At 37.1% G+C, this 101,353-nt stretch overlaps 7 protein-coding genes and 1 long non-coding RNA gene across 12 annotated transcripts; 2 read left to right on the top strand and 6 right to left on the bottom strand.

The window, feature by feature from the left end:
• Nucleotides 1-5,146: 5,146 nt before the first annotated feature.
• On the bottom strand, nucleotides 5,147-8,192 carry LOC134666066 (larval cuticle protein 1-like). 2 transcript variants are annotated; one of them, XM_063523178.1, is made up of 3 exons: nucleotides 8,122-8,192; nucleotides 7,609-7,733; nucleotides 5,147-5,408 (listed from the first exon to the last, which is right to left on the bottom strand). In XM_063523178.1, the coding sequence occupies exons 1-3, from the start codon at nucleotides 8,128-8,130 to the stop codon at nucleotides 5,204-5,206; spliced, it is 339 nt and encodes a 112-aa protein (XP_063379248.1). In that variant the 5' UTR covers nucleotides 8,131-8,192; the 3' UTR covers nucleotides 5,147-5,203. The 2 variants fall into 2 exon arrangements, with proteins under 2 accessions (XP_063379248.1, XP_063379249.1); XM_063523179.1 differs by lacking the exon at nucleotides 8,122-8,192 and having other exon boundaries at nucleotides 7,609-7,739.
• Nucleotides 8,193-11,388: 3,196 nt separating this feature from the next.
• On the bottom strand, nucleotides 11,389-13,232 carry LOC134666063 (larval cuticle protein 1-like). Its single transcript, XM_063523176.1, has 3 exons — nucleotides 13,163-13,232; nucleotides 12,061-12,179; nucleotides 11,389-11,694 (listed from the first exon to the last, which is right to left on the bottom strand). Exons 1-3 carry the CDS (start codon nucleotides 13,169-13,171, stop codon nucleotides 11,481-11,483), a joined length of 342 nt encoding a protein of 113 aa, XP_063379246.1. The 5' UTR covers nucleotides 13,172-13,232; the 3' UTR covers nucleotides 11,389-11,480.
• A 5,961-nt stretch (nucleotides 13,233-19,193) lies between these two features.
• Nucleotides 19,194-20,258, bottom strand: LOC134666061 (larval cuticle protein 1-like). Its single transcript, XM_063523174.1, has 2 exons — nucleotides 20,107-20,258; nucleotides 19,194-19,410 (listed from the first exon to the last, which is right to left on the bottom strand). The coding sequence occupies exons 1-2, from the start codon at nucleotides 20,256-20,258 to the stop codon at nucleotides 19,197-19,199; spliced, it is 366 nt and encodes a 121-aa protein (XP_063379244.1). The 3' UTR covers nucleotides 19,194-19,196.
• A 9,700-nt stretch (nucleotides 20,259-29,958) lies between these two features.
• On the bottom strand, nucleotides 29,959-31,459 carry LOC134666065 (larval cuticle protein 1-like). Its single transcript, XM_063523177.1, has 3 exons — nucleotides 31,365-31,459; nucleotides 30,764-30,882; nucleotides 29,959-30,371 (listed from the first exon to the last, which is right to left on the bottom strand). Exons 1-3 carry the CDS (start codon nucleotides 31,371-31,373, stop codon nucleotides 30,161-30,163), a joined length of 339 nt encoding a protein of 112 aa, XP_063379247.1. The 5' UTR covers nucleotides 31,374-31,459; the 3' UTR covers nucleotides 29,959-30,160.
• Nucleotides 31,460-37,871: 6,412 nt separating this feature from the next.
• On the bottom strand, nucleotides 37,872-64,594 carry LOC134666042 (origin recognition complex subunit 3). 2 transcript variants are annotated; one of them, XM_063523147.1, is made up of 13 exons: nucleotides 64,220-64,594; nucleotides 63,998-64,138; nucleotides 63,626-63,804; nucleotides 62,947-63,055; nucleotides 62,328-62,548; nucleotides 60,331-60,478; nucleotides 44,472-44,597; nucleotides 43,784-44,098; nucleotides 42,863-43,246; nucleotides 42,426-42,521; nucleotides 41,959-42,096; nucleotides 40,184-40,356; nucleotides 37,872-38,843 (listed from the first exon to the last, which is right to left on the bottom strand). In XM_063523147.1, exons 1-13 carry the CDS (start codon nucleotides 64,244-64,246, stop codon nucleotides 38,720-38,722), a joined length of 2,181 nt encoding a protein of 726 aa, XP_063379217.1. In that variant the 5' UTR covers nucleotides 64,247-64,594; the 3' UTR covers nucleotides 37,872-38,719. The 2 variants fall into 2 exon arrangements, with proteins under 2 accessions (XP_063379217.1, XP_063379216.1); XM_063523146.1 differs by lacking the exons at nucleotides 37,872-38,843; nucleotides 41,959-42,096 and adding exons at nucleotides 41,114-41,197; nucleotides 41,374-41,607 and having other exon boundaries at nucleotides 40,177-40,356.
• LOC134666043 (uncharacterized) lies at nucleotides 52,653-55,564 on the top strand. Its single transcript, XR_010098446.1, has 5 exons — nucleotides 52,653-52,976; nucleotides 53,316-53,426; nucleotides 53,663-53,744; nucleotides 54,221-54,351; nucleotides 55,370-55,564. It is a non-coding gene; the product is annotated as an uncharacterized LOC134666043 (long non-coding RNA).
• Nucleotides 64,595-67,367: 2,773 nt separating the features above from the next.
• Nucleotides 67,368-97,972, bottom strand: LOC134666040 (T-related protein). 2 transcript variants are annotated; one of them, XM_063523144.1, is made up of 9 exons: nucleotides 97,841-97,972; nucleotides 78,477-78,641; nucleotides 75,228-75,348; nucleotides 74,620-74,763; nucleotides 72,132-72,408; nucleotides 69,065-69,181; nucleotides 68,345-68,535; nucleotides 67,789-67,883; nucleotides 67,368-67,653 (listed from the first exon to the last, which is right to left on the bottom strand). In XM_063523144.1, exons 2-9 carry the CDS (start codon nucleotides 78,635-78,637, stop codon nucleotides 67,416-67,418), a joined length of 1,344 nt encoding a protein of 447 aa, XP_063379214.1. In that variant the 5' UTR covers nucleotides 78,638-78,641; nucleotides 97,841-97,972; the 3' UTR covers nucleotides 67,368-67,415. The 2 variants fall into 2 exon arrangements, with proteins under 2 accessions (XP_063379214.1, XP_063379215.1); XM_063523145.1 differs by lacking the exons at nucleotides 78,477-78,641; nucleotides 97,841-97,972 and adding an exon at nucleotides 78,351-78,388.
• LOC134666340 (uncharacterized) lies at nucleotides 69,794-71,833 on the top strand. 2 transcript variants are annotated; one of them, XR_010098482.1, is made up of 4 exons: nucleotides 69,794-70,157; nucleotides 70,238-70,428; nucleotides 70,761-70,932; nucleotides 71,089-71,833. XR_010098482.1 is itself a non-coding variant. In XM_063523487.1 (3 exons), the coding sequence occupies exons 1-3, from the start codon at nucleotides 70,024-70,026 to the stop codon at nucleotides 71,355-71,357; spliced, it is 594 nt and encodes a 197-aa protein (XP_063379557.1). In that variant the 5' UTR covers nucleotides 69,794-70,023; the 3' UTR covers nucleotides 71,358-71,833. The 2 variants fall into 2 exon arrangements, 1 of the variants encoding a protein (XP_063379557.1); XM_063523487.1 differs by lacking the exon at nucleotides 70,761-70,932.
• Nucleotides 97,973-101,353: the final 3,381 nt, after the last annotated feature.

Here is a 101,353-nt window from a genome sequence, read left to right as displayed (position 1 = left end):
CATAGGTTGATAAAATGCGTGACAGATTGACGCAGTAATACCGAAGAGACATAAGAATACGAAAATTTTAATGGAAACTGACAGTAACATAAACGCAGCAGAAGTAAATGTGACATTCGGATAGCAACTGCAGCTGCATTGCTGTTGCGGTATTGCTCCTGCAGCACTTATGCGCGGCCTGTCATGGTCAATGTCCTTCATAAAATGAGTGACGTTCGTAACTGCACTGCCGCGATTAGAACGTTCAATCCGTCACTCATTCTACCAAGGAAATTGACACTGACAGCACCCGCGGCAAGGCCGCAGCAATATTGTCGCAACAGTTATACAGCTGCAGTTGCCATCCGAACGTCACTTTAACACGTATTCAAGGATCCTTTGGTATACGGATACATCAATTAATTAGCACTCGAAACGAATCTGTATAATACTGTAATAAATTATAACATCAACCACAGACTGCCGTATTCGAACTTCAAGATATTCACAAGAGACGACACGTAATAGATCCATTCTTGATACGTTATAGTTTAGATATCAACTAGTTCTCTTTTGCAGCGCAATTCGGGCAACCAATGTCACTTTTACGTTAGATAGAGTAAGATATCTATTAGATGTGAATTGGATCTCTAAGTCATATCCTGTGGAAATCGTTCAAGAGTATTCCCAGAATCGCGCAAATGACAAATTTGACAGGTTAGATCTTAAACATAATATCGTTATCGTATCTTGGTGATGTCTAAAAGATGTCTAATAGAGGTCTATTTCAAAATCCGAATCGGGCCCAGATCCAGCAACCGTGGCCGTACACTCCATTAATTATCTCATTAGAAGAAGGTCAGTATTGTTTTCATCAAATCCGTCCGTTGGACTGAGGAGATACAATCTCGCTGCACGTAAAAAAAACTCGCATACGATACGATAAACATTTTTCTACTGCGTCGCAGCGTCAATAATATTAGTAAAGCCTAAAGGATAACTCACGCTAGACCAGGCCGTGCCCGGGCCAAGGCGTCCGACATGTCGTTTTCTATGACGGCTGATCGGTGATCACGTGGTGCTTTCCATAGAAAACGAAGCGTCGAAAGCTCCGGCCCGCCGGCCCCGGCCCGGTCTAGCGTAAGTCATCCTTAACAAGATTATATCACTCTATCACTCTTGCATTTTCGAGCGATATAACGATTCGTTATGTAGAGGCAGATAACGAAATTTCTATTTACGGTTTTCGTCTATTTACGTAGACCCTCAAACATTCCCAACATTTTAGGCGCCCTTAGAGACAAATAAACGATATAAAAGAATTTTGTTTTAAGGTGGTGAGCGACAGCTGCATCGCCATTCATTATACTATGGAAATTGACAATAACACCGTCGCGTTCTGTACCTACGAGTAGTGCAGCTGCGGTCAGAAATGGAATGTTACCATAATTGTTGCCTTCCCGCACCCCCCTTTACCTACATCTCATTATGTACCTACCCCACAGGTTGAGAACTCCTAGTGTATATGGTAGCTACGATAATAAGCTTGCTCTTAGAATAATTGAACTAAAGAGCAATGCGGTTTACACTAGACTTATATCGACCGGGATAACGTTGAAAACGAACGCAGCCGACTCATACGAATGAGGGTACGAGTAGACCGGGCGCGGTCTACACAACTTTCGGCCCGATTCGGATTTTGAAATAGACATCTATTAGATATCTTTTAGACATCACCAAGACACGATAACGATATGTTTAAGATCTAACCTGTCAAATTTGACATTTGCGCGATTCTGGAGATACTCTTGAACGATTTCCACAGGATGTGACTTACTGCCATATTCGAACTTCAAGATATTCACAAGACACGACACGTACTAGATCCATTCTAGATACGTTATAGTTTAGATATCAACTAGTTCTCTTTTGCAGCGCAATTCGGGCAACCAATGTCACTTTTACGTTAGATAGAATAAGATATCTATTATATAGATGTGAATTGAATCTCTAAGTCATATCCTGTGGAAATCGTTCCAGAATCGCGCAAATGTCTAATTTGACAGGTTAGATCTTAAGCATATCGTTATCGTATCTTGGTGATGACTAAAAGATATCTAGTAGATGTCTATTTCAAAATTCGAATCGGGCCCTTAGAGATCCAATTCACATCTAATAGATATCTTACTCTATCTAACGTAAAAGTGACATTGGTTGCCCGAATTGCGCTGCAAAAGAGAACTAGTTGCTATCTAAACTATAACGTATCTAGAATGGATCAAGTACGTGTCGTCTCTTGTGAATATCTTGAAGTTCGAATACGGCAGGCGGTCTACACAACTTTGACACGCACCCGCTATCTTCAGTTACCTACCCGTGAACAAGATGCATGTAACTGCGTCGAAATATCGGGAGCTCTAAAACAATACAAAGGTAATCACTGTCTATATCCCGGTCGATATATTGTCACAAAAGTCACTAACTACCTACTATCAAAAAATTAAAGTAACAATGCACTTTATTACACTTGTAACACGGTTTATTGTCCAATAGTTTCAATGATGTTCGTTAGTGACTTTTGTTTGTCACCCGACGATATGTAAGTCTAGTTAAACTAACCGTGAATCATTCAAAACTGTTAATGAGCAATTCTCAAAAAGTTTGTACATTTCGTTCACATCAGATTTCCTTACACATTTGGTAGGTAACAAAAAAGGAATGTTTCTTAGAAACTTTCTGTGACTTTTTGGGAAATGCGGTGGAAGTTGTTCAGCTTCATGTACTATACCAGCATACCAATTTTTATAGAAATCTAAGATGTGATCGAAATGTACAAACTTTTTGAGAATTGCTCTAATGCGGTTTAAAGTGATTGAATTTTTTTTTATCAAGTCATATATTGGCACTACAAAATGTCAGGGTTTGATTACTCCAAAGGCCTAATGAGATATTTGTTTGTCATGAGAACCATGATTTCGGTCTCATAAACATTGTTCACCGTTTGTAAAGTTATGCCGTGAGACAGCGGGCCCCAGATCTCCACATTTGATTTAATTATAACATAAGTACTAATTGTTCAGTTTTCTGCGAATGTCATGATTTATTGTAGTTAAGTAACACTCCACACTAATGACATATGTAGTTACTAGTTAGTGACCGTAACACGGTTCCATATTATTGTTAGTATTTTGTAGAAAATTATAACAATGTAATATTTTACACTAGCGATCAGCCCCGGCTTCACACGGGTTACACAAAACCGTAACAAATTATACTCCTTAACCTTCCTCAAGAATTACTCTATTGACAGGTGAAAGTCGTATGAAAATCCGTTCAGTCGTTTTTGAGTTTATCGCGAACATACAAACCTAGTAGCAAACAAACAATACAAACGTAAGTAGTAGACATCGGCCGACGGGCCTGGGCCGGGCACATATGTCGCAGAGCTGCCGGCCTAGCCAAGGTTACAATCGCTATCGCTTCGACAACGAAAACCATTATGTCTCTCTATCACACTTCCATATTAGTGCGACAGTGACAGTTGCGTTTCGATCGCTACGGAGCGTAAGCGATCGGCATCTTGGCTACGCGGCCTGATATGAGATGGAGCAAGCGTGTCCTAGCGTGGAGGCCTCGTTCAAAAAGACCAAATCACAGACCTCCAACAAGATGGGAGGATGACATTAAAAAGATTGCAGGCCCACTCTGGAGGAGAGAAGCAGCAAATAGGGCTGCTTGGAGGAGATTTGGAGAGGCATATGCCCAACAGTGGGCGCATACTCGCTGAGGAAGAAGAAAAGAAGAGATGCAAACCTATACAAATACACAAACACAGACAGACGCGGCGGGGGACTTTGTTTTATAAGGTGTAGTGATTATAAATAAATACTGGATAGACCACATCTCGTTGCCTCTCTATCGCTCGTATGTGCAATGAGTAAGAGTTATAGAGAGGCATATAAAGATTTTCGATGTTAGCGGTGGGCCCTCAGACCAGTAACAACTACCTTTTTTTTAATGGGCACTTGGGTAGTTTCTTAATGCTATTCTATTATTCCAGAACTCGGAAAATAGTTTGATAACAATGTTTTTATTTTAAAAATTGTTTCATATTGCGGTACTGAAAACTGACTGTTCAAACTAATTTCAAAAAAGTACCTACATCAAAATGCGTATAATTTAATTAAACTGAAATCATACGCATTTTGATGTAAGTACTTTTTATCTTACTGCTTATGTGATATGCCTACTATTTCAAAATGTTGTCTATTTTTGGCAGTAAAGAAACACATCAAAAACCATTAATAATACTGCAGTCATAAATATAATTGAGTCTTCTTTTAAATTCTCACATGCCATTCAATATATTACCTGCTGCAAGATAACATCTAAATAGTTGTTTGCCATGTTATTACAAATTGTAACATCCAAAATAACCCTGCATTATGTCTTCCATCGAGATTCCTAATTAAATGTCTTTTTCTTCTAGCAAAACCTAAATTATGCAAATTGTCTCGAAAAAACGCATGTCGAACAGGCAAAACGTTACAAGTCATCATTAAATTAGCAATTACACCAGGGTTAGGCGTCGTAAAATAAAATAATACTCCTTTGTTCTTTTTAATCAAGTTTATTCACAGAACATGTCAACAAAAAACAGTATAAGCAAACTTAAAAAATAATATGGCAGTGAGAAACAAAATAACAAAGAGTAACTAAATAAAATACTAGAGAAATGGCTAAGATATCAACTGAAGCGCCCAACGCAATGATGGGACTGTAACATTCACCGTGAACAAAGATAGTTGTCACTCTTATAAATGCGTATGTTTTATAGCAATCATGTTCCATCCAATAGTCACTTCAGTTAAAACAATGTACCTATTTGCTAACTAGGTAGGGAGTTAAAGGTCCGTGAAATGGTTGCCGTTGGTCAGGTCTGTCCCATTGACGTATATCTCACAACTGGCCTTACGGGCAATAAGAATGGTGCATGAATGGGGCTATAACAGCGGCTCTTCAACCAAGAAGAGTTGAAGAGTTCGCATCGAAGATTGGTCACAAAGTTGCGTTGCTGCACGATTGGCTCGAATTCATGAGTGACACCGCTGAACTAGTATCATTTTTAGTACCCATTAGGCCTTAGATATATGTAAATGTAACTAGGTAGATAGCTAAAGGTCCGCGAGATGGTTGCAGTTCCTCAGGTCTGTCCGTTGTAAGCTTAGGCCTGCACGGGGATGTCTGCGCTTTCCGGCTGGAAGCCGTTCTCATCAGCAACGTAGTTCACGTTGTGCAGCTGGCCATCGTTGTCGGCGTAGCTGTACGTGCCGCGCACGACCACAACTTGTTGAGGCTTGTTGTCCTCGTCGTTCACGGTTTTAACCTCGCCTTGCTCGTTCTTTTTGATGCCGTCTTGTGTTTCGTAACTGAAATTAGATAAATGGGTCAAACACAAAACTATGTTCATGCCTTTCGTGTAGACATACCCTAAAGATAAGAGCTATAAACGTTAATTTTCTGATTACAATTATTTCGAACGGGTCACTCACGTACGGTATTATTAAGAGCCAACCGAGTGGTCATTTCTCCATACAAACGTACTCGACTGATTCCTCCGTGGGTTTTGATGCTAGAGCAATGATTTTTTCAACACAGATTAATATTGTCGATATGTGTGTCGGACCATTTTGCTTTTTTTGATATTTTTGTTTTTTAAGGCGCTAGAGCCCTTCAAAAATGGCCTAATTAATTGACTATGCCGCAATGAGAGGCGTAGTGTTCAAAACTGATATCAATTAGCCAAAAAAGCAAAACGGTCCGACACAGATAATTTCATAAACATTGAGATTTCCAAGTTTGGTTAAGATTAGTAAGTTTTGGAGGAGGAAATTTCGATTTTTGAGATTTTTACGCGGAATTTTTCGCCTTGTCCTTATCGCACTAGTTTTAGGAGCCGCTTCCGTTAGCGAGACGGATATATTTACCTAAAATAAGTTTTAAATATACTCAGCTCCCGTTTTGTCTTAAGTCGAATGGCGCAAATTGGATGCAAACATGCCGTACATGGAATATTCGACTTAATAATGCGTGAGTAACCCGTTTAAAATAATTTTAATATATTTGAGTTCCACGGGAGTTATATAGTAATTTTTCTTATTCATCACATGAAAGGGAAGAAACTCCTTTTATTACGATAAGTATGATAAAATACCACTAGTAGGAAATACATGTAAAATCAACAAAAAAAAAACTACATAAAGCTACAACTAACTACAAGATAAACTAAAATAACCTTCAAATAAAAAACTGGCTCCAGCTCTGTGCCTTTGGCAGGGTGCCAAGAAGGCTGGCGGCATTGCCGCGCTGGAACTGTTAACTATTGTCCACAGGAGGGAAAACAGTACAGTTTTGATGAATACAGAAAGAAATAGGGCACTATTAATGCAATAGAAGTAAACCAAATAAAAGCTGTCATGACAATTCATTAAACAAAATGGAAACCACCTTAATAAATAATACAGGATACACGAATTGACTAAGCCCCACGGTAACCTCATAAAGGTTCTTGTTGTGGGTAGGTAATACTTAGAAAACGATATATAATATATAAATACGTATATACATAGAAAACAACCATGACTCAGAAACATAAATAATTGCCAATTTCATAAACATTGAGATTTCCAAGTTTGGTTAAGATTAGTAAGTTTTGGAGGAGGAAATTTCGATTTTTGAGATTTTTACGCGGAATTTTTCGCCTTGTCCTTATCGCACTAGTTTTAGGAGCCGCTTCCGTTAGCGAGACGGATATATTTACCTAAAATAAGTTTTAAATATACTCAGCTCCCGTTTTGTCTTAAGTCGAATGGCGCAAATTGGATGGAAACATGCCGTACATGGAATATTCGACTTAATAATGCGTGAGTAACCCGTTTAAAATAATTTTAATATATTTGAGTTCCACGGGAGTTATATAGTAATTTTTCTTATTCATCACATGAAAGGGAAGAAACTCCTTTTATTACGATAAGTATGATAAAATACCACTAGTAGGAAATACATGTAAAATCAACAAAAAAAAACTACATAAAGCTACAACTAACTACAAGATAAACTAAAATAACCTTCAAATAAAAAACTGGCTCCAGCTCTGTGCCTTTGGCAGGGTGCCAAGAAGGCTGGCGGCATTGCCGCGCTGGAACTGTTAACTATTGTCCACAGGAGGGAAAACAGTACAGTTTTGATGAATACAGAAAGAAATAGGGCACTATTAATGCAATAGAAGTAAACCAAATAAAAGCTGTCATGACAATTCATTAAACAAAATGGAAACCACCTTAATAAATAATACAGGATACACGAATTGACTAAGCCCCACGGTAACCTCATAAAGGTTCTTGTTGTGGGTAGGTAATACTTAGAAAACGATATATAATATATAAATACGTATATACATAGAAAACAACCATGACTCAGAAACATAAATAAATGCCGTTATCGGGATTCGAACCCGCGACCATCGGCTTCACAGGTCACTAAGTACCCACTAGGGCAAGCCGGTCGTCAAAAGACAAACCTAGAAAGATTAAGACAGACCTAGGATGCTCAAAAAATTATCGTATTAACCTGTAAACATATCCACCCTCAGGTTTCTGGTCGAATTCTGCGCTAATAATCTGAGGCACCGGCGCGTCCGCGGGCGCGGCCAGCGAAACGGCCACGAGCGCGGCGACACAGACGGCAACAAAGATCTGCATGGAAAAATAAAAATCAGACACAAAAATAATAAAACAAAGATGTGGGCGAAGTGGTGCTTCATTAAAGTGACAGTCCATTTCCAACGACAGCTGCACTACTGTTCATTTTACTATGGAAATTAACAATAACAGCGACGCGTTCAGTACCGGTAGTGCAGCTGCGGTTAGAAATGGAATGTTACCAGTACCCGACCGAATTCAAAATTGAGTCAATTCAAGAAAAAACATGGAAATAAAAAAATATTGTGACACTCTCGGTGCAGAAATCCAACTCTCACTTTTGCGAAACGAAAATGTAAACCGTTGAATTTTAGTTCTAAACACGCATAAAATTAATTCACTCCAAAATTATTTTAATATATTATTTTATTTAACAACTCACTAGTTTCATTTTGAGTAATATCTGGATTGCTTCTTTTAGATGAGAAACTCAATAGCGACTGATGCCTAAATACTAGAATCTAATTCTTTTATACACATTTCCCTACGATCTGATTCTATAAATATAAAATTCATGCAAATTCAATACCGGTTGTCCCAATCTGTCATTGATAATCAGCAATACGTACGCAGATGACCGGACTAAGATCAATATGATCATAAGTTGGGAAACCAGGGCACGCAATATTCAACTTTTAGTTGAGTGCGACAAGGCTCAATATCGAGCTCGTAAAATAAAACACTTAGGCCATTTGAACTCCAATCGTTATGTAATAGCACCAGACAGCTAATCTTTTCGGCTATAATGCACCAAATAAGAGCCAACAGTACGGATATGATGGTCGTTCTTGTCTACGTGACAGCGTGATAAAACAGTGTCCGTCACTTTCTATCCCACAGTGTTAAAAAGTGACAGTTATTTTATCACGTGGGTAAAGATGGATAAAGCCATCCATAAGCAGTGTAGTCATTCGGCACCCTTTTGAAGGGGTGCGAGAGGCCTCTTCCGCCTTCCGGCTGCGGAGGCTGTCTCGGGTCGCGCCCCACCTTGTGGGGCGGTCAGTCGCTCGTCATTTTGGGGACGGCTGTGTGTCCAGTGTGGGACAGCTTTCTCGCCACCGGCCGTTTATCCAACCCTGCGACCCCTAGCCCGGTGATACCGTTACCATCCATAATTTGCCGGAAGGAGTGGTCATTTCTCCATACAAACGTACTCGACTGTTTCCTCCGTGGGTTTCGACTCTAGAGCAATGACTTTTTCAACACAGATTAATATTATCAATATCTGTATCGGACCGTTTTGCCTTTTTTGATATTTTTGTTTATTAAGGCGCTAGATAGAGCCCTTCAAAAATGGCCAAAATGGCCTCATTGACTATGCCGCAATGATAGGCGTAGTATTCAAAACTGATATCAATTAGCCAAAAAAGCAAAACTGCTCGACACAGATAATTTCATAATCATTTGGATTTCCAAATTTGGTTACGATTGGTTAAGTTTTGGAGGAGGAAACAGTCGAGTATGAAACATCGATTTTTGAGATTTTTACGCGGGATTTTTCGCCTTGTCCTTATCGCACTAGTTTTAGGAGCCGCTTCCGTTAGCGAGACGGGTATACCTAATATTTATTTATTATATTTAAAACTCAGCTTCTGTTTCGTCTTCTTCAGCTAGACAGTTGAAATTTTCACAGATTGTGCATTTCTGTTGCCGCTATATATAGTAACAGCACCAGTCATGGGACATTTAAGAGGAAATTTGGAGTATTTATGATATTTCCCGTATACATGTAAATGGTCTACCGCTGAGCGTGTTAAAAGATGAAAGTCCTACCCGTCTTTCATGTTTTAGGCGTGTTGTATCAAAGATACAGCAATTCGTTTCCACATATTTAACAAATTAAAACTATGCTTTTTTTCTCCAGTCATGGACACCACAAAGTCCCAGTAATGGGCCCCCGGTAATGGACGTGGATCCAGTAATGGGCCCCCTATAATGGACATTGCTCTATCAGTATAAAATATTGAAATGGGGAATAAGTTACGGCAAAAAAAACAATTTTTGGTATAAGCTTTTATAGCTGAATGTATTTTTCTTTCCACAGCCAATTATTGTTGTATTAGATCCATCGAGACAATTCTAATATAACCAAACACAATTAGTTATTGCGATAAAGTTCCCATGGCCACCTCCTGTCTCCATCATCAGATAAGGTCCATGTTATCATACTATTGCATCCGATTTGCATACTTAATTACGTACTTACACAAAATTTCAACTGAATCGGAAATCGAAAAGTGGATCAAATTCAGCTACCAAGATTTGACCTACACTAACTAACAGGGCAAGTTAAATAATTGTTTGGAAAAACGATATTAATTTATCCGAAGTCCGAGAATACCTCCTGGTTGACATATTTCGTAACTACATTTTACTTCTGTATTGTTTAAAAACATGATATTATGGCATGGCAAGCATCATTATGTCAATTGTCCCATCATAGGAGGTATGCAGTTTTACAGCTCCTATAATGGGATTGGGCCAAATACCACTATTTTTTTACATCTGTGGAGTCACTACATAGTGTGTTGTATACCTTATCTCATGATAAATGCAATTAAAAAAACACATTCTAGTTTTCATCAAGTATTAATTAATTAAAATTTAATAAATTAACTCACCTCTCTTAGCGAAGTTGTTAAGAATTCGTAGTGGTATTTTTTTTCAGTGACACGACAACTTTTGGGTTGACGCCATTTCTTAAAAGATAACCGAATTTAATAAGAATTGAAACATGAACCGCTCTAGGACTCTTATTTATGATAAAAAATATATCCAGTGTTTATAAACTACTTTTAGATACTTATTTTAGAGGAATTGTGGTTTTTTGTCCCATTACTGGTTCCACGTCCATTATAGGGTCCACTACTATATAACAACAAATACTAAAATGTACGGAACCCTTTTTGGGCGAGTCCGACTCGCACTTATCCGGTTTTTATAACTTTTTTTTCAGCGCCTTCATCATCATTCATCACTTAACGATTCGTATTTTTTTTTATTTGCCAACAGTAGATATATCATCATTACAGATCAGAGTGAAGGGACTTCAATTTTATTTTAATTGCGAATAGCTGTATCAGCCTGTACCGTGTAGAAATATCAGTTATCACGCTGACTATACATGTATTATGTTTGAAGTTCGTCTGTTTAGCCCTTGCTAATGTGAAAATTACCTTTGCTATGCTTATACATTATGCTTTATACATTATTGTATTCATTTATTAACCAAAGCTTAGCGGTAGTGACTCTTCTCATTACAATTTATAATATTTAAATGTTAAAATATAGGATTAGACCGGTTAACGGTTGCAGCACGTAAATACAACAATTATTAACAAATGAAAATATTATGGCATTAATTGAGTTATACCTACTATCAAAAATGTTATAAATATTTATATCACGAGTCGTTTAGTCATTCAACATTAGGTTATAGACGTCGTTAAATTAAAATATGTTTGTTTTTTCATAAACAATTTTATTTACAGTACATTACAACAAAAAATAGTATAAAAGTAAAAAAAACATGGCAGTGAGCATCAATATAACAGAACAACTGGATAAACGAGTCCCAGCGATGTCATGTCTTGACTAGGAGCCCTATTCTGGTTTTAATTTTCTGTTCTAAATATTTTACAGATTTGACAGCAGACAGGTGAAATCCATAACACCTTCAGAACAAGATATGAAAATCAGAACAGGCTCAAGGTAACTAGAGTTTGGTTGTCTAAAGAAAGCTTAGGCCTGGGCTGGTGCCTTGGGGATGTCTTCGCTTTCAGCGTGGAAGCCGGTTTCGTCGGCGTAATAGGTGACGGTGTGGGGTTTGCCTTCTGCGTCGGTGTAGCTGTAGGAGCCACGCACCACCACAACTTCAACAGGTTTATTCTCCTCGTCATTTACGGTTTTAAGCTCACCGTTCTCGTCCTTTTTGATGCCATCTTCGGTTTCGTAGCTGTAAGGAATAAGATTAATATATTTTATCAGAATGTCTCATTCAGTTAATATTAAAAAGTAGGTACTACAAGAAAGTCGTAAAGTATTGTCTACTTTATATTATAGCGAAAAAAAAATTAAATTAAAATTTCTCCGAAACTGCACAGATAAACTGGGAATGAAAAATAGCTTTACAGAAAATAAAACAGGTATAGGTAAATCAGATAATAAATAAAACATCACGATTTAAAAACAAATCAATTCAATGGACAACGATCAATTTAACTCCTTCTTCATGGTCGTGACCTCATGTCTGAGGGACGTGACTCATATAGGGTATTCTTTCTACCCCTGCTCTCCAGGTCTCTCGATCAGTTTTACTTACGCGTAAGCATATCCACCGTCCGGCTGCACCTCAAAGTCCGAACGAAGAATTTTGGGGGGCTCCTGTTCCGCGGGTGCGGCGAGGGCGACGGCCACGAGGGCGACAACGGCGAGTACAATCTGAACAAAACACACACTATTATAAAACTAGTAATAAAAAAACTAATTTTACGTCGGCCTAAATCGCAAACCTCGTAACTCCTCCGGGGGAGTTACGAGGTTTGCAATTATAAGTATTGTTGTCTAAGGTAGCAATTAGTAATTTCCTTGAAATGGAGTTACGAGGTTTGCGACTTATTAGGCCGACGTAAAAGCGCCTGTTTTATAGGGTGACAGGTTAGGTTAACTTTATTTGCCAGTAATTGGGCACTCTTAATAATAAAGTTTCAATTGGCTTGTTTATTTCTAATTTGTAAGGAGTGGACAATTACTACATATATACTAGCCAATAACTGTACGAGTCATCCTATGTAAATATCTTCGATGTGGCAATCAGGGTCTGCTAATTATACAAAAAGTAATAAAGTTTACCGAATCGACCCAATGCCGCAGCGAATGTGTTAAGAATACAATGTTAAATTGGATCTATCTATCTTTCTATTTATTTTTTCCTGAACATGGTGCTTGTAGGTAGGTACATTTTTTTTAAGTATAGAAATAACATTGTTTTAGATTAGATCAGGCAAACGCGATTTACATCGGAATTGTATTTGCTGCTATTAAGTGCCTAGTAGGTAATCGATTAGCGAATTTAATTTTTTGGCGATAGCCCCTGAAGTCTTCTGTTATTCTTATTTTAAGTACACTACTTATTAATTATTAGCAAGTTGCTACTTGCTGTACAATGAGGAGGCCTGTCCCAGAAATGGAATGAATGTGCCCACATGTAGAATGTAAGCTCAATTTTGGTAGGCTGGTGATGATGATGATGATGGAGTTACTCCTTGTTTTAACACTGTCTCACGACGAATACATTATGCTAGGTTCCTTAATTGCTTGCTGGGAGATCGTAGCTGTATTTTTAGACACACTGCGTTTAGCACACATCACTATGTACGTATAAACTAGGTATTAACTTATCACAAAATTATATTTAAACCCACCAGTTTCATTTTTGATAATGTTTAGTTTACGACTGTTCGATGGGATACCGATGAGCAACTGATGCCTAAGCACTCGTGATGAAATCTTTTATACATTTCTCCCTGCAATCTAACGTACTCAATGTCATATGTCGACGAAACATATTTACCGACCCAACACTGGCTATCCGTATTTCGTCATCGATGGCCGGCTGTAAATCATCGAACTATGATGACATTTCGGGAAAATGTACTTGACATTCAACTTTGTACTAATCCGTCCTCGACGTTCAACTTTGGACTAATTGGTCACATAGTGGGTTGGCACTTACACTGCTAGGTCCCGGAAAATACCAGCCCAGCGGTAGCAATGCTGCTGCACATGCTGAGTTGGCGCCTTTTCGTGATGGTGTACTGAGCGACAATAAATTCCTAAATAATTCCTACTAAAGTGTCATTCTATGGAACTTGCTAACTATGTAAACAAACCGCCATATTGAAATCATTATTCAGTGACAATTTCTATATGGCGGTTTGTTTACATAGTTACCAAGTTCCATAGAATGACACTGTAGCTATTTAGTTTGTTATTTAGTTCAATATCTTTAGCTATTTAGTTTAGTTATTTAATTTAGTATCTTTATTAGACCTATTTGGTGAAATTGATTTTAAGTTATTTATTTACTTTTGCTTGGCATGTTTTGGAATTAAGTATTATTTAAATTTATATCATATCGTGCTGATGAACTAAGGAATAATTTTTGTGCAATTGTTAAGGACACACCGTGTTAAATTCTTTGAGAATTCATGGATAGAAATTATTTGATGGATTTCAACAACTCTACAACACCATTGCATTTTCTTTGCTATGAGATGAAGTATAATGAAGTAGATTGTACTTTTTTTTTTATGTGGCTTATCTTTTTTATAGATTTTAGAGATAGATTGTACTTATTTACATTTCTTCGTGTGCAAACTCCCCTTCGGAAATAATTTAACGGGAAAACCATGTAAGGTGTATTCGGGTAATACCGAATGTCGGATAATTCCGAAATTCAGATGAAAATCACCCTTAATTCCATTATAATAAAAGTCTCTTTTCGGAATTATCCATCAGTTTTCGACATTCGGAATTACCCGAGTAAACCTTACTAAGGACCTAGCCATCCTAAAGGATTCATGTGATTACACCCTTTTATTCTTATCGACTCAAATTAATACTTTTCCTCATGTGCCTTGTCAATGCAGGACACGGATTAGTGTTAAAGCTCTTACTCGTTAACACCACTTAAAATCAACACCTTTTTAATTATACTGACCGTAAATTGTGTCCCTTGCATACATATATCGATTTCTCTTATGTATTAGAGACCTTTCTAATGAAGTAATGAGCTTAAACATGATGTGTTTGCAACATTTCGTTAAGATTACCTGAGGCTTCCTTCCGATTAATTAACGTGATGATACTGATGATTAATTATCAGAAGTCATCAGTCACCGGAGAGTGGTTGAATTTTAACATACTAAATTCGAATTCCTCCTAGATACGTCTTTTATATGAACCTAAACTTGATGTATTTCCGTATTTAGGGTTACTTTCACCGTAAAAGAAAACACAGATCCTTATAAAATCAACTTAAATTTAATTTAAAAAAAATGCAACGTCTGCCCAGCGACGCAATATCTATAGACGAAGCTCTCAGTATTTTTGACTTCTAAGAACAGTCCATATTATTAAGACACATACCTATCACTAGCTACAGTTATCTGACCCATATCACTAGAAGTTATCCTTTCCCCGTAAATATACCTCACTCGCAGCTTTGAATATAACCATACACAAATTTTCATTAGGCATTAAGTCCGCCATTTGTACCTTCATGTAATGTGCAATAAAGGCTAAAATAAGTAATAAAAAAATTAATTTCCGCTATTAAAAATAAATTATGCTTGTCAAGCATATTGCTCGGCATTACAATATTTGACGTTGTCAATATAGCGCCCATGCGTGCAGTTTAATTAATATGTGCAAGTTTTTAAGCTCTAGTGAAACTTTTATATAATAGTTATTCTAGTTCATTATCGTTTGAAATATCAAATAAAAAAGCTTGTTGTGAGTATTTCAAATATATATTTTTTTATGTATAACATAAAGTTGTCAACTTAAAACATAAAAAAACAACTTTTGAAGAAAATAGGCAAATTTCGACGTTTTGTTTTTTGTGCGTGTTGTATTTTCGATTTGTTAGATGTATTTTCCGATATTTTTTTTTTCTCTACTATTATTTTAGTTTTCATCTTTAAATATCACTAAACAAATATTCAATTTTTGATCTTAAATCTTCACTTTTTTAGGTATCTATTAATGATATTCAACATTAGTTGGGGCACTTGGGTCGTTGGTTCTGTTTTTAATTACCATCATTTGAGTAGCGACAGTAAATAACGATTTATAACTAGGATATAAAACGGGATATTTATATTTGTGTTTATAATAAGTTCCCGATATTTCACCACTGTTGATAGTTGCATTTCCAACAGTACCTAATAACTATCAGGAACTTGTAAAAACAGAAATAGATGGTACATTTTAACATCAGTTATAATTACGAATATGACCATGACATGTTATCATAAATTCGTAAAATATGATTTATCTATTAATAAATTTACGTCGAACGTATTCCACCAAAACAAATTTAAAGGATGACTCACGTTAGACCGGGTCGGGGCCGGGCCTGAGCTTCCGGCGCTTCATTTTCTATGGAAAGCATCATGTGATCACCAATCATCCGTCATAGAAAATGATATGTCGGTCACGGACCGGCCTAGCGTGAGTAATCCTTAACTACATTATGCCGCGTTCAATTAAGATTATTACCACTAATTCCTCGCTAACGACTGACTGAGCTTCATTTTCCTTTTCTAATTAATAGAATATTTGCCCGATTCTAACTTTAAGATACGTTAATTAATTGATATAGAAATTATATGGATTGGATATGTCAGTGTCAAATGTGACGTTTATTCAAACAAATACGTCACTTTTGACACTGACACATCTAATTTCAAGATCTATTCATTGACGTATCTTAAAGTTGGAATCCGGCTGTAAGTGTTGAACGTTCAGTCGCTTCTTGCTTACCGGAGTTTGGGGGTTTCAGATTATCCAGAGTGCTTACATGGCTAAGGGCTAGTTGCACCAACCACATTTGACAGACTGATCAACGTCAGTCAACGCCGGCGCGCCCCGGCGCTCTACTATGAAACTTTCCATACATAAAAATTTTGCGAACTCTTTAACGATACGAACAGTTTGGTGCAACCGACCCTAAGTATATCCAAAATACCAACCTACATGTTAGAATTACACAAAACAAGTCAGAGCGCGGCTCGCTCATTCTTTCTTCCATGCAGAATTAGAACCGCGAAGGTAAGAGAGGTCCGTAAAAACCTATCACTGGGATTAGGCCAAGCAATAAGAAGTTATAGAGGGAAATGCTCGGAACACAATTTTTGACTCCGTAGCTTTGTTTGGACTAGTTACGAGGTGAACATATCAAAAGTCCCCGGCCGTAGCCCCGGTGCTGGGGGGTAGAGGGGGGAAAGAAGGTCTCATTTTTCGGTTTTTCACTTATATCTTGGAAACTTTGCGTCTTAGCGACATGACTACTAAGACAAACCAAAAGCTGATAAAATTTGTTACAAGTTTTATTCAGTCAAGTTTTTCGATATCTTGAATAGTTTTTGAGATATCCGCTCTTGAAAGTTTATTTAGGGCTTTCAATTTTATCTTGATATCTACATTAGTGAAGCTCTTAGGCCGTGTTTGGCATCATTTTCGTATAAGTCGTGGGTGCTGAATTCATTTTTGGTATCACATTGACACCATTCCTAAGAAAAAACACATAAACTTTAAACAAATACCTTTTTTTTTAAATTCCTCTTCACGCTTAAACCGCTCAACCGATTTAATTGAAATTTGGTATACAGATATTTCGAGTCCCAAGACAGGACATAAGATACTTTTTATCTCAATAATCATCCTTTAAAGTTGTGAAATAGAGTATGGGGGGAATTCAACTTCGTCGACGAAACTGCATTCCTGAGGTTAATACTGCTTAAGGTAAGGTTTGAAGTCATGTTTGGTATCATTTTCATCTAAATCACAGATGTATACCATCCTAAATTTCATCTAAACCGGTTCAGCGGTTATTGACTCCCCATACAAACTTCCACCCCACTTTTCACACCCTCAAAAGATGTTTTTCGGTATAAAAACTATCTTATGTCCTGTGTCGAGACTGAAACTATTTCTATACCAAATTTAAACAAAATTGGTTCAGCGGGTTAAGCGTGAAGAGGGATTTTAAAAAATATGTTTTTTTAAATTTTGGTTTTACTTCGAAATAGTGTTAATGTGATACCATAAATGAATTCAGCACCCCCGATTTGTACGAAAATGATACCAAACATGGCCTAACAGCTTCACTGATGTAGATATCAAGATAAAATTAAAATCCCTAAATAAACTTTCAAGAGCGGGTATCTCAAAAACTATTCAAGATATCGAAAAACTTGACTGGACAAAACTTGTAACTAATTTTATCAGCTTTCGGTTTGTCTTAGTAGTCATGTCGCTAAGACGCAAAGTTTCCGAGATATCAATGAAAAACCGAAAAATTCGACCTTCTTACCCCCCTCTACTAGCAGCTAGCACCGGGGCTACAACCGGGGACTTTTGATATGTCCACCTCTTAACTAGTCCAAACAAAGTTACGGAGTCAAAAATTGTGTTCCAAGCATTTCCCTCTACAACGTTTTTTGAGCATTCATTTACTGACCTAGATAGGAAAAGAGTAAAATTTTTACTTGGTCCTCGAGTATTCTATGTACATGTTGATATCCTGAGACGGATGTTCCATATTTCGTACTTACTTGTGCAGGAATGAAATATGAGAACTTTCATCTCATTACCTTCAGTTTTAAATTTCAAGAGACATACATTAACTGTGATGACAGGTAGCACAGGCAAAGTAAGTATTTAAAAATGTCCTACTTACTCATTTCCTAGGCCCAAGTATAGGCATCGCCATTTCGCGTGGTGTAGTCAGCCTTATGGGCACCCTTCTGCAGGGGGACTTATTATATAGGTGGGTATAAATTTTATTTTATTGACCCAGCGTAAGCGAAGGTCTCCATTTCAGGTTAGGCAAAAATGCTTTCGTATTCCGGATGTTCTCTACAGGTCGCAATTCTCAATCAATTCTAGGGAAATTTTGAGAGCAGGTTCGACAATTAAATTTAAAAAAATTGTCGATTAAATTTTTGGAAAAGCCGTGTAGGTTCGCGAGTTCTAACAAAAAGGCAATTTTGCTATTTAAGTTAAGTATGTACATTTTGTAGCCAACAGCACAATTTAAAGTTATTTAGTTTAGATTAATTATTTTGTAGGTACCTCCTTTAATTATTATGATGAATAAGAGTCATAACTTATAACTTATTCATATTGATATTTATTATGGGATGAAAATATTAATATGTAGAGGGCGGGGGAAGTTTAAAGTTATGAAGGAGTAGTAGGCAGACTAATTAAATAGTAGTACCTAATGAATGTTACTACGCTTTGAATTCCTTTATTAGTTTATATCACCTCCTCCTTTAACTCATTTACCCTGGGATAAGACGTCGTTAAATTAAAATATACTTCGATACTTTCAATCAAATTTATTTACAGTCAACTACTACAAGTTAACAAAAACAGTATAAACGTAAAAAATATGGCAGTGATCATCAAACAAAAAAAAAGTAGGGAAATGCGTAGCGGATGCCGCGCTCGCGTCCCTATAAAGTTGACTTAACTAATGTGGCACGGTTTGACTGATGCGGCTAGCACTGTCGCATTTTTATCGCTTATCATGCCTGTCACGTTCTAACAAGTGCGAAAGTGACAGGCGATAAAAATTGTCACGTTCTAACAAGTGACAGGTGATAAAAATGGAACCATGCTGCGCCCGATGGTCAAATTTGACCGTTGAGAGCCTTAGTCGAAAGCTTAGGCCTGGGCTGGGGCCTTGGGGACGTCTTCGCTTTCAACGTGGAAGCCGGTCTCGTCGGCGTAGTAAGTGAAGGTGTGGGGATTGCCCTCGGGGTCGGTGTAGCTGTATGACCCACGAGCCACTACAACTGTTTGGGGTTTGTTCTCCTCGTCATTGACTGTTTTAAGCTCACCGGCCTCGTCCTTTTTGATGCCGTCTTCAGTTTCGTACCTGGAATTGTAGACAAAGGCCAATAAATTATGGGTATTCAGAATTTCTATTATGCTCTGTTAAAGAAAGGCGCGATTACAAATTTTCTATGGGAAAACCAGGAAAACCACCCTTCTTGAAAATCTGCATAACAAACATTCATCATCATCATCTCAGTCATAAGACGTCCACTGCTGAACATAGGCCTCCCCCTTTTTTGGGCATAACAAACATTATTTTAAGACAATTGAACACATTCCTAAGATGCTCCACAATAATTTTCCCGTAGGTATACTGCCACCACTTAGATACATTTTACTTATATGTAACGTGAAGAGGGCGAAGTGCGCCTGCCGTGTACTTATACGGCTGCACTTCGCCCCCTTCACGGTATAACCACTGTTTTACCACCCTGAAAGATATCAAGATTAATATTTACAATATTTATTTGAAATCACAGCCAAGACATCCTCCAGACTGAGCACAGTATTTCTACCTCCTCTGCCACAAATACGGTAGTTTTACTCCATTTTGGAGTCGAAAGTGTCTTTGTGTGACGTCCGTGTCTTTGAACGGACCAATCACGGCACGGGAGCTTGCTCACCTCGTCTCTCGCACCCCCGTATTTCATGAAATTATTGCTCTAAACTCCGTCTCTTCTTTTTACAATATTAAATGATATAAATAGACACTGTCTTAAAGAAATTATAGACTTACGCGTAATTGTATGCACCTTCAGGCTGCTGTTCGAAATCGGAACGAAGAATTTTGACGGGCTCCTTTTCCGCGGGTGCGGCGGGTGCGGGGGGTGCGGCGGGGGCGGCCAGGGCGACGGCCACGAGGGCGGCAACGACTAGTACAATCTGCATACAAATAAAATATATAAATACATTGTAATGACTCCTTAGCGCATTGTAACATGATACTACTATAGGTATATTTATCTAGAATCTGATCACGCTAACTATGCAGTTAATAAGAATGCACACACAAGCTTCATACTTGAGTATCGAACATATGAGTACCCAAGAATACAGACGTTTCAGATGTTTTTCTAATACCTATGTATAAATAAAAACAATTTGAGTCTCCTAGTCCTAAATTAGCCTGAGGCATTGTTCCCAGGACGCTGGCCGCGTTCCCCCTCTGCACAGAGAGGCTGAGTTTTTGTGCCAGCCATGCGGTAGAATGAGATAGCAATATCACTTGCTCCCTCTAAATGCGTCCCTTGGAGTGGCCGGCGTTAGCCCATCGTGTAGAGTCGTCATAACTACGAGCTGGTGCATTTTATGCACAAAAACTCGTCCTCACCTCACTGTGCAGAGGGGGAACGTCCTGGCCAGCGTCCTGGGAACAATGCCTCAGGCTAATTTAGGACTAGGAGACTTACGGCTCGATTCGGAAAATGAATTAGATTTCTACTAGACTTCAACAAGTTACGATATGGATAATTTAAAGATATTTGTAAGATAGATATGTCAAATTTGACGTTTCCGCGATTCTGGAGGTCCTCTTGAACGATTTCGACAAGTTATGACTTAGATATCCAAGTCACATCTAGTCGATATCTAATGTAGATCTAGTTGATATCTAAATCGTCTCTAGATCTTGTGATTATCTCGAAATCCAAATAGGCCAGTCAAAATACTTTGTAGAAAAACATCTGAAACGTCTGTATTCTTGGTGTCATAGTGTTTCATACTCAAGTATGCATTGTTATGAACTGCAAAGTTAGCGTGATCAGATTCTAGAAAAAGATAGATTATTATTCAAGTAGGCATGTTACAATGCGCTTATGGACGTCAAATAAAGCTACACCGGCTCCAAGCCTACACCTCTGAGTAAATTTAAATCCCCCCTCAATTGAAGGAGGGTCTCCCAATATGGGACCGGCAACAACATATATGTACAATGAAGAGGTTTAGTTTTACATATTTTAACAATTCTATGTCAAAATCATTAAATAATAAAACAAACTAGTGAAGTTAAAATCGACTCTGCAAACAGCTACTGTTATGAATGAAGACCAATAATTGTATTATGAATTATGATTATTACAAGTTACCTATATTTTTAAAAATATGAATATGAAAAATATGACTTCTAAATTGCAATCGACAATATGAGAATGTTTAGACTATTTTGCACTTGTTGTGATAAAAAAGTTATTAAAAGACTTGATGAAATGGGCGCCTGTTACACGAAAGGTGTTTGTTAATCAGTAGGTAAGTGCTTTGTTAATTTGTCTGGGTACATATGAATACAGACAATTTTTTTAATTGCTTTTTATATCTACGGGAAGTCCAATATATGTTATATAGATGGTCAAGCAAATCTTGTGAGTAGAAAAAGGCGCGAAATTCAAATTTTCTATGATACGATATCCCTTCGCGCCTACAGTTTTTAAAATTTGCCGCCTTTTTCTACTGACGAAATCTGCTTGACCATCTTATAGTTCTATAATTAGGTAAAAAAAGGTACACTGCATAACTTCAAGCACACTTCACTAATACTATTTTTTTTCTAAATAATTTATAATAACTCACCAGTTTCATTTTGAATAATGTTTATTTTACGTCTATTCGATAAGAAACTGATGAGCAACTGATGCCTAAACGCTCGTGACGAAATCTTTTATACATTTCTCCCTGCAATCTAACATCTAAGGCACTCAATGTCAAATGTCAGACGCAAACATATACCGGCTACCCGGATTCCGTCATCGATGATCAGTATGAGCTTGTATATTTATCATTGAACTATAAACGGATTTCGGGAAACCAATTAATAGCGTTCTAAATTGAAGTTTTACCGGGTGTGGCCTGTAACATGAGCAAATAATTAAAACAGATTGTACTTCTCAAACGGTGACACTTTTATTCAACAACTTTTAAAAATTATGAATACTTAGAGTCCCTATTTTTTATACTAAATAAATATTATCTTCAATGGACGTCATCGCCACGCCATTTCATTGTGATTGACGTTGCTTGTCATGCCTTAAACATAACAAAATTCGCAATACATTGCGCCTTAGAATAAACTTTAAAGTGTATTACAAATCAAACCACAAGTCATTTTGTTGGTCTGTATGAGGAGTACAACCTATAGTTTAGTTTTTTGCTCGTATTACAGGCCACACCCGGTATAAATACATTATATAACACTGTCAAACGAAAATATTTAGGCCAATTGTGCAATAGAGGTACCTAAACAGTAAACACACAAACACGTGTTGTTATCAAAATTAACATCCCTCTATAGGCAAGAGCCTAAATCGGGTTAAAATGGGATAACAGCTTGCACGTTCACGACTAAAATGTCAATAATAGGTACCATGAAATAAAATAAAATAGGTATAGTTTTGGCATAATTTATCAGCACACCTTTGGGAACATTTCAAATTATTTTATAAAATATTTTGATTTGTGTATTTTTAAGTAGACACACTACTGTATATAAATTATAAACTGAAATAGATGTCATATATTAAAGAAAAAGTGACGTAGCCCTCCAGTGTGCAGTGGTGAAGGCCTGATTCGAACCGGCAATTTCGGGGTCCTTAGCAATCCGGGCTAATGCCTTGAACCCCTGTTTTTAGGGTTCCGTACCCAAAGGGTAAAACGGGACCCTATTACTAAGACTTCGCTGTCCGTCCGTCCGTCCGTCCGTCCGTCCGTCCGTCCGTCCGTCCGTCCGTCCGTCCGTCTGTCACCAGGCTGTATCTCACGAACCGTGATAGCTAGACAGTTGAAATTTTCACAGATTATGTATTTCTGTTGCCGCTATAACAACAAATACTAAAAACAGAATAAAATAAAGATTTAAATGGGGCTCCCATACAACAAACGTGATTTTTGACCAAAGTTAAGCAACGTCGGGCGGGGTCAGTACTTGGATGGGTGACCGTATTTTTTTTTGCTTTTTTTGTTTTTTTTTTTGCATTGTGGTGCGGAACCCTTCGTGCGCGAGTCCGACTCGCACTTGCCCGGTTTTTTTTCTTTAATATTTGACCTCTCTTTCAGTTTATAATATATGTGGTTCATCATCATCATCATCATCTCAGCCATAAGACGTCCACTGCTGAACATAGGCCTCCCCTTGGACCTTCATTCGTACCGGTTGGAAGCGACCCGCATCCAGCGTCCTCCGGCGGCCTTCACAAGGTCGTCTGTCCATCTTGTGGGTGGACGTCCACCCAATTTATGTGGTTAATTCCATCGAATTTAAACTGGAGCTGAAAAATAATTCAACGGTTAAAACTAGGCTTCCTAACTTATTTTGCTAACGTTACATATTTTGCTACGCTTATCCTGATGTGACGGTGCATGAAAAACTTTCTGTAGACAATTTGCAGAACAGAGTTTAATAACTTACCTATGACAATGAATTTAAACATTAAAAGCCCTTCAACGTGCACACTAGCGCCACAGCTTAATAGTCGTGATTATTTAAATTTAACGAAAGATATGTTGCTGGATTCGTCAATCTATGCGTCCAAAGTTAAAACGGCCGTTTTTGTTTTGAGTTCCTAGATCGACGAATCCAGCAACATAAAAACTAGTCTGATGTATTCAAAAGGTACTTAAATACACAATACAGTCCGTAGCGGCCCCCTTTCTTCAATATCTTTCGTTAAATTTAAATAATCACGATTATTAAGCTGTGGCGCTAGTGTGCACGTTGAAGGGCTCTTAATTAGCTACAAGCCATTCCAACTGATTTCATCAAATGGGGTGCGCCGTGTGATTTTTAATTTGAACAAACAATTGAAGACTATCCTTATGGTTTCAGAAAAGATAAGCCACAACTTTTTTTTTTTTATTTCCGAGCAGTGCCCATTCGAAGGAAAACATCGGGTCATATACTTACACATAATGTGCTCTAACTTTTGATTAAGAATAGGTAACAAATTAAATACACGGTGTAACATCATATTTAGAGACAAAAATGTCATATAAACGTTATTGGAAATTCGCCTAGTTTCAGAGATAATATTAATTTAAATAAAAACAAGTTTTTATTGTTACATAGTGTAAAAGGCCTTTTTGATGGTGATGTTGCTGCTATGGGACGTAGTCGAAATATCCTTATTGATAGATGTCAAAAAGAGACAAGTAACACTTTGCAAAAAGTAGGTTTTACGAAAAAAAAATGTAAAAATAAATTTTAACTTACAAGTTTACCAATAACATTTATTTTTTATGTCCAAATACATTCAAAAAATTGAAAAAAAAACAAAAATATTTTTTTTTGGCTAAATTTACCTAAACTCATATTACATTTTTTCCTTCTTTTGATCTCAGAAATGCGTGGTTAAAATTATTCGGTTTCCTCATGTTACACCGTGTATTAAGTAAACTTTGACACAATGATTGTATTGTTTAAGAATAGAATAAATGAATGAAATGAAATGACTTACCTACATTTTAATTTTTTCAAGCTCATCAATAATTAGTCACTTTCTATGGAAACAATAGGGAATGCTTCTGCTCTCTTTTATGAGGTTGACACATTAGGTTTCTCAATTAAAGTGTAGTTAAGGCTTATATGGCGACCTCCACAGACGTTGCACATCAGTACCCTTACCGCGAGTCACTGAGAGTGTCAATAATAGTCGTACTGGCATATTAGTGCGAGCGAGATGTATAGAAAGTAAAGTACGTAGACGTTAGCGTATATATTATGTCAGACATTTGAACTTTGTACTTCGCGCCTATAACAGGGGGTTCCTATGTTGTCCCCTATAGTTTATGCATGTTCCTTATTGGAGATACAAGGCTCTTCAACTCCCTCAAAAAATTACCACTTAAGAGATCCTAGGATTCCTAGACCACGGGAAACAATGTTTGCGGCTCTTTGAGATTCCTAAGATTTCTATCGTGGTTGGCACTTCTTCACAATAATTTGCTGACACCTACATAGGACACCTGCATCGATAGGACCATAGGAAAACCAGACCACTTCAGACTACCCATTTTGTTGTAATGGGGAAAAGTATTTTTCATATCTCATGGTCTGGAAGTGGGTCGTTGTTGTTCTAAAAGGTGCACAGAAAGTGATACGTTTATGCTCTAGTGCAGAAAAGTGGTGTACTCATCTGCGTCCCCGTCGTACAAAGAAATGGGTGGAAACAAAAAGGAAAAATACTGTCTTTATTTCCTCGCCTGGAACAATTGGTAATTGTTTAATTTTACTAATCCCACGTTGTTTCTTTTTTTATAAAAAATAATGTAAGTGAATTGTTAAAAACAAATTATTCTTGATTTCTTTCGTTGAATTCTATTTACTCGATTTCATAAGGCGGGACCCAAAAGGAATACACCAAAAATATTTTTTAAAACTTACACTTGTGTAAATGAGCAAAGGCAGAATCTTATACAGCCACAGTTAAACGTTTGTACGATATTAAATTGATTTTTAAAGTTATTTAGCACTATATTCATGAAATTAAAATAAAATACAAGATAAAAAATACTTATATTAGTAATTAAATTGTTATTTTATATTTAAAATACTTTTATTATGTTATTACGTGGTGCGGCGCACCAAGGTCGCGGTGCGGTCCGGTAGTCTATTGCGGCTTTTAGAACGAAAAAGTATAAAATTAAAAAGTAAGAGGCAATCCCGCTGATTTTCATACTATAATGAACAAATCATTTTAAAATTACTGCAGTTTGTTAAAAAATGTGTGTTTTCGTAAATATTGCAATCTAAATGATTTTCGCTAGGGTTATTAATCTTCACACATGTAAAGTCTCCGATTGCAAGTCGTAAGGAAAATAAATCATGGCCGTAGATCTATTAGGTACATCCATTACTGATTTTGCGAAATTGACTTGTCTTGTTTGGTTTCCTCGCATTCGATATGAAAAGTAGAGTGTTTAACTCGGGTGAAAGGCACCATTTCTGTCTCGGACTATTGGCGCTCTCACTGCGTTCGAGCGCCAAACTACCTCGGCAGAAATGGGTGCCTTTCAACCCTTGGTTAACAATCTACTATTTCAGTACATTTGGTCCTATTTTCCCGCACTAGTGCGTAAAATAGCACTTTTCGTGCGATGTCAAAAATTTAAAGGGCCATAGGTATGTACTGTAAAACGTTATACGATACACGTGCGAATAGGTAACTCGCAACTCGTGTCGATTTAAAACACTCCCTTCGGTCGTGTTTTAATTTATCGCCACTCTTTTCGAATTTCCGCTTTTCCGCACTTGTATCGTAAATAACTATTGTACGGCCGGTCTTCTACTGTCCCCAGTCCAAGAATTTCTTGCCGGGCAAGAAACACATAAGGTATAGGTATAATTGTAGCATAGGTATTTTAATTTTTTTTAGCTTTAGTCTTAATTGTAGTTAATATTAGTTTTATATTCATTTTCTAACACTTATTATACAATAAATGAGTTTAAATACATAAGATCAGATAATATTTCAAGTTAGGAAAAAATGCCGAAGGGATATAGGTTCTAATTCCTAAATTAAAAACCTAATGACATCATTAATAATTTATAGCACAAGCTCACAACTGCTCGTAAACAAATAAATTAAAATTAATTGCCTATGATGTGACAAGAATTGTGTCCAGGAAATAATGCTTCCTTATTATTATATTAACTATGTTATTATATTAATCGAAAAACCTTTTGCATGCCATCGACATAATATATGCTTCAAAATATCATTGTAAAGTTATAATTGTTAGTGGTATTTTAATAACAAAACTTCCGTGAGACACTGACATAGTAAATATGTATATTATTATCGACTATAAAGGTGACAGTCCATTTCCAACGACAGCTGCATTACTGTTCATTTTACTATGTAAATTGACAATAACAGCGACGCGTTCAGTATTAGTAGTGCAGCTGCAGTCAGAAATGGAATGTTACCATTAATATAAACGTGAGTTTCCCGGTTATATTTAAAATAGTTATTTACAATACAAGTGCGGAAAAGAGGAAATTCCAAACGAGTGGCGACAAATCGACAAGAGTTGCGAATTACCTATTCGCACGTGTATCGTACAACGTTTTACAGTACATATATATGGCCCTTTAAACTTTTGACATACGCACGAAAACTGCTATTTCTCGCGCTAGTGCGGGAAAATAGGACCAATAATATGGTCACAATATACTGTAAATTATATTATGACAATTAGCATAGGCAATTGTAAATTATATTATGACAATTTTTTTAGCAGACGGCAGCGGGCACCGGCTCCGTTCCAGTGCAGATCTCTCTCTGGCTATCCCGCCACACAAACACCGATCCTATTCAGACAAGTCTTATTACTGTGTACTGTGTACTCTGTCAAATTATGGAATTCCTTACCATCTTCTCTTCGAAAGTGTCAATCGGTCGCATCGCTAAAGGCGAATTTTAAAAAGTTATGACTTTCTGACGGAACTTCAATCTAAAAGATGTATGCAGGTAGGTAGGTTTAGTATGTATGTATTATATCATATATAATGTATTATATGTATTATATATTTTAAATACAGGGTGAAATTTAATTCACTGGCCAAATTGAAATAACTCGAAAAAATATTAAACACGTGTTTTTTCTTTTAATACCGCTCAGTACATTTTTTTCGAAATAACTCATCATCAAGTTGTCCTAAAAACCTCGTACGTTATGGTGAACCGACAACTACCCACTACACCCGCTTCTCTCTTATCAGTTAAGGTCATTGACACCCCGCCCCTCCCGCTGTTTGCTGTTTGTGTCACCAATTATGAACCCTATTGCAGCGAGATTACCTACATAAGTTGCTATTTTTCCTTTCATACTTTAACGGGCTTAGAACCGTCAAAATGCAAAGGCAACCCATTTTTAATCTAAAATGTTATTTCTGACTAATGATTATTAACAAAACGTCCGTGGCTTAAAAACAATGAGTAAAAACTAGGTCAGGAATCTTTGCATTCAGGCGTATTTAAAAAATTGAATCAACTTACGTACATTTTGATTAAAAATCGACGCAATTAACGAAAGTCCCACGAGACACTCTTGGATTCAATCCTTGTCTGCGAAGGCGTGGAACGGATTCCATTTCGTATAATCTTTGTGCACCACGTAAACACTCACCACTTAATAAATAACACCGTACCACTTCGTAATATTCCCGGTTCGAAAACATTTTTTTTAATCTTAGTACGCGCGCGATTATTATTTTAAGGTTGGCGAGTGACGAGTGACTAATCATTTATGCTTACCGTTATGTTTACCGCTAGCGCGGAATGGTTTAGTTTAGACTACCCTCGAAATTGATAAACATGCCTACCATCGCCAACACTAACTGGGTGGACCCTATTGCAATGATTATAAGGTTCAGTGAAGGTCAGATAAGGGTTTTGCTGATGTTGTTGTTAAAACCTACTATTAGGTTTGTTTACATTTGTGGTAATAGGGTGACCACGACTCGTGGAAAATATTTAAAAATTGAAAAATGAAAATTAAAAATAAATGTACTCTTTTTTTTCGCTAAATAGATTCCTTAAGTGTAACCTAGTGCCGGGAATGAATATGGCCAGTGATTTAAATTTCACCCTGTATATAGCTGTTTGCATATTTGTTAGGTATATTTCATATCCCATTCTCTGTAGGTATATACATTATTATAGTAGGATATAGGTTTACCTATCTTGTAGGATATTAAATATTTTATCTTTATGCCGTTTAGTACAGCTTTTATGTCTACCGTTCTCCAATTCTCCCTCAATTGCCAAAGGGAAAATGAACAATCCTAATTATTAGTGGTACGAGTACTATAGTAGTTTCAGTGTAGTTAGTAGGTATTGTATTAATCTGTACCTAGCTAGGAATAGGTATTAGGTACTAGTAGGTACAGTACAAATGTCAAGTACTAGTACCAGTTTTGTTCAAAGATCCATCCTAAGGACTAAACAGGTGAAATACTCCGGTAGCCGTTTAAGAAGTGCAACACTCTTACGGTAGATGTCGCTAGGGTCCCCTTGACCCATAATATGGTAGAAAGATTCGCTGGCTATGAATGAGGTCTTGGTGGCTCAGCCAGCCTAGCCAAGGTGACAATCGTTATCGCTTCGCCATCGAATCGCTATATGTCTTTCTATCACTCTTCCATATTAGTGTGACAGTGACAGCTGCGTTTCTATCACTACGGAGCGTAAGCGATTGGCATGTTGGCTACGCGGTCAGATGGCGCTGGAGTATCGATCCAGGCTGCGTAGCCAAGATGTCAATCGCTTACGCTCCGTAGCGATCGAAACGCAACTGTCACTATCGCGCTAATATAGAAGAGTGATAGAGAGACATAATGCTTTTCGATGTCGAAGCGATAGCGATTGTAACCTTGGCTAGGCTGGCAGAAGCCGTGAGTTGAAGTCTCGTGAGTTTATAATTCTAAGCTTAATAGCATAGTTCGCAGACGTTTCTGCTTGTTAAAATATGGATGAAATACATTTAAGCTAACTAAAACTAGTATGGAAATTGCATGATTACTGCGTAGGCAGCGTGCATTTTCTATACCTACAAAAAGTCGTTTTACACTGGGGTCCTGCTTCGTTAAATTAAAATATCCTTTGTTTTTTTATCAAATATAATCACAGTACATGTCAACAAAAAATAGTATTAACGCAAAAAAAATGGCAGTCGGCATCAAACTATCAAAGAGTAACTGGGGAAATGCGAAGCGGATGCCACGCTCGCGTCCCGACGATGTTATGGCTTAGCTAAATAACTAGAGTTCATGGCACGGTTTCACTATCTTTCATGTCGAGATCTTAGGCCTGGGGCGCCTTGGGGATGTCTTCGCTCTCAGGCTGGAAGCCATTTTCGTCGGCGACGTAAGTGACGGTGTGGGGCGCCCCCTCCTTGTCGGTGTAGCTGTAGGAGCCGCGGACGACTACCACGCTGTGGGGTTTGTTCTCCTCGTCATTCACGACCTTAATCTCACCAGTCTCCTCCTTTTTGACGCCATCTTCAGTTTCAAGACTGAAATATAAATGAAGATTAATGAATCACGTTTAAACGGAATTTAATTCTTTAGCTTTAAATTTCAATGTAAGGCTATATAATAAGTACTTAGAACTAGTTAATCGTAATAAGTAAATTCACTTAGGGCACTTTAAATGTAACAAATTAGGACTGAACATTCAGTAGGTAACCTAACAATATTTAACAAATTCATTGTAATGTTATGATTTATATTTGAGTCGCTTAACTTCAAACTAGGCTAAATCCATGTGTCAGATTAAGCGATTTTGGTATTAAGACATGGTAATAGGGTAGATATTCGCTGAGGGTCGAATGGATTTACCCGAGTTTGAAGTTAAGCGACACATAAAAGTAAATGACACGAACACAATAAGTAAGATTGAACTTACGCGTAATTGTATCCACCCTCCGGCTGCTGTTCAAAGTCGGAACGAAGAATTTTGACGGGCTCCGGCTCGGCGGGCGCGGCGAGAGCGACGGCCACGAGGGCGGCAACGACTAGCACAATCTGCCGGCACATTACATTAATTATAACACCACATTGTAACAATTAAACTCACACTTATTCCAGGTACGCCAGCTTCGGCTGTTCTTTTAACCTTTTCGCCGCGACGTCATTGAAATAATAAAATGTCATCAGCGCCATGTCACAAATTGCTCGTATACAAACCTGACCAAAACTACGACTTGATATCAAGTCGTGGCGTGTGGGGCACGAAATGTTCGGACTTCATATCAAGTCAATGGCGGCGAAAGGGTTAAACAATGGTATTATCGAAGCCCCTAATTTTGTTTCTTTGCATAATATTTGCCAATTTTATTCATATTTAATTTTCGGAATTGTGATATAGTTACGTACACGCTAATGTTTTGATAAAGTACACAAAACTAAAACATGACAACAAATAAAACATAAGATATATAAGGGAAACTAAAGATTAGCTGAATTTCACTTGTCATTTTAATTTAAAGAATAATTGGATAACCCACCAGTTTCATTTTTGAGGATTTTTTGGACTACTTCTGTTCGCCGGGTACCTAATGAGCGACTGATGGCTAAGCTCTGGCGACAAAATCTTTTATACATTTCTCCTAGCAAAATAACGCACTAAATGTCAGATAGGAGCAAACAAGCCGGCTCAATACCGGCTACCCGGATTCGGTCACCGATGATCAACTTGTACATCAGAGAACTATGATCACATTTTGGGCAACGAATGCATTCTAAATACAACTTTGAGTATATCGTCACACGGTTCAATATCGCGGTAGTAAACGAATGACATTTGAGCAGGTTTGCATGCCATCATAGTAAACGCGTACCTACTCGACACGCCTATGTGTGCGTATGTGTTTAGCGGCTATTTGAAGGTTTTATTCACAACTATTTACTTTATAATTTGTCACTTAATATGAAATACGGCAAAAGGGTATTGGGTCAAGGGTGGTGTTTCCTGAACGCGTGAATACCTCTCCGTTTGAGCATTTACAAATTATGATTAATTCATATTTTAAGGCTATGTTTAAAATCAATAATTAACTAATCGAATTTTAGTGAACAATCATCATCAAATATATTGATTTAATTTTCGACGTATATATACAGGTAGTGTCATTGCCCCCATTAATAAATTAAACCAACATTAAATAATAATGAATATTTGTCGCATAAATCTAAATAAAATTCAATTTAGTTTGCTTAATTCGCTAAACGAATTTTGAACACAAAATTGAGTAACTGCGAGCATTTTTTATAGACGCGACAGGCTTGAAGTTCCCACAATACATAAGTCAGTCATTACCGCAGAGTTGGGGATTTATCTTTCATTTATTTAAGTGAAGAAAACACATATCTCCTTTCTCAAGAAAAATACGTTATAAATTTTATCTATTTGGAACATGTAAACGTCAATGAGCTGACCATAGGCATTTACAAAATTCTATCCTGCACAAATTTCCAAGTGCAAGTTTGGGCGCACGACAGCAATTTTCGGTCTATGCTTACCTTACCTACAGATTTCGTCACGCAAAATAGGCGTCAATCGTCGTTACATTACAATACAACTTTACCTAATTACCTAGACGGTTCATACGTTAGCATCTTAAATAGGTTGACAGCTAGATTGTTGATGTAATTTAGATACTTGCTGCTATGTATTGGACCCTGTAACATAACATAACAACTATTCATGTTTTTTTTATGATATACAAAATATTTATTACAACAATCATAAGTAATACATAGGCAATTACTATTCATGTTTTAGTTTATAAAAAGTGGGACGGTCTATATTACCTACTATTCCAATTATTACAAATTGTAACATACGAGCCATCACAAAATAAGTATTTCTAGTCTATACTTACTCTCCATTGGTACCTACAGTATCCTGGTACTAACAACTCCGGATAATATTTATATTTATACCTACCTACTCTACTCGTACAATATAGTTACAATGTAACCTGTAATGCAGTAAGATTCGACGTTCTTCACGAGTCAAGAACATTACCGGCTTGCATCCATGTTATCGAATCCAATATATTAATATAAGTAGTATAAGTTTTAACATTTATTTGGTACAGAACTACTCATCTCCATAGTATGAACTCATGCTCATCCATCAAAGATAAATCAAAACCGAACGTCTGATTTTTTGACATAATATAATTATAATTAAAAACTGAACGTCGATCTTCAAATATCAAGTTATAACTTTGAACTTTGATATTATCATGGTTAAGAGGAGATGATGAGTCTGGTTTATTTATACCTAAATATTATTAAATTTAATAATAGGTATGTAAGCTCTATAAAGTCTAGTATTATGGGCATCATAAGATAAACCAGCGGTTTAATTGTTTGTTAAATATTTAAAAGTCTACGTTAATAAAAAATAGATGCAATTCAGTCAGCAACTAGAAAAGTTTACTAGATTTTGTGATCGAGCTGGGGTGGTTAGAGTAGCGCTACCTCCTAGTGAGTATTACCTATATTCTTTGAGCGATACCCCGTAGGTAAGTATTTCACGCAAAATAGGCGTAATAATGGCTGACGATTTGAGGAAAATGCCCAGTATAACTAAGTAATAAAAAAAAATATGTACCTAAGTATACAATTTATCTCGCCTTTTTGACATTTCGGTTAATGTTGAACATAGTTTTGTGAAAAATGGAATATAATAAAAGTGATCACTAAATGGCTTAGTAAAAAATGTTTTTATAATATCAAGAATTTATACACTTTAAATTGTATAACTAATCACCGACATTACTACTTATACATATAACTATTGACTACATTTATTATTCTAATTGCATCATAATTTGATCGTGATCATTGTATTAATTTTGAATTTAGTTCCTATTTATATTAATGAAATTGTTATCTTGTCGATAACGTTTTCATATTTGTTTCGATTTTTGCATGGCGTTCACCTTTACCGACTGAATTCTTTATCACCTACTGTACCTTAACAACTTAGTATTCTGGCAAATAATTCTGATTTGAAACGCGATATAGAGAGCGCTTTCCCTTAAATATTGAGACGGAATGTTATAATTGAATACCTACCTACCTAGTTAACATTCGTAAGCAAATAAAATAAAGCCAATTATACATTCGACGGTATTTAAATTCATCGTTGATGTGATTTTAGAGACAAAGTCACCTACGTAATTTCAAATTATTCAGCAGTTGGAAAAAAAGGAATCTTGTTTTTTACACGTGTTAATAGTCCGATAATACCATGAACAGGTTCTCATGTGTTTTAATTAAATGAGGTGTAGGTGAAGCTACTTAAAATATTTATGATACAATATTTTAATAGATTAACGGCCCGAAGAGCATTTCTGTGTCTTACACATTAATTAAATTAATTATATATCGGTAGTTAATTTGATTCATGTACAGAATTATGTAGACCCCGAAGTATTGGTAAAATAAATTATTAGCAAATTTTGCAATAAGTATGCACCGCTCCTTTAACAAACTCTGGGATGAACTATGAACTATCGCCTGAGGTATTTCCGGACCGATACGACCTTCAAACCTTTAAGAGCCTACGCTCTTACATACGTACTCCAATTTTAAATTCCGGCAACGCTCTTACAACCCCTCTGTGCAGCGGGTGTCCATGGGCGACGATAATTGCTTACCATCAGGCGATTCGTCTGCTCGTTGGTCTATCATAAAAAGCTGTCAGGAATAATAGGTCCCAGTTTACTATGTTTGCTGATAATATGCTTAAGTATACTAAGTTCCTTGAGTAGTTATTACTTTTTTTTTAAGTTTCAAAGTTTGATTAACAGTTTTCTTTCCCCATAAGTGTATGTAGTATCCACGTAGTATCGTACATCCATTATGCCTTCCATAGGAGTTGGACGTACCTAGGTGCATTAACTTAACAAATTTAATTATATAGGTAAATAATGTAAATATGTATTTGCTTGTATTGTATATATTTGCCTTGGTTTTGTAAATAGTTTTTATTTTGTTTAAGTGTAAGTATAAAAATAAATAATAGGGGTAGTTTAAAATTTTATTAAATAAGTTGGCTTACTCTACTTTGAAAAATAAACCTAATATTTATTGTTTATCAAAATCATAGGCATATTAAAAACAATAAGATGTTACTGGACGCTGCGTTTCTGAAAATTAAAGGATTTTTAACATTTTTACAGACGTAAGAATTTGCATAATGAAATCTGCAAGAGAGCGTCACGCGCAACAAATGAAACCGCTAATAGGTAAGGAACGTTTTAAGTTTACGGTCAAATCACACACCTGTGAGAACACAGTCATAAAATTACACGCAGGTACAGTTAGTCGGTATCGATACGCGCCAAAATTATCTGCTTCCATGGTAAAATTATTTTTCCAAATAGAGATATATGTATATCTGTACAGTTCGCGTTCATAAGTAGGTAGGTACCTACTTATGTGCGAGTTTAATTGTTCTATATAATATTGGCTAATAAAAAAAAATATATATTGAGACATACTCGTATTTCTTTTTGTTTAGTTATTATAGAATGGCAGACGCGTAGATCCGTTACTTATGATGCTGACTGTACATGGTCACAAATTGAAATATTACATTAATAATTTATGTAATATTATAACCTTCTCAGGTAAACCAGGGTCGAAGTTCACACTTAAAGGTCAGCATCATGCCATTGCCGACAGTAGGTATCTATAGTTTCCGGTTCTTTCTACGATACCCTAAAAACTAGTCGTTCGCAACCAAGAGGCTAAAGTTAGTATTATAAAGGTCGAGATATTCTTTATTTTAAGAAATTAACAATTCATGGCCACTTTTTTACAACATAGGTATTTAGGCACAGAGATTACGTCATCGGCCTAATGTTTGTGATGCGACTGTTTTTTTAAGTTCGTCTAATTAAACATGTCATTGAGTTATGTGCCCACATCATTTTTGTTGCTGTTCAAACCAAAAGGTGCTTTATGGTGGCGGCACTTACTGCATTCTTAACGTTTTTTTAATACAAAATTTGAAGTTATAGGATGTAAAGGCCTTCCGCAGTTAGGTCTATTTTCGTTTGTATGGTAGCATTTCAACACGATTTTTTCCCGCGACACCGCTTATTAGTTTGGCGGTGGCCGTATAATGTCGTAACGCCGCTGACAATAGTGACAATGGTAGGTAAATCAAAAGGTTTATGCTACTTAATTAAATTTGGTTTCAGCACTTGACATAATACAAAATTAAAGAATAACTTACAGCAAGTATTGCGTCAAATTCTAGTTCCGCAATCGTTGCAACGACAGAGAATAAATAAAAAAATGTTTTGTTATTTTTCATATGCGAAAGGCTTAAGGTCATGTAATGTTTCATACAAGCTTAGGTATACAAAGTATGATGGTATTTTATAAAATCGTGATAAAATAGAGATTTTCAGTTCAGTACTGTGTTTAGGCCACGAAGCTTTCCGAGTAGCATAAGTACGACCTTAAAAAGCTTGTATACAATAGTTTTTCTTTTAGTCAACTAAAATAATACTTTTTCTACTATTATACAACCTAAATAATAATAAAGAATCTATTGAAAAAGAAGCTCGTTGGTGTCTTTCGTTCAATCGCTTGGTTTTGTCCTCTCGAACGCGGCGACACGTGATTGGTCAAATTCTTTATAGTCATTTTAGTTCTCGTGCGCCTATAGTGAAAAGTATGCGATTATAGTTTGGTAAACGAAGTCTTAATTCAACCATTGAAGTCGACGTGTAGCAAAAATATTTTATTAGTTTTCTTACTATTATGTATGTAAGTAAGTTTAGTTAACATAATGTTGTCAAGTCTTAACTCATTTCTTACCAAATGAATTTAATTAAACTGTGTTATTTTGCCCTTAACATACTAAGATCGCTTGATGCACCTGCTTCACTGCATTATATATTTAGTTAATTAATGATAACTTTTTAAATGCCAAATTGTTTAGTCGACTTGGTATGCGACCTAAGCATGACCTACGTAATAGACACTATATTTATCTAAAGCACTAAAACGCTTATTTACATGTCTGCGAATCGTGCTTTTTATGAATAATTTTATTCCCTTGTTGCCATAGTATTAATATCTTGCCAAGCTCAAGGCTTTTTAGGGTTCCGTAGTCTAGGAACCCTTATAGTTCCGTAAAAAAACTAGAAAAAATGTAGGGTGGCTCCCCACACGGAAAGTGGGGATGATTTTTTTTCGCTTCAATCCTATAGTGTTTTATACCGCAAGCGTTGTCATATAAAGCGATATAAAGTAGAGATGCCACGAATATTCGGCAACTATTCGGTATTCGGCCTATTCGGCCACTTTGCCGAATATTAGGTATTCTGCTGAATGTTGCCTACTATTCGGCCGAATACCGAATATCTGTTGCACCTACTTAAAAAGAAAAAAATCACAAAAAAATTACCAAAAACTAGGTATATTTAATATTTAAAATGTTATCTTGGAAAGTGTTTAAATACGAAGGCACGTTTTTGAGCATTAGTTGATTCCAAAATATTTTATTTTTATCATGGGTCTGATTTGATTAACGCTAATTACATTAATTAATTCTGTTCAACATAAAAATATATCTTAGCAAACGTTGTGCTTTATTGGCGAACAGTATTCGTAATAATTGTGACTCAAAATGTTCGCATGTCATGCCGAATATTCAGTATTCGGCCGAGAGGGAGGCCGAATATAAATAAATAAATAAATATTCGGTATTCGGCCAAATCCACTATTCGGGGCATCTCTAATATAAAGTTTAAAGATTATTATTAAGTCTAAATAAATTCAGCTTCAAGCCATGCTTCGGTATTAGCTGCACGCGTACGGTATTCGATAGATCGCAGGTTCATTTCTCGAAGATAAAGTTAAACAAAGGATGCAAAACACATTTTTATTTGAACAGAAAGTGAAAACAAAACACATCGGCACTTTATATACAGATAATAATAAATATTAGGTACTAGCTTTTAGCTCAAAAGATCGCATATTCCTTCATTGCCAGGGGGCGTGGCCTAGGAACAAACTTGTATGACGGTGAACGCACATGTGCGTCGGGGGCAGTGAATGTGTTCAAATCCTTAATTACATCTTCAAATCACAACTAGCATAACAGATATTTAGCGTTGTGACAGCTGTCGGACAGTCTCATCGTAAGGCTTCCTATTTTACCTTTTTGGTACGGAACCCATTTAACTTTTTGGTACAAGGGTTGTGATTTGATTCTTATGAGGTGGACAGAGAGGTCAGAATTGTATGGCGGATTCTACGTCAGTATAGTTTGTAGATTTCTAATAGGCCCCGACGGCTAATCCTTTGTCTATTGTTAAGTAAAACCGCACGTGCTACTTACCTGCAAAAAAGGCTCTTAATTATTATATTTGACACCTAAGCGCGGCCTAGTCCAAAGCTCAAAAAACCAGTGCAGGTGCGCTCTCCGATAACGCGCCTTTGTTACGCATCTCGATGACACACAAAGTATTAGCCGTTGGGGCCTATTAGAAATCTACAAACTATAGATGTGGTGACACCCTTGAGAAAATACTACAACTAACTCATGGTAAAATAATATACTCCGCCTGGTACTCTCTTCCCGTCTTTTCTAGGTCACCTGACTGACACAGGCCTACGTCATCATGCGACAGCGCTATATGTTAATATGCGGTAGCGCTATATGTATATAGCGGCCATGTTATTGTGACGTAGGCTTGTGTCACTCTGGGAAGAGAAGACCATGTTTTATTAGACTATGAACTAACTCAAAACAGGGGTTTGGAGATTGGTGGTGGCCGCTCCCGGTGGTTTGACTCTAGTTTGAACTGAAGGACCATCACCATCACCAGGTAAGACGCATCACGTGGTCCGTCTTCCTCTTGGAGGACTTGATGAAGCCGAGGAACTGGAGCTCCGCCACGGCTCGGGTGAATCTTGCCCTGAAACAAAAAATAGAAGTAAAGGTGCTATTCCATGACCATTAGACAGTTGTCTAAATCATTTATTCATAAACGGGCCCACAGATTACCAGTTCGCCGGACTATATCAGCCAGTCAGTTACTGTTCGAAGCTGTCACCTTCTGCGTTTAACTGACAAGCTGATATTCTGCGTTAGTAGTAATGCCATAAGTAAATGCCGCATTCAAGATGCAGCTTGTACGCTAGACTTGGCTAGACAACTATAGACGTTAGGTAAGTCGCTATAAGGGTCATTGTTGTGTGTGCACGTCTCCTTCATCCTCCGGGCACAGTACCGCGGCGAACGCTTGCAGCCAGTCGTACAGGTTGATGTGCTTGCCGCACTCGCGGTGAAGCTTGTACGCTAGACAACTATAGACGTTAGGTAAGTCGCTATAAGGGTCATTACTGTGTGTGCACGTCTCCATCTTCATCCCCCGGGCACAGTACCGCGGCGAACGCTTGCAGCCAGTCGTACAGGTTGATGTGCTTGCCGCACTCGCGGTGAAGCTTGTACGCTAGACAGCTATAGACGTTATTAGGTAGGTCGCTATAAGGGTCATTACTGTGTGTGCACGTCTCCATCTTCATCCCCCGGACACAGTACCGCGGCGAACGCTTGCAGCCAGTCGTACAGGTTGATGTGCTTGCCGCACTCGCGGTGAAGCTTGTACGCTAGACAACTATAGACGTTATTAGGTAGGTCGTTATAAGGGTCATTACTGTGTGTGCACGTCTCCATCTTCATCCCCCGGGCACAGTACCGCGGCGAACGCTTGCAGCCAGTCGTACAGGTTGATGTGCTTGCCGCACTCGCGGTGAAGCTTGTACGCTAGACAGCTATAGACGTTATTAGGTAGGTCGCTATAAGGGTCATTACTGTGTGTGCACGTCTCCATCTTCATCCCCCGGACACAGTACCGCGGCGAACGCTTGCAGCCAGTCGTACAGGTTGATGTGCTTGCCGCACTCGCGGTGAAGCTTGTACGCTAGACAGCTATAGACGTTATTAGGTAGGTCGCTATAAGGGTCATTACTGTGTGTGCACGTCTCCATCTTCATCCCCCGGGCACAGTACCGCGGCGAACGCTTGCAGCCAGTCGTACAGGTTGATGTGCTTGCCGCACTCGCGGTGAAGCTTGTACGCTAGACAGCTATAGACGTTATTAGGTAGGTCGCTATAAGGGTCATTACTGTGTGTGCACGTCTCCATCTTCATCCCCCGGACACAGTACCGCGGCGAACGCTTGCAGCCAGTCGTACAGGTTGATGTGCTTGCCGCACTCGCGGTGAAGCTTGTACGCTAGACAACTATAGACGTTAGGTAGGTCGTTATAAGGGTCATTACTGTGTGTGCACGTCTCCATCTTCATCCCCCGGGCACAGTACCGCGGCGAACGCTTGCAGCCAGTCGTATAGGTTGATGTGCTTGCCGCACTCACGGTGAAGCTTGTACGCTAGACACACGTCGGGAAGTGTTGCTGAAGCGCTGTCCAATGATGACAGGCGGCAGCATGAACACTGGAACAAAGGCACGTTTAAAAGCATTGAACTCTTAAGACATCAATCTTGGATATGATTCAACGATTTCGAGGTCGAGATTAACATTGTCATAAGAAATATTTTCAGAAAATTTTGTACGTCTGTGCGTCTAAAATATTTTATGTCAACGATTAACGGTCCCCATATCTACATGTAGAATAATCAATGCGTTAAAAACATTTAAGAGTCCTGCGACTTCATAGCACGATCACACAACACAAGTAGGTAAGGTACCGAATGCCCTTTCTTTTAAGAACTAAATAAAAATGATAAATATTAATGTATCGATCTGTCTCATCAACACTCCAAAAACAGGAGAAGCTAAAATACAAGTTTAGGGTACAACTTTATAACTTTAAATAGAAATGCCCTTGTATTTGTAACTAGCAAGTCTAATATATTTTACATAGCAACTACATCTCTACGACTATTTCTTGTTGCTATAAGCATTTGCACAGGCAATATTGCTCAGCGCGCAAAAGCAGTCTAACCCCCTTATCTTATTCATAAACGCGTCTGTCATTTTTACTTATGTATTTATAAGAAAGGGATATAAAATAATTTAACTAAATCAGACCCGTAAAGTTTTATGAATAAGGGGGTTTGTCTATATCCAGGATTAGGAAGAGTATGTAAAATATGAGATATGACTGAAGCCACATAAACAAAAGTAAGTGAGTCCCAAAAAGCATTAGATTTATAAGATGCGTGGTTAGCAAGAGTAGCCCTTATGTACCTGTAAATAATGGTGTGGGTTGCTCAACGCGGTGTGCACGGCGCCGCGGGGGGAGCCGATAATCTGTTTCCTGACGCTGCTCACCTCAGTGAAGATCAACACCTCGTGGAAGGTCTGTGTGGAGGGAGGTTGTAGACCCTGGGAATATAAACTAAACAAGCAAGAGTAGCCCTTATGTACCTGTAAATAATGGTGTGGGTTGCTCAACGCGGTGTGCACGGCGCCGCGGGGCCGACGATCTGTTTCCTGACGCTGCTCACGTCAGTGAAGAACAACACCTCGTGGAAGGTCTGCGTGGAGGGAGGTTGTAGGCCCTGGGAATATAACCTAAACAAGCAAGAGTAGCCCTTATGCACCTGTAAATAATGGTGTGGGTTGCTCAACGCGGTGTGCACGGCGCCGCGGGGGTAACCGACGATCTGTTTCCTGACGCTGCTCACGTCAGTGAAGAACAACACCTCGTGGAAGGTCTGCGTGGAGGGAGGTTGTAGGCCCTGGGAATATAACCTAAACAAGCAAGAGTAGCCCTTATGTACCTGTAAATAATGGTGTGGGTTGCTCAACGCGGAGTGCACGGCGCCGCGGGGAGAGCCGATAATCTGTTTCCTGACGCTGCTCACGTCAGTGAATAACAACACCTCGTGGAAGTTCTGTGTGGAGGGAGGTTGTAAATAATGGTGTGGGTTGTTCAACGCGATGTGCACGGCGCCGCGGGGTGAGCCGACGATCTGTTTCCTGACACTGCTCACGTCAGTGAAGAACAACACCTCGTGGAAGGTCTGTGTGGAGGGAGGTTGTAGCCCCTGGGAATATAAACTAAACAAGCGAGAGTAGCCCTTATATACCTGTAAATAATGGTGTGGGTTGCTCAACGCGGTGTGCACGGCGCCGCGGGGAGAGCCGACGATCTGTTTCCTGACGCTGCTCACGTCAGTGAAGAACAACACCTCGTGGAAGGTCTGTGTGGAGGGAGGTTGTAGACCCTGGGAATATAATTAAACTAAATTATCTTCTGTAGAAGCGGATGAAGCAATTTAATGACTGACAAAAAAAAGCCATATAAAAGCCTTGACGAACCTTGTTTACTTGTATATATTTTAACGAAGTGTATTCATTAAATAAAAGCCAAAAAGTCTCGCCATTTTAAGAGCGGCGATAGAGATCAACACACAGATTATAAAGTATGCACACAATATGGCCAGACCCGTAAGTATCTACATTCAAAATAGACTTTTATTATTGCCTATACAATGAAATCTTAGTTTTTTATCTCCCAAAAATTGGTGTTGCAATTTTTGAACAGGATAAGTACCTTTGCAAACATATCCTCAAGGTAGCTGACGAAACGCGAGCGAATCATCTCGAACTCTGATTGGATGCGGTCTGCCCTCGTCGCGCGTAATAGTTGCTGAAAAATGCAAATCTGTTCATGAAAGTTACTTACGTATATCCTAACTATGAAATAGAAGGACCGATAGTTCATTACTTAGCTAAGATTATCAACAATTTAAATCAAAAAGTATTTATGTAGTAACGGAACGGAATATTTTTTAAATTGCTTCTATCGAATCCCATTCTCACAGGGATTCTTATTTGTAGAACCATAAGAGCGTGTCACATACTATTGCGGCCTTCGAAGAGTGACATACTATTGCAGGATTGCACATATAGGTGAACTTATGAAAATATATGAACATACAGACAGACAGAGATATAGTTATATTATATAAAGAAAAATGTATTACTAACCTCTTTCAATTTGTATCTATTTCCCGGCACAACTTCGGTATCATTCTCAGTCTCATCATCAACATCTGCAAGCACAGTAGCCTCAGTATTGGCGTTTTCAAGCTGCCTTAAAAACGTTAGCAAATGAACCCTGATCGTCTTAGCAAAAGTTTCCCCTAATTCATTATTTAAGACTAATTTGTTAGTATTATTCTTAGTTGGCGAGGACCTAAGTGGTTTTACTGGGGATACTACTTGTAGTTCCGCATTCACGACCTTAAGAGCGCCCTGTATACTGTCTAGTAGCTTCAGTTGTGACTGGAATTTTATGAGCTGCATGCATTCTTTGAATGTTGGGGTTTTGGTTACGGATTCGCCGGCACATTTGGTGTATATTTCGCGAACCTGAAATATAAACCATACATTTATGAAGTGCACATTGTATACGGTATCAAAAATCTAAATCAAATAATGTTTGATTTCATTGCCAACAAAAAAAAAGCCGAAAAGAGTCATTCTAATTGAAATGAAATGAAATGAAAATTAAATGAATGAAATTGATAACAAATAAAGAGAGTTTTTCTCAAAAGGGCTTATTTCTCTATGGACACCATACAATATAAGCCCTTTCGAAAGACATTCCTCAAATGGTCACTACTTTGAAAGACTCAGATCTCATACTGTTACTCAACGTGATCATGCAGTAACCCAGTTACGACTTTTTTAAGTCGACAGTAGAAGATACGAGTTTTTTTTTCAATGTAGTGACGAAATGATATGTACGTATCATCATCATTCATAGCTATATATAGTTATAGATTTATAACCAAATATTAATTCACGATTAACCCATTCAGCTGTACTAGAGGGCAGGATTTTATTCATAGACTACCACTTTTCTACTACCTACATATAAGTTCTTCTACCTTCGCCTAAACTCACCGTCTTCCCAATGACATTTTTAGGCAGATCCTTCAAAAACGCCGCCAACAACCGCACACACAAATAAAAACTGTGCAAGTAATCATGTAGCTTGTTCATTTCTTGGCACAACACGTCTCTAAAGAAATTGTCGTCTTCAAAGAGACCTATCTTAGTTTCACAGTCTTGGGCCTCAAGAAAGGGTCGGAAGGAAGGCAGTTGTCGGATGATTTCGAAGTCTTCTGCTGATAATCTGGCGGCTGCGTTTTCGATGTCTTCTCGATCGCAGCAGAGTGATTTCACGTTATCTCCGTAGTAATGTTCCATCATACAATACTGAGAAGAAAGAAATGTTGTCAATATGCTTACTTTACTCTTTGGTTGTTAGGCTTAAAGTTGACGCATAGACGAGTAGCTCGATTATTGTAAGCTGAGAGCCGATAATCGCAAGTAATCGTAAGTTACGTTCAAAATCCGACTGTGTGTGTGTGTGTATCGACGAGCCGAAATTGAATCTTTATGAAAATCATAATTTCTATAATCCAATCCGCGGAAGTATGTGTATCCGTGGGATACGGCACAATATCAGATTTGTAAAAAAAAATCGGCCTTCAATGACCGTGTTTTTTAAATAAATATTTGGTTCGTTAGTCTCAATGGGATTGCAAAGGGGCCACCATATTTAACTGATTTACTAAATTGAGCTTACCTTTATGCTTTGAATAAGTCCCGTGACTGAGAAATCATAGAATAAGAACACGTCAGTCAGCAACTCGAACGCTTTTCCAGACAAGTGGAGGGGGCTCGTGTAGTTCAGGAATATATCTTCAAGCACCTGAAATAGAAGTTTGTGTTACAAGGGATCAAAATGATATATTTCCGTCAAGGGCGTACATTGAATCCTGAATTGTCACTCTCCACCCTCTTAACCTATATAAATAAATATATAAATACATATTTCCCTAATTACACTAATAATTGGCCACGTGATCGTCTAGTCTAGTAGATAGGACCCCTCTGAAGTGAACCGAGATACCCTAGATTCTTTAATGAGTAACAACTATATTTTGGACTCTAATTTTATTTTACTTTACCAAGATTGTAAAAAGATGTTTATGGTAATGAAGATATGTTTTATTATGACATTAAAGAATAATCTGAAGGGTATTTTAATTGAGTTACAGACACAGTATATTGAACAAATTTCAAGGCAAGATATTATTGTTATTGTTAAATATTCGAATGGTATGAATTTAAAAATGTTTTTGGTAAAATCCTGCTACGCCTATTAAGCTCCCGGGGTACTATAGAGGCAGCACTCCTGAGGTAAGCTCATTTACTCCCTAGCATTTTAAGGATAATTATATTTAACTATCATCTTCTAAGCGACGTGTGATTTACTCACACATACTGCCTCCATATTTCGATGCAGGTTTGGGAGCTCTTAGTCCGATAGCAACATCAATCGGATCACCTACCCTACCTCTAGCCAGACGGGCTTTGACCAGCACTCCGGAACTTATGCGCACCTAGATGATGATGAAAAGAAGTGCCAAAGTATCCATCAGTCATCAAAATTACTTATCTTTTTTATATTCAAAAGCTAGGGATACTAATCCCTTAGTCCCATTCCCCAGAACTGATAATATAGTCAGAATTCCTAGTTCTCTAGATGTATAAACAAAATACCGAGTTTATTTGCTAATTATTATGTTTATTGAAACTGAAATATCAAGATGAGCATTATTTCACTCAACTTTTCCCATTGAACTACTCTTGTCTTGCCAAAGGGGTCCCTAAAACAGAACTAATCTTCGATCCGTCCATCTCAGACCAGCCTGTACTCCTAAACCCAGCTTGATATTTAAGTATTGATCATGAAAACCTGATTGAACCACTCAGTACCTCGTCCCCACACCAGTAAACCAGAAATATAAAATAGAAATGTTATAAAACCGTTAATGATCCCCATATAAATTAGAAAATAGGAAGATTTAGACAGTAGAACCTTCACCTTTTAAACACACATATTTTAGGATAAAGAAACCATATTTTTAAACCCTTAAAGATAAATATATTATTATTATATCAACCATATCAATTTTATAAACTAGAACTAAAAGAACCCTAAAAAAACAACAAATGAGTGTGTGATTCTACCCTAACTCTAACCACTGTCCCTAATCTAGTATAACCAAAGCACAGTTCATTCTTACCATTGACCTGGTACTTTGGAATATACGCAAGTGTAGTCCCTACGAGAAGCTGTAATCATTCAGCGAGCGATTCTGAGAATTTCAACCTATAGGCTCGAGTTATTGTCCCCCCCCGAGGCATTTGGTACAAAGACCGGGTGGCAACTCGGGTAGGACGACCCTATTGTGTCTAAGAATGGTATAAATAAATATATTTAATATACGAGGTCCCCGAATACTGTAGGTTTCAAATGGGCCCGAATTACTCCAGATGATTCGCACGTGAAATCTCCCATTTTACTAGCTACAGCTGGACATCGGTAGACCAAGGAGGGAGAGATATTTGGCTTTCTATGTAGGTAAAAAGATAAGCCCCAAGACAACCCTCATCTTGGTAAATAGGAAAAAACCTCCTTCCATCTGTCGTTTGTCACCGTTAGGATAACAGATGAAAGGCTAGACAAACTGTCTGTCTAGACACTGATTTGGTTTCGAAATATATAAAAATAGTCTAGGAGTTTTCAGGTACAATTTTAAAACAATTAACCTTAATTATTCAATAATAATGCCATATAATAGACATTATATTTAAAGCAAACAACTAAACTGAATCTAAATGATTACTATGTCAAAAAGGCCCAAAATGATAGCGAAATACTCAGTACAGATGCATTAAATTCCAACGTTACAAAGTATTGACCCCGCACTGTCCGAAAAATAACACATCTTCTAACCCTAGCCTTCCGAAAACATTCGTCCTCGAAAGCCAACGATAGATAACCGGAGCATTCACTAGACTCTAAACCTTCGTTACAAAACTCCTATTAAAAATTAATAGCAAAGTGAAAACACTCCATTCGACAATACCCAAGCTTAAACATTATGGAAACATAAAATTGTCTCCACAACGCCAAACATAGATACGAATTCCAAATATTAACTTTATGAGACAAAGACATAGTCTTTCCCTCGATAAAGCCAAACACTTAGAAAAATGAACAGAGTTTTTCCACTCACCAGTAATTTTGACGCACTTTATGAAAACCAAAGTCAGGTGTCGGTCCGGATGCTGAAGATAAACTAAACTCGCGACCTCTCCTCTCAGCCCTTTTATATGATTTTTCCCTATCTCGGACACGCTAATACGGACATAGCACCTGTGTCGCACCTGCTTATCCCCGACATTTTCTCCAAGAATTATGTCCGAGTTACAAGCACACCTGCGCTGCATCTGCGTAAAATACCTAACCCCGACATCTCTTCCAAGAATCATGTCCGAGCTATAGGCACACCTGCGCTCCTTCGTAAGTCGGACTCCCTAACGGCGACATCTGATTCTTAGAATTATACCTATTCGTCAATGAATTACCTATAAATCCAGATTATAATTTTCAGATGTAATCCTTACGCCTTTTTACTTAAGACTTAATTTTGTTTGATAAAATACCTCGGACTCGCTCATTGTCGGGCATTTGATACTTCAGATCTAATGGTCTAAAACGACACGTTTATTCGTTTAGTCCTTGTATCTCACACTTAAGGTTTATTTTTGATTGACTATGATTTCATCATACCCCAGAGCCATCTATGTAATTTCTCACGCAACTACTTGAACATTAATAATGGTTCGATGAGCAATACGTAGCTTGTTATGATCTTAATTCCCCCCGCGGCCCAGAGATGGCGTTGTTTTTAGATGTTTTACTTTGATATTTATAATTATTGAAGTATGAATAAAAACTAATTCAATTTCATAATAAAGGCTTTTTACTACTTAAATGTTTTATATTTATAGATAGGGCTTACGGCTAGTCACATCCACCCCCAATAGATTTCAGTTTTTATAATGGATCACAAGAACGAGCTATGGAAACTTAAATCTATTTCTAGACTTGTCGATTCTTTCCCTCCCCAATTAATCGTGTGGTGTGTATTCCATTACTAAATGACTGTTAGTGACTCAGCTCTGAAATAAGTTCATCAGAATCCTGTCAATGAGCAATGATAGCCTTTTCCCCAGTCTCCCCGCTCCACCAGCAATACCAAATTGTGGGTTTGGCAGGCTACTAGTTAACCCGTTCTTGCTAGCTCAACCCGGTCGCCTCGAGTATTGCTCTTGCCTCTACACGAATGGGACCGTACAATTCCGTAGAATAGCATCTGCTGAGACAACAAAAACCCCCTCGCAAAACGAAGAGACCTTTAATTTTTATAAGTACGAAGCTTTCAAATTCCATTGCCAAAATTCAAACAAATTTCATTGCTTTATCACCCTCAGCCACGTTTTCTTGGCGCGTGTCTCATACTTGAATAAAATATACCGACCTTTAAGTTTATTTGGGTGTGTACATTTTTTTTTTTATGGAAACAAACTTAAAATTGACACAAGTAAGTACCTCAATATGGTACGGTAGAGATTGTTTGAACCAAAAATAATTTAATTAAGTCAAATAAAACAAAATATTTACTAATTATTATGCCTCATATTGAAGACAACATATAATCGTATTTAATTAATCTCTTGTAAGAGCCTCGTCCGTTCTGGACGCTCCCAGCCCATAAAATATGTCGAGTGTCAGATATATCTCATCCAAAATGAGTGTGTGGTTTTTGAAATAGTTCGCATACCTTGTCGAGTAATAGCTACAAAAAAATACCCCTTTAAACGGGTAGAATCCAATGGATTTTAACCTACTGATAATAATTTTGTAGCTAGTTGTGTATCCCATACCCTCCCCTGTTTGTTCCCCTGCAAATACCGACAAATCCAGTCTGATTACGCTCTAGCCTTTGCCTATCTGCATCAATCCATTTTTTCTAAAAAATATTCATTCGTCCACTTAGCATCCGTCATCTCATGTACATCCCTCACATACAATCCTCTCAAACTCATAACCATAAGTACTCCATTCACACACACAGATTCATTCCTCCTCAATTACGCTTTCACTCGATTAATACAGACAGCCAACGCCCCGATTAGTAATCAAAATAAAATAAAAAAAGAGATGATTTTTTTTTTTATATTTAAAATTACACATTCATATTAATATCAAAAATAAAACTTGCTCAACCTATCCTAACCCAAGACTAGCCCATTATTTTTAGTTTAAAAAAATCTGCTTTCATTTGATTCCTTTTTTTTTTTATAATACTCCAAAGTACTTTAATTAAGTAGGTATTAAAATCAATTAACATGTACAAATAGAACTGCACTCATATTTCATGATGACTTTTTGTAATTTACTTTACCGACTTTCACTCATTAAAGTCGTTCAAAACGCAATTTCGACAACGTACTATGCAATAAACAAACGCAGAAATATACAGACTACTAACAATCAATCATCAATGGTTCATAAATTTAAAATCATAAATATTGACTCTACTTGTACGTTGCCTCTATACGAGTAGCCTAATGAAAAGCCAAAATATTTCAAACCATGCTTACAGAGAAAAAGAAAACTATATGCCATTTATAATTTGGATGATGATGATGATGATGAATCATAAATATTAGCAACCTACCATATATGCTGCTAAATTTACTCAAATAACGATTTGTTTTATAATGCATTTTTCCCTAAATGTCATTGACATGTCACATTTACATTGCTCTCAATGTACACATAAATATGCACACACAACTTTACAATTTTAATGTAAAAAAAAATAAAAATCAAGTATTCATTCATGTTTAAGAGGGTTTTGAAATAGCCAAATAGTGGGCTGGACATACTATTAGAACACTCTGGCATCCTAGAGGGCATAAAAAGATGGTCCGATGGCTAGAAGGACTTAGTTGATAATGAGAAGATTGGGGGAGGCCTTTGCCCAAAGGCACACAGAAGCGGTTACCGTAGAATGTAGATTAAGGAAAACTGTAGATACAGTATATAAAAAAAATGAACTCTGAAATAAGACTATAAATAAATAAAATAAGAGGGTTTTGAAAACTACAACAGTTTTTACACAAAACATACCCTCAGTTACTCGCCTGATTTTGAGTACCCCTTAGGAGAATACAACAAAACCTTAAGAGTTTGAAAAGTATAAAGTTTTGATTGTTTATTAGCAAAGAAAATAAAAAAATATTACAATACTTTTGAAGTCACACGTCTACATATGTCTTCTTGGTCGGCATCTCCATCTCTAAAACTGTGTCTTGAAATTCTATGCAGTCCTTATCAGGGCGTTTTTCAACAGAAAATCCAGGGATTGTAGTTACTTGATCATACTAGCTGCTAGGAGACCGGCTACAAGGTCCTACTTGCCTCCATCTTGTCCACATCTTGTCAAAATTATCCGGTTGTCAGCAAGCAATGTGAATGTGACTAAAGTAGTCAAAACTTTCTGAAGTGTCACAACACACACACACACACTGTAACACACACTCTTGAACTTACTTAATTTGAATGTAGTTATTTCAGGTTCTCACTTCACTTAATTACAATTATAAGAATCAGAATCAGAATCAGAAATTATTTATTTGCATTGGTACAGTATGGGGATGTTACAATATGGTGTTACAGATCATGTACCTAGCTAAGATCTCTATTTACACTTTAAAATGTGTAATGTGTTTGACACATCAACTTATTTAAAAGAAATTCGAACCGTAATACTATTTTAGACGTCTAGGTACACTAAATAGTTAAATACCTATGTGTTCCTAATATAATTACATTTATTTAATTACCCTTGTATTTATTTTTACAGCTGTTCTTAGTTATAAAATAAGGGTTAGGTAGGTAATATACTTTTAGACCAAAGCAGACAAATAAGAAAATAAAAGAATACATACTGAATTTCCTGGAGTTCCATGAGAAATCGTCCTGTACCACCTGCACCTAGAAGATCCTTTGTCTCCGTCCTTGACCCGTGCAATCAATCACCTGTCCATCTTGATTTCAAAAATACTTGCAAAGAGGACGAGTTCTTTGAATGTTTTATAAACTTCTATTATAGTTATACAGCGTTGTGTCAGCGATTATCCAAAGTACACCTTGCTTTCTTCTTCTCCGCCTATATCTCAAGTCTTTATTCAAGCAACTACATATCAACAATGTTTACTATCGCGCAGGGAAACCGTGATTCAAGCCAAATACACGCCGAAATGCAGTTTAATGGAGTCCAGTCTGATAAGGTTTCTTCTTCCTGTATTTATGAATATCTCCAGGTTGCGTGGTCCAGCAGTTGCTTGAACGTGTTAGCCAGCTGTAGCATGTCTTCATTGTTATTTTCAGCAACGCCACAGATTTCCACATAGTTGTAATCACTTGCTCAAGTTTCATCACTTTGAAAGTCAAATAAAATCACAAAATTCACTAAATCTAGTAGATCTTGTCACTCGCGCACAACAATTATCATAAATTATACTAATTTGAATGTAATTTAAATCAAATAACACTACACTTTCTCACAAAACAACAATTTTATCCGTAAAACCGCGCTTTGTTTATTTTGCAAATCAAATATTACACTGAACCACAGAATAAGTAATCGTATGAACTGTCAAAATTGAAGCTATAGGCGGTCAAACACGTTTGTCAGCACAAAAGGCGCGAAATTCAAACTTTCTATGAGACGACAATTCATCGCGCCTACATTTTCCAAATCCGCATGAAATCGACAGTGTAGACTCGCCTTTTTGCATAGATAATATATTTTTCTAAAGGTGCGCGTGCGCCCGTGAATATAATGTGAAATCAAAAACACGCTTTAATATCCCTGGCAACACGGTGCGTGAGTATAATGCGACGAAATCAAAAACACGCTTTAATATTCCTGGCAACATACAAAATACAACTCACACAATTTAGTCGGGTATTGTTTGTTTGTAAGTAAGTTTCCAATAGATGGCGTAAGTAATTAAATTTGAAAAAGGAAATACTTTATTATTCAAGTCCATAATTTGTACATCGTATCAATTTGATGATAAAAACACTTTCACACAATGAGAAATATTAAATTATCAATTTAGTAGCTTCAAACCACAAGCTATTCTAGACTGAATCGGAACGCTGCTTAAATGATTTGTCTATGGCAACTCTCGCCTCTGTCAAGCTGTCAACCTGCTGTTGTATTTTCTTCTTGTTCAGTAACGACATTATTTTCTTCATAATTAATTGTTTGTGATGTTATATATTATTCAAAGTTACCCGAGTTACCGGCGTCATACTATTAAAATACCAATACATCCAAGAAACGCTAAGAACCAAACTTTATTTACGCTGTGACGTTGTTTCGTGGATGATTGCGTCAACAATATTACCCACACGGACCAAATTTGAAATATAAAGCAAAGATTGCCTCTGAGAGCGCTTTTATGAGTTTCATAATATTGCAACATTGCAGATTCTGTAGAAAACAAATGATGTGGGAATTCAGAAACATTACATGGCCAATGCTCCCCCTAGAAACTTGTACTTTTTTCGTCAAATGATGGGTGAACCTAGTGCTTTTAACTACGATCCAGTGTACAAACTGTCTACTACAAAGATGTGTAAATGAGTCTAGCTGTCGATAATGTGCATGAAATGGATTAAATAAGGAAACTTCCTCAAAACAAGGTAAGGTTTTATACTTGTTCCTTTATTTAACAGCTAAAAGAGTTAAAGGCTGTTAAATTTACTAGAATATCAGGTAACGGAAAGTAATTTATTTTAAATAAACCTATCTTATAATGCTTATGCCTAATGTGTTGTGTCGCCTTATTTTTATTCTTTGTTCAGCAACAAACACATTTCTTTTTTTTGAAAACTGAAAGGGACCAAAATTTCTATTGTATGTAAGAATTACATGTTGTTTTTGTTATATGTTGTCTACCTAATGTAGTAATAGTGTTTCACTACACTTTTTCTATTGTAATAAGATTTACAAGCTATGTTTGGTTTTTCAGCAAACTGACAACTCTAAAAAAGTGAATGCTGGTATGCGCAAATCATCACGAAAAGGAATTGAAATTACACTTTGGAGACTCCTTTGCTATTTTTGATGAAACCAAACAACTGTAAAATGTAAGTATGACATTTCTGCTATTAGACATCTACTCTCTGGTTCAGTCTTACTGTATTGGGAATTTAATAAATATTGTTATTCTAAATTTCTCCTTGGAAAAGACTCTATTTTTCATGAACTACAAGTTTCCTGAATTTGGAAGTGCAATATATCATAGAAACCATAATTATTTGATAATGTCAGCTAAAGACAAACAGGACTTCTAGCATGTTAATTAAAATTAAAAGGATTCCGCAGTTCTTCTGTAAATGAGATAAAATATGAGGGCCCAAACCTAGTCCTATCATAATTATTCTTTTTACTGCAATTAATCTTACAGTATATGTTTCAATTTTCAGCAAACAAAAATGGTTACTGGTAGCCGCCAGTGAAACTTTAAGTAGAGCGGTGCAAATTCCCAATGTTTATTACATTCATGGGGCTCTTGCAAGTCTTTCGTCAATCTCCAAGTAAGTAGTATAACACTCATGCTACTAGAAAGCAACTGTAAACATACATATGTACCTTGAAAAACAAACTTAGGAAAATTTTCATTGCTCTCAAAAATAAGTTAATTGATTTTTTTCTTATCTTGACTATGAAGACCCTACCTGTAGTAAATAGTAAACACTTTTAATGATACTTATAAATAGGTTTTCTTAAATAAACCCTACTTTAACTAACTTTTTCACATATCCAATTCCAGTGTTCCGAGAACTGGCATCGCTCTGCAGTAACAATTTACCTGCCTACAACCTACATCTACAGACTGTCTCCAGGCATGACAGGTATTTTATTTCCTTACTTAAATACAAAACTCATTATAACTAAAAAAAACTCATGACTTGTGGCTGACACAAATATTTCAAAAGCCTGAGCGGAGAGTTCCCGTTGGAAAAGCAGAGAGATGAAACCCTTCTTTAGCTTTACATATCCTATTCTAATCATTTTAACTTAATCTAACTTATTTAAAACCTAGCTTATGGAAATATGTCCCGTAAGACAAAGGTTCTCAAAACTTTTATTTTTTATTTTGAAGTATTTTAGTACTGCTTACTTTTACATTATGAATCCTAATACCTCCATTGGATGTGTTTAAATATATTTTTAATTTGTATCGAAAATAATAACGCACCCCCGCGAATGGATGTTTTTAAGAAACATTTTGATATATTGCCCGACTGAAACTGAGGAAGAAAATCTACAGGTACTTAGTGTACTCTATTTCAACTAAATCTCCTAATACTTGTCTATTTTATTTCAGACGACCATGGGTCCTACTACTACAAATATTTTGAAGACTCCCTGTTTGATGGCCGTATTTCAAGAATTTTGCTGAAACAATGGCTGCTCGACAGACAGAAAAAATGATCCCTGCGTTATTCTTATCTATGTGTAGGTACTATACTATGGGTACTTATATATGCTCGCTTAACCAACTGTATACTAATTCGACTGCAATCAAGAGCAGTACTATAATTCTAAGTCACCTATGATAATATTATGTATCCATACTACTAATGATTTTGTATGCGCGCTGCTTAGCGTGTTAAATATCTTAATCGATTTTCATGAAATTATTTGAGCAACTGTGATAATGTCTAAGAGGCCTGGCTCTAGTTGATATTAGCAATGACTATAAACAGTAAACTACATATTTCAGCTCCATACTTGATAAATGTTGTGACTTTTAGGTTTCCATATCGAAGAGTATGTAGATAAATGTTCATACATGGGTGGCACTCTTACCCACACTTCCTATCCTACAGTTATGTATGAGATTCTGTTACTGTTATCATAAACTATCTTAACTACCAATTATACATAGTCCTTATATGTCAGATCAATCTGGTCAGCCCCTGGCTTAAAGTGATGAGGTGTACTCAACAAAATGATTTTATTTTTATTCGATTTATTCATATTAATGAAACAATGATCTGTTACTACTATGTTATGAAAGGCAAGCATTTATGAAATACTACTGCTTATGTATGTACCTAGTAAAGTGAAAACCAATTCGCCTAATGATAAGAAACTCTGGGAACATTATATGTGAATGTTCATCCCCATTTAATTCCATCCTAACTGTTGTAAACTAAGCACTAGCTATCACATTTGCGTTGCTACTTATAAGAAAGTTGGGCTTCACCCCCATTCCTTTAGACCACTGTAATTTTGAAGTGTTTTTTTTTCCCGCCGCTCATCATCAGTCTATTACACTTCCTACTTGTGACTAATGTAATAAGTTTCACCCCCTCATAATTTAAACTAAAATACTCTTACATGATATGACTTAGGTATAAGCTGTCCTGTCTTATCTTATCTTAAATGTTAACCTACAAATAAATTCCCTATTTATGCTTAAAATAAGTCAATTCTTATTCAACTAATGTATGTTCTTTTTATTTCTCAGATACAAGATACACTAGCAGTTAGAAAATGAAGAATGTTCCTAAAAGTCCCTGACCATGACTGAATGTTGAAAGAAAGGCACCTTCTAGACAGCAGTATCTCTAAGAACACTACCCTGAACCAAGACTGAAAACTGAAGAAATGTATTTAAGGCCTTAATTATTAAATAATGAAGTAAATTTTTGTCTTTTTAGTTACAAGGCAAAGCAAATATTTTTCTTAAGAATCCAAAAATAGCGTACCCACCCCGCTTTCACTTGCAACAAAATGTAGCCCGAAAGGCTACTTTCTATTATTTATTTTAGATACCTTGGTATCCAAAATGTACCCTAAGAAAGGTATACTTTAGATCCCATGGTCACTGCACCAAAATGTGCCCAATGGTACATTTTACATACTGGTCACGGCATTCAAAATGTCACTCTCCACCCTCTTAACCTATATAAATAAATATATAAATACATATTTCCCTAATTACACTAATAATTGGCCACGTGATCGTCTAGTCTAGTAGATAGGACCCCTCTGAAGTGAACCGAGATACCCTAGATTCTTTAATGAGTAACAACTATATTTTGGACTCTAATTTTATTTTACTTTACCAAGATTGTAAAAAGATGTTTATGGTAATGAAGATATGTTTTATTATGACATTAAAGAATAATCTGAAGGGTATTTTAATTGAGTTACAGACACAGTATATTGAACAAATTTCAAGGCAAGATATTATTGTTATTGTTAAATATTCGAATGGTATGAATTTAAAAATGTTTTTGGTAAAATCCTGCTACGCCTATTAAGCTCCCGGGGTACTATAGAGGCAGCACTCCTGAGGTAAGCTCATTTACTCCCTAGCATTTTAAGGATAATTATATTTAACTATCATCTTCTAAGCGACGTGTGATTTACTCACACATACTGCCTCCATATTTCGATGCAGGTTTGGGAGCTCTTAGTCCGATAGCAACATCAATCGGATCACCTACCCTACCTCTAGCCAGACGGGCTTTGACCAGCACTCCGGAACTTATGCGCACCTAGATGATGATGAAAAGAAGTGCCAAAGTATCCATCAGTCATCAAAATTACTTATCTTTTTTATATTCAAAAGCTAGGGATACTAATCCCTTAGTCCCATTCCCCAGAACTGATAATATAGTCAGAATTCCTAGTTCTCTAGATGTATAAACAAAATACCGAGTTTATTTGCTAATTATTATGTTTATTGAAACTGAAATATCAAGATGAGCATTATTTCACTCAACTTTTCCCATTGAACTACTCTTGTCTTGCCAAAGGGGTCCCTAAAACAGAACTAATCTTCGATCCGTCCATCTCAGACCAGCCTGTACTCCTAAACCCAGCTTGATATTTAAGTATTGATCATGAAAACCTGATTGAACCACTCAGTACCTCGTCCCCACACCAGTAAACCAGAAATATAAAATAGAAATGTTATAAAACCGTTAATGATCCCCATATAAATTAGAAAATAGGAAGATTTAGACAGTAGAACCTTCACCTTTTAAACACACATATTTTAGGATAAAGAAACCATATTTTTAAACCCTTAAAGATAAATATATTATTATTATATCAACCATATCAATTTTATAAACTAGAACTAAAAGAACCCTAAAAAAACAACAAATGAGTGTGTGATTCTACCCTAACTCTAACCACTGTCCCTAATCTAGTATAACCAAAGCACAGTTCATTCTTACCATTGACCTGGTACTTTGGAATATACGCAAGTGTAGTCCCTACGAGAAGCTGTAATCATTCAGCGAGCGATTCTGAGAATTTCAACCTATAGGCTCGAGTTATTGTCCCCCCCCGAGGCATTTGGTACAAAGACCGGGTGGCAACTCGGGTAGGACGACCCTATTGTGTCTAAGAATGGTATAAATAAATATATTTAATATACGAGGTCCCCGAATACTGTAGGTTTCAAATGGGCCCGAATTACTCCAGATGATTCGCACGTGAAATCTCCCATTTTACTAGCTACAGCTGGACATCGGTAGACCAAGGAGGGAGAGATATTTGGCTTTCTATGTAGGTAAAAAGATAAGCCCCAAGACAACCCTCATCTTGGTAAATAGGAAAAAACCTCCTTCCATCTGTCGTTTGTCACCGTTAGGATAACAGATGAAAGGCTAGACAAACTGTCTGTCTAGACACTGATTTGGTTTCGAAATATATAAAAATAGTCTAGGAGTTTTCAGGTACAATTTTAAAACAATTAACCTTAATTATTCAATAATAATGCCATATAATAGACATTATATTTAAAGCAAACAACTAAACTGAATCTAAATGATTACTATGTCAAAAAGGCCCAAAATGATAGCGAAATACTCAGTACAGATGCATTAAATTCCAACGTTACAAAGTATTGACCCCGCACTGTCCGAAAAATAACACATCTTCTAACCCTAGCCTTCCGAAAACATTCGTCCTCGAAAGCCAACGATAGATAACCGGAGCATTCACTAGACTCTAAACCTTCGTTACAAAACTCCTATTAAAAATTAATAGCAAAGTGAAAACACTCCATTCGACAATACCCAAGCTTAAACATTATGGAAACATAAAATTGTCTCCACAACGCCAAACATAGATACGAATTCCAAATATTAACTTTATGAGACAAAGACATAGTCTTTCCCTCGATAAAGCCAAACACTTAGAAAAATGAACAGAGTTTTTCCACTCACCAGTAATTTTGACGCACTTTATGAAAACCAAAGTCAGGTGTCGGTCCGGATGCTGAAGATAAACTAAACTCGCGACCTCTCCTCTCAGCCCTTTTATATGATTTTTCCCTATCTCGGACACGCTAATACGGACATAGCACCTGTGTCGCACCTGCTTATCCCCGACATTTTCTCCAAGAATTATGTCCGAGTTACAAGCACACCTGCGCTGCATCTGCGTAAAATACCTAACCCCGACATCTCTTCCAAGAATCATGTCCGAGCTATAGGCACACCTGCGCTCCTTCGTAAGTCGGACTCCCTAACGGCGACATCTGATTCTTAGAATTATACCTATTCGTCAATGAATTACCTATAAATCCAGATTATAATTTTCAGATGTAATCCTTACGCCTTTTTACTTAAGACTTAATTTTGTTTGATAAAATACCTCGGACTCGCTCATTGTCGGGCATTTGATACTTCAGATCTAATGGTCTAAAACGACACGTTTATTCGTTTAGTCCTTGTATCTCACACTTAAGGTTTATTTTTGATTGACTATGATTTCATCATACCCCAGAGCCATCTATGTAATTTCTCACGCAACTACTTGAACATTAATAATGGTTCGATGAGCAATACGTAGCTTGTTATGATCTTAATTCCCCCCGCGGCCCAGAGATGGCGTTGTTTTTAGATGTTTTACTTTGATATTTATAATTATTGAAGTATGAATAAAAACTAATTCAATTTCATAATAAAGGCTTTTTACTACTTAAATGTTTTATATTTATAGATAGGGCTTACGGCTAGTCACAGAATGAAGCGATGGATTATATTGTAGAATCCTGAGCGCAATGAGAGATCCAAGTGTTAACGCCCAAGACGAAATAATTTTGATACCGTGTGACACATACTGCTTTTCACATCAACTATGAGGAAATTGTTATGTTCCAAAATATGTATTATTTGACAAAAAAAAAAAGTAAGCAAGTAAGAAAAAATCGTGACCTAGAACAGAAAAGTACAACTTTGATCCTCCTAGCAGGGAAGAAAAGTGCCACTTTGATCCCTCCTAGCGGGGAAGAAAAAGCCCTTTTTCGAATAGGTGATGTGAAAAGTACATAGTATACACACATAAAGGGTACATAGTCTAGTAATGTCACTTGCAAAACAACATCACAAGAATGTTCACACAAACTCTAAGTAAATGTGTCGTTTCCAAGCAAAAAGCCCCACTTTGTTCCTTCCATAAGAACGCTTTGACAGGTTATTCGTATAAAGATACAAGCAAATCTCGTCCTTATGGTAAGCGCAAAGTGGGACCTTTGACTAGACTTCGACACATATGAAAATGTTATCTTGGACACCTTTATCACCTTAAAGCCATGTATTAGGTAGTGAAATCGCTAATCTCGGGTAACTAGTTTTTCTCTTGGCACTGACAGTCTAAATTTTTGCTGATTTTTGCTAAATTATCATTGAATAGGTACTCAGTTATTTATTAAAATGTGACGTCCCACAGGTAAAGGTACCTTACGTCGGTTGGCGCTTACGCTATTTTAAGGCCGCTTCAATATTATTGCGGCATTCGACGTAAGCGCCGGCCGCCATAAGGTACCTTTTGCGTGGAACGTCACAAATAAGCAAATTACTACTAGCGACGGACCAAGAAAAGTCTGCAGCGGATTTGATCGGCCACGCAGTGTAAGTGTTATTTATACGTCATAATTTCATAGAAGTTTGACGTTTAAAATAACAAGTGCACTGCGTGGGCTATCAAATCCGCTGCAGACTTTTCTTGGTCTGACTCTAGTATTTTGACCATGTAACATTGCGTTTTACAGGAACCCAATTATTGCGTCTGTAGCCGCCGTGCAGGTCAGGATCTCGACGACTCAAATAAAAAGCTTCGATTTGAAGTAAACTATTATAATTTTCCAAAGTTTCTGGTTTACAAGGGTTCTCTTGACTAAAATAGGTAAATGTACCTAGAAGTGGTGTGGTTATTCTATGGAGGCTGATGAAAGAGTGGTTTGCATAATTTGAATGTACGAAATGGTGGTTAGGATTTAGGTGCCTCTAATTGGCCGCGATATATGGTATGTGGAGCGCCCCTATTGGTGCTTTAGAAAAAGCTTCCAAATACTAGCCGAGCCCGACGGCTGCGTTTAGCTACTGCATTAGTTTAATACAAATAAAGGTTACGTTCGCAACAGCGTCCATTAGATGTAAATAGAAATACAAAAGCTGAACCCACCTGATTCATGTATACTGGCGACGAATGTGAATGGAACACTTTGATGAGCAGTTTGGACGAGACGTGGTAGGGGAAGGACTTATGCAGCGCCGACACGGACGTGGCCACGCCGAACACGAACACTATCGGTAGAGAGGACACGTACGAACTGTAAAAAAAAAAAGAAAACAGGTACAGTCTTCAAAACTATTAACAGCAATATTGAGATGAAGTTTCCTGAACTGGACTACCATAATCACAGAACAAATAATAGTAGGTACAGAAGACTCACTCTCTAACAAAACGCGTCTGTTACGATCAGGACAGATATGGCCGCTAGGTGGCGACAGCGCCACGCGCGGCTTATGGCTAGCCACCAAAATTGGTGTGGAATGCATGTACTTTTAGCTACCTGCAGCAAAGAGACGAAATCGCGGAGTGAGCCATGCCTGCCATAAGCCGTATATAACTCTAAATATGCAGAGGATTAACAAACCTATCTTTGCAGAATCTGTGCATGTTCCCTTTGGGAACTTGCTAAATCATATCAGTCACAATGATATGTACTATAATTGGTGAAAAGATTCATCAAATATTATATTAACTTAATTGGAAATATTGTTATCATTTGTTCAAATGAACATCAACACTATTTTAGACAGTTTGAATTTTTGACCTGTTCATCCACATCAATTCTTATAGTGCATCCTGCCAACTACAACGTAAGGGGGGTATTCCACATGTCCAATATCTTTGTCCAATGTCAGTGCGTCTCACTCTCTCATTAAAGCAAAATGTGAGACACAATACACATTGGACTAGACGTGTGCGCCGCGCCGGCGCGCCGCCGCCGCCGGGCTTTTTGACCACGCCGCCGCCGCCGATAAATGATCGGCGTGAAATCGGCGTGACCTTGAGTGTTGTTAATTAGCTATTTCAAGCTGGTTTGTGGATTACAATATGATTTTTTTGTATTATTTATGACACTGTTGTCAAATATACGTCAATTATTAATTGAATGAAACTGAATAGCCAGTTGCAGAAACTATTTGACACACCAATTAAAGTAACTGAGTTATCCTAAGTATTCACCGTCAACTGTTAACGAACGAACGAAGACTGCCTAGTGCTGCTTGGACAGCTAGAAGAACAAACCCCTCCATTCTCAAAGAGCTCTATATCGCCACTCATCTCTTCCCAACATGCCATGGGTTAGCCCTTAGATTCTTCGGAAATATTATCCAACGCATGATGTGGAGAAACACATGAGTTTAAGCCGAATGAATGGCAAACGTGCTCGAGTTAGAGCATGTGTGATGTGAGATAGTCGAACGTTATGAAATGAAGAGGTCGGCTTGCAGCAGTCTGCACCGTGCAGTCCATACGGCTTATGACCGCACGAAATGGAGACAAATTACATGTGGTCGAGAGCCTCAGCAATGAGAACACGAGAAAGAAGATACGTCTCAGAGAGCCTGGTGCTTGTACGACAAAAAAACCATTAAAAAGAAGCCATAGGAGTCCACTATGTCTAGCAAATGTCAAGGATATGTGGAGTTCTGTTTTGTTAAAGTACGTCATTTTTAATCGGATAATCCATGGAAAGCTGGACAATACGGAGAGTTACAAATCGGATCGAAGGATTGGGACCAGGTAACCTCTTAATGCAAGCCAATTACTAGGGAAATCAAGTGATTACCTATCTTATATTCATTTACAAACCCTATTTTACTCGCAGCATATTCAATCTATACGTAGCTTGACTGACCAGCAACCTGCATTGATCAAATTTTCAAGAAAAACAACAAATTAATGATTTTTCTTAAGAAACCTGAAAGTCAAGGTCAATCCGATTTCACGCCGAAAACACGCCGCCGCCGTCGATTTTTTGGCAAACGCCGCCGCCGATCATTTTTTAATCGGCGCACACGTCTACATTGGACAAAGAAATTAGATAGGTGGAATACCACCCTAAGCCTAGCAATTTTAAGGGCAATAAATAAAAAAAAAATACTAACCTTATAATCATAACAAAATCTTGTAAAACATTACAGTTGAAGCTTTCAAAGTCCGGTATGATGATGACCAGTGACCTCATGGAGACAGTTTGCCTTTTCTTGGGAGAGGGGCTGAGATACTTGTTGTTGTACCAGTTCTGTAATAGTCTCATTGTACATTGGTTCTTTTTTAACTTTTTCTTTGTTGGCAGTGTCTCATCATCTGAATCTGCACTGTCATCCTGAAAAAAAAGATAAAACAAACTTACAGCATCGGCCTAAGTCGCAAACCTCGTAACTCCATTTCAAGAAAATTAGTAATTGCTACCTTGGACAACAATAATTAAAGTCGTAAACCTCGTAACTCCCCCGGAGGAGTTCCGAGGAGGGAGGAGGGGTTTTGCGACTTAAGCCGACGACAGGTGTATTCTAATTTAAATTATAGGATATGAATTCAATTTGGATTCTGAATATAATTCAGTACAAAAATACATGTGCCGCACAGCGCCGCACGCTGGTGGAATTCCGCCTTTCAAACCCAAAAGCACATTTATTTACAGTGTGAATTTTCATAGTCATAACTTTTCACCTAGAATATAAAACCCTAATACAGTTACAAGGAAATAGAAGAAGTTCTTACCATTATTTCATGTCCATTTACCAGCTGCCAAACTGCATTTTCAACTAAGTGCTTCACTGTAGATGCATCTTGCGAATTCACCATTGCAATGTGAGGTGTTACTTCATCCCTAGAGATATACAGAAATAAAAATAAAATTGCATGTAAAAGGATATTATGTCTATGTTACTTATTACATACACTTACGTCATTTCTTGTATTTCAGAAAGCATGAAAGAAAGGTGGCAGAGAAAAATTAATGAATTATAGACCAAAAAAATAAAGTGTTCAATCAGTGATGGATTTGCCCTAAGGCCAAGAAGGCCCGGGCCTAGAGCGGCAAGATATTAGGGGAGGATTGCAACAAAGTATTTGCTGATGATAACAAGAAATAACTCAAAATGTAGTCAATATGATGGGTGCTGAGAAAGGGGCGGCTACAAGGCCTGGGGCCTAGGGCGGCAAAGACTGCAAATCCACCACTGTGTACAATATACTTTTATAAGGTTATAGTTATAGTACAATAGCATTTATATCAATATTAAACATTTTAAATAAATCATTTAGTTTCAGGATATTTAGCAGTGAAAGTAGTTAATAAAGTTATACAGCATAGTTCTTCACATAAAAATTACATTAGTTTTATACAATGTTAAGTACTTAGTCAGCTTACAATTGTTTATGTTGATATCTTATTTACCTTATTTTCAACATAAGTGTCTCGAACTGAGACACATGGTCCGGCTGGTTGACTCCGGTAAGAAGAGTGGCACTGGGTATAATACCTTCCAAGGTTAGTGATTCATTACCTCCGTAAAATGACTTTATGTAGTTTACCATGTCATTCAGGAGAACATCATAAGTTCTTTGATGCAAATCCTGTAAAAAATGTTTTTATAATAAATTAAAGAAGGATTGCACTATATCTAATAGAGGCATACAAAATATTTTTGGAAAAAAACATTTGAAACCAAATACCATGCCATACTGTAATACAATTTTAACATTGTTGGTATCTTTATGAAATCTAGGAATCTGCTACAATATGATTGTCAAATATTGACACACTTACCATTATTCTAGACTCAATTTTGTCCCAGTTCTTTTTATATGCCTTGTACCACGGTTCTTTCTTGAATTGTTTTTCAAACAAGTTGGATTTTTGCTTCACATTTTTAGGTTTTTTCAATGTACTAGGGAATAGGAACACACCCTGTAAAACATAAAATACTAATAATACGGTTTATATCGGAAATAGCATAGCTTAAAAACTTTAACAAGCTGATTACTTTACCTTTGAAACGGATACTGTAGACTCCATTTTACACAATTGTTTTGTTATTACTTTGGCTCAAAGACCTAGTTGTATTTCCTATCAATTTGGGTTGATAATTAACCGTAGTCAGCAATAATGACAAAGCTGTAAACACATTAGTTTTGCAACTCAATGAAGCAGCTTGATTAACACCTGTTGGGACTGTTGGATGCTCAAGGGTATACTTATAAGTCTTATAACTCTTAACATGAAGCCAAGCCCTATAGTAGTAATTAAACTTAAGCAAATGAAGTAAAACCAATAATGTACGATGGCAAATTTTGTAGAATGCTTTCGAATAGCAGAAATTAAAGTTGTTTTGTTGATGTCCGGAATTTCGCGGTTATGTTACCGCTAAGTAGGTACCAACTGTCAAGATGACATTGACATTACAATTTTCTTTTTAAACCATAGACTAACTAAACCATCCTTTCTTGTTCTTGTTAAAGGGCTGTACACACCTTTGCGATATATTGGTCCAACCAAGGCCCAACTTCGTTAGTTCGTTTTTTTTAGCAATAGAAATAAGGTAAACAATATTGATGTGTCTTTTAATTTGAAAAACACATTTTAAAAATAAGTTACGCCAAATATGTAACAATTATGAATCTAATTCTGCTTTCATAAGCAATAGTTACTGATTTAAAAAAAGCGTTTTTCAATTAAAAGACATGTCAAGATCGCTTACCTTCTCGCAAGTTCTTTCTAATGCTAAAAAAAACGAACTATAGTGAGATGGAGTAATAGTTAGACTGAGACAACTTATCACCGTGTCGGAATATCGGAAGCGAAATAAGGGGTTATAAGACTTATAAGTCTGTCCATCCCATGTCTATCCGATGGCCGGATGCTCGGAGTAATTAACAACGGAGACGCCATGTCTAAAATTTTCGGTACACAATAGTCTGCCGTTTTTTGCGGGGGAGGGGCACATCAAATGTATAGATACGTCATGTCAGATAAACGTCAGTCCATACATATGGTTGACATGTGGTTGACCATTGGCCGCCTTTTTTCGACAGAGGGGAACGCCTGTTAATGGCGGCTCCATTGTTAATTACTCCGAGGCCGGATGATATCTGCTGAGAGTGACACAGAAAGGTAGAAGGCCTACCCACTTCACCTGTTTACTGGTGTGTCCACACTGAGCAACCAAACGACTATTGATCGTTTACTCTGAGGGCCTACCGCGAACCACGTTTGAGGTGTTGCCTCTGTGTCGTACTTGTAAATTCGTACGTAAGTATGACAGGGAGGCAATACGTCGAGCGTGGTTCGCGGTAGGCTCTCAGATCTTTTCGCTTTATTAACAGATTTAATATGTAGGTGCATCCCTGTCATTAAGCGTATGGCGTATGTTGTTTGTTCGGTATACCGGAGTCGATGGTGCAATGGCCAATCTGTTACAGATGTAGTGCATAATTGAAGGGATGTTTACAAAAACAACATAACTGACTACACTGGTTGACACCTGAAACGATTAACAATGTTCTTAAAAAAGTGTCAACCGCTCTAAACAGTTATGTTGTTTTTGTAAACATCCCTTCAATTATTTTCTTTCGTATTTTCATGGAAACGTACGTGTCTTACTATTTCAATCAGACTCGGTACAAAAAGTACTGACGTTGACTGAAGTAGCATATAATATTTTATTATAACGATAAAGAGGGAAAGGGAATGTACTCAAGAAAACAGCAAAACTGTAACAGAAACATATTTATCGTCACTTTACGAGGATCAATTATTACATTCCACGTGAGCTGATTGCATTTGTTTATTTGAGATGTAAACAAGAGAGAAATTAATAAAATGATGGAGTTCTTTTCCACAGGCGTAACCTTTAATTTAATACACTTTTATACTGATGAGATAACAGAATTTTAGAGCTTAGTACCACACAGACAAGCGTAACATGCCACTCTTCTTTTATATGCGTACACAATTACACATTAGGCAAGGGAAGGTCAAACTTACTATCAACAATCAATATTATAGCGAGCCGCCTACCGTTTAATCGTATGTTTATCGCAGATTTTTCTTCTCAGAGCATATTTAAGGTAAAGAGAGTAAAATCAGATACTAGTAAGCTAACAAGTTTATCAAATGCAACTACGTAGCTACAGCTCAAGCACGTGCTCCGTATAATTTAGAGATAGGGAAGGTGTGCTGTGCACCAACCATGCAGCTAATGCAGCGCACTTAGTGCGGGGTTGTGGGGGCAAGAAGACTCCTCTACGATGAGAGATCGTGTCACTCGTGTGCAGGGTGTGTCTTGTCTTTTAGAAATATTGTTGCATACAAAATAGAAGCATTTCAATTAAAACTACAATTTACAAAATATACATTTTATCATAAATTATTAGTGGACGGATCTTAAACAGATATAAAAACGGGTCACAATCTCACAATATTATTAAATAGATTTTATTTAGTATCTTAATTTCTGCTTTGATGAGAGCTCTTAACCATCTTAGATTATATTGATACCTATTTACAATACATATTAAAATGTGATCTAATATTTAATTATTCTGTGAGAATCATGTGTGTTGGGTAAGTATATTTAAAAACCCTCCATTTTTGGCAGTTAAGAGTTCCATCATAGCACGTGTAAAATTAACTACTTACGGACGAACGTGCAATAAAATACTCTTTCTTATTATAATCTAAAGGTGTTACCACACTAACTAATCAAGTAATCAATTGTGGTCAATGCCTCAAACAAAGCTTAACTATCAAATAAAACAAGTCAGTAAAGTAATAATGTGTCAAATTGTATAGTAGGAGTCATGGGCAACTAATGTATTAATTAGACTGTTATCGCTTTACGGTCCAATGTGACTGAGATCTTTTATTGTGTAAAAGAAAAGCTTCATCGTATCAAACAGTTCCATCTCGATATCCAACAGATAGGTGCTGATACTTTAGTGTTTTTTTTCCCTTCTCAATATACAACAGTAGCTTATATTTGACAGTTGATTAGTTATACGACGCTTTTATACTTTATCGAGATATGTCATGATTATCTATCGTCACGATACAACAGGACTGCAGAGAGCCAAAATGTATGAGATTGTATGGAGTCGCTTTGATACTTTCATCGACGATATCGTCTAGGACTAAGTATAAAAGCGACTAATGAAGTAACACCTTAAATCGTCCCAAAAACACTAGATCACTGAGTAGGAGGACGTGGCGACAACGTTGGTTCCTCGCACGGTGAGTGGCGTTCTTCTGTGTTATACTTGTATTCCCTGTCTCCGTGTTCAGGGCCCGGAGGCGTACCACGGCCCTCTGTGACTGGGGCTGCTTCTAGAGGAGGTCCTGTGGGACCGAAGGGCATGTTTTCGGAGTTGTACGCTACGTCACTGGTACCGACGTATTCAGATGGTTGGTAGCCGTAGCTGTTTAAGCTGAAACAAAATCAGTTAATTATTGCTTATTTAATTAATTTAATTACAAGGTAAAATTACTATTATTTTTGTCATCTCATAGTCAGTTGAGTTTCAGATAGCAACAATGAATGAATGTATATTTAATTCGCTTACCTGTTAGGCCAATAGGAAATATCTTCAATGGGGTGGTGTGCGTACGGTGCATACGCATGCTGATAATAGGGCGAGTGCTGCGCTGGCGTCTCGTACTGGAAACAACATTAATTATTGAAATTATATTATTATATTATCTAAAGGTTGTCTGGAAGAGATCGCTCTTCAGACATAAGGACGCCTTCTGTTCACCTCTGTGTTTACAAGTATGTATAATGTGTGTTTCCTTGTTTTCTTGGCTCAGCCATCTTGAGCGAATGGGAGGTGTTCGGGCGGTGAAAGGAGCGTTTGAGGGAAAACCGATAGGACGCCGCCCAGTCGTCGATCTAGGTATCGATGGGCGGATGTGATGGACGCTGATCTACGCGAGCTCCGGATAGAAAACTGGCGAGAAACGGCACAGGACCGGAATCAGTGGCGTGCAGTTGATTTGGAGGCCAAGGCCAAGACACACTTTGGGTCGCTGCGCCAGAGGAGTAAGTATAAGTAGGTATATTTAACAAATTCTCGAATAAATTGCTACTTTGTGTAGGTAGGTAAGTATAAGTGAACATACTTGAAGTGGATATAACGGCTGTGGTTGTGTGGCAGGGGGCTGGTACTCCAGCGGCGCAGGGTATGGAGGCGTGCGGTACGGTGATGAAGGGGGCGGAGGGGGAGAGCCCTGCGCCGGCCAGTAGCCGCTGCCGGACCATGTGTAGCTGGCGGTGTTCGCGGACGGAGTGCGCTCTGAGCTGCTGTAGGTTGCTGAAATTAAATATTAACGAACGTTACTATGATCCTAAAAAAATGCATGTTAATTAAAACCAAAATATTACTTTACTAATCCGCGAAAAGATAACGTGCTAGTCAATCAGTGCTAACCCATTATACTTACTTGTGTATTTTTACATGCAACTAATGTTCCCACCCTCCCACCGCAAATATGAATACGCAAATAAATATAACAAACCACCACCAAAAGAACAATACTCGACACGTGTTTCGCCTCTCTACGAGGCATCCACAGGAGATGTTGACGGTCTGACGCCCAGCAACGGAATGACCTCTCTAGATTGCATAAAATGCATGTTTTGACCTAACCTGAGACCTTAGGTCGCTAAGGAAAAAGACTGTTATAAGGGTGACTGGCCACTGGAATTCGGAACATTCGAAGCCCTTTTGAATGGATAATCAAGGATCATCAACCAACGACCAACCATCAACGTAAGTTTTTCTTGAGTGAAATCGGAATATGTCTTACTAGTTTACCTATTTACGAAATATAATGACTTACAAGGCGGTGATAGCGTCCGTGGCCGGGAGGGCGGCCGGGATGGGTATGGCGCAGGCCTTCGGGAAGCGGCGTTACTGCCACCATACAAGGACTGCGATGCCACGAACCATCCGCTAACTGTAATAGACATAGACACGATCAGTTCAATGACTTCTATTTATTTATAATCCAAAATTCTAGATTATTACACTAATTGATTCCTGGCCTTATATGGTTCTTGCATACGATGACGTATGGAACATGCACATGTTAAGGCCTTAAAATTATATTCTACTGTTGCGCCGAACACTTTCTAACGTACCTTGGTGATCGTTGCAAGGAGTTGTGGTGTAGATTGGTACACGGTTTGTACTTGAACTCTTACCCTTTATCGTGATCGACCACAGTAACAAAACGATTTTATCGTTATCGTCAATCAAACTATTGTGGTTTAGTTAAAAGTCTATAAATAAAATATTCTCTTATGCAAATCTTATCTTAGAAGTTGAATGATTATTTTAGAATAAAATATGCGAATATATATTTTTTGGTTAATAAGGTACTAAAAAAACATATTTACCGGTTGAAAACATCGTGAAACGAAACGTTTAATTTACGTTCCAAGTCGGGGGCGGAACTTAGGGGCGTGGCCAATGCCAAAATTGCAATCTAAATCGTATAATGTATACAGGCATAAAAAGAAAAAAGTTGTCTATGACAATGACAGCTGGCCAACTGTCCTCCGTCATAATTGTCAAAGCAAACCAAACAACCGGTTGGAATTCTTATTTGGATTTTCTTTCCTCCTATTTGAATAATTCGGTATTGTTTTAATTTTCACCTTCTGCTCATAATATTTCTCTGACGCCCTTACACTTGGACTAAATAACTACACAGTATTGAACATAACTTTTTTATTGCGACAATTATTGTGAGAGTACTTTACAGTATACGATCTACTACTACTTTTTCCCAAAAAAATGAACATGGTAAATAGATTCGTGCAAGCAGATTCTAGTAACCTGCCAGAAGTAAACACCTTGATGATTCTTGAATATGTTATAAGCAGCAACAGGCACAGTATTGATGAAATAAGAGATGTGAAACAATTGGCGTAAGTTACAAAATTACCTAAAAGTCGCAACTGATCTTTTGTGTACCGTCAGTTTATTAAATAACATTATTATTTTTTAGGGCATCAGACGAAAATTATGTTATAGATGCTGTAGGATTTGTGCAGCTAAAAAACAATGGCACTGAATGCCTTGTTAAGGCCAAAGTTGCCTCGGAAGAGGAGGGCGAAATTAAATATTACACTGTGTCTGTTCATGTAAATGAAAATGCCATTACTGACAGTTCATGTAATTGCCATCCTGAATTAGCAGGTAAATATTCGAAGACTTATTATAAGCGGTGTTTTAACAACTTAAATGTCCAAAACTTCTAAATCCCAGAGGACTTTTCATATATTTGGTATCGCGAGTGCGATAAAGCGTTCATGGGACTTAGAGGTAGCTTTTCTGCAGACTCAATTTTGTGTCTGTGTGTAACTAACTCTTATTTGTGTCGCTTAACTTCAAACTCGGGTAAATCCATTCAATCTCAGCAAATATCTACTGTCTATCTATCTCTATTCCCTTTATACCAAAATCATATAATCTGACACATGGATTTAACCAAGTTTGAAGTTAAGCTACTCATTTATTAATGCTTCTAGGAGGGTGCAAACACACTTTGTTGTTCATGTGTTGGCTGGAAGTGAAATCGTCAATACCTGAAAGCGCTCCAGTGCAATGTTTTTGGCATAAACCCCTATTGGGAACTAATTATTCACTGCTTGCCAAGGACATATTTAATTTCTAAAGAGCGCGCAACATCTATAGCAGAATGTAAGAAAATAAACTTTACAAACACTATTTTAACCTTTTTACCGCCGGTAACACAAACACACAATGAATAGTTCTATGTCAGTCAAAAGGTCAAAACATTCACCACATCTATAAATGTTATTGGTGAAACTCTATCTATTATTTTTATGGTTTTAGGAAGATGCAAACACACGTTTTTGTTCCTGTGTTGGTTGAAAAATAAATCATCCATACCTGAAAGAGCTCCAGTCCAATCTTTTTGGCATAAGCCTCTCTTGGGAACTAAAGATTCTCTGCTTGCGAAGGACATTTTTAAATTCAAATCAAAAAGGAGTGCCGTAGAGCCACAGCCAAGAAACCCTGATGTGCTGAATAACTTTCTTGAAGAATGTAAGAAAAGAAACATTACAAACTCTCTTATTTTGAACTATTCACCTCCACAGTAAATGCTGTTGGTAAGTGCTTGTTGCTTAATGCACAATTTTTTATTAAGTAAGTTTTTTATCACCTAAAGGATGAGAAGACATCCAGTTTTTGTTTTATAATATAAGTTAATTATCATTCCAGTTTAAAATGGTAGACATTGTCAATGTTTTATTTTAAACCCGTGGAGTGCCCTAGTATCACACATGTGATACTCCATACTACTGTGACACTAGGGCGCTCCATGTGTTAACATGTATAATACCTACTAAACTATTAGATCTTACCGTAATGTGGTGCTTTTAAACTGAATATTTTGCACTTTTAGTTTAATATTAAAGCTCTGTTTTATAAGTTTAAACACAGTAAAGTTTTACTAGTTATACTTTACTGTTATTTTTCAGAAACGTTAACTTTAACAACTTGAAGTGAATTTCTATATAAGTAAGTTTCTTTGTTACTGTGTCTCTGATCTTTATTAAATATTAGTAAGTTTTGATTTGCTTGTTTATAAATTTTCGAATCCATTTAAACCGTGACTCTGACAAGTTATATTAATTGTATTTTATACATACATGACCTAACCTAACCAGACATAATTATAAATGTTTGTAAGCAAAGCTTTAAAATTTATTTACAAGACGTCAGGAGTATTTTAATGTCAAACTGCCTACAATTCAGAAAGTATGACGAATCCCAATAAACACAAAAAACAAATTTGTAGTTGCTAAGGTACATCTTCAAACAGGTTATGGGCCCAGCACGCTTACATATAAAATAAATAATCAATAACTTACATTGTGGATACTGATGCGGCGACGAACTTTGTTGCGGATAATGCGTTCCCACAAAATCCCTCTGATAGTACCCTTCAGGCCTCTCTTTAGCGTCCAAGAACGCTTTGGCGAAAGGATTGTACTTGATCTTGAGTGACGTCACTTCCTCGTTCTGGTACGCGGTGACCGCGATGAACTGGGTCTCGGGGAAGGGATAGGTCATGATGCGACGGAGGTCCGTGCCCACTTTCACGAGATGGACTCTTGGTTCGTATTTGTGAAGAGAGTTCAGCATGATCTGAAAAAAAAAATGTAGGTAAACTGATGTCAATCATTCTGTAGAACGATTGATAGGTAGTAACTAACATTGTCTTCGGTTACCGCGATAGTTACTCATGAAATAAAACTATGGAAACGGATTATATCGCGTATGATAAATTATATAATACATCCCAACGTTTACAGCGTTCGTGGTCAACGGGTGACCGCGTTTCAGGTAGAAACTATACATAAGGAAATTATCTTTTTTTTTTTTTAATTATGAATGGGCTTACTCATGGCCACAGACTAGCCGAGGCGTAGACGTGGCCTACGATGGAGCGAGCTCGCCCAGAAGGTGCCTGTTCACTCTTGATTTTAAGGTTGCCGGGTTATAAGAACACGGAAATATAGACGCCGGCAAGGAATTCCATTCCTTGGCAGTGCGCATAAGGAAAGTAGAAGCAAAGCGCTTCGTGCGAATTGGTGGAATATCTACCAAGTAAGGATGGAAACCGGCCGTGCGTCTAAAAGTCCGATGGTAGAATGGGGACGGTGGAATAAGCTCGTGTAGCTCTTGGGCACACTCCCCGAAGTGCAACCTGTAGAATACCGACAGGCTGGCGACTTTCCGCCGATGGGCCAAAGACTGAAGCTTAGCCGTTAGCTTCTTGTCGCCAATCATCCTCCTGGCTCTGCGCTCCACTGAGTCCAAAGCGGCGAGTTGGTATCACGATTGTGTCTGCCTAATATTCTCACGTGACAACGGTTGGTAAACTTTAAGTTGTAATAAAATATTATAGATTCATAATGTCGGGAAATGTTCATTTGTTGTTTGCTCAAGCCGCCTTGAGTGAACATTTCCTACCGTTCTGTCACTCGAACAGGATTTGACTCTTCAGGCCTCGGGGAAACAAGCTATTGTTTATTACACTACAACACAAACAATAATAAAATAGCCATATCCATCATGTTCCAACAGTCATTTGTAGGAATACCTTTCAAAAGAAAGTATCAAAAATTACTGAAACTATATACGTGTATGTTGTTTGTTGAGCAAAGGGAATTGAGTGAAGGCAAGACTGCTACGTCATGTCTCACGCCATATCGTAACTGTTCGGTTACTTCTGAACTTAAATTTCCGCACTAGGTCAGTTATATATTGAAAACCGTTCACAACCATTCGCTAGCATTAACGAACAATTGTTACTTTACACGTTTCAAATCTCGCACACTCTTAACAATAAAATCATAATCGGGCAATTAATACGCCATTAATTTTTGCAGAACTCATCTAATCTAACACGAATGAGACTAGTAAATATAGCATCGAGACAATAATTATTACAAATGATAGTGCGTACTCCGCTAAACAGTTGGTAAAGTTACAAATTTCACACCGAGACGCCAACATATGGATCTGGATGTATCTCATGTTTGTTTTCATGTTCATTCGCGCCATATCGCGTGAGAACTGGACTGTTGTTTCCGACAATCCTTTTCGAACACATCTTTTCAAACCAACCAACATAAGTGTGATCTTGAGATCCGTAACCAGTGCTTTATCGGAGATAATGTTTACTCTGGTTCGTCTGAAGAGATACGCTCGTATGTGATGGGAATACCGGTCAGTAGCGAGCAACTGTAGCAGTAACACCTCCATACCACCTGCTTTCTATTAACGCAGATTAGTATTCTGTCAATAATGCCTTTTTGGAATATCGATGGTAACGGGAATCTATTAATATGGAGCAGTTTGATACATATGCAGTTGAGAAGCGAGCTGTTCGCAGGATGAATAATGTGTTGAAACAGTTCTACATACCTACGGTTCGTGCATTCGTCATCATACATAAGGCATGGAAATTGTTCCAATAAAAGCCCAATAAGAGTAGCCCAAAAAGTTACCTTTAGGAATGTATCTGCTCTGCTGGCTAGTTTTCAACCCCTTAAGAACAACTTTACGATTATGACCCAGCACCCTGATATCACGCGACACAAATCTGTCCTCCATTACATGCTTGAAATGCTGGCTGCAGTAGTCTAAAGATTTGTTCTTTGTATAGTTAAATCTAACCCCTATGCTGAAGATAACTATTAGAGATATACTTCTCACTGACATTTTAAGAAATTCTTCAACGATTTCTTCGAGCCGCCACCGCAAAGATCGCAACGATATTGTGGTAAAATATTCACAGAATTCGCTAAAAAAGTATGAAGGTTAATACTGATAATTAATGTACTCGTATACCTGTCCATTGCCATTGGTTTTGTTGGTGAGCTTGACTTTGGCGAAAGATATGGGTTCCTTCATCCAGTGCGCCCCGAAGTTGGGACTCTCCGGGTGGATGTAGATGGCGTTCGAAGGCGGAACCTCCGCTTTGCCTCCTGGAACCTGATAAAGAAAATTCATGTCTAAAAAAAATTATCGAAAGGGCTGGCGAGAGAGTCAAGATCTAGTGCAAGACATCGACACTTGGAAAACAGAAAGGTAAGTTTTTCCTCAAGATACTTGAGTAGGTAATCTAATAGCTTATTCTATAAAATAAATGTATATATCAGTAGGCACGGTCGACGTCAAATGTTGTCAGCACACGTTCCCTAACGCTAATAGTAGACACTCTTACCGTTAGGGAACATGAAGCCAGATACCGACACCCCAACGTGTTTTCAACGGTGCAAATTGATTTGCACGAACCCCAAGAGCACTGAGCAGGTACATACATGGCCGTCTGGTCCGTATCACTATGACCACATAATGTAAAACCAAATACTCCTCGAGTCCTCGTTAACTGACTAGCATGCCTCCAGGCTGTTTTGACTACGGGAATCGTTAGATTGGATGGCTGAAATACATACCCACTCCCCGTTGACGTATTTCCAGCGGTGTGAATCAACTTGCACGAACTCCAGCAGCACCGTATACATCGCCGTTGGGTCCAAGCCGCTCGCGCTCACTTTGACCACGGGGAACATTCGGCTGGAACAAAAAGGTACTTTTCATTTCTCATGCTGTGAATCTCATTGTTGTTCTAAAAAGTGTGCAGAAAATGATACGTTTCTGCACTAGAGCATTTTAGGTTCCAAGTACGATTTTATTAATTTTTTTTACGATAAGCAATCCCTTGGTTGACAATCTACTATTTTAATTTAATTTCATGTTTTAATTGTGTGATTTAGTAAATGTTTTAATTCAGTACTTTTTGTCCCGAGACTGACTGAAATAGCAAGACACGTTCGTACGTTTCCGTGAAGATACTATAGAAAATAATTATGCACTACATCTGTAATGCCTATTGATCTCTCTATTCGTATTGGCGTTGCGTTACTTCAATCAACATTAGTTTTTACAATATTCGTTGAAATGAGTTAACTTTAAAATATTCGGTAGGTACTTAATACAATAAATCTATATCTCTGATTAAATCACAAATTTGTATTTATGAATTATAAATGATATAAAATTATTAATTATGTTTGTATGTACAAAGTCTTTCTTGTCGGATTTCGTCGATATAAATATGATGGATGACACTATTATTTTCGTAACTGTGACCTCATCATGATTTCTATCTTTAGTTATGATGATGATCACACCTACCATAATTGTTTTACCTAAACGTTCAAACACAATAGTTTGAACATAAAACAATAAACATGGCACCTATACCTACCGTGATCGTATCTATTAGGTAGATCCTAAAGTCACAATTGATGTGCCTATTTTTTACTCGTCATAGTCATCATATTTATAACGACCTTACAATTCGTATTTTAGATTCCATAGGTACATTTTTCATGGAACATTAAAGTTCTTTATCCGTCTAAATGAAGTTTAAGGTCTAATCTATCCGCAACGTTGCATTACGCGATAGTCCCGTTTAGTCAAAGCCTCTTCCTTGTTTACAGCCGCTTAAAACAAGCAAGAACTAGTCTAAGGAGTATTGTTCGACCCGAGACCTACACCTCAAGGATAGGGCGATATCGGGCACGGACGGCGCTGGTTAGCCGCCCTGCGATAATGAGCAAGACCTACCCCGCTAATTACTGAAACTAGCCGCGGCGGTTAGCACCGCTCTATATGGTCTCGTGATACGGAGTAAACAGAATCATTAAACTAAATGGACCTAGTGCAGTGTTTTTAATGACCAAAATATTAGGTACAATTTAAAATTTGACATCTCAGGATTCGAAAGGCTCCTTAAATATGAAATGATAGTCAAAATTGTTCAATACAGCCTTCAATTTCTGCATCTACAATTTCTTTATTTTTGTTCTGATCATGTTTAAAGTTGATAGAGTCGTACCAAACAAAGTCTGCAGCGGATTTGATAGCCCCCGCAGTGTACCTAAGTGTTATGTATACGTCATAATTTCATAGAAGTTTGACGTTTAAAATGACACTTGCAGTGCGTAGGCTATCAATATCGCTGCAGACTTTTTACGGTCCGACTATATGTTACATTTCGAAACTCATAAGAGTCATAAGTAATATCAAATCGCAGTCAAAATTGTAATAAATCGCCACCATCAAGATTTCTTCGTTTTGGTTTGATCATAATAAAAATTGATTTATTGTCAACATTGTAAAAGCAATTTAAAAAGCTGGTCTTCAGGCTAGGTTTTGCAATTCCACGAATCGCGAGTTTACAGTTCGGGCGAACTATGAGTTTATACTATAGTAAACTTTGGTCCAATGGCTTACTTAATGCCTAAAAACATTCCCTACCAGTCAACCTATGGTTATGGCTAACCATGTAAAAATGGTGCTATAGTAAGAAGCTATAGTATTGTACAGTGTTAGGTACCTACATAAGTAGGGGAGACCGAGGAGAGTTGTGACAGAGGAGAGTTGGAATATCGTCAATTTTTTGGAATCTATTAATTAGAAACTAGGTCGCAACAGTGTGCGTTTGTTAGCTCGTAACTTGAACTAACAAACGCGCGCTATTGCGACCTAGTTTCTAGATTCCAAAAAATCGACGATGTTCCAACTCTCCTCTGTCACAACTCACCTCGGTCTCCCCTACACTTTCCTAGTAGTTACACTCGTACCTACTTACATTTGTAGCTCAAGCTTTTTACTTCGAATATAAGTAAACCTATATAATTACGTACCTACAAATCATATGCATTGCCCCATAACATGTAGGTACATCGGTTGATTAATGTTCCCTTACAGCAAGTTTATGACCTCTCACTAACTTTGATGACCTACCCGATTATGCTCTCGGTGTAATTACTAGACATTATATTTTAGCTTTATTCGCTTCGTGTACTTCATTGTTGTCCAAGAACCTACTTTGCTATGAAACTATGTTGCCGTCATTAAGTACGGTATTTTGAATGACTAGTGAGTAAATCATATTTTTATAACGTGCATAAATACAAACAATGAGACATAAGATGTTTGCTTTTGCTTGGATTACAATTAGTTTTTATATGAAAGCAATTGATGGCAGTTTTCGTTCAAATGAGCGACTAGAGTTAGGTATTTAACTGGCATTTACTAATTGTAATATATGCTTTGTTTGATAAAAACGTCCAACTTAGATTAACTTTCTACCACTTCTACCTATGACTAATCTAAAAAAATGTCTTTTTCATGGCATTTAAATGTCCCTTTTTATAGTTTTTCGTAAATAACTCGTAAACGGGGGCCGTGGCAAAAAATGTTCTTTTACATACATTTAAACTAATTAGGTACAAAAAACGAGAAAGTTACTTATAATCTATCCTAAGGTCGTTCTAACTCGTAAACGGTAAACCCATAGCAAAAAATAGTCTTTTACGTAAATAATCTGTATAAAATAGGGTGTCCTACCTCTAGTGTCCGTTTGACGTGGTATTTTTTGGACACCCTGTATATCTATTTTGTAGGAAACGCTCACGATCGTCCAGCACGCTGTCAAAATCCACTTCACTACGCTTAACATAATTTCCTGAAAACTTCCTGAAAATCCTGATACATTGTCAACTCACCGCCCATTCTTCGTAACGATCATCTCATTGGTGAGCGTCTGAAATGACACGCTCACGATCGTCCGGCACGCTGACATCCACTTCAAAAGCTTCCAGAAAATCCTGATAATAATATTGCCTACTCACCGCCCATTCTTCGTGACGATCATCTCATTGGTGAGTGTCTGAAAGCGCACCCACAGCTCGCGGTCATCCAAAGCGACGGAAACCTCGCGCTCGCGGCCGCCGCGGGCGTTGCCGCCGCCGACCGTCGGCTCCACGGCGCTCAGGATGTGGGATGCAGCCATATTGCTGAAACAATAGAAGATTACTTAATAAGAACACAGAAATGTTGTTCTTAAAAAAAAGATATTAGTAAAATTCGGAGTTCGGACAGCTAGATATACCTATTGCGCAACCGCTTCGTTTTTTTAATCAGACGAAGCGTCTCCGTTTCAGCTTGGGCAAAAAAAAATGCTTTAGTATGTAGGGTATGCCCGGCTGCAATTTTTTTTTGACCAGATTCAATAATTATATGGATTTTTTGTCGAGATTTTGTCAAGTTTTCAAAATGACGGAGCCATATATGGATTCCCGCGAGTTCTACACCTTACTGAGACAATATTTAATAGTCTGTAGGTAGGTATAATAGGTTATACGTATAAGCTCTCAATCATTGTTGTTGGGTATTGTGCCCTTATCACTGTTATCAGGTTCAGAACAGAATATGGGTGCTCTTGAAACTAGAAGCAATTAGGTACCTCATAGTATTTTTCTACATTTTCCTGTTCTTTACAGTATAACTTTTTGTCAAAGCAATTTTCGGGTAAAATTCCTACATTCGTGATTCCGTATAACTGCCTAATGGATGCAATTAATGATTCATGAACGTACCTATCAAACTAGGACGTACCGAAATGAATTTATGAATCATTGTGACGTCCCACGGTCAAAGGTACCTTATGGCGGGTATGGAGTTATGCATACCCCAGTAATCTACAATAAATAAGCTATCGATAACACAAAAGATCAACCTCCTAAGTTGCGTAGTTACAGAGATATGATTTTTTGAAAATAATGTTGTGAAATTAGCAACTTTACGATAGAGAAGTTTTAAGTTTAGCCGCCTAAAAAACTGTGTTCCTGAAGTAAGTTACATAGTTGACTACAAATAATAATACCTTATATATCTGAGATTAAAAAAATGTTGCGACTTGTTCTGTAATGCAAATAGAAACCTTTGATATCGACTGATTTATGTGTATACTAACCAGTCTCTTGAAAATAAAGTTTTATTTCATTTTCACGATTGATTGCAATGAGCTCTCAAGATTTAAATTTTATCTATTAGAAAACGACACTGAGAGACAGTTTAAGCAAAAAACAATACCGATTTAGAGGTGAAAATGTATTTTCTGACTTTTTCATATAAAATCAGAAAATTGAATATTTTTACTTTTAATGTAACACACAATCAATTTTTCTGAGCATATATGAAAGAAATTCTGTCATTCAAATGAAATAAATCCTAAAACCCCAACTAAATACTATATTTAACCCCTTATGCCACTTCAAACTTACATAACAATAACAGTATTTGCTCCATACATTTACGAAAAGGTACCTTATGGAAATAAATCTAATAATACATCACTACAAAACATCAATCACATTGAAGCTTTTATCTTTTATGAATAGAAAATATTAATTTACATTAAACTGCCACAAATTTAATTGGTTCTTCGTCATAATAATCGTAAAAAAGACCAATAATTTGTATGTAATGAAAAGGTACCTTGTGGTTAAGTTACATGATGAGGCATGATGATGATGGAACAGTTAGGATAAACTAATAATATTTTGGGGTAAAGATGTTATAAATCGTCTATTTCTTATCAATAATATATTTTGGTTGCCATTGAAGACAAGCGGCATTGAGGTTCAACGACCTTAGATATTCCATAAGGTAATGCGTCGGGTATTGGCATTTTTCAGCAAACCAATGGCTGATTTATTGCATGCGACCAAACCAAATGAAGATTATTCTAGTTAAGAAAGACTTGACGAGAGTAACTTTAGTATAATAGCAGGCTACTTGGATTTATAATGTCGGTCGATGTACGGTTATAATATTTGCTAGGCGCCCCAACCAGAACTGAAATTATCAAATTAGTTTTGCAGAATGCTAATACAGTTCTCTACCAAACTTCTTTTCCCGTATTGACTAGTTTTTTTGGAAATTTTCAACCTTTTTTCCATAAGGTACCTTTTTACTAAACTCTGAGACGACGTTACTAGGCTTATAACTAACTTATAACAAAAATAAAAACAGGTAAACAAACGTTACGCATTGAGGTTTGAGATCACACAATAAAAAAAAGTTGAGCATTTTTTCACCTCTTTACAAAACATTTCATATCTTCGAAACTAGAAACCCTCATAAGGTACCTTTTCCCGTGGAACGTCACATATGTGAGCCATGGGACACTGGTACGAGTTAATTAGTACAGAGAGCCAAAACAATTCGTACCATCATGATTTTCTGCCAAAAATATATTTATTAAAGTTTTTTTTAAAACTAGATAAAAGGCGAATACCGAAAAAGTAGGCGTAAATAGGCGTGTAACGTAATTTAAGCACAACGTATCCATTACGAAATATACCACGAACTGGTGGCAAATAAGCCGGATATTTTATTTTACTCAAGTTTGGCTCACGATCTTGCCTGCTGTTTGCGGTTCCCATTAGCACGCGCTACGTCGGTTCAACGTACGTTCCTGTACGATTTTTATAATTTAGTTTCTGACCGGTCAGTTGTATAGGTAAATACACTGAACTAAATACATTTTAAATAGAAACTATGTATTTGTGTGGTACTCGGAATTTCCAGATTTTTGTAGCTGTAACAGCGCGTGTTCGGTAAAATACTAAGTAACTATGTAGGTACTAACTTTACTGTTAAAAAAATTAAACTAAGAAAATCATACATTAACAAAATATTATCGAGTTTTCAATAAGTACTACTTGTGTATTGACACTATTATATAACGAGTCCAGTCCAATAAGCCCCTAGTTATATGTAGTTTTGCTATAACTAGTAAGAGCAAAGAGAATAGAGTGTATATAAATACAGTTACTGTCATGGTAAATTAGTTATGTAAGTACCTAGCCACAGTAAATTTACTGCCATCTTTCGACAGAAGATTGAAACTATTAGAACGCCATTTGACTTTGATCCTTATTCTTTAAGATGGCAGTAAATTTACTGTGGCTACATACTTAATTTACTTTTGCCAAAGAGAATTTGAAATAGAGGCGGATTATCAGAGTGAGGCACGTCAAAAAATCGTAGGAAGGTCGGTCGGAGCGAGCATAGTCGGACTATGGACGTTCTGCCACTGGTAGTTTTAGTTAGGTATCAATTAATATTTTGAATGTTTTTGAATCATGACCATGAGACATGAGCTGTCTGATTGAAACTGTGAAAGTGTTTAAAATCCGTCGTTTTATTTAAATGCATTATAATAATTAGAGATGCCCCGAATACTGAACTTGGCCGAATACCGAATACCGAATATTCGGCCCCCCTCTCGGCCGTATACCGAATATTCGGCATGACATGCGTACATTTTGAGTCACAATTATGATGAAAACTGTTCGCCAACAGAGCACAACATTTGCTAAAATATATTTTTATGTTGAACAGAATTAATGAATGTAGTTAGAGTCAATCAAATCAGACCCATGATAAAAAAAACCGGCCCAGTGCGAGTCGGACTCGCGTTCCAAGGGTTCCGTATATTACACAATTTTAAACAATGTATTTTTAATGCGAAACGTGAGTGAAATCTCTTTAAAAAATCCGTAGGGGTCGGATCAAAAACTAAGTAATTAAGTCCCACTCACGCTTGACTGTACATTTCGAATAGGTTTTCCTGTCATCTATAGGTATAGACCTATTTTATGTATTTTATTTCAAAATTTTAGACCTAGTAGTTTCGGAGATAAGGGGAGGGAATGGTCATTTTTTACCTACAGTAGAACCCGGTTAATACGATCACGTTTAAAACGATTTCCCGCATAATACGCCATTTTACGCCGGTCCTTGCAACTTTAGGCCTGTTTTCATACATTTTTTCACGGTTAATACGACTCGCGTCCCGCTTAATACGCCATCTAAAATTCCCGTTACGAACCATCTGCACGTTTGTGTTATTGCCATAACCATCGTACGGTCGTATTGTTATGCAATACGCCGTTAGCCAACATTTTTTTAAAGTGTTTATTAACTACCTTAGGTTTTTTTCTTTTGTCTTTAATATCTTTTGTTGAGTCCTTGTCGGCGTGAGAATGCTATGCCATCTGCTTGACGGTTATGGACCACGGAGTGCAAGCTATCGCTCCCAGATTTTTATTTGCAGTTAGTTACTCCACGACTTTATAGTTGAGCCTATTCGTTAGTGTACCTAATAGATTATTTAACCGCGTGTGAACTTATACCTACCCACACTTAGATATCATTCGCTCATTATCACCGCTGCGGTGTTTGTACATGAAATAATACTAGTTTTTATTTCACGTTTAATACGATTTCCCGTTTAAGACGCGTATTTTGCTAGGTCCCCTCAGAATCGTCTTAAGCGGGTTCTACTGTATTTTCTTGAATTATGTACTTCTAAACTGTTTATTCGAAAATTATAAAAAAAATATATTTGAAATCCTTACAATAAGCTCTTTCATTTGATATGTAACATGATATAGTTTGAAATTTTTTATTTTTTAATTATCTCATTTAAAAAGTGGCCCCCATGTTTAAAATTCATTTGTTTACGTTACATGTCCTTATTTGGGTCACAAACTTACATATGTGTACCAAATTTCAATTGGTCCAGTAGTTCCGGAGAAAATCGGCTGTGACAGACGGACAGACAGACAGACAGACTCACGAGTGATCCTATAAGGGTTCCGTTTTTTCCTTTTGAGGTACGGAATCCTAATAAAATATTTTGGAATCAACAAATGCTCAAAAACGTGCCTTCGTATTTAACCATTTTCCAAGAATACATTTTAAATATTAAATATACCTTGGTTTTGGTTATATTTTTGTGATTTTTTTCTTTTTAGGTAGGTGCAACAGATATTCGGTATTCGGCCGAATAGTAGGCAACATTCGGCCGAATACCGAATATTCGGCAAAGTGGCCGAATAGGCCGAATACCGAATAGTTGCCGAAAATTCGTGGCATCTCTAATAATAATCCACTTTATAACAAAGATTTCATTTTACATTGTATTTTATCACTCGTTTTACTTTGATGACACAAATAGGTACAAGCTATAAAGTTATTCAAATATTTATAACCTGCACTATTTCGCTAAATGCCAAGTTACACTTTTGCAGTGTTGTTTACGCTGTTGATTCAGCGGTAACCATACATAGTAAGTTTATAATTATGAATACCTATTCAGGGCTATAACCGCAAAAATCGAAGTTCGTCAATTGCGGGCATTTTTCTCTGCCACTCTCTAATTACGTCTTAATGAGAGTAAAAGAGAAAGATCCCCGCAATTTGCGAATTTCGGTTTTTGCGGTAGGCCCCCAGGGAGATGTACAGTAGAGTTCACAAACACTTTTACAAACCAAAGTTCCAAAACATATATTTACACGCTTCTAAGACACTGACAATAAGGTCGATATTTTTGGAATTTGGAACATTGGCTTGTAAAGATTTTTGTGAACTCGATACATATAGGTACACGTACAGGTACTGTTTTATTGTAACATTGTAGATGCAATTTCTTTGTCAGTTTCTTCAATACAGCCTCAGTACAGGAATTTTAGTCTTATTTGTGAATTCTAACGTTTTTTCAAAGTAAATTTTAAAGTCTAAAAAGCATCATCTTAGCGTTTACACAGTACAAAATAATGGAAGTAAATAAATAAATAATATCATAAAAGAGTCAACTCTATTATTGATTAACAGTTATTGACGTGCCGCTATAAAGTCTCCAAAATTACGAAAATCTACAAGGAAAGTTTTCGGAAAATGCTCATTTACGGAGATTAAAACTTTCCGTTTCCAATATAGAAATTTCTCCGTCTGAGCTATCCAATTTTTAGGAAATTTCCGCAACCTGCACATCTGTGTTCTCAATCGATATCACAAATCTTTACTCTATGCTAACTCTGCCGCTGCACCGACTGCAAACAATAGTTTAGAAGTACCACGTCAAAGTTCAATGAAAATCTGAGGGAATAGGCGTCATCCATTAATTACATCACACAAAATTTAGATTTTTTAGAACCCCCTCCCCCTTGTCACACTTTTTCATAGGAAAATGATAGGTCGTTAATACGTAGTGTCACACTTGGCATGACGTCCCCCCTCCCCAGCGCTGTGACCACTGTGACGTAATATGTGGCTGAACCCCTACCGCGAAAAACGAAAATCAAAATTTGGTTAGCTCTCTATCGTTCTTGCAAATTCGAGCGATAGATAGGCAGATGGAGTTAGACCAAATAAGAAAAGTCTGAAGCGATTTTGATAGCACATTGATTATTAAACGTCAAACTTCTATGAAATTATGACGTATAAATAATAACACTTGCACTGCGTATGCTATCAAATTCGCTGCAGACTTCTTGGTCTATTTCTATCTAAAGAAATTTCGTTTTTTTTTTCGCCCATCGCTTCAGACGTTTATATTATGGTCGTCCACACTTTGTCGCTGCTAAGTCGGTGTAGGGTCAACTTTATCGGGCTGGCATTGCGCATTGCATTTTATTGCGCAATAGATCACCGATGCGCGGACGCGGCGTTGGGTAAAGAAAGTTATTACACGTAATTAAAAGGCGATAACAGAATTTATGTTCCTAGCACGCTTTGTACATACACATAATACAGGCTGGTTTGAGAGGGATGGTCGATGCCGACCATATCAATTTTTTTACACACTTTCATTGGTTTTACCAGGAACACGAGATTATCCCTTCATTAGGCATTAAATTTTATTTTTTGATCAATTTAATTGATCATAATCTGGCTGCCTGCCACTCAGAGCGCGCCTTATCCTCCGAACCATTCACTCTGAATAACACATTACATACGGGCCTTATACTTAAATGCCGTGCTAACATTTTCGGTAACACCTAAAGCCCCCTCCAGACTATGCGCGTGAATCACGGGCGAAGCCGCGAACGTGAGTGTGGAGTCGATTTCGCTGTCTGCGAAAATCGACGCCACACTCACGTTCGCGGCTTCGCGCCGCGATTCGCGCACGAGTGTGGAGGAGGCTTAATATTATGATAGAATCACTCGCGATTTAATGGTCGAATGAGCTTACGTGGCAATTTACTTACTACCTACATTTTGAAAATAGAGTCTGGAATGGATTTGTAATTAACCTCTGGTCTGTATATTATAATGAAAATTAAGGATATCCTGACCAAATTATTAGTCATTTTTTGCGTTCTCGAGAACGGTTATTCTGCTCTAGACGGTACGCCACCATACACATAGGAAAGGTTAAATTCTTGGCCTAGCTTGGTCCTATCAAGTCTCCAGGATCACCCTGTAAAGTATCGATGTAAACACGAGTTAGATCTAAGCCTGGCCATTAAACAGAAAATATTCGCAATCCATACGACTGGAGCTTAATACTTATTTATACGCGGAGTCGTAAAAAGATGAATAATGACGCAGCATACGGGGCTAGTGTGTAATTACCTCGTCTTTATACGCGAGGCTTTCGTTGTTGAAAACTTTAGATGTATCCGCGCCATTGTGGGTGTATGGGGCTTAAAGTAAATTACACTAGCTTCAGTCCTCACTTCCACAGACATATATCAGGACCCCTATTCGACAAGCGACGTTTGACGTATCGTGTTGATCTCCCGTTGATGTGGGAAAAATCATAAGTTCTCGAATACGTACAATGTCAACATTTGACATTAACAATCCACAGTTAGGGTGACAAACCAAACCAAACCACCCTTAGTTTAGAGTGGAGTTTTGGTTGTACCAAATGATATTATCCACCGTTGATGGAATCAACACTCAGTATGCAATAAAATCAACTGTTGATTTGACGTGGATGCGAAATCTGACAGTTGTACATGTCGAATTTGGCCCCTGAACGTCTTAACGAATGTCTAACCAAGAAGTTTGCGGAACTGAAGGGTGTCAAGTTCCGGTGGTTCTACGGCCGGTTTTGTGACATTGCGGGGTTGCGGAATATGCAAATATTAAATGAAAATTAGAGAATCCGACCTAACCTAACCATTTTACCTATTATTTTTTGACTGGAGCGAAGTAGTTAAATGGATTTGTTTTAAGAATTTGACCCAAAATTTTAGCGTGATTTGAAAAGCATGCGTGAATACGCACGTGTGTGAATACATAAAAAGAGTTAAACCAAGACAAGTCTGCAGAGATATTGATCGCACACGAAGTGCGGGTGTTATTTTAAACGTCTATAATATAACTTCAATGAAGTTACGAGTATGACGTATAAATAGCACTGGCACTGCGTGTGCTGTCAAAATCTCTGCAGACTTTTCTTGGTCTAACTATACTGCTGTTTAGTTTAGAAAAATATATGTCTGTGCTCCAGTCCTGTTACATTCATAAAGCTTACTTTTGCGCACGACTATTGACCTTCTATTGCGCAAAGTTATTACGAATATAAGGCTCAAGTTATACTAGATATAATAAGCTCATAGAAGACAATTCTTTTGAATAGGTCGGCGGGTTTCATGGCAAATAAATGCTAAGATTCAATAGAGCTTGTCGCGCGCTCGTTCGTCGCAGAGACGAACATAAATTAATTTTGCTATTGTAAAATGTAAACAAGTACCTATCCGATTACTGTTTAAAAAATGTCGTTGGCTAAGCGAGTATTTAACGTTTAAGAAGAGACAGGTATGTCAAATTTTAAATTTAATTTTCTATCAAGAAAGTTGTGTGTAAATACCTAAACTATAAGTTGTTGTTGTTGTCCTGCTGCTAAACTATAAGTACGTTACCTTAAATAAGTACCATACTCAGAACTAGTGACATTGTTTTACATACATTAGATATCAACGCGTTGCTCTATACATGGTGAATCATAAGTCGTGAATAGAAATATGTTTTTTAACTCCATAAACAATGAGCAATTTAATGCCCATCAGACAAGATTTTTCTTATGTTTTTGTTTATTTTTTGTCATTTATTTTACTTTTAATAAGCCGTTGTAATATCCTTAATCCACTTATAAAAGTAAAATAAATGACAAAAAATAAACAAAAAATAAAAAAAATACTGTCTGATTTTAGTAAGAGTAAGGGCATTAAATTGCTCGTTGTTTATGGAGTTAGAAAAACATATTTCTATTCAAGACTTATGATTCAACCTGTATATGTGTTGCGTGAAAATAACCGGACATGAAAAAAAGCTAGATAAATTTTGAATAGGTACATAGGTACTACAAATTTTGAATACTACTAACATACTAGGAAAGTTCACCACTTCGGGGAAGATTCAAACTCACCCCCCGGCTGCGACACCATGCAGCCATGACTCAAAGCTGACTCGATGACCGCTAGTAGGTACCCTATGTATCAGTTTATCCTTAATTATATTACACATATTATGCGAAACGTCAGATACGTAAATCCCGGCCGAAACCCTCCTATACTTACAATAATTCTGGGCAACTTTACTGCCCCACCTGCGATAGAGTTTTTAAAAGTAAGTTCGGCTTTGCCAGCCATATCAGAGCTCACGCTCGTAATTAGCTAGGGTCGCCGTTGCCGATTACGGCATGGATAACTATATTTCCATTATTTTCTACAGTGTAGATATACACTGCGCTTCGTAACATTTGAAAAGTAGGCTTTTCAATGTTTGTTTATTTGGTCGATTCTTAGAAGTTATCATAGTTATTCAGGAAAACGGCATATATATGCATAATTCGGTATATTATTGTTATTCATTCGATCATCAATTTCATCATTCATCGACAATAGGTAATCTAAATCAAACATGTATTTATTATAAGGCACTTTACATGTAAAAAGTTAGTTATTTCCGTTAAATCAGTCATCGATTTACAACTGGATAGGTACCTATACTGCAAAACGTAATTCAAGACCAAAAAAAGTGAGACAATGTTGCCATTGCAATAATTTGTTTCTAAAATTGTAAATTCCTTTTGATAAATAATCACGCTAAGATAATTTATTCATTAGTAATTTTACTCCTACTATTTAAAAAAGTACTTTTATTTATTTATTTGTACATAAATACAAGACGCGCTAGTAAAGAAGTGGCAACATTTCTTACTTTTTTTGGTCTTGAATTACGTTTTGCAGTTTAGTCTTCATTTATATGAATTTTGATAAATTCCAATTCTATAAACGCACATCTTCGATCACAAATCCGGTCAATACGACCCGGAATGTCAATGCCTTGCAGAGCCGGCGTTTTACAGATCCTATAAAATATCAAAGATAACAACGAGTGGCACTGATGGCGCGCCGCGTGATTGGGCGTTTATGGCACCCTCGATAAATGTGGGCATTTATGTAGACGCGCATTCATATCGCAATTGTCCGTACCGTGAGCTGAGGTGCTAATTATCAAATGCAAGACCGAAATTCAAGAAACAACGTGTATGCGAGCGAAAGCTTCAGCTAGGTATTACATAGTAGGTACCTACTCTGTTGTTATATATAGTTAGGTATGTATGACTTTGGAGTTGGAAGCAAACCACACGGTGCCCGCTTACCATGAGGCTATAGGCTGCGCCACAGATATAATAGTGATGCGCAGTTACATATATGTAAATATTAGTAGTAGTAAAAAGAAACATAAAACATGAAAGAACACACATCATTAGTACAAAGGCGAATTTATCCCTTTCAGGGATCTCTTCCAGTTAACCCTTGAGCAGTTGAGTTGAGGTGTATTAATAAAAAATGCGGTTAGGTATTTATGTAAACTTGCAATATGAATTGAAAAAGATTATTGGGTAACCAATTACCCATCTCTCATATTTCTATAACTCTCTGATACGGAGATACCATCATCAAGATGATCAACATCAAGACATGAAACGACATATTTAACTCGAGCTTTTCTTTGCGGTTTCTTCCGCGTTGTCAGTAGCATTCATCCTCTTATCGTTTTTATCCCGTTTTTTTATGAGTTTTTGTGTTGTAATTGATTAATATTTAGAGTTTTGTCGTTAAACGACATGCTGAATATTTATTAACTCACATTTATCACGAATTTATAAAATAAATCGTCGTCTATAAATGTGAGTTAATATGTAAGAATAAGAATAAGAATAATTTATTGAGAAAACCTTATTGCTAATGTGTTCTAAACTCGAATGTTTTAAATATAAATGCTGAATATTCTTTATGCAGTTCCTATTAGGTATCTGTGCTGAAACATAAACAGAGGTTTTATGATCCATCTCTCTATTTGATATACCTACCTACTTCAAAGTTTTAAAAAGGGCATTGGCCGAATCAGTAAATGCAACCACAGGTCAGGAGATCCCCATACCCCATTGCTCCCCAATCTCCACCCCTGGTCTCGAGATTGCATGAATCGCATTTCACAAATATTAAAGAAAAATGGTTTTTGGCTTTTTATTCTATGGGGCTCGATACACAATTTAATAAATGACTCTATAGAAAAAAGTCAACATAATTTTGCGTTGTTTTGCCTAAAATAACAAAGCATTTAATTATTATTCAATGCTTTATATTTAATTTGTGTATCCTCTTATAACTTATTTTATGTTTGTCTAATATGTTCAGATTTTTTCAACACTTCAAAAATAATTAAGTAAAACATAAATGTAAAAAAACTCGGCTCAGGCGCGGATAAATTAAATCTCTACCACTCTACGATTAGATTTAAATATCCTGACTGACCGGGCATTGTACAATTTTTTTCAGAGGAGGCTCAAAGCAAAATACTTTTGAAAACCTGTGTTGTGCAGGCACGTATTCATATCGCAATTGTCCGTACAATGAGACAGAGGTGCTAATTTCCATATGCAAGACCGACCGAAATTGAAGTTGAAACAACGCGATGTTGGCATTTCCAATTTCAAAGTTTGCAATAGGTACGATGAAGGCCCCGGCCTATGCTAACGCCGAAAATTAGTGGCGTGATTTCACATTGTTTCTCGATCTTGGGTGATATCACAAATGCATCTGTAGGTACAGTAGGTAAATATTATTTGCAGGCCTCTCTGTGGTTATTGATTCCCATTACAAAATGTTTATTGTTATACGAGTATATCGTACCTACATGTAATCTAATACCTTTAAACGAGCAATTCTTGTTTATTTATTTATATACTTACATATATATTTCGGGGATCTCGGAAACGACTCTAACGATTTCGATGGAATTTGCTATATGGGGGTTTTCGGGGACGATAAATCGATTTAGCTAGGTCTTACCTCTGGGAAAACGTGCATTTTTGAGTTTGTATATATTTTCCGAGCTTTGTCTCCCAGATCTATATATATAAATGCAAGTGTCCTGACTGACTGATTCATCAACGCAGAGCCGAAACTACAAAAGCCAGAAAGTTGAAATTTGCACACCAGATTGCATTTATAAAGTGTACAAGAGATAAGAAGCGATTTTGAGAAATTCAACCCCTAAGGGGGTTATAAAGGGGATGAAAGTTTGTATGGGGTTAAAGTTTTCTTTTAAGCTAGGAATTTGAAACTTCGTAAAAAGATATATTATTAAAATACAAGAAAACTAATTTTAGCGTTTTTGAAAATTCATCCCCTAAGGTGGTGAAAAAGGGGTTAAAAGTTTGTATGGAAATCAAAAAATCTTTCGAGTGGTTGAGTTGAATCTTTGTATTTAGGGATATTATTAGAAGATGAGAAAAGTAATTTCAGGGTTTTGTAAAATTCATCCCCTAACAGGGTTAAAAAGGGGTTGAAAATTTTAATCCATTATAAATGCTTTAACTTCGAAGAAAGGCATAATAGCCCATTACAAAAAAAAGTGTTTACAACGTTTTTGGAAATTCAACCCCTAAGGGGGTTAAAAAGGGGATGAAAGTTCGTCTTCGGGTGCAAATTTTATTTTAAGCTAGGAACTTGAAACTTTGTAAAAAAGTATCAAATTCAAATACAAGAAAACTAATTTCAGCGTTTTAGAGAATTCATCCCCCAAGGTGGTGCAAAAGGGGTTGAAAGTTTGTATGGATATGATTTTTTTTTCTATTGCGGGACTTGAGTCTTTGTATTTGGGGATATTATTAGAAGACAATAAAAGTAATTTCAGCGTTTTGTAAAATTCATCCCCTAACAGGGTTAAAAAGGGGATGAAAGTTTGTATGGGGTTAAAGTTTTCTTTTGAGCTAGGAATTTGAAACTTCATTAAAAGATATATTATTAAAATACAGGAAAACTAATTTCAGCGTTTTTGAAAATTCATCCCCTAAGGTGGTGAAAAAGGGGTTGAAATTTTGTATGGATATCAAACATTTTTGCGAGCGCGGGACTTGAATCTTTGTATTTGGGGATACTATTAAAAGACAATAAAAGTAATTTCAGCGTTTTGTAAAATTCATCCCCTAACAGGGTTAAAATGGGTTTCAAAGTTTGAATCCATTACTAATGCTTTGAAAATTCTTAGAAAGGCATAATAGCCGATTACAAAAAAAAAGTAATTGCAACGTTCTTGGAAATTCAACCCCTAAGGGGGTTAAAAAGGGGATGAAATTTCGTCTTCAGGTGCAAATTTTATTTGAAGCTAGGAACTTGAAACTTAGTAAAAAGTTATTAAATTAAAATACAAGAAAACTAATTTCAGCGTTTTTGAAAATTCATCCCCTATGGTGGTGAAAACGGGGTTGAAAGTTTGTATGGATATCATACAGTTTTTCGAGCGTGGATTTGAATTTTTGTATTTGGGGATATTATTAGAAGACAATAAAAGCGATTTCAGCGATTTGTAAAATTCATCCCCTAACAGGGTTAAAATGGGGTTCAAAGTTTGAATCCATTACAAATCCTTTGAAACTTCTTAGAAAGACATAATAGCCGATTACAAAAAAAAGTAATTGCAACGTTTTTGGAAATTCAACCCCTAAGGGGGTTAAAAAGGGGATGAAAGTTCGTCTTTGGGTGTAAATTTAATTTTAAGCTAGGAACTTGAACTTTTTGCAAAAAAAGGTATTAAATTAAAAAACATCAAAACTAATTCAAGCATTTTTGAAAATCATCCCCCAAGGTGGTGAGAAAGGGGTTGAAAATTTGTATGGAGATCACATATTTTGTGAGTGCGGAACTTGAATCTTTGTATAAGGGCATAGGTACCTAATTATGAGAATACAAGAAAAGTAATTTCAGCAACCAACATCAAAATCCAATTGACTTAAAACTTCATACAACTTGCTAAAAAAGAAAAAAAAGTACTTAATTTCAACATTGCTTGGATATGAAAATTATATGTACTAAAGATGTAAAATGTTGAAGATAAGATTCCACGCGGACGAAGTCGCGGGCAACAGCTAGTATTTAAAAAACTTTCAGTTTCCTGGAACGTCCAAACACAATTTGAGATTATTCTACTGTATTTCATGTAGGTATTTGCTTTCGGATAACATAGCCTAATGAGACCAGGTTGGGATACAAGAGCAGATCGCATGGAAATACAGTTACAATTTTTTATTTATTAGGTACTAAAGTGGTCATGTCGCGAGGCATCTCGAAAACTAGCCGAATTCACCTCCAGTATTTTATTTAATGGTCTTGCGTCATCGTTTCTTCAAACTTGAATTTTCATTATCACTTGACATGTATACAACCATCAACCTTGATATGTTAGTCAAACAATAGGCTACATCAAACAACCGAAAGACATGATCAACAAGGTTTCGCTTTGATTGTGAATAAATATTTTTCTGCTACTGCTAGGGTTTTTCATTTCCTGCTCATGGCCGATTATGGATTCATGTACACAGAACTATGTGTGTCCATCCTGAGGCTTTTAATTGCTTAGGCCTCTTCCGTCGTCGTAAGCCGCCTTCTGAATTGTATAGGGACACTGCTACAAGACTTTTGCATGGCGCTCTGGATACGATTCTCTTCTTCTCTGTCGTATCGCTCTTGACAGAGTGGTCGTGGTCACGTTGAGGCGTCCGCATCGGTAGTAGAGGTGGACACAGGTCTTCGCACGATCTCCCGCCATCTCTCCCTGTTGGCAGACTGGCACAGTCAGATACGCGGTTTCCCACTGCGGATTTTATTTGGTCAGTCCAGCGCATAGGTGATCTGCCGCGCGATTAGCTACGATTAGGTAGCCAGTCGCTTCAAAGTTAGAGCGAGACAACGCTTATGCACGTACAGTGAAACCTGGTTAAGTGGGACCTGGATAAGTGAGAAACCTCTATAGCTGGGACTCATGGTGCGGTCCCGACACTTTAGCACTGAATTACCTCTGTTACTGAGAAAAAACGAACCTCTATAACTGGGATTCGTTGTTGTGATTTTATAGTCACATTTACCTCTATAATTGAGACAGAGAGTGTATTTTACCTCTTTTACTGAGACTATATTTATAAGATTACATTTTCCTAATTGTTTTTTAGTATTTTATAGGGAATTGACCTCTGTATCTGAGATAACGTCAATCTATGACCTCTCTAACTTTGACTCAATTTCCGTATTCTTACTAACTCTTAGTTTATCCACAAAATCAGCATTTGCCTTATTGTGTCTAAACAACTTCAAGATTGATTTAGTTAATTTATGTAAGTATTTAAAACTATCGAAACGAAAGCTGAAATTTTGATAAGTAACACGAAAAAATAAATTTTCATTTATTAAATTTCTAATACGCAATGAAGTCCGTATCAAATTTAATTTAATTTTGAAATATCTATCCTTTGGAGAATCATTCAAAATAAATTCAAATAAATATTTAAACAGACTTAAAAATATTTAGGGACAAGGATTATTTTACCTTATTTATTTTTAAAGATAATTACTAAATACCTTATTAACCACCTCTATAACTGAAATATACTCTATTCTCACCTCTATTAATGGAACCCTCTGTAAATGAGACAGAAATTTATTTGTACCTGGCTAACTGAGAGCCTGGGTAAGTGAAAAACCTCTTTAAGTGAGACAAATTTGCTCGTCCCTTGAGATTCCACTTATCCAGGTTTCACTGTATTTATAGCGACATCTCGCTCGCACATCGGAACGACGTGCGATTCGTATCGTGTGCTAAGCGACTACATTCTGTGTAAGCGACCTACCCAATGGAAGGAACTTTTATATCGTGAGTGCATATAGGTAGATATAGCAAGGTTAGGTTAGATATAGGTTTTGTTAGAGTGATTCATATAGGTACCTCGATGGAAGCTAATTTCCATATTTTTTAATTGACATGGGTATAAAATAAAATTTACATCAATTATTTTTAGATGCAACCTAACGGTGAACGGTGAACAGAAATTCCTTGTCAAAATACCACTGTCACCACTCATCAACTCAAATATTCAATGTAAATATTCAAATTCGGAAGCTGATAACCACAATCAAACTTTTTTGGGGGCTACATTTCAATTAAATTTTATTTCACCAAGGTTGTCATAAAACTTTAAAGTTTGACGAGTAAAGCCCATTGAGGAACTCCGAATTGATATTAATTCAAATAACCCGGGTTAAAAAGTCAGGGTTTTATGTGGGCTGTAAAAGTTTATTGTGGGCTTTGTGGCGAGGCGGATGTGCCGATAGGGCTGCGGTGCGCCGACGGGCGCTTTGTGCCGCTCGTGCGCGCCCGCCACATAAGACTCTGGCGCATACGCGAAAAGCACTAACACTACTCGGACTTTATATGTTTATTATCTTTTTATTCTGGATATTGACAGCTCACTCATCCTTAGAGATGATTCGTGTCCTTTACAGAGCTTCAGGTAAACTAGTATATGTTTAGTTTATTCTATCTCAGAGCACGGTTTGAATGAGAAATTATCTTCATTGCGAACTCCACAAGTTAGTCACTAATAGAAAGACTGCGAACAATGAAGAAATTCGCATACAAGTATATCATATGAACAGCCAGTGGTATCTAGATAATTGAGGATTATACACTGATGAAGTTGGAAACTCACCAAAAAGACCTAAAAGATAGATAAGTAGGTAGGTAGGTAGGTAGCTGTAGATAGAATACTCTTATTGAATACCAATAAACCATTCATTAAAAAAAAAACATTGATTAAACATAAAGGGCATTGATAAAACGACAGGCAGTCTTATCGCTAATAATGAGCTAAAAAGTTTGATGGAATGGCCAAGAAAAAAAATCACCTTAATAGAATTAAAAAACAGGGGAATTGAGGTTAGGTAGGTACTCTTACACTGCTATAAGTGCTATAACTGAGGCTTATTTTTATTCTCACTAAACGATGAGAATAACAGGCCTGTGCACACACAAATAGCTATCACTGTTACCACCCCATACACGTTTATTGCCTTTTTCTTCTGAATGCATTCAGCTCACCCATCTGGACGAACTTGGTGCTAAATCGCAAGTTGTTACAATTTAATAGCACACCAATGTAGCACACTGGTTTTTACCACGCTATTGGCCATTTTAAATTCTTAATTAATTCTTAGCAGGTATAAACAATGCGTGCACACCTGACGTGGTTTATGACACCTATTAATTAGTTATTCGTTTAGTTTCGTAGTCACCAACCTGGTGAAAACTTTGATTTAACGGTCAGTAGCTTTACTCTTCGTTGTTCTTATTAGAATACCGTAACTAAAGGGTCTTATTAGAATACCGTAACTAATCAGTGGGCGATTAACAGTCCGCCGGATGGTATCGGCCTGTCAGTTGTTTAGAATTGTCAAAATTTTGCTCTAAATGACAAGCCGATACTGTCCGGCGGACTCTGTTAATCAGTGGGCCCCTTTAAAGAAACAAATTCTTTAAGTAGGGTAGAAGGACTAGAAGGTGGACGGTGGAAACAATTTATAATATGTTTGATGGACTGTAACAATTTCATTTTGTACAGTCAAAAGATGTGCTTGGCTTGTTTAAATCATGACGTGTTTCAATTGTCCCCGTTCTACCCTAAAGTAAGTTTTATAAGTGTAAAATGATGGTCCGCAAAAAAACTAATCCCTTTTTACTTTTAGTAAGTAAGCCTATTTAAGTCGGTACAACTGATCCTAATAAAGAGTGGAATTATTAAATTTATAAATTAATTAATTTTACTGTAAAGTAGTTAGTAGGAGGATCAATCTAAAATACGAAAATTGCTTCTGCCGACCGTTTTATAAGTAGGTACTTGCCGTAATAAATTTAATAAAAATGTTGTACCGAGGTATAGTTATTACAAAAAACGATGCTTACACGAACCTACAGTCATTGCCAAATAAGGTAATAAGGTGCGGTAAGTCTAACATAGTTTATTTTGCTCGGGGCAAGACAAACAGTATGAGGATTCCATACAAGTGATAGTCTTACCCCGGTGATAGTCTTATCCCACCTTACCTTATGTACTTACCTACTTTAAAAAAAAATTAAAGTCATATTAGTAACATTTGTAAACTTATAAAATATTTTACTTAAATAATTCAACAAATACTTATATTCATTTTTAAGTTCAAGTACCATGTTATATATTCGTACATGATACTAAGCCCTTATATATATTATAAAATACAATAAAAGCCCGACGGGTTTTGACCATACTATTTTGAGACAGAAGATACATATCTAATTAATAATAGTAATAAATAGGTATGCGCATTGTAGGTACGGGAAATGTAATTTTATAAAATGTTGCTAGTAACTCAACTCTTACCATTCTCCTTTAAAAGATATTATGTTGTACATACCTATTATGATTTAAGGGGTATTCCAGGAGAATCGTAGACAGAATTTAATGCTAGATGGCTCTGTTCCGGGTAGGTATTTAAAATCCTGAATCGCGCTATTCGCGCTATTAAGATTTATCTTGGTTCGATGACCCCAGGCTCATAAAGAACTACACTTATTGTTTAGTTTACAAATGAAACGCTAGATGACGCTGTTCCGTGCAGTCAAATACCTGAATATTAAGATTTTTCTTGGCATAATGACACAGGTTTATACGGTTTTTATTTTAGATTACGAAAAACATGGTGCTGTTCTTTGTAGTGGAGATAAACCCAGCCCATAAAGTTTTTGTTTAGTTTGACGTTGTTCCATGTAGTAAAAATCCTGTATTGCGCTATTAAGTTTTTTTTCGAAATAATGACCCCAGGTCCATGACGTTTTTGTTAAGTTTGCGATTAGATCGCTAGATGACGCTGTTCCGTGTGGTGAAAGTTCTGAGTCGCGCTAATAAAATCTCTCGTGAGATAATGAGTATAATGACTGACTGACATGAGATGAAAATTGGTTTTTCAATACAAACATATTTCGCCTTTCTTCTCTTAATGAGAGTTGTGACCCTTATTTCATTTTAGCTTACCTGCTTTCGCCGGTTAAATTCTCAATCCCGTCCACTTAAAAACACATAAAAAGTCCAAACAAATAATTAGGTTTGTTTTAATTATCTTTCACCGAACACTTCTTAAGTACACTTCTCAAAATTATTCTACCATAATTCACAAAAATCATTAGATCAAAGTTTCTGATTTTTTAAATTAATGACGTAAGAAATGAACGTAAATTTTATCACAAATCACAATCGGTGGCAGCGTGTCAGCAGCATGACCAACTACCGCGAACTCGGGCGCACTGGCGTCATTAGCATATATACAAAATAACATACCCACTACCTTTAGAGCAAATCATACGAAAACCACTCGTACGACTATAAACTTAAACCCTCATATCCTTCGTCTCCATGTAATGACCATTACAGGTTGCGCAAGCAAATATGAACTTTATTAACAGCTGAACAGAGTTCTATATAGGTTTTACGGTGCGCTGGCGCAGGTCGGTTTCAAGCCCCGCCCCTAGCCTATTGACAAACATACCGATTGGCGGTGCGCAGGCGGTCTGGCGAGATAATCGCGCGCAGCATTGAGGCGGTACTCAAGTTAGAATTTTCATAAATTGTAGCAATGTCATCGGTGAATTTCGAAATTTCACAGATATTGGTGTCAATTTCTAACACTTGCACTAAACTCTTAGCTAAAATGAAAAAGCTTTGTCATGTTCATGCCACAATTTTTGTAGATAATTGATAATACGGTTGATGCTTAAACACAGGCATCTGTGTTACTTATTCTACTTTTTGCCAGAAAAAAATATGATCGATATTAAATTCGTGTAAGTATAAAAAATGTATTTCCAAATTGTACCTAAAGCAAATGATGGTAACGCAGTGGTAAATTGCTTATTTTCATACAAATCGGGAGACAATCAAGGACCACTGAATTACGGTGATTAAAAATATTTACACTATAGTTATTTATTAAACAAAGCTATCGAGATTGATAGCCTAATTTAGCCTCTTTCTCCATCACATGATGGAGACATGACATCTGTAACCCTACCAGCAGGGCTATGACGGTCGACTTTATAAATGATATGATATGGTTACAACTTACAACCATATATGTGACGTCCCACGGGCAAAGGTACCTTATGGCGGTTGGCGCTTACGCTATTATTAACGCCGCTCCAATACTATTGCGGTGCTATGCGACGTAAGTGCCAACCGTCATAAGGTACCTTTTCCCGCGGAGAGTCACATATAAATGATGATAAAACTAACATTTTATGTCGAGTTAGTGCAGCGAAGAGTCATGTCATGTCATAATTTCCATAGGTAGGTATGTATGCTGATTGCATCTGCTGCATGCATAAAGATAGGTGGGCTAGAGTAGGTATCTACCGAGAGCCAGAAGATGGGCGCAAACGCAGCAGGCCCAGACGGAGATGGCGGGATGACTTGGGGCCAAATTCGACACGTCAACTGTCAGATTTCGCATCCACGTCAAATCAACAGTTGGTTTTATCGCATACTGAGTTATGATTCCATCAACGGTGGATAATATCATTTGGTACAACCAAAACTCCACTCTAAACTAAGGGTGGTTCGGTTTAGTTTGCTTGTCACCCTAACTGTGGATTGTTAATGTCAAATTTTGACATTGTACGTATTCGAGAACTTATGATTTTTCCCACATCAACGGGAGATCAACACGATACGTCAAACGTCGCTTGTCGAATAGGGGTCTTGGGCACCTGCCTTAACATCTAACCAGAAGAAGCGCTAAATCGGGAGTCGATGGAGATCAAGGGGAGGCCTTTGCCCAGCTCCACACCACAAAGCACAGCAGAATGAATAGACTAGGAAAAAAATTTACCTATCTATGTTTCGATTGGCGACAGTGGCGGATTTGTCCTAAGGCCCAGTGGGCCCGGGCCTAGAGCGGCAAGATATTAGGGGCGGCAAATTATTTTACTCGTTGATGATAATAAGAAATAACTCAAAATGTAGTCAGTATGATTGTGGGGGCTGGGACAGGGGCGGAAAATGGGCCTGGGGCCTAGGGCGGCAAAGACTGCATATCCGCCACTGATTCACGAAAAAAAATAAGCTCTAGCAAAGTACCAATTTGGCTTCGTTAAAATTTATTTAGTTGAATACAACCAAGACTTATTTAAAATGCGGAATAAAGCTTTGTAATTGACAAACAAGCAATTATTGCTAAACGTTCTTGGTTGTTTTAACCAAGTACTAATTTGTTTTCAAATAAGTGTCTTAGTCAATATAAACGCGTGTTATTTACTTTTAATAAATTTAATTGCAGAATTTTACCAACTTACGTTAACCTAGTTGACTTCTTTGATTTTTAACAACGAACTTTGCAGGCTCCCTCCGAGCCAAGTCACTCGGTTGTAGACAGCAAAAACTTATTTATTTCTAGCCATTTCATTTTCTCAGTGTTGGCGATTTCTATAAACGATTGTCATTTGGCTAATAGTCTCTAAGTTTGCTATTGGTATCCCACTGCGAGGTACTTACTCTATCGCTTATAAAAATATAAAAATCCTTTAGACCACCGGAACACCTATTCTGCCCTGCTAAGCCGAAAAGCGCTATCTCAAAAACAAATGATTTTGAAAATGGAATTCTCAGTTATAGAAACTAAAGTATAAATTAGCAATGGATTTTCTTTTGAGATAGCGCGATATTTTTTTAGACTTTTCATATTCATTTAACTTAGCGATCCCAATTTGGTTTGCTCACACTTGCCTACAGCTTTCACAAGCGATTCAAAGATAGACGGGAACAGAACCTAGCCAGCATTCCACCGCCTCACCCAGTTACGGTCCGCCCGGCCGGGTGCTAATTGGAAAAGGAAACTTCAAACAACGACCGAGCTCAACGCTCTCCACAGAAATGTTTCATTTTTAAACACAGTGACCGTTACAACCGATCGCAACTACCAATAGATATTTCGAAATTCCGAAGTTTGTTTTTCTGGAGCAGAGAGACTTCGAAGTTGGTAAAGTGGTCAGGGGTCAGCAAACTTTTGTGAAAAAGCGCCAACCCAACTGCAATTAAAATCAACAATTTTAGGAATCTCAATAGCCGAAAATCTTGTTATCCGCAAAAACCCTAAAAGGTAAATTTTATGGGAGAGCCGCAATTGTAGGTACCTCCAAAGAACCACATGCGGCTGGGGAACCGGGATTTGCCGACGCGACACCCGACTAAGTATGTGGTAGACATAGTCGTCAATGTCGTCATAGTTAACTAACTGCAATAACTTAATTCTTACCATAACTATTTACCAACAACTTCTGTCAAGTTTGGTTTTGGTTCTTCAATGATTAGGTACAATTAAGAATTTAAAATTATAGATCTGCCTGTAGATAAGTATATGTGACAAACTAAACTTCCCAAATTGTTTCCCTTCTAAAGTATACAAAGATAGATAAGTAAGTATACAAATACATACATAGTTATTGTCACTTATTTAGTAATGATTAAGTAATGTACGCAGTTAGTCGAAGATTAAGA

This window comes from Cydia fagiglandana, chromosome 7 (genome assembly GCF_963556715.1).
Source record: "Cydia fagiglandana chromosome 7, ilCydFagi1.1, whole genome shotgun sequence".
Taxonomy (NCBI): domain Eukaryota; kingdom Metazoa; phylum Arthropoda; class Insecta; order Lepidoptera; family Tortricidae; genus Cydia; species Cydia fagiglandana.
Note: the sequence above shows the minus strand (reverse complement) of the source record. Positions and strands in the feature narration are given on the sequence as shown.

Coding starts and splice junctions, on each gene's coding strand:
- LOC134666065 (XM_063523177.1), bottom strand. Junction 30,372..30,763: donor GAGGGTGGATACAATTACGC/GTAAGTTCAATC, acceptor TTTATATTTCAG/TCTTGAAACTGAAGATGGCG.
- LOC134666340 (XM_063523487.1), top strand. CDS start 70,024: ATGAACATGGTAAATAGATTCGTGCAAGCAGATTCTAGTAACCTGCCA. Junction 70,158..70,237: donor AGAGATGTGAAACAATTGGC/GTAAGTTACAAA, acceptor ATTATTTTTTAG/GGCATCAGACGAAAATTATG. Junction 70,429..71,088: donor TTGCCATCCTGAATTAGCAG/GTAAATATTCGA, acceptor TTATGGTTTTAG/GAAGATGCAAACACACGTTT.
- LOC134666042 (XM_063523146.1), bottom strand. CDS start 64,246: ATGGAGTCTACAGTATCCGTTTCAAAG. Junction 60,479..62,327: donor GATTTTGTTATGATTATAAG/GTTAGTATTTTT, acceptor TTTTTTTTACAG/TTCGTACGTGTCCTCTCTAC. Junction 44,598..60,330: donor CGCCAGTATACATGAATCAG/GTGGGTTCAGCT, acceptor CTTCTATTTCAG/GTGCTTGAAGATATATTCCT.
- LOC134666063 (XM_063523176.1), bottom strand. Junction 11,695..12,060: donor GACGGTGGATATGCTTACGC/GTAAGTAAAACT, acceptor TATTCCTTACAG/CTACGAAACCGAAGATGGCA.
- LOC134666040 (XM_063523144.1), bottom strand. CDS start 78,637: ATGGCTGCATCCCACATCCTGAGCGCCGTGGAGCCGACGGTCGGCGGC. Junction 75,349..78,476: donor ATCGTCACGAAGAATGGGCG/GTGAGTAGGCAA, acceptor TTTTTGTTCCAG/CCGAATGTTCCCCGTGGTCA. Junction 74,764..75,227: donor AATACGTCAACGGGGAGTGG/GTATGTATTTCA, acceptor TTTCTTTATCAG/GTTCCAGGAGGCAAAGCGGA.
- LOC134666061 (XM_063523174.1), bottom strand. CDS start 20,258: ATGCAGATTGTACTAGTCGTTGCCGCCCTCGTGGCCGTCGCCCTGGCC. Junction 19,411..20,106: donor GAAGGTGCATACAATTACGC/GTAAGTCTATAA, acceptor CTACAATTCCAG/GTACGAAACTGAAGACGGCA.
- LOC134666066 (XM_063523178.1), bottom strand. Junction 5,409..7,608: donor GAGGGTGGATATGTTTACAG/GTTAATACGATA, acceptor ATCTAATTTCAG/TTACGAAACACAAGACGGCA.